The sequence below is a fragment of the Pezoporus occidentalis genome, unplaced genomic scaffold, assembly GCF_034315485.1.
Source record: "Pezoporus occidentalis ecotype Australia unplaced genomic scaffold, CSIRO_AGI_Poc_V1 ctg43, whole genome shotgun sequence".
NCBI lineage: Eukaryota > Metazoa > Chordata > Aves > Psittaciformes > Psittacidae > Pezoporus > Pezoporus occidentalis.
In genome coordinates this window covers 2,033,251-2,177,429 of record NW_026915758.1, presented here as the reverse complement: position 1 = coordinate 2,177,429, position 144,179 = coordinate 2,033,251, and the positions used below count along the sequence as shown (strand labels likewise).

General features: G+C 40.3%; 3 protein-coding genes across 4 annotated transcripts; 2 read left to right on the top strand and 1 right to left on the bottom strand.

Annotated features, from left to right (window-relative positions):
- Window positions 1-11,086: 11,086 nt before the first annotated feature.
- CMPK2 (cytidine/uridine monophosphate kinase 2) lies at window positions 11,087-17,230 on the bottom strand. The gene is made up of 5 exons (XM_062634564.1): window positions 16,994-17,230; window positions 16,786-16,900; window positions 15,753-15,954; window positions 14,310-14,543; window positions 11,087-12,439 (listed from the first exon to the last, which is right to left on the bottom strand). The coding sequence occupies exons 1-5, from the start codon at window positions 17,087-17,089 to the stop codon at window positions 12,319-12,321; spliced, it is 768 nt and encodes a 255-aa protein (XP_062490548.1). The 5' UTR covers window positions 17,090-17,230; the 3' UTR covers window positions 11,087-12,318.
- Window positions 17,231-23,017: 5,787 nt separating this feature from the next.
- On the top strand, window positions 23,018-28,649 carry RSAD2 (radical S-adenosyl methionine domain containing 2). Its single transcript, XM_062634561.1, has 6 exons — window positions 23,018-23,395; window positions 23,560-23,721; window positions 24,192-24,421; window positions 26,105-26,254; window positions 27,736-27,768; window positions 28,321-28,649. The coding sequence occupies exons 1-6, from the start codon at window positions 23,050-23,052 to the stop codon at window positions 28,483-28,485; spliced, it is 1,086 nt and encodes a 361-aa protein (XP_062490545.1). The 5' UTR covers window positions 23,018-23,049; the 3' UTR covers window positions 28,486-28,649.
- A 3,526-nt stretch (window positions 28,650-32,175) lies between these two features.
- On the top strand, window positions 32,176-100,106 carry RNF144A (ring finger protein 144A). 2 transcript variants are annotated; one of them, XM_062634562.1, is made up of 8 exons: window positions 32,176-32,320; window positions 71,254-71,399; window positions 90,012-90,116; window positions 90,272-90,332; window positions 91,402-91,609; window positions 93,930-94,077; window positions 95,413-95,502; window positions 98,553-100,106. In XM_062634562.1, the coding sequence occupies exons 2-8, from the start codon at window positions 71,265-71,267 to the stop codon at window positions 98,682-98,684; spliced, it is 879 nt and encodes a 292-aa protein (XP_062490546.1). In that variant the 5' UTR covers window positions 32,176-32,320; window positions 71,254-71,264; the 3' UTR covers window positions 98,685-100,106. The 2 variants fall into 2 exon arrangements, with proteins under 2 accessions (XP_062490546.1, XP_062490547.1); XM_062634563.1 differs by lacking the exon at window positions 32,176-32,320 and adding an exon at window positions 49,722-49,823.
- The last annotated feature ends 44,073 nt before the right edge of the window (window positions 100,107-144,179 follow it).

Genomic DNA, 144,179 nt, shown 5'->3' with positions numbered 1-144,179 from the left:
GGGCTTCACAGTCAGAGGGCAGGACTGGGTATCACATTCTGTTTTAACATTGCATCCAGAATTCCCATGGCTGCAAACTCTTCACTGCTTTCCATGTTTATAGTGAGGCAAAGGTCCTTTTTAACTAGCCTTTGTCCCATTTCTTGAATCCCATCTATCCCACATAACGTGTGAGGTGGGGATATAAAATAAAACATTTTGTCAGACTAAATCTGGTGAGTCCCATCTCATTCACCAGCAGTTTGAGCTTCAAATGGTGATGACCCCTACCCCTTAGCTCCATACGGAGAGTGGTCCGCTGTTCTGCACGTTTGAGTGTGTAGCTCCTTGCTTTTGGCTCATCCCAATTTTTTTTATCCCTTTTTTATCCTCTACTCCTAACTGCCCAGCAGCCCCAGAAGCAAGGTGGGAGAGCTGGCGGACGCAGCCCTGTGCCATTGTGCCCACTGCCCAGTGCTGGATGCAGGTGACGAGGCTGTGGGGAGAGCCCTGCTCAGCCCCATCAGACCATGTTCACCAATAAGAGCATCAGTTCTCCTTAACAAACCTCCTCTGAGCTGCAGTGAACTGAAAGGCTGCAGAGGCTTATGACCTGGTCAGATGTTGATAGCTTGCTTTCGGGTGAATGCTACATGTTCCTGTCACCTAGTCAGGAGTGGCCCCACAACTCAGGTTTCAAATGCAGTGCAAACCATGGAAATGCTGCAGTCTTTCATAAGATAGTGGCTGAAACTTTCTAAAATGGGTGAAGCAGCTTGTGTTTTCCTTCACGCCATGCTGGGGAATCAGTGCATCATTTTCACAATGGTTTTCCTGAATGTTTTGCTAGCACTTTTCCAAAAGCATTCACACCGGGGTAAGCATGATGCAGGGGTTATTTCAACTCCGAAAGTTATCAGAAACTAAAAACGGGGTCTTAAAAGGACATGTTTCAGGCAGCTTTCACCATAAATGCCACTACTTATACTGTTTAGAAGAGGCATGGACTTGCAGAGTACAAGGGATTTTTGAGGCACCACAATTAGTTTTTCAGCAATAAATATTCTCCTGCTTTAAAATCAAAACCCAATACAACCATAGCTGTGAAGCTAATGCTTTACCTCCACAATGATTTTTTGTAATATCTTTAACACCATGAATCCTGCCATTATTTGTGTCCTGAAAGATATCAGGAAGAGGAGGGGGAGGAATTCCTACTGACTTGAAAGAGGTTTTTAGAACCAGCATATTATGGAGTGCAGTCCCCTTTTTCTTAATGACCTAATTTGGTTCAAAGAATGCTTCAAGGCATTCAAAAATGCTTTAAAAGCAGCAGGTTCTCAACTACGTATGTCAAGTTGCAGCCAAGAGAGAAATTTTATAGCTCATTGAAAAATAAGATCATATGATTGAAAATCTGACACACCCTTAATTATTGCAGCCTGAACGAAGCCATTACAATAAAGCAAACTGATAAAACTCGGGAGACACAAAAGACACGTCTGTAATAGGAAGCCAGAGCAATGCTGTGTGTGCCTCGCTCTGGGGATCTTGGCTTTTTAATCAGAATACCTCACTTCTAGCCTCAGCAGCATGCCTTCTGCATAGCTGCATGGAAAACCAGCCCAGGATGCACTTGAACAAAACCCAACATCATTAAAAAAATAAAAGATGCAGTTATTTTATGCTTGCTAAGAATCAAAGCTGCTGAGCCCCATCTACCTGCAACATATGATCCTCTTACACTCTACCATATTGAGCATGTTCAGTTTCTCTGTGAGGGGAAGAAGTTACAATGCATTAATTTCAGACATAAAGAGCAAATGGGGCATAAGGGAAATAGGCTTACAGTATTATTAGGTACTTCAGTCCCTCAGTTTTTCTGAGTATTGGTTACCTAATTGTCCCTGAGTAGCTGGGTTTGGGTGATTTGCTCACAGCCACAAAAGAGAGCAGTGACAGAAAAGACAAACCTTGCTTTAGCAGTGCTGTTTTAAAGATAGAGCATTGTGTTTAAATTCTGTGCAATTGAAGGTCACATTAATCACCTTATTTAATATTCCCCTTTTCTCTTAGAAGGGCAGTACAAAGGTACATGTAAAAGCTGCATCTTTATGCCATTTGGCAGCTTAGCACCTTAGCCAGTGTTGTCTATAAAAAGGAGATAAAGAATTGAAAAAAAAACAAAACACCTAAAACGTCTCAAAATGGCTTTAAACTATCTTTTGGTTTTCCACCTTCTAATACAACCCCATACCTTCTGAGCCAACACCCCCACCCTCCACCCCATTCTTCTAGCTCTTCATGTTTTATGCGTTTCTATCACTCTAAAGCTGACTGTGCTTATCCAAAGGTATAACCCCCCTCTTAAACGCCAAACTGCCTTATTCAGTGCTCTCGCTCCCTCTCGTGGCTTTATTTTATCTATACAGCGACTCTAGAGGATGGCTTGCAGAACTGCAAACGAACAACTTCAGAAGAGACAACGTTAATCTAATGTGCTGCAGATTTCCCTTTATGTACGTGTGCTTGATACACTGGATTAATAGAAGGAGTAAAAGAAAATAAAAGAAAAGCAACTGGCATCCCAACAGATTCAGGCACACAAATGGAGCAAGGGAGGTGGGTCTGATCTGCGGTGCTTCCCCTTTTGATGGAATTTATGGCACGGTCCATTTTAAAGTCTAAATGCTCACACCAGCCGTGTCAGATCTAATCTTTGTGTGGGGAAATCTGGGCAAGCAGCAGGAAAGGCTGTGAGGCTTCCAGCAGACTGTTTTGTCAGATGTTGGCCACCCTGCTGATAAAGCCCCAAAATCTGTAGATCTCTGAGGGAACCTGCCAAAACCCAGAGTCACGTCCCCTGGGTTGCTAGGGCTCTGCCCTCCCTCCCCAGTCCTTTGTGAAAGGGAACCTGGCCTCCTTCATCTCCCTTCAGGCCCCCATGGTCTTGCAAGGGGAGGATTTCACAGTAGAGGAGCCTGCCTCAGGCAAAATTCACTCCCAAAATTCACACTAAAAATCCTTTTTCTGGAGGTCAAAAAAGAGGATCTTAGTGTCAAGAGGCAGTGCTCCTTTCTGCAGAGTCTCTGCACATATTCACCAGGGACAACAATAGGTCATGTGTGCAGACAGCTGGTGACAGAAAAAGCATGCAATCTGAGATACCTGCTTCTGTCTGGGCTGGGCAGACAACCCTTACAAAAGAAAATGTTTGACAAAAGAAATAAGAGATATTTGTCTAAAATAAATTATGTTCCTTCCATGCCCTTTCATGCTATAAAACATATTATGAGGACAGGGAGGCCTTTTGAAATCCTTTTAAATATTTCCCGTACATCTCTCTTGCTTCAAATATTTGATTCTTCTTATTGAAGCACTTGAAAATGAGTGTGCCTTGAGGATGTAACCCTTTTCCACTGTGTGAAACAGGGTGAGACACTTTCTCACCCCTGACCAACACACAGGACCCACCAGCCTGAGCATCAGAATGTACACAGCTCCTGTTAAAGACCAGGGGCTTAGTGCCCAGGGCTCTCCATATCTGAATGTTAGATTCCAAATCCACCGTGTGGATCCTGTGAATTCCACACTGAGAAAAAATATCAGAGCCCAGAGCAATAATCCATAATGGACCTAACCCAAAATCCCCAGCCAAAGCAGGCATGACCTCTGATGGAGCTCAGACCCAGATCCAGACTTCTGGGATTTACCCCAGGTCCAAAGGCTCTATGTGCAACATTAACACAACCCAAATCCCAGGAGACAAAAGCAAACCACAGACTTGTTGAGGCCCCAGATGTGCTTGATATATTGAAACTGGATTCAGGAGTTTCCCTATCAAAACTGGCAATACCACTGTCATGGCTGGAAAAAAGGGGCCTGATTTGCTTTTCTGCTTCAGTGTGCTAGTATGTTCCTGCCTGTTTTTTCACAGATACTGTAAATCAAGGTAAAGCAAGGTCTGATATTTACTAAAAAGGTATTTCTCTGTAGGGTGGGAACTAGAACAATAAGCTTGATTACAGAAATCTTTCAAGTCCTTCCCACTGGTCATCTTGTCTTATGTCAATACCTCCAGTTCTGTTTCTATTTTCTACTCTTTAACCTGGCAATGGGAAATGATAAAATCACTCACCTCTCTAATTTTTCCTGAGGGATATGAACCAACACCATCTACAATATATTCATTTGTCTCTCTGTGAGTACAGCTGCTGAGGAAGAGGAAGAAACAAAATCAAGCCCTCAAATAGAGAGGTGAAACAATGGTGAGAACTAGCTTCCCACAAAGCTTTCAAGCCTGCTGGGGGTTTATTGATTCAGACCCTTCTGAGAGCAGGATTTCTCACTGCTTCAGCATTTATAGCCCTGCATGAAGTGAGGGGGAGGTATGTGTCAGAGAATTTAAGCTTCAGAAGCTTCTTGAGCAGTTTCTTGGGCTGGTAGGTTTGATTTAAGAGTTATAATCATGATCAAAACACTCCTTCCACCCCTACTGCGGATGTTTTCTAAAAATTGATCAACATATTTTTTTGCTATCTGCCAAAGATGAAGTCAGAATCTGAATGAGGTACCTGCATTTTACATGCAGAGTGTAGACTTTGATCAAGGAACTCATTACAGCAATAACACATAGCTTAAAGGTCTCCAAAAGTACCAAAGAGGAAAGGCTGAGCAGAAAGTCCATATTGAATCCTCCTCCCTGTGAGATGCATTATTCATGCCTGCCCAGGACTTCAGCCTTACCAAGGTACCTTGATGGTACCTTTCCCATGAAAAGACTGGCCAGGGCTCACCACTGACTTTCTCAAAGGACAGAAATGCTCTTCCTTTATACAACAAAATATATTGCAGGAAAACATAACCATGGGTCAGATCCTTGCTCTGCCTTCAGAGTTTCAGTCCTTTGTCTCTTTACTCTGGTAAGAGTCATGCTAAAATACGTTTGGGAATAAGAGTGTTCTTGCTCCTGTAGCCCTGTGGGGAAAAGATTAGGAAATCACCACCCTTATCTTGCCTTTGTGAGAGAAGTTACTCTGCTAAGGAAGCACAGTGGAGACTGAATACTGTATGTAGTGCAGTTAGAACTGTGCTAAAAGGCATTCACATCTAGGGATGCAAAACAATCTATGTGGAGCATTGTTCCAGCCCCACTGAAGTGTCCCTTACATGTATCAGGTTATGCATGCATCATTTCTCCCCACTGCTGAGCCTGTAAAAACAGCCCGGATGAACTTCTGGGATCCACTGACCCACGGTTGCCATTCCTTAGGGATGCACATGAAACTTCCAGCATTTGAAAAAAAAAAATAAAATCTAATCCTGTCATATAACTAAGCCCTGTATTCAGAGACAGATTAAACTCCCTGTGCCTTCCTGCTGCAGGGGAATGCACCCATACACAGACATGCACACATACACATATGCATAGTTTAGGAGGGTATGCATTGAGTTCAGCATCCTTGCATCTTTGCAATCTTGACATCATGCATTAGTGTGATTCTATCATAGATGATGAATTTTCAAGCACAAACACCTCTACCTTTTGCATTTTTGCCATTTTTTTCTCATTGTTGATTTTGTATGGAATACTTGCTGTGCTTTTTGTGGCACGACCTTTCAGGAGGGAAATGCGTGTTCCTCTGAGCCTGCCTTTTATTTGAATATTCCCCATTTTTTCCTGTCTCATTCTTTATTACAGCGTGAGCTGAGCACAGCCCCACTGATTCCCCTGACTCAGATCTCCCCTCTGCCCAGTGGGCTGAAAACTTGGAGGAGCTCCCAGGTTGTTTTGTTTGCGTTGGAAGACTTTTCCTGTTTTCCTTTTGCCCTTTGAAGGGGCTTTCTTCAGCCTCCTGCAATTTTGTTTGATGAGGTTTCTGGGGCACAGGCAGTGTCTAAGGGCTCTGCGATCAAGGACTGTTCTGGCTAGTGAATTTGCACGTACAAGTAGCTGCAGACCGTTCTGTTCCCCTTCTTCAGGATAGTTCTACAGCTGCTCTTTTGTTTTGCCCTGAAAAGAACTGCCCAAAGAACTTCCTTGGAAAAGAACATGAGGGCAGAAACCCCTGTCCCTTCTGAATATTGTGAAATCATCCTGAAAAACCACCCTGTAGATCAAGCATCTCTGCAGGCTTAACACGAGCAACAGGTTTTGCCCCTACAGATTGAGGAAAACCACTGTAAAATGACAGCAATTTCTTCCTAAGATCAAACACTTTGAGAAAGTGCATCTATTTTTGGCGAATGCTGGCAATGTTAAATAAAGGTGCTTCCTTTGAATTGCAGTTGCAGATAAATATGTTTTAATTTCCTATGCAGAGCCCACATTCAGATGATTTCCTAGCTGTCTGCTCAGTGAAACTCCCACACAGAAAAAGGAGATGCTTTTTATGGTACCTTGAGAGCAATTTGTTGCACAGATGATGCATCTATCCTCCAAGGGAGGCAGCTGTAATTGTAAAGCAGATGAACTCTATTGATGAACCCTTTGCTGTGTTACGAGAGTCATATGGGAATGGTGCTGGTAGCTGAGGAGGTGTGCTGTTACAGGGAAGCAGAGTGAGACCCAGTTAAAGGCTTCTGATCCCAAATACCACAGCTAAACCCAAACACAGTTCAGAAGCTGGGAACTGCTAAATGAAAGTTAATTGTAAGTGTTTTCCCTTCTTTAAAATAGTCTATATTCCATTTGCCAAAACAATCTCTTTTGGAAAATGGAAAAGCAGAGCAAAAGCCATGTTGCTTGGGCAATACACATATATAGTACACAAAAATAATACACAAACTGTATTATTAAGGAATGTCATTTGAGAACAGGCACACTTAGGTAATCAGCTCCAATAAAATATTATTGTAGAGTGGGAAAGATCAAATGAAAATATTATCATAGAGACACTTTTGACAACCCAACAGAAATATTGCATCCTATTTTAGAGTGAAAACTAAAAAGTTTTAAGTTGTTTAGTGATTTATTTTCTTGGAGGGACGAAATGGGTATCAAGGTTGTCTGAAGACTGTGTTGCCAGCACTTTAGAATTCAGGAGGGAAAGGGAAGCTTCTGAGAGCTGCAGTCATGAACTGAAGCATTGACCCCAAAAGCTTACAGGCTGGGAACAAGGAGCACATGCAACTGGATACAGACCAAGCTTCAGAAACAGCAGCAGCACAGTATCTTCTATGTGTCGGTACACTGAAATCTGCTTGCATTGGCCTGTCTGATTCGTTAGCATGGTGCATTGTTACTTACTGCCCCAACCTCATGCAAGTCTGCCAGAGATCACTAAAATCAAGGAGGATCCTCTACAACAGTGCCCGTATCACCAACAAAAGCCTCAGAGGCACTGTCCCAAGAGACTTACAGCTGTGGGATGTGGTCTAGGTCCTCTACAGAAGCTGTGTCTTCCATCCGTTCAAGAAAAGATGTGCCTGGTGGATTATAGCATCTTTCGCAAAAGAAAACTGGAAGCCCAAGCAAGTACACAAACTGCACTAACCTTTCACCTGTACAGCTAGCCCCAGGGAGGGGGAGATCAGCAGAGACAGTAAATTAACCCACTGGACCTCATTCCGTACCTGCCACATGCCTAAAGAAGGGCTTTATCTGGCTGCCTTTTTGCATAAGTAATCAGTTTGCAGACATAGCATTTTTTGTCATATTTCTCTTGCGTTAGAACACATGATATGCGCATTCTCTACGGTTGAATAAAAGGTCATGACTGACCAGCTGGTAGCACAGAATGCATTTTTACACTAATGGCAGGGTATTCTAGCTTTTGTTTCATATTGCAATAACTGCATATTTACATAAACCCTACATCTGTTTAGTTAAATTAAGCCAGAGGCTGATGATTTTTGTCTTTACAAAAGAGCTGATTTAATTTTATTGAACTTAGCTTTCCATTTAAAAGATCAAAGTCAGTGCAGCCCCCTGCAGCAACAATTCAGTCTTATGTGTTTCTTCAAATGTTCACATGAAGAAAATAGGGGAACTGGGACTCAGAAAGCTAATGAATTTTAACAGACAAGTAGCAATTACTCATTCCTAAAAAAATAAATAAAAATGAAAATAAATAAAATAAAAATAAAACCTCTTTGGGGCCTTTGTTTATTCTGGTCTTCATGAAAGAGATATTTTTCCTTCCACCAAAGTGTCAAAGTCTCGTGGATTTTCCTGACTCCTGCCTCTGAAACTGTCAGGAATTGATAGTGGAGGCAGCATGCAGATTTTTTGGCAAATTTCTAGAAGCTGGTAAATACTATGGGGAAAAGACACTTAAGAAAACTGGTGAAGACCTGGCGTCTCTAGCTATAATGTGTTAGTTCCTGGCACTCTGGACAGTGAACACCAGTTTGCATATAAAGTTGCTTGTTATCTCTACTGAAAGTAAAGGTAAAAATCATGACTATGAAACTGTATCTGTAATGGAGATAAGACATTTCCTGTCTTCTGAAAGAGCCTGTATGTCACCTCTGAGCATCTGACTTAGGGGAATTAGTCTTTGTTTTGCAAACTTTTAATTCCAGGAGAGGAAAGGCTGAACACCAGCCTTATATTTCACTCATGAAGTTTGGTATTTGCTTACAAGTGGTTTCCTCGCCTCTCCAGCTGTCAGCAGCACTTACTACTCAAACGCTGGGTGAGCACCATGGCTACACCCCATGCTACAGCAGGATAAGGCCAAACACACACTAAAATCCACTCTTCCTGGCTCCCTTCCTGGGGTTAACCCCTGCAGGCAATGTGAGAATAGTGACCAAAAGGCGCTGTAGCACACTCCAGGTTAGCCCTCCATCAGGACACTGAGGGTACTGAGTCAAAAGTCTGTTTTGGCTCCAGGAAAACGTTTCCAAGAGGTACATATTGCTACTGCATTACACCTATGTAATACATCCTCATTAGCATTTCAACTTGGATTAGCAATGTACTTTTGGAGCATTCCCCCTGACCACCCTTCCTCACCACGCTTTGCTTCAAGTTATGAAACTGTCCTGACACCTGGGAACTGGACTCCATCCAGACAAAGCTAACCCAAATCTGGTGTATCATCGCACTTACTGAGCTACAGAAGCTAACATGAGACCAGTCAATGTGATCAGATTAGAGCTGGTCTGAAGTAAATCTCTGAAGTACACAGAGGGCACACTGGGTCCCCTGCGCCAGCTCCTCTGCGCAGCAAATTTGTCCTACTTGTTCCAGGCCACCTGCTAATGTATGCACAGCCCAAAGAGGCTGCACTGCTGCTTTCTAACCCTCTCACTGCTTAAATAGGTGAATAGTGCCATTTTAGGTACCATATGGTATCCCTGCAGGCCTCCAGCTGCCACTCTGCAGATCAACAGCTTAAGCAAATGTCTCGTGTCATATCTGGCAGCCCAGCGCAGGCATCTCAGATACCTTAGGGACACAAACTGGCTGTGGATGTCTATGTTTCAGCAACTGAATACCATTTTATTGAAGTATCTATTCCCCTCTAGACCAAAAACAATAGAAGCAAATGAGGTTAAAAATTATAAATAAGGTGCTTGAAATACAACGGTAAGTAAAATAAAATAAAATAAAATAAAATAAAAATAAAATAAAATAAAATAAAATAAAATAAAATAAAATAAAATAAAATAAAATAATTGTAGAAGTCTCTCTAAAATCCTTGGAGACTTTTTTTAATAACTAAAATGTACAAAAAGCCTAATTTGGGCCAATATGTATGTTATTTTGTTCTTCAAGAAACACCTGAACTTTACAAACACCATTTATTGTTCAGTGAGGGCTAGATTCACTGAATTCATCGATAAGAAGCTCAGAATTAAGTTTCTGTGTGTGTACTTTACTAGTCTAACACCCTAGATGCTCTGAGGACGATAGCATCAGGATCTTTACATGATCATACCCTAAAGCTAAGTTTGTACTCATAAATCAGTAAGTTATCAATTTACTAAATTTGCTGGGGTCATAATAAAAGAAATAGGCTTTGGCATGTCCTCTGCCCTGAGAATGACTGACAGAGAGCAGCCTTCATCTGTGCTAGCAAACACCTGGCCTTCAGAAGGGGCTGCCCGCAGGTGAGCAGGGATGGATGCTGTAGGGGCTGGCCACGCTCAGGATTCTGTGGCAGAGGCTGATGGCCACCAGCCGGCACTGTGTCATGGGCTAACCTCCTGGTCTTACACAACAGCCACTCTCCAAAGCCTCAGAAAAATCTACCTAGAAATAGCCTAAGTTTCTGAATCCACGTGGAAATATTTGGAGCTTCATGTCTTCTAAGTGCTGAAACCAAAATCATGCCCAGCAAAACAGTTTCTAACAAACACATGAAGCAGGCAATGCTCTTGCTGGGCGTGCAAAGGCCAGCATTCACGTATTCCTGCTGCTCCCTCCGCAGACCTGCCTGCATTTCAGCAGCCAGTGACAAACCTCACATTTGCTATAAATGTAAATTAAAGTAAGTGCAGTCTTTTTAGATGCTGTGGACAAAAATGGGGCAGAAATGCCACAGAAAAGGGAAGTAAGGGAGTGATTATGCACATTAACATCCCGCCTGTGATGCACAACCTATTGCAGACCTTTAATTCTTACAAAGACGTGAGAGGGAACGTTGTTTTGGTCTGCCTTGTTTTGCCATTCTGTTAGTCTGACTAAGTAGCTTGGGATTAAAGAAAAACAGGGACTGAACATATACTGCCTATTTAATAGTGATGCCACTTGCATATATATCATCAGCACTATTTTAAATGTAAAAGTAGACTTTTAAGAGCTCAGCATCAAAAACAAAACAAAACCAAAAAAACAAACAGGCAGTGTGGCTTCATGTGCAAGTTTGCATAAAGAAAAAAGACATTTAGTGGCATTTCTCAGGCCAAGTGATCTCTCATCTAGAAAAGCTAAGGCTACACAGCGTTTAGGTCAGGCACACTGTATCCTCATTGTCCATGTGCAGTGATGCCACCTACATGTGAATTTCCTATATCAAGGACTGAACACCTGAATGCTTCCTAATTTCTAAAATAAGTGGAGCACCTCCAACTATGTATTTTCAGTCTACATGTATGGTAAATCCCAAAGATAATATTATACAAATAAGACACAAAATACAACAGCATACATTACTAGTATGTATAAATGTATTCTATTAATAGCATATAATCATAAACATGAAACAGTGCATGAATAAAACATATTTTTAGAAGTTTTTCTTTCTGTCACCTTGGATCTACAGATTGGGTATAGGAACTGCAGTACTGACTTTTATTTACAGGACTGATTCACTGATAATTGCACTTGTTTAACCCAGGAAAGTAAGTAAAAATAATGTTTTTAATAAAATTTACATTTTAGTTATTTTCTTTCCAGATCTGCAGCTAACTTCTGACCCCAGAAAGGCTTATCCATATGTTTAATTTTACACTTAGGAGTAACAATAGTGAAAATAATGCACATAAAAATGAGCCTTTGCAGAGCTGAAGTCGTGACAGTAGCCTGCTTTCACATTCAGCATGCACAAAAACCCACCCAAGGAGGAAAAGGTGAAGTGAAAAGGTACAATCATTCCCACTCTCCCGCATTCTCTGCAGATTTTCATTTCACATTCTCTCAAAATAACACAAATTGACATTAACAAATATTAATAGGATAGATAAAATATTTCGTAGGAAAATAATTCAGCAACCATTTATAATCCTTTTTTTCTTTTTTTAATTTCAGGTTCTTTTCAGGCCTCTGTTTCTAATATGCCAGCATATGTTTCCCTCTGACATAAATCAATATTTCAGTTGCATGTGTTGACGGGCTTGGACTTTACCACTTAGAGGCCTAGATGCTTACTGGCCCTCACTTAAGGTACATTTTTTCCAGTATGCCCATCATAGCAACAGCTGCTCATCCTTTATTCCAGTAAGCAACACTGGGCCACTGGATTGTTTCATTTTATTGTTTATTGATGGATGACATTTCAGCTTCTCCCTGCTGCAGTCCAGTGAATCCTGGTACACGATGGATGCAGGAACAGGTTTTCCTGGTGATGAAGATGCAACATGATAGTATCTTGAAATGCCACAGTGTTAGAGAGCACTCTGAAGTACTTTGTACATAACCCTAGTATGTTTGTGGCTTTACTAAGAATGCTGAATAACATGTAATATTTTGCCTTTTACAGAAAAGTATAGTAGGCAATGGTGAAAAAGATAATCTGTACAGATTATTGCTGACAGAAGAAAGAGATTTTTCAGTGAGACAAAGCACATCACAGTGCATTTTCCGGTACTAAACACAGAGGAGTAATAAAAAGTATCTCTGAATTGCAATAGACAGTTGTTTTAAGTGGTATTATGCAGAACTTGCTTTCACAAAGAACAGTGTTTCTTAATTAGCTGTAGCACTGTGTTGAGAACCTCTTCCTTGGAAGGACTGGCATCTACCTCTTGGCATGAAGGATTCACCATCCTTCTGTATGACTCTTCAACTCTATTTAAAAACAAAACAGGAGAAACAAAACTTCAAACTGCAGGGATATGAAACGGCATTAGTCATCAGCCTTGGAAGAAAGTGTTTGCAATGCAGAGAAAAGGGGAACAAAATCTAACATGAAGCTAAGAATGAAATCTACTTCAAAGACCAATAAATCATTAGTAACCATTACAATGCAAACCTCAAAGCACATAGTTTCCTTGATGTTGGTTCCCAGAGCTCCATCCATATTCACATGGCATGGCACTGGAGAATTAGTTTCTTTGCAGCTTAACACTGCTGTATATATATATATATATATATATATATATATATATGTATGACTCTGGTCTAGCAGTACAGTGGATAGCCTGCTTCTAACACCTGCATCAATTTATCCAGTGCCCACTCAGGCTCCCCTCTCTTAACTATACGGCATGGCATTATGTGAGTGTGTTCACTGACTGATTTCAGCTTTACACTGCATTACAGAATCGACACAACATTCAACCCTTTTCTCTGATCAACTTTGCTAACTGAATGAATACCAGGATGAAATACAGGGTGAAAACCTCCTTATTTAGGCTATTCTCATAATGCAGAACTCTCCCACATTTAGCCTATGAGGATGTGAATGAGAATGTGAATATAATTTTCTGTGTTCACACAATTAATAATACCAAACATTCAGGCCACAAGTCATAAGATGAATCAAGCAAGATTCTGGATGTTCTTACCTCCAGACTGACATAATTAACTAATAGAAATAATCAAGGGCTTTCTGGTGGGAATAAGAAGTAACAGAATTAAAATATGAAATATTCTTAAATGGCAGCATGTTTCCTAGCTCACCTATCCCTCTGCAGATCCCATGATATAAACCATGTGTCCTCACAGAGATTCTGTCAGAATTAAGCAATGGTTATTTTTAAAGCATGTCATCACCTGAAATTTTAAAATCCTACAAGCAGACTTCAGCTTTGTTACTTGTAGATATGGACACTGACATTCAGGTGTCTATACTGAGCACTAGATATTTAAGTTTCCACTGCAAACAATGATGATCTAATTGATAAATTTGGCAGAGCCTAGACAGCAATTCAGCACACCCTGAAGTAGGAAATCTAGAGTGCAATTCAGTTGCTTATGAATGTGTCTAGTACTGCTTGAGATGCTCTGGACTATCTCATTCAGCTTGCAGTTGCTGGTCCAGAAACCGTTCACGGGTTCCGTATCACATCTGCTAGCCTCATGCAGGTGTCTCAGATCTTACAAAATGGCTCTAGATAGTTATGCTTAGATCACTGGGCTCCAAAACCACCTCAAGTCATATCAAATGGCTCTAGACACTTATGCTTAAACCTCTGAACTCCAAGTGGGTGGTAAGCTGAATCACTTTAAAGGCTCCATTGAATGTATTAACTATACTGGGACCTGGGACACTTAGCACAATTGAAGACATCTACAAGAGGAGATCTAAACTTTATTCTTTTAATCTGACGCTCAATTCCAGACTTTTCTGGGGAAGCTATATGTTTCAACTTCTTGCCCCACAGTTCTGGAAGTTTTAGGTCGCTCTCCATCGTGACCTCAGTACAAAAGGTGCTGCAATTAAAGCAGCAAGTAGCAAAATACAAGTATTTTTAACTCAAACCTCCTTTGCAGGAAAATGCAGTTCTTCACCTGCAGCTTTGAAATACTTCTAATCAGAAGTGACAGAATTTACCTTCTTGGCAGCCATGAATCCTTTCCAAAGAAAAAAACCCAACCCAATCCAAAAACTTAGACATTGGAAATCCTTGTCCCAGTAATGTGAGTGGGACATTTGATACTCATCCCACAGGAGTCAAGATTGCCTCCATTGCCTCTATTTCTCCTTAAAGTGTACCTTTGGCGAAACAAGGTGTTAACTTCCAGTTCAGCTTCCTCCTTTGTTTTCTCCAGGCCCCGACGCTGAAGTCTCCGGACTCGCTCCTCTGGGTCAACAGTCAGGAGAAGAACAAGATCAGGTTTAAGCAGATCGCCAGGCCACTGGTACACCTCATCATGAGCTGGTGGAAGATCCTGGACTTTCCCATTTATTTCAGTGGCAATTGTGTAGGCAGCTGTGCTGTGCCAGTACCTGTCAGGAAAATACAGAATGGAAGGAGAAACTTTAGACAGGACACTAATTCTTCAGCAATATATGAGACAGGTGTCACTATAAAGACAACTGCAATAATGATGACATAGGTGACACTGTGATTTTGAAGGGAAATGTTCTGTACTATCAATTATTTCTTAATTAATTAATGGATAATGAGTGATAATACTCAATGCAATTAATGTGAATTATTAAGTAAAACCTATGGCAGAAGCTACGTTTTTTGCAGAGTGTTCCAGATGCTCCTATCGAAAGAAGGTCTTCTCATACAATGAGAGGTCAAAAGAAGAGTTATATATCAAAACTCAATACCCTGAGCCCCCTTTTTGTGGTTTCCATCCTACTTCATGCAACAGATTTGGCAGAGAACATTCAGTCTTCAGCTCCACGTGAATGAAGACAGAATTTATTGATGGCTATGCATTTCACTTGCATTTAACATTCCCACCACTATGAGGCCCTGCATTTTATATATTTATTTATGTATTTATCTATTTATATATAAATATTTATATATTTTTGAATAAAACCCACTGAAATGTAACCAAAATTTTGGTTAAAAATAGCTCCCACACAGATGCAAATAACTTCTATGTACATGTGCTGTGGAGGGGCACTACAGTACATTTACTGAAACAAACCAGGAGTGCAAACTGTATGTGGACTTCATGTATTAAGAGCAACATCAGAGCTGCCTACACAGTTAGTGAAAACAAGAAATAACATAAACAAAACCAAAAAAGTAGGAAGCATATTTCTGGCTTTACATCCTCAAAGAGTAAGTCTACCTAAAACTCCATAATTCTATCCTACCTGTATCTCAGATGCATCTAAGAGTTAGCATTGATCAGGAGCCCTCATCCTTCTTGGGCTTGTCCCATGGCCCTGGTTTGGCTCAGGCTGCACATCCCATACCTCCACTATTCCTAACAGAGGATGCAACACTTTTCATTGTGTCCTAAAGCCAGTTATGAGTATTACACTGATGGAAGTCCCATTCTTACTGTTATCATAAGTATTAATCTTTAGAAGATTTAATATTTACCTATATGCAAAGTAGCATATCCCCCCCCCCAAAAAAAAAAAAAGAGGAAAAGAAAACCAAAGACTGCCATTAACAACTTCCACCTGTAGCACTGAACAACTGTATGATGCACTGCTATAAGAGGACTTCTTAAATATACAAACCTGTCTACGATCACAGGTGCCTGAGTGGACACTTTTGCTATTTCTGAAGCAAGAATGTAGTTGCCCGCAGCATAAAATGCCCTTTTAATGGGTGCTGGCTCATCATCAAATACTGCCCTCCACTGGCTGATGCAAGCTGGTGGGGACCTCAGCAGAAAGCCATTCAGGGTGTCCTTAACAGACTGGGTTACAGTGGTTTTGCCTGCATTTACAGAAGGGAACATTTGTTATGTTACACATCAGATACAACCGTATATGCTTTAAAAATTTAGAAATGCTCCTATCTGTTCACTTGAAACACATGTTCTGACACCCGACTATGTAATCTGAGTATCATGTGATGAGGTTTTCAGTGGGAAATGATCATAAGTCTGGTTGCAGGAACTATTATTCCACTTCCTCTTCCCAGGCCTTCCACCTCTCCATCTTATCACCTTTCGGTCTTCACACCCTTAAATGCACTAAATGCATGGGCAGTTCTCTATATATCCATCTATTTCTATAGATACCCATTTACAACATTTTTCTAGGTCACAGTTCATGTGGATGTTGCCACCCTGTCAGCCAATATTTTCTTCTTAGAGGGGATTTTCAGCTTTCTTTAACTGAAAAGTCAGAAAACAGTTATTCAAAGGCAACAAAAATCCCTGCCTGAGACAAACTGCTGCCAGCTTCCCAGACTACCAATATTTTACTTCGTTTATTTAAAAATCTCTCAGGTAAAAGTATGTTTCATCGTTTGCACAAGAAATTTGATTTCCTGTACTCCACTCTTTGTATTCTTTCATTTACATCGATAAGGAATTCATGCTCTGAATGGGAATTAGCATAGATTGATCTCTCACGACTAAAAGAAGACAGGCTGGTCTTTAGTAATTCTTTTAATTTAACTTTAATTAGTAATTCTCTCAGATCTGTCACAGGTTTCCAGGATTTTCTGAATTGCTAAACCCTATGCCTGGCTGAAAGCCACAGCGGTCTCTCTTTCCAACAATTTCCCACCTGCGGTATTTCAGCCACACGTTGCTCCTACCTGTGGCGTCCAGCCCCTCGAAAACCACGACGGGAAATCTTCCCTTCTGCTGATGCGCAGGGCATTTCTCCAGCAGGTCGAGTAGCGCTCCGGCCTCCGGGATCCGCTCCGCGCACTGCACGGAAAGAGACGCAACCCTTCGCACCCCTGCCGTGGCACCGCCCTAGGCAGCGGGCATCCCCGAGCCGCGGCACCGGCGGGGGCTCACCTCCTGCAGGCGGTCGCGGACGGCGGAGGCTGCGGGCGGCAGGGCGCGGCGGAGGGGGTGCGGGCCCGGCGAGCCCGGGGCGCAGAGCCGCAGCATCGCCGCCGAGAGCCGGACGGGAGGTGCAAGCGGCGGCCGCGCGGCCGGGAATCGAAACTGCCCCGGCTGACGGGGAAAGCGGCTGGAGAGGCCGGCAGGCAAGAGCCGGCCCTCGGAGGGGCGGGATTTTTGCGGCCCCCTCCCGCTTTACTGGAGTGAACGGGCTCGGTCTCCGTGAGAAACGGCTCTGTGCATGCATAACTGAAACTGAAAGTAGAAAGTGTAAGTCTTAGCCTCGGGATCTGACCCATTCCACCCCTCATTCCCCTCCCGAGCAAAAAAAAAGGTCACATTCCCATGGTCTGCAGTGGCTGAACCACGGGGTCTCCAAAATAAAACAAATAAACAGTAAAATGCATGAAAATAATAATTAAAAAATCACAAATACACTCTACTTCTTCAGTCTGGCCTGAAGAGACAAGCAAGTCATGAACCCAACGGAACTCTTTTGCTGTGTTGCAGTGCCCAAGTGACACTGAGCTGTGAGGACATTATTCCTAATTAAATCCCATTATCCTCTGTCAGCGCCTTAATAGTAAGACCAACAGGCTCAAACAATTTTGGAAGTAAAAGTACTTTTACAAGCCTGTGGTGTTTTCATAACTTGGTGATGGCCAGTTTCAGCTTCCATCTGCTCAGGGACAGGAGCTGGAAGGACTTGCCCATAGCCATAACACTTGCTTAGTTTCATGTCAACTGCTGTGAATAATGTTGCCCAAAATGTGGCTTTTGAGTTTCAAAAATATGTAACTTGAAATGCAGGAGAACCTGCACCTCTTGCAGAATCCTATTTCTGCATTTCGGCAGTTCGGAAACTGCCACTTAGAGATATCTAAAGTTAAAATTCTGATACAATTTCTGAAAGAATATACTCTACAAGCAAGTACAATCTGCAAGAAATTCCTCAGGAACTTGATGTCTTCCTCCGGCCAGCTCAAACAAATATCTTTTGCTTAGAGTTTCTGCAGGGAGAGGGGAGCAACTGGTAGGCAGTATTGGTGAGACAGAGATCAGCTACACTAGTCGGAAACTACCCGTGCTGAGGAAGATGGAGGAAGGCTGGGCCAGAGCAAGAACTTGAACACAGCCTTGAAGGCTCCTGAATACACTCTCAGAAGCAGGTACCAAAACTGGCACTTTTTTAAGGCAAAGTATGCCCTTTTTTATATCTGAGAACTCCTACGTCTTTCCACATCACTCCACTGGCTGTGGCAGCTGGGTATGGATGCCAGAAGACACAGTATAAAATATCATTCATTATACAAGATGCCAATTGATGGTAATATTAAGCACATATTAATATGCACTACTGAATCAGACTAGTGGCTCTACTCTCCCAATATTTTGTCTGGCAGAATGACATGCTGCTCAAAAGCCTGGCATATCCATGGTCTCTTCTAGTTCTTATGCTCCTATAGGATCCACAGTCAACAAATTAGGAATGTTCAACAGCACATCTTAATCTCTTCCTTTTAGCACCTATTTATGGACCCTTGCTCATCCATCTATTTAAATCCCTTTCTGACTCCACAATACAGTCTAACTCCACAAACCCCCATGGTCTCACATTCCAGCAATGCACCTCTTGCATAACACCAATTTTCTTTTATAAGCTTGAAACTCATATTCTACTTGCTTCAACAAGTGCCTCTTCTAGTAACATTACTGACTTTGGGGATTAACAGTTCAATACTTGGTCTATTTATCACCTTCATGATTTTGTAAAGCTCATTCAGATTTCCTCTTCAGCTTTTTCATGTCAGAAATGAGAGTGCCTATATCTTGAAGGCAGTTGATTCATCCGTTAAACATTTATATAGAAGAAAAACTTCCCTAACTCTGTGAGGTCCTTGATGAGATGTGGAGATCTGAACTGTACCACTAGTTAAGGTATGGCTACAAATACCGAAGTTTCACAGAGCAGCGAAACAATGCCACCTGCCTTGTTCTCATTACATTTTCTGGGTGATACTAAGCTTTTTGTTGACTTCTTTTTTTCTGCTGTCTCTCACAGAGCCATTGATTTCAGAGGGGTAGCAACAGTGACTCCAATATCTCTTTCCTGAGATCCTAGTGCCACTGCCAAGCTCAGCCCCTTGTATACTCAAGGTTTCGATTATTCTTTCCTATGTGCATCTCCTTATCTTTCTCTACACTGAAGCTTATCTGCAGCTTTTCTGTTTATTCCTTTTTTGAGGTCCAATTGACTTGCAGCCAAGTTTCTTTGCAAAATCATTTAAAAGCTGTCCGTGTTCCTCACTGACCTGTCTGGTCCCTTGCTCTTCATTTCAAATGTTTTCCTGATGCCACTCTCGCCTTTCCCCTCCCCGCTGTCTAAACGGAAAGAGCTGACTTTCATTTTCTATTTCCCCTCCCACTGCCTTGATACAATCTTGTTTACAAGCATTCATGAGACAAGTCAGTGGTGCTTCTTTACTTATTTATAATATGCTTATGAGATCATTTATAACAGACATGTGATGTCTGTCCTCCTGGCTAATTACTTAAAAGTATCTTCTTGCAAGATTTTAGGTCTTTCCTATCAGATTATACACAAACAGTTCAGGCAAAAATACAGGAGAAGAGAGCTGCTTTTTATGTCCAAGACAAGTCTTTGTATTTAAAATCAGTGTAGGGAGTATGAATGTCTTGAAATTAACTAATGGGAAGTATTTTTCAGTTTCTTCACAAGGGCTTTTATAATTTTATCTTCTCCATAGTATGAAATGATGCTGAAGAGCAAATGTGCAAATTATGTGAAAAACACTGTTCTGGAGCCTCTTGACATCTCTGAACGTTCACTGTGCTTGGACATAGTTACAGGGAAGAGCCATATGACCACTGAAAATCTTTTTGATCTACCCAAAGTGGAAAAAGAGAAAAAAAAGCCCCAAATTAATCAACCTGTCACTTTAAAAAATGTATCTAAGTGCATAGCCCTGTAATGTAGATAAATAGCTGAGACACAGGCAGGAATTACTTATGTTTGAAGGCCCATTAAATGCATAGGTACAAAAACCAGACACAAATAGAACATAGCTGTTTTCATGCACAACAAGCTTTCAAGAACACCAGTAAAGAGCCTTCCAGTAAGGAAAAAGGTCTGGGGGTAAAATTATAAGAACACAGAAGTTAGTATCATATTAGGCCAAGACACCCTCCTCTTCTGCCCACTGTTGGTGGCCAGTGCCAGATGTTTGGAGAAGAGTATGGAACAAACCCAGAAGGATCCTTCTCCCAACATCTTTTTTTGCCAAGAAAGGTCAGACCAGATGGTCCCTGAAGTCCCTTCCAACCTGGTATTCTATGAGTCTATGATTCTATGATCTTGGCCCAGATTCTAGGACTCATCTCTTTCTATGCTCCCTGAGCTGGAGATCACATATACACCACGAAGGCCCATGGTGGGCTTCTTTCAAATGTGCCTAATCTGTGTATTTATATTGTGTGTTTCAGAACATAATTTGCATGTGGGTTTTAACTTTGTCTTTGGTAATTTTCCCTGGATTGCATCCCAAGGAGGAGTGAGTCACTGCAAGTACAAGGTCCTTGACAGAATCCCATTTATGGTGCTAACGGGGAAGTCATCATTTCCAGATGGGAGTGGATCAAGAAATAACATATTAATCAAATGCTAAAAACTACGTCTGCCATTGCATGACTTCCCTGGTTGTTCTTGGACCATCTGTATTCGCCAAAGGTGATATGATAATGGCTCTCTGTTAACCTTATTTGTATTACTGGCTCATGTCAGGAATTTGCTTTCCCTAGGAGCTGAGGCACTGTGCAAGGAGATCAGGGCTGAGGCTGCATTAGGTCTAGGTCACTGGCAGCCTCAGTGTATCTTCTGCAATTCCCAGCCTTTCAGAATGTCAGGAAAGTTTCTGAGACAGGGTGAGCCAGAGGAAAATGTGTTACCTGCAGTAAGATCTCTACACAAAGCTATATGCAGTGCTCATGAACTTGGTGGCGTACATATATACACACATATATATACTCAGTCACAACACAGTATTTCTTGAGATCCAATATTTGCAGTGTTGAGATTGTCTTTTAAGTTCTTATGCTTATCAGAAGTATTCCTAGGAAAAGTTTTCCAGTTCATAGGATGGAGAAAGGCTGTAATCCCTACATCTGCGTTGGCTCAATTTTATATGAACAAAAGTTAGAAATGAGGTGAGAAAGGAATTTGAATTTGGGTCAAGAAGATACAAAATGGGATAGAGTTACTAACATACAGCAGAAGGGATGTATGGAGAGAGGAGGAAATGGAGCATAGCAGTCTTTGCCAAATTAATTGCAACACTGAAACAACCAAGAAGCAACTTCAAAGTCAGGTTTTAGTCTCAGCCTCAAGGAACTTGAAGGGCACATGGATAATTCCTCCCATGGTTACTCACTGCTGACAAGCTCTAAGACAATTCTGCAAAGCCTCAGGAACTGAGATGTTTCCCACCATGTTGCATCATTATACATTTGCAAGGTGGCATTACCGGGGTTAGACACAGCAAAAAGCCTCCCATCCCGCCCTACGGCATGAATGCATTCCAGTAAGAAACAGCTGGTAGAGATAACAGTATAAAATGGCTGAAGGGAAAAAAAAACAAATCCTCATTATTCACTGACCCAGGCATTATTAAGCCGTAGATCATCTCTAGGAAAGCGAAGAAAAGGTGATGGGCATTTAAGAATAGCAAATGACAGCAGTAATAAAAGAAACAGTCTTTATTCACAAGCAGATTTTGTTTCCCATTAAAGTTTGTGAACAGGATGAAGCCAGTTCTGATACCCCTTTTCCAAGGGGAAAAAAAGAAAGAAATCAACATGAGGACAAGACTCTCCTGCTACATTAGCAGTTCTGCAGGCCAATGGAAGTGAATGAAGCTCCTGTTTAAGCCTGCCACAGCCAACATGCAGTTGGTGTTGAGATTTGAGTACTGCAGCAATAGAAACACTAAACCGCCCATGCAAGAAAGAGGACAGAGTGGCTGAAGGCAGTGTGAGGCTGAAAAGCCGTGGAGGACTTCTGGGTGTCTAGACCCACTGGGAGTGCTGATAGCAACTGGTGCTATGATGGGCGTGCTCTTCCTCCAGCAATGGCTGCCCTGCCACTGAGGAATTGAGGAAGCTGGGAACTGGCAGCTTAGTCTCAGTCTCTCCTGGTGTTACCATGAGGGGCAGCCATCTGCCCCACCAACATGTCAGCTCACAGCGGTGCAAACTTTTCCTGCTTTTAAGGCTAAACCTATTTTCAGCTTGGTGCAAGTAGCTTTGCTTGAGGTGCTTTAGGCAGTATTGGAGACCAAGAATTAAAGAACCTTCATGTATTTTCTGTTCATGAATCTGAAGTCATCAGGCTCCCTAACCTGGAGTGCTCTGCAATGCAAACCTTCTTAAACTTAGGAGAGCTTCTGGCTATCTCTGAGAAAGATGAAGCACAGTTACACAAGCTCAGCGTTCCCCCTGCTTCACGAGTCACACCGGTTTTGACCCCAAGAACTGAAGCCACGCAGTCCACACACATTAAAGGGGGTACTTAGATGCTCGATGTGCTCAAACCATCCACCAGCTTGGACACCAGCCGGGTTTCGGGATGGCACTCAGTAGAAGAGATAAAGGGATGGGGCAGAAAAGGGAGGGGATAATGTGGGTGTAGCACAGCGAGAGAACGAAAACATCGATTCCTGGCCAAGTTTCCCTTCCCCGAGAAAGGAAAACGAAACCGGTTGTTTCCCCACGCCCCAGAACGGCGGGATGGGGCGGGAGGGGACGGGGCCACCGTTTTTAAAGCACTGAGCGACTGGCGCTTCGCTGCAGCTTGCGAGCCGATCCGGGTCGAGCCTAACAGAGCCGACCCAAGCCAAAGCGAGCCGAGCCGAGCCGAGTCGAGTCGAGCCAAGCCCAGGCGGGTCCAAGTAAAGCGCAGCGCGGAGAGGAGCGGAGTCAAGCCGAGCCGAGAGATGCAGCTGAGTGTGCTATACCGCCTGCCGCTGGCGGTAGCCCGGGCGGTGCTGGCGGCGCTGCGCGGGCGGCTGTGCGCGTTGTGCTGGAGCCTGGCTCCCCTATCTCGGCCCCTCCCCCTGCCCCTACCAGGCTGGCGGCTGGTCTCGGCCCTCAGCCCCGTGCCCCCGACGGGACCCCGACGGGAGCGGGACGACGACGCGTCCCTGATGCCCATCAGCGTCAATTACCACTTCACCCGGCAATGCAACTACAAGTGCGGCTTCTGCTTCCACACGGCCAAGACCTCCTTCGTGCTGCCCCTGGAGGAGGCCAAGAAGGGGCTGGCGATGCTCAAGGAAGCAGGTGAGTTCAGCGGGGTGATGAGCGGCAGGCCCAAATGGCGTGTAAAAAGTTATCCCTGGGTGTGCCCCTCTTCATACCGCTGCGGTTGCGTACAGACAGCGAGTGGAAGGAGCGAGCAACAGGTAGGCTGAGGTTCATAGCATCTTTCTTTGGTCCTTTTCTAGGAATGGAGAAAATAAACTTCTCGGGAGGAGAACCGTTTCTTCAGGACAGAGGGGAATTTGTAGGCAAACTGGTCCAGTTTTGCAAGCAGGACTTGAAGCTACCAAGCGTCAGCATTGTCAGCAACGGCAGTCTGATTAGAGAATGGTGGTTCAAGAAGTATGGTAAGGAAAAACTGCTGTGCAGAGAAGCACTGGTGGGGTTTGGGAGCTCCTCAGGGTTTGAGAGTTCCTTTGGGCAGCCTCAACAAAAGATGGGTTTTGATGCAAGTGGGCGATGGTTTAGTTCATTTATAGGTTAATTTATAGTAAATGCAAACCAAACTTAAATACTGGTGAAATATTGTTGAATGTACATTTTCAACACAGGGAGTTTGTACTATTGCCTCTTTGGTATAATACTATAATAAAGTAATAGCTCAGACTGTCTTCATAGCTGAGGACATGGACACATACACACGCAAAATGTCTGTTTTGGTGCTGCAGCTGTGGATTTTGTGGTTCATGTGGTGACTCCACAGAATTCTATTTTCAGGCACTTTGTGACACATTGCAAGGAAGTGAAAATGGGCAGAGTCCTGAGAGCTTCTAACTGAGGGACTGAATATTAATCAATTTTTAAAACTTATTTTCAGGTGAATATTTAGACATCCTGGCAATTTCATGTGATAGTTTTGATGAGAATGTCAACATTTTAATTGGCCGTGGGCAAGGAAGGAAGAACCATGTGGAAAATCTGCATAAGTTGAGACAATGGTGCCGAGAATATGCTGTTGCTTTCAAAATAAATTCCGTGATCAACAGATTTAATGTTGAGGAAGATATGAATGAGCAGATCAAGGCACTCAACCCCGTGCGCTGGAAGGTAAGAAAGTAGTGTATATCATAGGTTTCATGTTCAGAAAAAAAATAATTATGAAGTCTTGGAGTTGTCTGAACCTCAAATGACCTCAGGCAGATCTCCAGTTCCAGCTTGGGCTGCTGTTAGTGGACTTCTCTGTGTTATGTAGTGTTGAGACAAGTTCTGTTTCTTTCTGCAGTTAAATGGAGCCTGGTATGTCAATAATATTTTTTGTTGTACTGGAAATTACTATTTCAGTGTATGTAGATCTAGGGGGTTTTATGATACTAAAAATAAGATAGAAGGTATTTAACATTTGAAAATATGTCATGGTGCAGAGAAAATGAGGAAAAGTGTACAATGATACATTAGAGTTAAAACATCCTTAGCAATATATAAGTGTACATTAGACATTAATGTTCTGTATTAGTGTATTAGAGTATTAGTGGTTAGTGTGCATATATTACAACTCCTCCATAACTGGGATGAGTGGCTGATACCCCAGAGTGCTGTACACACTTCCATTCAGAAGGATCTAGACAGGCTGGAGAGATGGGCAAAAAAGAACTTTCTGAAGTTCAACAAAGGTAAGTGCACCTGGGAGCCAACAGGCATAAACTAAAACAAAGGAAGCTGCACCTGATCGAAGAACATATTTACTGTGAGGGTGACTGAGCAGTGGAATAAGTTGCCCAGAGATGTTGTGGAGTCTCCTTCCCTGGAGATCTTTAAGACCCATCTGGACACAATCCTGAGTAATGTGCTGTAGGTGACCCTTCTTGAGCAGGGAGGTTGGACTAGATGATCTCCAGTGGTCCCTTTCAGCCTCAACCATTCTGTGATTCTGAGATTATATTTCCTACTCGAAGTGTATGAAATACATTATCAGTTTGAAAATGGGTAGATATACTGTGACTTATAAATATGGGGGAACTTGTCAAGTAATATCATATTATTTGCTTCATGAAAATTGGTATACACACATGATTTCCCAGAAAAAAAATAAAAATCTGTAAGTGAAATATTGTTCCTACTAAAAGGGTGTAAGGAAAATATGACATGCATCATAATATTTTATCAAGCTTCCTGGACTACTTTCTTACTGGGGTTACAGGGCACGTTTATGGCAAAGGCACCTTCCCCCCCCCCAAGTCTATTCTGAATTCCTGTTTGAGGACTTGACTTTTAGAAGGAGGCTGTTAAGTAGACAAACTGTTACATTTTGTTTCTGGGGAGTCATCCCTATCTTTCCTATGACCATCTGAAGCTCATTAAACTTACAGTCACCAATCAGGTTAAAATCTTGAAGAATAAAGATTGAGCTGATAGTCTGCACTGTACATAGTACTTACTGACATTTATAATATAGCCATACTATTTGAGGTTCAATCAGAAGTTTATTTGAGCTTTGATTATCTGTGCCCTTATTAAGACCAGAGCAGTTAAGATTTCTGTGGAAACCTGATCAGGAACCATGACTGTGTAATTACATTTGGGACTATGTAATGTTAATTTGCTTACAAACAAATCTTCACTGTACCCTTCATGTAGTATTCACTTATCACAGTTTCTGAGAGTGTGGCTCCACTGACAGTAAAATTAAAGACATTGCTACTGAGACAACTGAAGGTTTTTTGCCAAGATGACAGTCTCTTATCCTCAAGGCAAGTGGAAATAAAATCTTAACCATGTGCCTTCTGTTTTCAGGTATTCCAGTGCCTGCTCATTGAAGGGGAGAACAGCGGTGAGGATGCCCTGAGAGAAGCAGAGAGATTTGTTATTAGTGATGAAGAATTTGAACAATTCCTGGATCGCCACAAAGATGTCTCCTGTTTGGTACCTGAATCTAATCAGAAGGTAAAATTGAAACTGTCCTTTTGTAACTTTATTTTCAAATAAAGTTGGAAAGATGGAAAGGAACGAGACACTTTCATGGCAGTTAACGCTTTCCCCATTAGCGTTGGCTTCAAAGAGACACGGTCCAACTTTGTCAGCAAGTGGATTTGTTACGGTGGAAGCTGAGTTTTTCAATTTTCTTTAAGGATTTTTAATGAGCACAAAGTTATTAATAGAGGAGTAAAACCTCGTTGATCTCAGTCCTGCAGAAACTACTGGGAGTCCTCTCACAGTGTTGTGTGGGCCTCTTCTCAGTGAGGTAGATGTACACCCTGAAACTGGAGAAACTGAGTTTTCCGCAGCTCAGAGATGAACTCTAAACAGTATTTAAGCCATTTGGAATTGAATAATTCTTCCACACCAGGGCACAAGGTCCTGAAAAAGTTGAATGTTAATGTTAATGCACTTTATATTCCAAGCATAGTTTCCTAATAGAGATTCACCATGATGTTATGCTATGAAAGTGTCTCTGACCTGCAGGAACTAAGATATCCCAGTCAGCATTATATTAGGTACTGAGGAACAAGAACTAGTATTTTTGCCTGATACATCTTACTGGTACTCCCTCCCACAATAAAATCACCTTTTAAAATTGTCTATCTGAACACCTTTGGACAACACTTTCAGGCTCTTTGTTCACAAGTAGATTTCTATTGCTATTACAGAGCCCAGCAGTTAATTTGATGAGCTGCCATCCAGCTTACATTAGCTGCAGTGAAGGACATCAATGCCTAAGGGTGGAACTCATGATATTTTGTAAGATGACCCTATACATGAGGAGAGCTAAAACTCACTGTTAAGAAAGTTTATGAACTGAGTGAGGAATTACTAAATTGACACAAGCGAAGGAATTCTTAAATCTCCCATTGAGATGGGAGAGATGTTCCTTTTCCTCCCCAAAGATTATGATTCTCCATTTACAGTTTACTTCTTAATGTATGGAGAGCTCAAGTGAGGAGGCTGAGTTGCCTCTACTATGTAAGACATACAAGTGGGACTGTACAATCTAGCATTTGAGGCATTTTGTGATCTGGGAGATTACCTTTGTCTGCTGTGTAATAATTAAACACCCCAGCTTAAATGGTCACTTTATTTGTTTGGAATATTATATAACCATTCCTGTATGCAAAACTGTGTAAATTCTGCTGGTATAAAAGTTAGTAGAAAAGTTGGGTATTATTTAAAACACTTTTATCCAGTTGTGCACCCACATTTCAGTTAGACACTTGAGAGGTAATATTCCAAGAGTTACTGGTTTATTCATGAATTAAATCATGCTAGCAATCCTGTAGTTTATTTCTATAAACTTGATCCAAGCTCACTTAAACAGTGGTAAGATATTACCTGTTTCAAATGATTAATTGTTTGTATTGTCCTTGATGTTTCACGAGAATCGAATTTTGGTTTGTACATTAATTTTTTTTTCTTTTGGTCTATTACAGATGAGGGATTCGTACCTCATTCTGGATGAATATGTAAGTTTTTGTTTGATACTTGGTATTTGTAAGCTAATATGTATGTCTATATAACAGTGATAACCAAATCAATTTACTGTGCATTCTATAAAATAACTTACCGTGTAGTACAAGGAACAGATGTAATATCTTCCCATCAAACATATTAAGAACTTAACAGAAGTATGACCTAAGGAGAAATTGCCATTGGGTTTATATGTAATCATTGCATCACAAACCTTAAAGTGTAGATATCTGTCTTTGTAGGATGTCTTCGCTGTTTAATTTAAAAATACAGAACTCATCCTGAAAGTTAAGTTTCAAGGAGCCTGCTTAGTTTACATATAACTGAAGAGGAAACTTTTAATCTTTAGGAATTATGCTAAGGCTTTATTCCTGCTGAGATGTGTTGATGTATCTGACTGCAAGCTGCTGAGCTTTCTAAGGACTAAGTGAAATTGTTCATGCACTGATGCAGGCTTTCCTGGCATTAAAGAGCAACTTGTTTAATTCTGTAGAAAAATTAAGCTTTTACAAACTGACTTTCTAACATCTTATCTATTGATGTTCCAGATGCGTTTTCTGAACTGCAGAAATGGACGGAAAGAGCCTTCCAAGTCTATCCTAGATGTTGGTGTAGAAGCAGCTATAAAATTCAGTGGATTTGATGAGAAGATGTTCCTTAAAAGAGGAGGAAAGTATGTGTGGAGTAAAGCAGACATGAAACTGGACTGGTAACTCAATATACTGAGTTAGGGCAGGTGCATTATGTAAAGAAAATGGGTGTATGTATATGTGCCTGTATATATATGTATCTAATGCTTTTAACTACACTACGTGTATTGCACATATTGCATACACAGTATAGTTCTGTATGTGAATATGCTAAATATTTTAGAATGCAGACTATGTTCTTATCCATTGTTTGGTTGAACATTACCAAGTAGCTTGAGAGCTTTCATATAAACAGATCTCTGAAATCAACTTTCTAGTCCATTGTATGAAGGACTTAAGGGCAAACCTTTAACATAATGTCACACAGGAAACAATTTTAAGATAATACGTAAGTGTGCATGCCATAAAACAAACCAAAACACACCCTAATGTCTAATTTATTACAAACAGCTTTAAGAATGGATAAGTGGAATTAACAGGGAACGTTAGTCTACTTCGTTCATATGTAACGGTGGATTGCAGTTCCTCGCTAGATCACAAGAGGGCCAGCTGGCAGTCCTAAGGAAACCGCCCTCGTTTTTGGTTTTCTGTCAATTAATTTTTGGTTTTCTGGCTTTATAGTTTTCCAAACTTAATTAGTTCCCCCCTCCTCATGCTCTGTATGAAGGGTATGGGGATAAGCACTGCACAAAGCAGAAGTGAGCTGGAACTACTCATTCGTCCTGTCCATTGCACTCAATGCATGGACCGTCTCATAAATTTAAATGTTTGCACCAGTTGGAAGCCAGCATGCATTAATATACCATGTAGAGAAAAAACATCTTCTTTCATTTTTCTGATAGTGGTAGTTAATTTTTTTCAGCTATTTTTGAGAGGAATGTTTTGCATTCACCTAAATATAGGGGAAGGTGCCTAAGTAGGAGCTGCTACTTCTGAGTAAAGGAAGGTGCATCTCTGAATACACTGTGAATTTTTTTCCATTTATAATTCCTTCAGTTTCTGTTTTTACTATCCTAACTAAATATACTTTCTCTGGTGCTCTTTTGTCTCCTTGTAATGCCTCCATTTTGCAATCACAACACTTCCTAAGCACTTACAGTTCAGTATTTTTTTCCTTGCATTAATACTAAGTGACATTTAAAATGTGGCCCACACACATTAACCCCACAGTCTTTTGGCAGCTCTTTCACTGACCTCAGTTGGAGGTCTGCCTGAGTAGCGAGTATGGGCAGCACAAATTTATGTAGCTGGGGTTTGATTTCCTCTGCATTCCCATTGCTCAAATGTTAAACCCAGCCTCTTTCTCAGCATCTACACTGCATTATAGAACAGAAGCATTTTCCTTTGCTACTGGCTCAGTCCCAGCATGGGGAAAGATTTAGTGCATCAATGTACCAGTAAATCTACCAGCTTGCTGCTTCTGCAGAAAATGCCAGCTGTATCCCAGCACACAGATGCGAGGCACACAAACTCCCATTCAGAACCAGAAATCCTGCCATTCTTTGCTTTGCATTTTACTCTGTAAAGGGCTATTCTTTTGGTGCAAGAGATCCTCTGTGCCTACGGAGGAAGCTGTAGAGTAAACAAACTGGAGCTGAAAATGTGATAATCCTGTAAATAATGTAAAGACATTGAAGATGGCTTTTATCAGAATGTTCTAAGTCCTTCTTTTCTTAAAATCTTAAGGATTTTACATTGCCTCTTGTTACCAAACAGAATTAAGATAAAGTTGCTGCTCTGTGTGATACTCTTTTCCAAACAAAATGGCAGTCTTGTACGTTGGAAATTAACTTGCATAACAAGTTTTGACAGACAATCACCATAGTTAATGAATAGCTATCAGTATTTTTTTTTTTTTTTAATATACAAAATTAATTTTTTTGTGTAAAATCTCAAAAAATGTTTTTGGCTACAGCTTGGTTAACCTAGTTTTTTTTTTTTTTTTCCTTTTTTTTTTTTTTTTAAATCTATAAACACAGTTCACATTGGACCAAAAATGGACTTTAGGCTTTCAGTCTGCAGTGAGGCCTAACTTTCAGCATAGGACTAGAAAATTAATACTGAATTTAGAACAACTACTCCCAGGCTTAGAGAGTACATGTACATTGTGACTCTTAAGGGTTATGATTTGAATTTAAGTCCTGTAAACACAGATATGCTTAATTGCATTTTCGTGTGTAATCTCCTGGTACTGCAGCCAAGTGCTTGCTAAAGATGCTGAAGTGCAAAGGAACTTTTACTGTATTTTGCTAATATTATACAGCTGTTCATTTGTAAAATTTGTTATGAATGACTGTTTGGGAGAATGACCTCAGTTGCAATTATGAATATATCTTGGGTAATGAGTAAAACTGTCATTTAAGATGCATTTTAAGATGCCCTCTTTTTCATCATGAAATATATTTCAATGTCACAAATGATGGAATTTTTAAATGCTGTCATATTTCACTTTGCACATTTCAATAAATATATTTTCTTAAGTTTGTCCATATTATTACTATAATTTTTTGATATAACCCAGAACCATACTAGCAAAACGTGTGACTGCATGTACAAGACAGCTGTAATTCTGGGTGCAATCTGTAGTTAGCATAAGGGGCTGCTTGCACGGTGCCAAGGGAATCTAGGCTGAAAGGGAGAACAATAGCTGTGATTCTCCTTGTGATGAGCAGCATTTGTTACAAGTTTCAGTGGACCGTGCTGTGCTGGGAGAAGATGGTTAAAACACCTTGTGCTGTTTGGATGACAGGTGTTACAAAAGCCACAGCTATCCATAAATATCTGAGGACAAAAATAGATGATCTGCTATGGTAAATAAGAGAGAAAGGGTAGTCAGTTTAGTGGCATAAAGACTTTAAAGCTCATCAGTCTCCAGGCTGCAGTATCAACTCTTGTACTAGGCAACCTGAAATTGAGCTTTTCACGGTAATCGGTTGTGTGTGATGGGAGGCTTAGCTTTTCATTCCCCCTTGCTTTTGACATCTTTATTCCTGGGTATTGTAGTGGAGCGAGGGTACGCAGGAGCAGAGCTGCAGCCAGATGCACAACGCCTTTTGCGATCCCCTGACCGTGGTGCTCCCCGGAGGCTGCTGTGTGCTGTCACCCCTGCGATGGGTCAGGCAAGGGCGTCAACCAACCAGACCGCTCCTTACTCATCTCCCCATCTCTGGGTTCTTCCTTTTTTGTTACCGCGTGTTACAGAAGAAAGCCCGTGGTTGCTCTATACATCAACCAGCAACGGGAAAGCAGCTGGTTTTGCTGAGCATTGCTTGCAAAACAGCCATGCCCATCACGGTTTTCTTACGTTTACCTCCTTCCTTTTCTTGACAGCGAGGCAAACCCTTCTGCCCTCCTTCGTAAAATCAATCTCCCATTGTTTCTCTCCTGCCGCTGAAAAATGTGCTGGGCCCGGGGGGGCGTCACACTAGGGCAACCGGAGACGCGAGTCCTTGGAATAAATCAAAGCAACATGGGAAAACCGGCGGCTCTGCACGGCCCACCCAGGGAGATGGCTGCTCGGAGCACACAGGGAACAAGCCCGGCGCTGCCAAGAGGGAAATCCCGGGATCCCCGCGCCCACCGGGCCGGGAGGCTCTCCCCCCCGCTGCCGCCAGGGGGCGCCGCAGTGCCCGACGCGCTGGAGCGGGGCGGCTGCTTCAAAGGGGGCGGCGGCGGCGCGACGGTTAATGGCGCCCGCCCAGCTGCGGGCGCGCCCGCCCCCGCCCGCCCTCACCACACCTCCTGCGCCCCCGCAGCAGAAAAGCCCGGGAGCGGCGCCCCTCGCGCGCACTCCGGCCCCGCGGCGGGGGGACGCCATGCGTGGGGCAGCGGGGTAGCGCGGGGTGTCGCGCGCACCTTCCGCGGGCCGCCTGGCCTCGGCTGGGGCTGCAGCCGCACGGTAAGGTGACCCGGGCAGCGAGCGGGCTGTGAGGGGTAGCCGAGCGCGGCGGGAGGGGTGCGGCCGGGAGGTGGGGGCGCCTCCGTCCGCCCCTCTGAGCACTGAGGGGTGGCGGTGTCTTTGCCGCGGCGGTGGGGCAGCCGCGTCCCCTTATGTAGAGGGCTCTGCCTGCCGCCTGCCGCACACATGCTATCTGCGGGCTGCGGGCCTCCCCCGAGGAGTGCTGTGAGCGCAGAAACAGCGCGGTTCCCGCTCCGCTGTGCCCCTTTGCCGGGGAGGTTGTACTTCATGCGGGGCGAGTGTGCCGGTGTTGGGAGCGGTACCTGGCCGGGAAGGGTGCTGGCGGAGATGCTTGCCTGCAGCGGGTGTTGCCGGACACGCAGTGAAAACGCTCCCTTGGGCTCGTGTGTTTTATGGGCTGTGTTTGCCATAAATGAGCTAAAGCCTCGTCAAATGGTCTAGTGCCTTGGGGTGCAATAGCCGCTCTTGGAGAGGGTGAAGGGAAAAGGGGGTGTGGATTGACATCTGCAGCCGCCGTGGTCAGATGCAAGTGAAGTGTGCAGTTTGAGGATAGACTGGTTTGCTTCGGTTGCACCGGTGGGAAAAGTAGCAGTAGGACTCGTTTAGGTTTGGGGTTTTTTGTTGGATTTATTTTTTTTTTGGTGGTTGTATTTTTCCTTCCTTCACTGTGCTGAAGGGATGCTACCGTTTACTTTTTTTATGTGTTGCAAAAAGGTATATGTAGGATAATAAGGTGGTTCCCCTACTCCCTGGATCTCCAGTGCCGTTTTAAACCAAGGGTATCTTGTGTCTGAAAAATCAGGCCCTAGGATCACCTTGTTTTAGTTGCTTCTATCGAGCTGGAATAGGGAGTGTCAGTGGGGCAGGCTGGTGGAATAAGATAGAAGCTGCTTGAGTTTCCACTGTGTTCTTGGAAATACTGTAATTTTTATCCTGGAACATATTATTCTGTGTTTTACAACAAGCATGAATGATGATTTATATATAGATCCATTTGTTTATATTGTTCCCTGTGTAGCCAAACAACTGTTCGCATTGTGAAATGGATTGCTTCATTTTACATCAGTTTATCAGTGCTGACCCAGGAGCGGCCACAGCTGAAGTCAGTGCTCTTGGGCAGACTACTACTGGAGAGATTACACTGGTACTGTAAACTCCCGGTTACTGGACTTTGCCTATGTGTGCTCCTCTTATAGGCCTGAGATGTACTGAAGGGGGGAGTGGGGGGCGTGAGAAGAGGCTGTGGATATGTTCTGTGCTGAGGGGCAGCTACTCAATGCTTACATTGGACCTTTCAGTGTGGGAGAATTTAAATTGCTGCATCCTGGTAATGCCAGGGCAAAGTGACCTGACTTGAAGTTTATTAAATACCTAACTGAAGCAAGATGAAGTGAGATAAGAGTGATGGTTGTGGTTAAACCTTTGCTTTTGCTTAGGAGCTTTTTGAAAAAGACAGGATTTCCCTTGGCCCCAATGAAGTTTCATTCCTCTATCACTCTTTTCCCTGGACATCGTGTTTCATTATACACTTGCGCAATCTATATGTTATGAGGGGGAGAAACCATCTGCGATTGAAATAGTAGCACAATGACGGATGTTTCAATCTAATAAAGCTACTCTGGATGAGACCTGCTTTAGATAAAACAAAGGGTTGATTTCCCCTCCTTTCTAAGTCACCCTTATTCCTATTCTGGGAACTGCTAGATCAAATCACATGCTTACCATCTGCAAACAGTTACTGTATTTTTTTTGCCCTTGAAGCACAGTAGTATGTTACCTTCACTTAAAACCTGGACTTTGCATATTCAGTATTTAAATACAATAATTTCTGTAATAATAAAAACCTAACCTATATATTTGCTTAACTGCTTTTGCTTGTAACTTTTTTTCAGTACTACATTCCAAGTCGTTGTCACATTTTCTGTGTGTTTTTTTTTTTAATAACTTTTTACAACTTTCCTTTCAGTTAAGCCAATGGACAAGGACAAGGCTTCTGTCTTAACCAGGAGTTTTGGCTGCAGTACCACACTGGGGGTATGAATGGCTGCAGTGTATCTGCTGTATTTACAAGAATGCTCTCATAGGCTGGCAGAAAACTGTTGTTTGCCTTCCCAGTGCTGATTCAGGGTAAAATAGCAACTCTGATCATCCCACAGCTTGATGCGTGCATATAGACCTTTTCCCTCCTAGGGGCCTGATGTAGCAGGGGAATTGGAACCTGTTACATTTACCACCATGTTTCCTGTGGAGTAGTGTTAATAGTTGGACAATTGAGTTAGTTTATGGTTTGATAAGGAGATTTGCTTTTAAATGTATTCCTATTTGTATCTTGAGTTACAAAAAGGAAATGGAAAACAATAAAAAAACAACCTACCACTCAGTTTGAATGGTTTAGCAGTTCTGCTGTGTCTAACTTAGATCAGCTGTTATTTTTATCAGACAGGATCCTTTTCTATTTTGCTTTGCAGAAATGAGCTCATAATATTAATCTTCCCGTGACCTTTTGAAGGAGATCAGACAAAAAGATCAGAATGATAATTTCTATTTTTCACTTCTGATAGCTGGGAGGAACTGTTGAAAATACACTTGTTCCTTTGGCTGTCTGCTGCAAAGTGATGGTAATGATTTTTCTATTTCATAATCAGATCAGAAGTGCTTACAGCTCTTCTGTGTATGCAGGCAGTGAATACTGGAGTTGGCAGTGCTAGTATGAAATGGGTTTTCAAAGAGCTTGATTGTTTGCTGATGGTGCCATTTACGGCGGGGCGACACCATCGATGTCCTTTCTTAGAGGCTGAAGGAAAATGATGAAAAGCGAAAGTGAACCAGTGTGTCTGGTAGTCTTATTTATTGTGAAGAAGAAATTCTCATCAGATGATTCCAGTCTTGGCAAGACAATGTTATTTCCCTCTTACAGCATCATTTTCATCTTTTCATTCGAAGAGTAGCAAGTGAGTGGTGGCTGTTGCATTACAGTACTTTGCTGTTATATTCCAGGTATCACTGTGGCAGTTTGCAACTACATCCTTTTCATTTAGTAGAAATGACTTACGATTGAATAAATGGATTAAAGTTTATTTAATATAAGCTTTTCTACTGTATGATAGCCAAAGGATCATCTGAAATACTTGTGAGTGAAGTGAGTCTTGCAGGTTGTCCTGAAAATGACTGATTCTAACTTATCAGTTTCTGGCATAACTTTTTTTACTACATACGAATGATCAACTTGGTTTGCACTGGTCACTGCTTTGCTTGTGAGCAGCAAGGCTCCAAAGCTTTGGAATCTTTATACTCTTCCAATTGGAAATTTTACTGTCTGTTTTGTTTCTGGAGTATTGGGGTTATTTCCTGTTATCGTAAAACTCCACACAGAACTGCAGTCTGTGAAAGCTATCAGTGGTTCTTGGAGAAAGTTCCAGCTGACCTGCCTTCATCCCAGCTCCAGCCTCTAGTAAATAGGTCATATGCAGCATAAGAATTGGATAATACCTGCAACTGTTGTACACATCCAGCCCTTGTGGAGGACTCTTACGTGAAGCTAGTGAGGAACATGAAGATGAACTTAAGAAAATATATTAAGGCAACAATCTATTATTGGCCCACCATAATCTGTTATGTGATCAGCTTATGCCTATGCTTATTATCTCTGCTATTGTTGTTTACCATGCCGTCTGCTTCATGTTTTATTGCCAGTGAGGATCCATACAGAGGAGACCATGTGTGGATTTCTTCATCTTGCAGATATTAATCTCCTTTATGTATAGTTATATATGTGTGTATATATGTATTAAACATATTTTATATATAATATATTCTAATTTATATTATATATTTCATATATATATAAAAAAAACCTTTCTACCCTTAAATTTCTCTGTAAGCAATGTCTGCTGGGGGCAGATGCAGCAGAATTGTCAAGAGTGATCACATGCTGTCCTACCCACACTGGCTTTCCTGAAGCAGTCGTTATGATTTCTGGTGTCTGTCTTTTCTGAGTACATTGCCCTTGAGCATCCTTTCCAGGTTCAGGTAGGCCGATAACAAAGCTTTAATTTTGTCAAGCAGTACAGACTCTGCAGCCTGCTGCTGTTGCAGGTAGTTTTTATTCCCAAGCTCTGTCAGACCTGTGCAGCCCGTTTGTGGTAGGGAAGCAGAAGTGGTGAGAAAGCGAGATTATCACTGATCATAGAGTCACAGAATGGTTTGGGTTGGAAGAGACCTTTAAAGATCATTTAGTCCAACCCCCATGCCATGGGCAAGGACATCTTTCAGATCAGGTTGCTCAAAGCCCCATATAGCCTGACCTTGAACACTTCCAATGGCACGGGGGTCAAAATAGATGATCTTTGAAGGTCCCCTTCCAAACCGTTCTGTTGAATGCCAGCAGTTTTCAGGCAGGGCTGCCTGCCCACAGTGACTTTGCACGGTGGTATGGGTGAGCAAAGCCCACTCCCTGCCCAAATACCTCCTCCCTGGGGCTTTAGACAATGCTAATATCTTCTTAGGAGGAAAATGCATGTTGTTTTACTCTATTTTTTTTTTAATGTTGCTACTTAAAGAAACAGTTTTCCCTTCATCACTATGCCCATATTAAGAAATACATCCATCCAGACGGAATGAGGGCAATGCTCTGTGATTTGTGTGGTCAGGCTTATGTCTCCAGTGCAGACTTGTAACAGTGCAAATTCAAGCTATCAGCAGTTTGTGTATATATATTTTTAGCTTGTTTTTCTGAGAAAATAGATTATGTGCAGTTTTCTCTGAATGTCTGCCTTTTGCTCTTGCTCTTAGGAACTTTTAAACCTCTTGACCAAGTTGCATTTGTGAGTGGGGTAGAAGCTTATTCCAGTAAACCTACAAGTTTTCTGGCATTAGGCAGCCTAGGCAGATGGAAAGGTGCCTGCTGAAGGAGAGGTTGCAGTCTGAACTTTTCCTACAACTTTGACACACATTGCTAGGAAACTGGATTTTACTGGCTCAGTTGCTTATGAATCAGCTTATATTGTGCTCTTATTTCTTGACAGTTTGAAATTAGACTGTTACTTCCTCTTTGGCTATTTTTGTAAAAAAAAAAAAAAATTGAATATGCAGGAAGAGCAAGTGTTTAGTCTTCAGCCTCAAATAGCTTTAATACTGCAGAAAGCGCATGATGAGAAAGGAAAGGCTCATTCGATTTTTAAATGTTATATTCTAATACAGTTCTTCATACAGGATTTAAATGTTCTGATTATGTGAATTTCCCTTTGTTAAAATAATTATTTAACTCTTTTATTATTTTTCTTTTTTTGTCTTCTAATAACAATTCTTTAGACTCCCAGAAACTTTTAGGGTTCTTGTAGTTGTCTTGTACAAAGGTTGTTCCCCACATAGATCATATGACTTCATAGGGCATAAACTGAAACAGTTCTGCCTTACTTTCATATTTCTACTCTGTATTTGCTTTACATAAACATATACTGTGTGACCCTTTCAGTTAGCTGATCAATTTTGGACACTGATATCTGTTGAATATGTCTTATGTTCTTCTGTTTGCTTCTGCATGCTGATTTGATTCATACTGTTCTATCGTCTTTCTTCATGCTTAATATATATGTTGTCGTGCATTTGGAGCCTAGAGGAAAAGTACCTACACCTACTTTAGATTAGTTTTGCATTAATTTCACCTTTGTGTACTGTCCGTTTTTACTTTTGTGGAAAAAGTGATGACTTTATGTACACATTGAAGATATGTGTAAGATGTGTTAAATATGTGCAGAGGTGATCCATATTTAAATAAAAAAGAGAAACCCAACCCCCCCATTTCAAAGCTTTCAGTTTTTTCCTGATTCTCTTTGTACTTTTGATACACGTTTACATCTTGGGCTTTTGGAAGGTTTGCAGTTGACATTTCTCTCTACTTTAAATTACTAGGTTATGCTTGTGTCAATTATTCTTTGCTAGTTGTGTGTGTAGCAAAGATGTAGTGACAGCATCCACTAGGTTTCACTAACTGTAGCTGTAAAACTGAAAGGGTAGGATAACCATAGTCATGGCTGTAGAAAGCATGTGCCAGCTCTGAGTAGGTATTGGTGTGTGTTACATCTTGAGGTTTAGTTTCAGCTGATCCTCAGGGCCAGCTGGGCTTTGGGCTTGCTCTTAAGACTGAGCTGGGGTCATAGCCTTTGTGCCTTGGGTAAGCTGCATTAAAGCAGTCCAGGCAACTCTTTCTGTTAATCACTGAGAGATGAAATCTGTAAAGGCTGTGAAGCACAACATGGTGGTGAACTTTGTAGTTGCCATGTGTTGATGCCAACCAGTTCCTAAGGGTGCAGTGTGTATTGTCTCATTTGCAGCTCTGAAGGCAATTAAAGCCTTAAGTTCATGGATTTTCATCCATTCATGCACACCTGCAGAGTATAAGCTTTTTCTCAAGGCTCAAAGCTAGTTTGTTTTTCTTTATCTTGTGATGTGACAGTCCCTAGCCCTGTACTGTGCATTTGTACTGTGCAAGGCTTGTGCTAACCTCTGTTGCAGACCCTGGCACCTGTCCATGCTGTTATTGGCTCAGTATGTTGGTTCGCTTGTGCCCTGTACTTTGCATTGCTGTGGCTCTGAGGGCACCAGTCTCCTCAGTGTGAGTTAATCCTCCTCTCCGCTGCAGTTTCTCACCTCTGCTTCCTTCCTGAGCAAATACCACTGGACCTTGACTTGCATCAAATTGCTGCCCTCATTGGGCATCAGCTGCAGGGGTGGTCAGAATATGTAACCTTTCATATTTGCCTCCTTTCTTCCATGATGTGATGTCCCACTGAAGCAGCAGCATCAGCCACGTGCTTTGTGTGGACTTACGTCTGAAAATTCTCAAGTCTTTTACCCGTGACTGCTACTGAAGGTGAAACTTAGTTCTTGCTTATTTTACTGTCCCCTTTGCATCAGCAAAGAGACATTACAAGGGTGATACACCACTTCTCTCATATTTTGTTCCAGGTTGACATTACCTTTGAAAAGAATCTCACTTCAGAGTGAGCAGCAGTATAGTTCTAACTTCAGTTCACTTTAGATATTGAGCTTAAAATCAAGTTATGCAAATCCTTAAACGACTCATAAATCCAAAGAGTGTGATAGTCTTTTTAGCAAACTGTCAGTTACAGCTAAATATTTTCACCAGTCACTTCACATTTCCATTAGCTCCTTAAACAGCTGAAGATCACAGATTTGAATGAAATATGTTTATGGCTGTGTTCCCCACCTTTCAAATTAGACTACTGCTATGAAACTTTATTATAGTGACAGTATAGTAAACGTGTGTTCAGGGGCTGCTCTTCCTTGGGAAAATCACCCTTTTTTTTTTCTTTTGCCTGAAAGGTCTGCATGGGGTTTGTTTTCCTTTCCTTCACAGTTCTACTGTACTGGTCTCCAGGCCTGTCCTTGTCACTTTCATTAGTGGGAATTGTTGCTTTTGAATGGAATGATACAACATGGCTGCCAGTATAAGGAAGAGTCAAACCATCATGTCCCCTCATTGTGCTAATAATAGCAATGTACCATTTTTCTGGCAGGCAACCCTGCTGTTAGTGGCAGCTTCAGGAGGGATCACCGGAAGGGCAGTAGGGTCATTCAGGATCTTGTTTTTTTTCCTCTCACCTTAGTATCTTTTCTCATACAGCCTAATGTCTCGCCCCTTGAGACTGAAACATTATTTTCATTGAAATAACTGTATTTCTCACCCTGATATCAACCAATTTGGATCTGGAACTGTGGAATAAGGATGAAGACGGTGCTATTTTTTGGAAGACAACAGAAACTCCTCACAATTCCCCCACTCCCCCCAAAAAACAACAAACAAACAAAAAAAAAACCCACAAAGCAACCAGTCTTTGTTCTACCTTGGACAGAGTGTTACTAAATTTACAACTTGGAGAGTGCCAGGGTAAAACAATCCATGGGAAGGCACATCAGCATGTCCTATCAAAGTCGCCTCAACTAACATGAAAATCCACTTTTCTTAATACCAAGGGGGCTTTCATATGGTTCCCTCAACATGGGTGACATGGGAATTAGCCAGCCCTGCTGGTTATTGAGATTTTGAAGAATTCATAGTATCTGCAGTTTGATATGAGAAGAAAAAAGAAAAAGGAAAATATCTTTATGATCAAAGAAATTTAAGGAGAGTAATCTTAAATGAAAGGCAGTAGAAATTTGTCAGGTTATGGTAAGGTCTAGATCTTTTCTAGTTTAGAGACTTCTGATAAATGCTTTATGGACTTTGGCTTTTGTTTCTTTAATGTTTCCTTAAGCTGAGAAGTTAATTGGTGGTGTGTGAGTCTAAAGCAAACAAAGAAAATGACCTGTAAGTAAAGTACAACTTTATCGCTTCAGAAACAGCAACAGCAGCTCTATTTTTGCCCTGTGCAGCTGCCTGCATTATGGCAAGGACTGTGTAAAACTGCTAGCAAGTCAGAATGGACCTTTTCTTCACATAGGCTGTCCCCCCCTTTGGGAGGGAAAGGGAAAAACCGGCACAGAGTAAGGTTGGAGGGAGGTCAGTGTTTGAGGGAACAAAGCAGTTTAAAGAACATACTGATAACTACATGAAGCTAAAAGTGAGCAGCCTGCTTCTAAACAGGTGTTCGGAGATGGTGATTTGGAAGACGGGAGTGGTCTGCTGTTGGAAGTTGCTGAAAGTCTGTAGGATGTTAGTATCTAAACATCAGCAAGTAAGTCTTTGAAGAAACGTGTGGGAAATGCACTTAATGGAAGCTGTAGACCTGAGCTTAGGTATTTTGTGTTAGGGAAAGTTTTTGTGCCTGCTGTCCAAATGTTCCAGTACTTGAGTGGGAGGAAATCAGAGGTTCCTCCCTGAGATCCCTCTCAGACATTCGTCAGAGCTTTGATTATTTTCATTCAGTGAAAATATGTATAACTCAGTACTTGAAAATGGTAAGTGCTGTAACATGACAATAAGAAATAATTTGAAAGACTTGTGTTTGTGTTTGGTATAGAAATCTTATTTTTGAATGCATCAGATATAAACACGTACTGCTTTGATGCATTTATAAAAGCTCAAGAGGTCTTCATGATAACAGTATCTGTGTTGCATCATTATATGGTTACAGAGTCTAAGTGCCAAATTGACTTTCTCTTTAATTGAGGGGGTTCCTGACATTTAAAACTAATATATGCCTGCAGTGATGGGAAATCTGCAGGGATCAGAAGAGATTTTCTGATTTGCCTGAGAACTTTTTTCTGAATATACAATTCTCATTTCTCTAAAACAACTATTATTTTTCATAATAATAGAAAAAACCCTCCTTTTTTTTTTTTTTTTTTTCATTCCTACTCAGCAGTGGCTCACTACACTGAAACAAGGGAATAGTGATACTTTTAAATGGGGATGCTTTGTATAAATTATTTCAAAAATTATGTGCTGCTTTTGAATATTGATATTTCCCATGATTTTCAAAGTTAAGTAATGTAATGGATCTGCAAAGAAAACAAGATTTGAGTTCCTCAGAAAGGGATACTGTAAATATAGTGGTTTTCCTGTAATGCAGTATGCTTTGGCAGATGTCACCTATTCTGGTGAAGTACCACATGAAAAAAAACATGGAAATGTAAAAAGTGACTTCAGGGTAATCTGTCCCAAAACGAACCAGAGCACTGGGCATCTGATGGTACGTCTTAAAAGTATATGAACTCTTAGAATGTAAAGACGTGGTGTGTCTGTAACTGAGTGAGCAGTACTGTATGGTGGGAAAGATGCGAGTTATTTCAGAACCTTCTTAGAGGGTTGCCTAGTGTTAGCCATGGAGGCAGCCATGCTAAATGGGGGCCTTTGACTACTGTGGTGCTATGGCATTGCATGCCATGATATAAATAAATACACAGAGAACGGGCTGTGTACCCTCCATACAGAGCTGTATTTTCCTTGTGGATAATTCTTGTTTGGATCATTCACTTCTTTTCCATGCTATCCCTCTTTTCTGTGTGTGTTGGGGAGCGTTGGCTGGCTGGCTTGGTTTTAAAGCTGCATTGGAAACTTGAGGCAGAAAACTGAGGATAGCTCACATATTTTAATTCCCTTTTCTATCAAAGGACTGTAGTCCTCTCTTAACACATACAATACCTTTGGTAAATGTGCTGATACAACACAAGACATGGGAAGTGCATTGACAGTCACTGTACAGCTCTAATCCAACAGGCATAGGGAGAGTACTCCCGTAAAGACTGGGAACTATAGGGAGTGTATGCTTTGGGATAATGGCATTATATCAGTTTCTTCTTGCCTCCTATTTGCCTTTGTTTTGGCTGTGTAGCTCACTGCCAGTCAGCAGTGATCAGACCATTGCCAAATCTGTCCATCTAGCTGTAGACTACACAAAATGCATTTGTAACTCTGCCATCATATGTACCTCTGTTGCATGTTGTGTGGACATTTTGTGGCCTGAAAGGAGTTGCTCTGTGTATTTCTCTTCACCTGGTGAGTCTCCTGTGTGCTCAAGTGTCAAGGGTGAATGTAGACCCTTTGGACTGCAGGAATGTAAACCTGGGACATTTAAAATTAAAATTTCCTTAATAAATATAAAATTTTAATAAACCAACAAAAAACCAAAACGACAAACCAACCAACAAATCAAAAACCAACAAACAAACCCAAACCCACACACTAAACCAAAATGGGGAAAAAAGCCCTCAAAAAAAACAGCAAAACCCAAGAAACACAAAAAAACCTACAACAAACTGAAATCTAGCGCCTTTTCTCCAGTGAAATACTTCGTGTGTTTCAAAGTATCTGAGATGAGCAGCAACTTCTCTGGACTTCTTGTGATTGACTTAAAATGAGGTCAGGTTAAATCTGTGTGGAATTCTAGGTCATGCTAAACCTGCCATTGGACTCTTGTTTAATTTCTGTAGTACCTCAAGTGAGCAATAGCTTAAAGTATTTGCAAATGGAGGAATGGATTTATGTTCTCATACATGTCTGAGGAATTGATAGAAATTTTCCAAAATTCAGACTTACATTGCTTGGCACTTCTATCCAAATCATAGTCAAATTATTTTGATATTTCTTCTTAAAAAAACTAGACTAGCAAGCCATATGGAAAAAGCATTTTTTCCCTATGTTGTATTAAGACCATTTAAAGTAGTGTGATATGCCTACATGTCCCTTTTTATAAGAATCATACAATATTTTGTCTACTGCATTTGAGGATCATCTGGAAGGATTACAAAACCTTCTTCAGTACAATAAATATGAAATGTCAATTTCATTATGCTAACAGTAGGTTTTAAATGTTTGTAATTCATTGGAAGGAAAAATAAATACAGGAAAGACATTTTCCATTCCAGCTTTTTAATGAGCAGTGTGTGTGTATGGGGAGCTTCCTTCTCACGAAAGCTTAATTGTGTGTGCTTTTTGATTGCATGCATTATCGTAAACCTGCTAGTTAAACCCCAGATAAGACCACCTCTTCTTACAAACCAGAATGACAAGGCTTCTTCTGAAAGTGCATCCATGAGTTAGTAGAGTAGTAATAGCTGTCAGGTTCAAAGGAAAGCTAATAATTCAATCTTCTGGCCTACCATATATTTTCCTGTTTTCAGCAAACAGTATTTCCTCTATTAGTATGAGTAGTTATATTAAAATACCTTTAATCACTATGCTTTGAGCCTGTTTTCATGAAATCATGTAGCTGCTTTCTGTAAAAAGCCTTTAAAGAGCTTCCCACATCTGATCCAGTATAAAACAACTTACTGTCATGAACCAGCCAGATAACCATTCAGCTGTGGTAGCCTAAGTAACGCTTACCAAGAGAAAATGGTGTGGGATATGTAAACCATAGGGAAGGACTGTGGCAGGTGGGTAGCTTCAGACTGCTCCAGGGAGTCCATTGGAATTCTACCTCCTGGCTTGAATGGCTGCAGAGTTAGGCTGGCAGCGAACAGCAAGGAGCTTTGCCCGAAGCTTGTATTGTGCCTCTCTTTTCACTAAATGGCACACTTGAGTTCTGCTTAAGTGTTTCAAGATGTAACCTCCCTGGCAGAGGGATCACACGACTTGTGGCATGTAAATACCTTGCACAGCAGAATTTTCCTTTGAGTGCATTCTGTCCTTGGCTTCTGAGAGAGCTGTCACTGCTGTAGGATTTCATCTTTCACCCTGCAGTTCCTCTTTCTGTAGCGGTGATGGTGTAGGACTGTATGAAGTGCAGCCTTCTGACATGGGTAAGGAGGCTGGTGAGGAGATGATGTTTTGCATAATCACATATTGTCACCACCATAAGTAAAGGTGAGAATCTAAAGGTGAAATGCCTTTTTAGGCATGCAACCTGTCAAACTTCATCCTTGTTCCTATGTGTCCCTTAGCTTTTGTCCTTGGACCCTGTGGCTCCCTGGCTGTGAGCTGAATCATCAGCTCGGACAGGATGAAGCAGATAGAGATGAGTTTCACAGCCATTCATGCCTCCTAGCTGCTCTTGGCTGACACAAAAAGCAGATGAACCATGGGCTGTCACACAAATATAGAGCAGATCCCGCAGCCTTTCCTTCAGCATCTGTCACTGGTGCTGTGCTAAGCCTGACACAGGTTTGCTAATTCTGCCTGTCAGCTTGTGGCTCTGTACAATAGAGCTTTATTGTTGGGAAAATGATTGCAGCACATCAGCAAAAGCATGCCAGGTGAATGGAGCAGCAGCTAACTGCGAAATATAAACAAGTAGATGCCTGTGGGAAATAAACTGGGAATCGAGATGCTCCAGGACTGGGCCTGGACAAGGCACCATGTACCAGGTTCATTTGTAAGACAGAAGCTTAAAAGAAAAAAAAAAAAGCTGATTATGCTGTTCACCAGTCTGTCGCTCCCAGATTTTGATAAGTAAGCAGTCACAGAAAATTTCTTTTGATGAGTAAAACCCAAGGTAGGCGTGCAGGGTGTGGCTGAATGCAGACAGATTTCTCAGTGACAAGTTTTCTAGACATCTCTAGGATGGGAGATTTTCCATTCTAGAAAGCAGCAATAATAAATCCCTGCATAAATACTAGGGATCAGGCTGAATACAGAACTTTAAGTGAAAAGTGCACTTTTGAAGGGAGAAGAGAGGGCTAATTTAATCCTTTTGCTGATGGGATTTATAAAAGAAACATTTTGCACAGCATTAAAGACAGTAATACCCAAATTCTAGCTTTCATGCCTTTAAAAGGCTTTTTGAAAACCTGCAGGAGGTATAAAAATAGAGCCACAAGAGTTATTAATGGTGAAAAATTCCTGGTAGTGATTTAATGTGGAAAGGGTGGGGTGTGAGCAGGTTTTTTTATCCCCCCCCCCCCCCATATGTTTTATTTGTTATTATTGGATCCTTGTCCAGATAATTTTAGGACAGACTCAATCTCATCCAAAGACACATGTTTAAAACAGGTCAGATGGATTGATCTGTCAGGTAAATCTCTGAGATTGTTCTGTTGGTGATGGAGGATAGTCTCAAGCTGATTTCAAGTAGGCAGCTGTCTCTTAAATGCTGGTAGAAAATATTCAAGAGAAAACAGGCTGAGAAGATTATTAAAATTATGGGGAAGGAATTTTTGTTTAGTTTTTTTTCTTGCAGTAAAAAAGGTCAAAATGGCAAGACAGCATGAGAGATGATCATTGCTTATGCCCCTTCAGAAATACTTGTCAGACTTTCTTGGTTGAAGCCCAAGGAAAGGAGGAAGATCTTGAGTGTCTGGATAAGCATTTTAGCTGTCTGACAGATCAGAAGGAAGACACTGCATTTTATGTAATTATGTGTTTGTTCTACAGAACTTCAATGTACAGGTTGTTGTTGAATATAATGGTCAGTCTGCAGGCAGGCAGGATGCTGGCTAATCAAGGAAGAGTCCCTTGGGAAGGCCTTGTGTGGGAGAAGAGATAAGAGGTTTGTCTGGCTCTGTGTATTGCTTAACCCAGTAGCTGGATATCTCCAAGGAAATGTCAAAGAGGATTGAAATTTTCAGTTTGGGTAGAGAGAGGCCTGGAATAGGTGATCAATCTGTGAGGTCCCTTTGTAGAGAGGATAACTGGATTTTTGTGGCTTGAAGAGATTGCCCAGGAGTAAACAGGAGAGACAAATGCTGCTGATAAAAAGGGCATTATTTCCGCAGGATTCCTCCTGCCTTGAAAGATAGAAGTGGGAGAGAGGGCCTCAGGAAGGCAGTACTGGTGGAGCAGTTAGTGAAGAGCTCAATGAAGTGCTGGCAAGGGCAAGATTTTAAGAGGAAGAAAGAGGTCAGGAGATGCTGGGGTCAGACAGAGCTGATGCAATAACCTGAAGCACTAGCCAGGACAAGTTTTATGCTAAGGAACAAGGCCTGGCAGAAGAGCTGGATAACATCTGTGGCAGAGCTGTAGGAAAGGACTTTGCAGGCAGCTTAAACACAAACCATACTCCAACAGTATGAGAAGGGACTCGGCATCTTAGCTGTCTTCACAAGATACTATCTATTACTAAACTCTCTTTTACTTTCCTTTTCATTTATTTTCTTCTTTCTCCCATTTAGAGAGGCATAACTGGAGCCACTGGCTGAATGGCTGCAGCTCTTCAAACCAGTGAGTTGCCCTTCTCACCATTAGAGAAAGCTGTGAATCTCTTGGTGTCCAGCCTAAGGCAGGCCACGTGCCCAGGCGCTATTTGTTAGCCATGTGCAAGTTACTTGTCTTGCTTTCAGGGTACTTGGGAGATGGGTAGTAATTTGTGGTGTTCAGGTTAACAACCTATTGCATCCAATGGCCCTTCTGATCCTAAGCAGCAGAAAGCTGTTTTCTTATTTTACAAGCAGATACACCATAATGAAAATAGATTTTGTTGGTTAGTTTTTTTTCCCTTGTAAAGTGTCAAGAGAGTGTGGGAAGCGGGCAGCAGCAACATTTTGTCAGATTTCCTGATTTTTCAAGCAGGATTTGTGGTAAAGAACCAAGTAGGAGGGTAAGACTAAAAGTGAGCAAGATGTGCAAGAGGAGGGAACCTCCTTCTGGTGACAGAAGGGTGGTTGATCTGTAGCTGAGAATGTTACATTGTATATATGTCTGAGCTTGTTCAAGGAAAGGTTGCCCGAGTAACTACTGTTTTCTGTTGGGGTTTTTTGTCTAGAAGTGTGGTAGGTATTTTTTCCTTATCACATCCATCTCTCAAATGGGTATCAGAGAGTGGAGGATGAGCACATTTCAGGAATTAAATGATAATTTTTAAGAATTCTAAAGGTTAAGGCATGCTTCAATTATTACAAGTCTTTTTAAGTAGCATGTTGTTGAAAACTTAGGGTGAATAAGGAAGACCAGAACCTTGTGTGTTTGGCTAGAAACTAATCTCAAGCTGCGTTTTTTAGATTTGGTAATGAAAGGCGGGTATTATGTTAAAAAATTGCATACTCGGTTTGAGGATACAGGTTTTCTGAGTACTCATTGGAAGGGAACTGAGCTGATGATTTTTCTCTCAGAAATAACACTGTTGGATTAATCTGAAAATGGAAAATAGCTTGAAGTCAAAGTAGGACTCTTGCCAATTGCTGTGTTCTGAATTCATAGAATCATGGAATTGCTTCAGTTGGAAAAGATCTTTAAGATCATAGAGTCCAATCATTAATACTGCCAAATACACTACTAAATCATATCCCCAAGTTCCATGTCTACATCACCTCCAGGGATGGTGGCTTAATCACTTCCCTGGGCAGCCTGTTCCAATGACAACCTTTTTGGTGAAGAATTTTTTCCCAATATCCAGTCTAAACCTCCCGTGGTGTCACTTGAGGTCACTTCATCTTGTCCTATCGCTTGTAATTTGGAAGAAGAGACTAACACTTCACTACAACCTCTGTTTAGGTAGATGTAGAGAACAGTAAGGTCCCCCCTGAGCTTCCTTTTCTCCAGACTAAACAGCCCCAGTTCCCTCAGACATGCCTCGTAAAACTTGTGCTCTAGACCCTTCACCAGCTTCGTTGCTTTTCTAGGGACCCATTTCAGCACCTCAATGTCTTTCTTGTAGCGGGGGGCCCAAAACTGAGCACAGGATTCAAGGTGGGACCTCACCAGTGCCGAGTACAGGGGGATGATCACTGCCCTGGCCCTGCTGGCTGTGCTATTTCTGATACAGGCCAGGATGCTGTTGGCCTTCTTGGCTGCCTGGCACAAGTTGGGTCATGTTCAGCTGCCATCAGTCAGCATCCCCAGGTCCTTTTTGCATTAGCAGTTTTTCAGTCAGTTTTTTACCCAATGAACAGTGCACCAGCCTAAGCCATGAGCAGCCAGTTTCTTCAGGAGAATGCTGTGGGAAATGGTGTCAGAGGCTTTACTGACATCTAGACAGGTAACATCTGCAGCCTTTCCCTCATCCACTAAGTGGGTCACTGTCATAGAAGGAGATCAGGTTAGTCAAGCAGGACCTGTCTTTCATAAACCTGTGCTGACTGGGCCTGATCACCTGGTTGTCCTGTACATGCTGCATTATGGCACTAAAAATAATCTGCTTCATAACCTTCCCTGGCACTGAGATCAGATTGATAGGTCTGTGCTTCCCCAGATCCTCCTATTGGCTCTTGCTAGCCTCCAGTCAGCTGGGACCTTCCCTGTTAGGCAGGACTGCTGATAAATGATGGAAAGTGGCTCAGTGAGCACTTCTGCCAGCTCCCTTAGTATCCTTGGGTGGATCCTATCTGGACCCATGAACTTGCATTTCTCTTAAGTGGTGTAGCAGGTTGGTAATCTCCTCCCCTTGGATTATGGTGGCTTCATTCTTTCCCCCATTGCTGTCTTCCAGCTCAGGGGCTAGCTACCCAGAGAACTACTGGTCTTAAGGCTGTGGTAAAGGTGGCATTGAACACCTCAGCCTTTTACTCATCCTTTGTCACTGTTTCGCCCCACATCCAGTAAGGGATAGAAGTTGTTCTTAGCCCTCTCTTTGTCGTTAATGTATTTATAGAAACACTTTTTTTTATTGTCTGCTATGGCAGTAGCCAGACAAATTTCTAGTTGGGCTTTGGCCCTTCTAATTTTATCTTTTTTTTCAGGCTTGGAAATCCATTGCATTAAAAGATGATAATTAAAAAACAAAGCAAAACAAAACAAAAACGCCAAAACCCACAAACCAACCAACCAAAAACAACCAAAAAACCCTCAAAACAAGCAAAAAACACCCCCCCCCCCAAAAAAAAAAAACAACACAACCCTCTTGTGTAATGGGATTAATTTTCCTAAGATGGTAAGTTCAAACTGAGCCAGTAAATGCAGAGAGTAGAAGGGGTTAAGAGACAAATTTTGCCTGTCTTCACTAAGACCAGTTGTCACATCATGTAACTTTAAAAGCTCGTTGGCAGAATGGAGTTGTTAGTTCCGGTTTTAAACAGTCAATCTAAATAAAGTCTGACCCTTATTTTTTTTGTCTTTCAGGCTTGTCTAACACTACCTTGAGCCAAATTCCTAGACTGGTTGGTGGTTTCTCATGGGATCCCTGTGACTGACAAAGGAGAGATTGTTGTGGTAGGAGTTTGCCTTGACTGTCTTAACAACACTTGGCCTGGGCACAAACAGATGTAGTTTCCAATGCAGCCACTTTTTTGTAGGGCTCTTATGCAAACAGGAGCTGTGGAGAAAAAAGAATGTGCCTGAGAGATGGCTTTTATAGTCTTTGGAATTGCTGTTGTGTTACCCCATAAAAATTTAAACCACATAGCCCAAGCTACTGCAGAGGAGGGAATTTGTCAGAGTTTGCTTTTAATTATGGAGCTCTAGAATGAAAAGGATTGGTTCATTTACCAATTAAATGCAGGAAGAAACCCAGAATGTGCATTCTAGTTAACTTTTTAGTGAAATTCACGGCACAGAGAGAAAGACTTGTTTGGTTTTGTGTAGTTTAGTTACTGTCTTCAAAGCACAGTTTTATAGTACTACCTAAAATGGGTTCACAAGGCTTTTATTTTTATATCTTTATATAAAATAAATACATAATATGTACCTTTATATCTTTATATAATATGTATCTCTATATCTCTATAACAGGGCCTGTTTTGCTTTCATATATGGTCCTTGATTTAATAGTATAATGTCCCACAATTTGCAATTTTAAACAGCAGTAAATTGATACTTCAGATAAGGGAGATAATAAAAAGGTGATTTCCTTTTTGAGATGGCTACATAGCTATATGTACTCTATAGGTAATTGTTGATAGTTGCATTTCTAGTCAATCAAAAACAATTAACATATATTTGTCTTGTTTTCTAGAAGGCAGTAAAATTTCTGCTTAAATAATTAAAGTCCTATCAGCTTTTCCATTTGTGGTTTGGTAAAGATCATCCTGTAGATAACACTAGAGCTGGAACTGCTGCATTATGCTTAAGCTAATACATAGCTATGTGCAGAAATAATGACATCTTTAGATTCTTCATTTGCTTCAGCTCATAGTTTCCTGTTGGTTGCTTTCCATTTTCCCAACCAGTGCCACTTTTGCATGCATGCTTCTTCTGGAAATAGTATTGGAAGCACAGACTGGCAGATTCTTGGTTTATTTTTTTTTTTTTCCATCTTTCCACTGAAACTCGTGTCCTTAGTTTAATTATCATAGTGTAATGATTTTGCTTGACTTTTTCTGATCAAAGGAAAAACCTCTTGTGAAGAAAATGTAATCATGCCCTCATTGGCTTGAATTTCGGCATTGAGATTTTAATGTAAGAAGCTGTATGCTTAGCTTCAGTAACATGCCTTACTGTAAAGAAGTACTGTTTAATTGTAAAACTTGTTGAAATATTTTTCGTTTTTTTTTCCTGCTCACTTTTTTAGCATTAAGTGAATTTTATTTTTTTTGTCACATATCTCTTTTTGCTAGGAGAAACACAAAATGGGGAGAAAAGGATGTGAGGAAATTTAGTACCAAAATATCCAACATTATTTTCCATATCTCTTGTTTAAAAAGCAAAGTTCAAAAAAATTTACAGTTTCATTGCTTTCTTTTAATTTTGACTAGTTGATTTAACATTTAGGGAATGGAAAGGATTTCTGGGGTCCCTCACACTTTGGACTGTAGCTAGTATAATTCCTTTAATAAATTTTCAGCTTGCAAATAATTGGTATTTCTTTTCTCCCTACTTTTAGAAAGCTGTAATAGAAACATATAATGCATCTCTGACTCTTAAGAACTTGAAGAAAGTTTCTATATAGTAAATGGACAATGGCAAATTTATATGTCTGTCATTGTGGTCAGTGATGTCTTTTTAGCTTAAAGAATTTCTCTCCCATTGTGTGATGTATAATACCCTGCATCTTGTGCTTTCAGGGAGTGACCATATCTTTTATTGATCTCCATGTCCCTTAGCCTCCTTTGCTAAGATTAGCTCTCCATCCCTCTCCCTGAGAGTCCCAAGGCCTTGAGGCATAGTGATCTACCTCTGTGCCCATTCCCCACCATCAGCAGTGCAGCTTGTTCTCCTCCCTGTTTAGTTTTCTCCTGAGGTGTTTTTGAAGATCCTGAAACCTCTGCAGAAAACATCTATTTTTCTAAGCACAAGGGGAAAAGTGTGCATAAGGTACTCTGAGGACCTATGTCCAGTCTCTTGGAAAAGTATGTGCAGCTGGTCATTCTTTTTTCCTTTTCTTGAAGTAGAAACCTCAGTTAGTGTATTTGCTTTGGCAAATGTGAAACAACTATGGACTTCTATGATCAGTGTGAGAGCAGTTCTGACATACTGTACATATAATTAGCTGAAACAGGACTTGTTTCCTTTGAATCTTTATGCTGCCCACCAACCTTATTTCACTGAAATGTCTCTAAAGGATTACTGAAATGGAGCATATCCTGGCAGAAGTCTGTACTGGAAAATATTTGTGGCATACGGATGATCATGAGGTATTTGTGTAACAAACAAGAACATACCATGCATAGTTCAGACTGTTAATACAAAGCAGAGGAGTTTCGCCCTCTGAATTTCCTCTTCTATGAGGCAAGAGCCTGCCACTTCTGTCAGTGTGATTGTGAACATAGTGGCAGAATTCATTGATCTTTTCTAAGAGTCTGGAGAAAAGCTTGTGTGTCTCATCATCTTTAGAGATGCTTTCATAGATGTAGCTTGCTCCTGCTCATTAGCAGGGAGAGAAGGGAGCAGATGGGCAAAATCAGAGTTTGCCAGTAAAAGGCAAAATTCTTCTCTAATGATCTAGTGTGGGCTTGAATTTGTGGAGCTTTCTGATGGAGCTGTTCATTTCTGTTTCATTGTTTATAACATTAAAATAGTTACAATGTTTCATTTCACTGTGAAGGGAAGCAATCAAAATATTTTGGCTTTGCTTCAGACAAAGGTAATGTTCTGTAAATAGCTGTCTGTAACCCTAATGACAGCTGAGACCTCTATAACTAAATCAGTGTAACGTAATTTGGTGACAAGTGTGGATGATCTGTGATGATGATGCATTCATAAGTTGCGTTATGATGATGATGTTATGCCTTGTAGCAGTAGCCAGAGGCACAGCTTGGCCCAGTCCAACAGAAAGACTTGGCTAGCTAAAATTAAATTTAATGAAGATGTAAATAAAAACTGCCTACATCAGTCAAGTAGTGGGTTTGTTTTTTTTTTTTCAGCCTGTGACAAGAACTGCACTGCAGAGGTGACAAACTCATTCTGTGGTGACAGCCACAAACAGAGTTTGTTTTTGATTATAGCTCATGAAACAGGATGTGAGATTAAACCTATTTGTTTGCTTTAGTCCAAAAAAAATTTCCCCCAATAGGAAAGAAAGGTTTGAAGGTAGGAAACGTTGTTTGGTTTGGTTTTGGTTTTTTTTTCTTTTTTTTTCTTTTTTTTTGTGTGTGTAAGCAAAAGTTTAAAAGGTAAACTAGGCCAGTTCATTCTAGAGCCTTCTGCATTCCTTTGTTTGCCTGGTGGTTAATATGTGTAGGGTTCGTGGTTTGATCAGAGCAACATGGAGTGGGTCTAACCAAGCAAAGGCTTTTCAGTCTTCAAGGTTTTAAATTTTGTTCTTAATATCTCTGTTATTACAGAGGGACTTGGCATCCTGTTGCAATAAATAACTGTGGGTTGCATTTCTGAGGCTTTATTTCAAATACTGGAGGGGGATTTATCTTTGTTTTGTTGTTGTGAGTTTGTTTTTCAAAACACCAAAACCTGAATGGGAGTTATTTCTCCCCTTCTTTTGCAGTCTGTACAACTAAAATCTGGCTGCAAATGGCTACTTTTTGAACAGACTCTATGTATATGTGATATTGATTTTTCTCAGTAGTTTGTTCCAGGTTCTGTAAGTTGCTTTCCTGTCAAAAGGGAATTGCAAGGGTCAGTAAAGTTAGTTTTATTTTTGGGGGGGGTTGTTTGTTTTAATGTTTTAGGAAAAGGTTTTTTTTGTGAGTTTTTGTTTGTTTTATTTTATTTTATTATTTTATTTTTCTTCCCCTTCTGTTCAGTGAGTTCTTACTAGAGGACACTGATGACTGCAGATGCACAAAGCAACAGGGAAAAGCAGTTGGATTCCAGTACTTAAATGTGCTGGAATGTCTTGGCAATGTCTGAAGTAGGGAAAGAGGCACAAGTCAAGACACTTGTCTGCTGTTGTGTATTTTGACCTTCATAGAGGAGTTAGGCAACGACGGCATACCAGTCCTTGTAGCAATCATCTATCTTGTGCAAAAACGTCTTGTTGCTGTTTAACAAAGGCAGTTCCTGAGCTTTCACAAGCAAAACTTCTACTTTTTCTATTTCTTTTGAATTCAGTTTACAGAAATTCATTACAGTGGTATTTGAGAAATTTTCTTGACCCTTTGTAGATTCAGACATTAGAGTGGGTCTTGAATTTTATTTCTGATCAGTTTTTCATTTTCCTGTTAGTACAGTGATTCCAAAAGGGATAAATAGCTCTTTCTGTGTTTGCTGTCACCTCAGTGTTACTAAGTCTTCCTCCCACCCCCAGTAGCTAGAAATTCAGCTCTTCCTTCTTTTTTCTTCAGTTCTGGCTTGCTTCTTATCTGAATCAAGTTTCATTTTCCTATAAAATTTGCAGGTTGGCTTGAAATCATGCTGCAGGGTAAGAACTGCCAGTGAGAATGAAGCTGCCAAAGAGCTCTGCATCTGTAAGAGGGAACTTGTCAGCTTCATCCTTTGCCACCACAGTGAAAGGCTTACTTATCAGTAGTTCTCTTAACATATCTGCCATAATTTTGAGGTGCTGTTTCCCATTTTTGTAAAGGCTAGAGCCCAGGGAGGAGGAGGAGGCAGGTTGGTGGCTGGTCTGTCACAGGCACAAGCTGAGCTGCACAAGCAAAGCAGTTTTCACAAGAGGATGTGTAGGGAACTTCTCCAGGAACTTGGAGCCCTCTGAAACCTCACTGCTTGCTGTTCCAAGCACAACACCCACTTTTCAACCACACTTTCTTTAACCAAAATGTAAAGCCAGTCTCCCCAGAAGAAAACATTTCATTTCATATATTAGTAGAGAAGGCAGGAGTGAGTCCAAACTGTCTGTGACACAGGATAATTATATTGCCTTATACACTACACACCACTTTTCTTTTTTCATCTTCTAAGTCTCTGACCACTGCAGGAACCCTGGTTATTTCAGGTCAGTGGGGAGGTATTGGTGCATCTTCCTCAACCAACTGGGGTGATTCAAAAATCCGGTTAGAAGTTAAGCCCGTTTGTCACTCAGTATGAAAGTGTTATGCCTGAGTGCAAGAGACTCTACTGCTGACCAGCTCCTGGTGAAAGAGGTCTGCTCAGCTGCCTGAATTATTGCTCTAGTGCCATTTTCCTGTAGCAGTAACAGGTTCCTTTCATATTACTTTGTGAATATTTTTTCCTACTGATTTTTTTTTTTTGTCATCTTTATCAGGCATTTTTACAAATGGTGAGTTACTTTTGTTCATTTGCTAACAACCACATAGAAACCCCATGTAGAGAGTTTATGCTTTATGTATTTTTAAACCTTGTATTTGGATATTTCCTGGTCTGCATGTCCTTCTCATTTTCACTGCTTTCTGTAGACCTTCATTAGTGGACTTTTGAGTTTTTGTGTTTTTGTAAAGTATGGATAGACTACAAATGTGTTGGTAGTTACTGACCTAATTGCTTTGTCAGTCGTATTCCCAAACTCCCCATTAACATAGCTGTGTGACTGCCACTATTAGACTTCAGAGGCTTAAAGCTTATGTAGTATTGCCTTAGCTTACAGTTAGTGCAGAAACCTCCCTAATCTCCATTTAGAACAAATATGGTATAGATGAAAAAATCTTACTTTCCCATCTTCTGTAGCATTGCGAGGTCTTCCTACACTGCTCAGCTCTGTCCTTTCACACCTAAATGAGTTCTGAAACACACCAAGCACTTTTGTTCCAGTTGCAATGCTCTTGCTCCCATTTGTGCTGACTGGTATAAAGGAGATTCACTGCCCTTGTGTCTCCAATTTTTAAACAAATGGATATTCTAACTGTCTTGGGGAAGAGCACAACAGTCAGCTACTGTGCTCCTCCTTCTTGTTTGTTTTTAAAATAGCTCTACTTTGCTGTTGAATCTATTTAATTGGTTTCCTGCTGGAAAGAAACTAAAGGGCTGCCTTTGCCAATTAACTAGGGCAAGATACTGCATTAATAAACAATGTAGGTTAACCAAGGATTTCAGAAAAGAAATGTGGGATACCTTTGATGGTTAAACACCTGTTCTGTGGTGGAGGGTTCTTTCCTTTAAATACGACATAGGAATTAAGAAACTGCTAGGGTTCAGTTCCTTCATTTGGAAGGTTTCTTCCTGTCTAATTTTAATAGTGACAAACTATTATCATCCTAAAAGCATGTAGAGGTCTTAATTCCTAGCCAAACACTTATTGTCCTATGGAAAAAATCTAGACAATGACTTAAGACCTGTGACACAGCTTACTCATGTAATAGACTATCTATAGGAGCATTAATAGCCGTATTATATGTGAGATTTCTATTACTGGCCTCCTAGATTGCTAGGTGCAATAAAGTCAACAAAGAGGGAGCAATCAGATTGAGTTTGTTACTAGGAATATCTAGAAACAAAACACAGAAGCTAATTTTAAGCAGTGGGTTACAATCCGTGTTGTTTAGTTTAGAGCCTTGGAACAATTCCTTTCCAAACATCTCTATTTTAAACTGGTATGTCAGACCACTGTGGCTGCTCTTTCACTGTGTCCTTAATATAAAACAGTATGGTGACCATTAAAGTAAATAGGAAAAACTAACATTTGCAGAACTTACCAAAAAAAGAGTTAATTTCTTAGTACAGTGGATTCCCTGTAAATAGGGGGTTATGTCTGAAGAGCGGGGTGGGTGGTGGGTGGTGTGTGTATGTGTGTGTACCATGTTACTTGACTGAGACCATAATGAACAACCACATCTGTGATCTTCCCAGAAGCTGAAAAGAGGGCAGGCTTCTGTGGTTTGTTTTGTTTGATCTGGGAAAGCACAAGTTGAAATTGGAAAGATTCCTACTATCTGAAATGTTCAGCCGTGGCATCTGGAAAGTGCAGAATATGTTTACCTACCATTTTTTAATTCATCCTTTTTAATAGCTGTTTTCAGTAAAATTTTGGTTTACTAAGGCTTTTTCACTTTCTTTTTTTAGCGCTAAAATAATGTTAAATAGTTGATGTGACTGCTTCTGCTTTCTCAGGATGCATACAAAAGGAGGGAGAAAGTGTTTGAGCATTTCCGACTCCTGGAGCTATTTCAGCATACTTTCTGGCACCCAAATGGGTCTAGGGAAAATGGTTGCCCACTAAATTCAGCTACTCAATCCATTTTCTGAGCAGAGAGTTTAGTACCAAAGCTATTAATATTAGTTGAATTATTTTATAACTTTGTATTGATATTAACTTCTGAAACCTGTGGTTCACTGCAGTGTGCACTGCACAAACATAAAAAAAGATGAAGGCTTTTCCTAATGAGGAGTTTGTAGTCTGAGGGTGATACTGACCCTGTTCTGAATATGTTACAGTACGGAGCGAGACCTGACCTAGTTTTTAAGGCAGTTTGATTCCTCTTGATAAACTGGCTATGATGGTGCAGAGCAACCATCTGAGTATCTGTCAAGCTCCTGAAAAGTTCAGAAATAACTGATCTCCAAGGAGAGAGGCTTGACACAGATGTTTTACACAGGGAGAAGCAGCATGTCTTCAGAGAGCTGTTAGTAGTTTCCTGGGTATTGTTTTTATGGGACAAACTTTAGTCACCTTTTAGGTAATGGGTTGATCACTTGGACTTGTGGAAGGAGCTCATTTTATGGAGTAGCTTAGGGAATATATCTGGTATATTAATGCTTTAAATGTAAGTGTTGCTGCTTTATTTTGTTTCTTTCTTTAGGAAGCAGAATGACTTAATTCTGGTAATGTGAACTTCCTTTAAAACCCATCAAGACTCAGTGAAAGAGGTTTTTCTTTTAACTGTTTTGGTTTTAAAATTCTTTATAAAATCCTAGAATGATGGCCACAGACTTAAGCTGGCCTAGAAATGTGTTCCTCCTCACCAATAAGTCTATGCAAATTTTCCTCACTTCATGCTGCATGCCAGATTTCTCTGCTAGGAAACTGTGAAGAATAGGTAAGTGTTTTCTACCCCAGCATGCTCTCTGGTAGTAAGCAGATTGGCACTGTGACCCACAAGAAGTGTGCCTCCAGGGCTGTGTTTCTGTGTCCTTCCTGCCCATGCTCAAGATCAGATAGGAGTTATACATTGAGCAGAGTGCAGGTGGCATGTACGGAGCCACAGACCAAAGCTGTCCCTGTCAATGTGGGATATACCCAACACGCCAGAACCGAGTACCTGTTGCAGTGTGTTGATTTGGGGAAGGGTTTAATACTGTCTAGGAGTGCTAAAAGGCAATGCAAAATGTTAGCAGGCTATTACTATCTTGTGAGTAGTTTTACTACATATGAAATCCATAGCAAAGTCAAGTACTGTGATAACACTGGGTGTTTTTTGCATTGTATCATTGTTACCTGAGGTGTTCTCTCTTTAGCAGAATGAATTATGTGGGTATGTATAAGGTATAAGGGACAGACCTAAGTACCTCCATTTGACTTTTTCTAACAATGCAGTGATATCTAAGGTAACAATCCTTTTTTTATTTTAATTTTATTTATATTTTTATTGCAATTGAAATAAATCATGCTGATACCATGTTAGAAAAGTTTTATTTAAATTATTATCACTTATTCTATATGAGTTTGTATTTTCCTTTCATAATTTTCAAAATATATTTTCTTTGGGTAGCTCAAAACCAAGTCTCTCCCATGAAAGTAAAAGTTAAAATCCCAAAATTTTTTATCATCTCCACACTGTAATTACTAAACGAGTTAATTGGCCATTTACAAATGTAGAACTGCCAGTAGCTTATTTTTAAGGCTTTGTTATAAATGAGGAAAGAAAAACTGTAGTTCAAGCTGCAAAAGCATCTTAATTTACTACAATTAATCAATGAATAAGAGGAGACATCTAAATGGAAACTAGAAGTAATAAACCAAGGCTCAGCATGTATTGATTTTTAAGAGCTGTGCTCAAGTGTACAAAGCAGTACAGAGAAAATCCCAATAGCATTCCTCTGCATGTGTTCCCAGAATCAAAGGTCTGTAACTTATCTGTACTTGTTATCTAAACAACTGTAGCATGGGGAGCCGTGAAGGGAGTGTTTCCCACTGCGGTCAACTGTGCTCTTTCCTTTCTTTGCTTTCTGCTGTCTCTACATGCCCTTAGCGCTTCAGCCTGCGGTTTTGATCTTTCTGACTGCTGTTGCAGAGGCGTTGTGCATGGTCTCTGCCACGTGCAGCTGGGATGCTACAGTGCTGCTGCTGCTGCTTTCTGCACTAAACAGGTATGTGTGTTATAGATGGGTGTTTATACTGCGAAGGTCAAATGTGGGAAGAGGGGATTACAAACAACAGCTCGGGAAACATTACTATGCAATAGTAATATTACTGTGAGGGATTGGTGTTGAGGCTAATACAGTATGCCTCTGAAAATACTGCAAATGCTGATCATCAGTCTGCAGAGAGAGAAGGAAAATGTGCCCTCAGGCTGCTAATTCACTGCTCATTCACCCACTAGCCTATGTGGTGTGGTAGGTACCAGCTGATGTGTCTAAGTCAGGACTAAGCTGTGTGACCTGCTCAGTTGTGCCCTCAGTTTGAAGCAGAAGAGGTTATCAGTTGTTTCTTATAACTGGGTGATGTTCTAATCACTAGATCACCTTTTTTTTTTTTGTGTGTGTGTGTGCGATCTTAGCAGTTCACGTAAGAGCTTTGTCTTAAATGTGTTTGTTGAAAGTCTCCCAAGGCCTTTGCTAAATGACTTGACTGGACCATGAATAAGAACGGAGGAAGAACCCAGACCAAATTAAATATCTGTCCCTCAGCAAAGTGTTACTGCATATTAGGAATCTGTAAGTTCCTTAGCCCATGGGAGTGTCAGGTCTGGGCCCAGGCATTGCTGGTTGAATATCATATCAAGACGTGAAGAAATGTGGTTGCAATCTGTAATTCGGTAAAGTGCAAAGGGAACTTGGAAACAAGCAAAGCTTCATTTACTGAGCTAGCTAGCATGACTGGGATATTAACTTAGAATATAATAAAATTAAACTTTGTAACCTTGTGCTTAAAATGTCAAACTGCTCCTCTCCCAGAGTGAAGAGGAAGATTTGTTCCAAGCTAGTTTCTTGGGAGGACACCCTGAGCTCTCCTGCTTGGCTGACCTGGGCTATCCTCACTTGGATACTGTGCAGTGGAAGTGAGACTGAAGTGCTCGATTGTGATGCAGAAGGTGTGATGGGAAGAGGGCAGGAGGAAAGCAGAGCAATAGTATTATATAGGGAAGGAGACAGAGATGAAGAAGTAAATATCTTAGGAGGATGCAGGGAAATAATGGTATTTCAACAGCCTGCATGGGGGGATTTGAATTCACAGTCATCAAGCTTGTCAAGCCAGAAGTTTGTTGTAAAATCTCCTAAATGAGAGGTGTATCTTTTATCATGTGAAGCATCAGGTGATATGAGGGGTTGACTGTTTTGTGTTAGATGCAGGTATTCTCAAATCTATTCTGTTACCCATTTTTAAATTCAGTGCTACTATTAAGAGAAACGGTGAGTAGCTAGTACTGTTGATGAGCCTGGATGCTGTTTGCGGGTTGTACAGAGCTGGCTGTATCAGAGTTCTCTCAATGTTTGAGGTGGGGAAAATCATTTTACTGATCTATAAGTCAGCCCATTGCACAGCTCAAGCCACTGGATTCATTGTCAGGAGATGGATATCTTCCAGAAAGATGTGGTGGGTTGTCTTGTGTTTTTTTTTTTTTTTTAATGTTGTTGGTTTTTGTTTGGGTGTTTGCTTTTTTGGCTGAGGTGCCTAGTATTAGACACAGCACCTCCCTCTGAAGGCCTTCAGAATCACTTTCCTTCCTCTCATTGAGTAGGTAGTGTAGGCAGTTATCTTAAAAAGATCTGCTTCTTTAGGTAGCAATAGGGTGACTAAGTACTCTAAATCCTGTCATAAGTTCTTTCTTATGCTTAGCCTGATGTGTCACACCAACATGGAGAATGAGTTTGTATACCGTGACATCTAATTTAAACCCGATATATCTTTCTATCCTTTGAAGTTTAGAAGGGTGATTCTGGGTCATAGCTGATGTACAGTGTGATACAGTATAATAGGAGCTGCTACTTCTTCAGAGAAGCTGTCCAGCTTCTAGCTAGAGTTGCTGGTTTTAAGCCTAGTTTTGGAAAAAGTAAAAGCAATTTTCCAGACGGCTGTAATTACTGTACAAAACACTTCTATGAAGTTTTACTCTTTCTACAAAGAGTCTTTCTCTTGTACTTCAGCAGTATTTTCTTGTCACTCCTATTGACTATATATGCTCTGTTGGTGGTTCTCCATCCTAAAATTGTTAGTGGAAGGTAATCCTTCAGAAAAAGGGAGAATTCTATGCTAATTTCTGAGGGGCAGATCCGGGATGTGAGACCAGGAACTCGCTGTTCACACTGAGAGTTGTGAAAAATGCTGTCTCTTACAAGTATTTGTCTGGAATTTGGTGGTGGTTACTGAGTTACAGGAACAAGGGGATCTGTGGATAAGTAAAGTTAACCAGACTTAACCCCATTCTGAATGTGTTTTTCAGCTACCAGCATACCCGATTTGCAGTTCAAGTGTAGCGCATGAAGGGATGGTACCTGCGTATGTGTTGCCTTATAACTAGGATGTGAGCTGTGGTTAAAACCTGAGCTGCATCATCAGCATACAGGTGACAGTAAGTGGGTTTGTGGTAGTTTTTTTTTCAATTCCATGTACTTTGTTCCTTCATCTGAGACTTGTAAGGATCAGTGGAAGTACAGCACTGGGCAGAGCATCAAGCATGCATTTTGCCATAGTTGCAAGGAAAAAGACAACTTTTATTTCCTTTTGAGTGATAAAAAAGAATTGCTCAGCTGGTCTCTCTAAGTGTCTTAGTCAGAACTAGGCCTCAACGCCACTTGCTTATATTCACACAATTTTGCATAGCATTAAATTTAATTTCTAGCTTTAAGCTTCTGAGGCTTTTCTCCCCAGCTCCCCTCCCCCCCCAGTTAGAAACCCACAGAGCTCTAACTTGGTGTTGTTTGGACTTTGTGTAAACACAGCTCTTACTTTTCTGAGACAGGAGAAGGAAGAACTTTGTGGTGTGTTGAAGTTTCAAACTTCTCCTTAGTGATTTATTGCTATTGTGGAAACAGTTCAGAGTGCACTAGTTCATCAGTTCTTTGTAAGCAGAGAGGAGGGAAAGAATAGGAGGAAGCAAGGAAAGGGGTGGAGGGAGAAAGAGTTGGGGAAAAGAAAATAAAACATAAGAAAATGTAGGGGGTGGGAGGAAAGGCATAGCAAAGCAGTTGGTTTTGAATAGGTGGCTTACAAGTTTCTGGAAAATAGTAAAATAAGACGTTACCCTAATCACTGGCGTCGTCTGTGCCCTTATTATTACTGTGGCCTTCTTAAGCTAGGACATAATTCCATCATGAGTGACTTCTCACTGCCAGATAGTCTTCCGAGGTTGTTGCAGCTGCAGGTTGTGTGGTCAGGTTACAACTGGCTTTGGTTAAAACCAGTCTCTTTTAGGTTGGCTTCATGTTACCTCACTTTAAGGGCTTTTACAAATGTTGAATGTGTCAGTTTTACCCTGGGCTACTTTCACTGTGGGAGAGTTGAGAACAGCAAAAGGACAAGACATATGGGTGGAAATCAGCCCAAAGTTTAAGGTAGTTTAAGTGCTGGTGGCTACTGGGTTACCTATAGCTACTAGGAGAACTGTGGTTAGTCTGGCCAGCAGAACTGCTGGAACAGTCAACACACCCTAAAGTAGGTACTTCCAGCCCACAAGTATAACGGGAGCTCGTAGATGGAAAACACAAAAGTATTTTCTTGGTGTCGTGGTTTAAAACCAGGCAGAGGCCTCGTTCACTCACTCCCCCCCTTCTTTCCCTCCCCCTACTCCCGGAGGGATGGAGAGGAGAATTGAAAAGAATGCAACTCCCACGGGTTGAGATAAGAACAGTTTAGTAACTAAGGTATAACACAAATCACTACTGCTACCACCAATAATAACAATGATAAAGGAAATAACAAGGGAAGAGAATACATTACCTCACCACCAGCCAACCGATAACTCGCCCCCCCCCCAGCCCAACCAAGCACTGACCGATACCTCCTCCAACCCTGCAGTGCACCAGCCCTTCCAGGTAACTCCCAGTTACCTCCCGGGCACGATGTGCTGTGGTATGGAATACCTCTTTGGTCAGTTTGGGTCAGGTGTCCTGTCTCTGCTTCCTCCCAGCTTCCCCTCCTCTTTGGCAGAGCATGAGGCTCACAAAGTCCTTGGCCAAACCAAAACATCATTGTTATCAGCTCTGTTCCCAAGCCGAAAGTCAAAACACTGCACTGCACCAGCTACCAAGGAGAAAAATGACTGCTACTGCTGAACCCAGGACACTTGGCCACATTAATTTGGAGTAGGACTTTCCTGTGTTCTGAGCTGCCTACTTTGGCCAATGAATGCTATCTGTGTAGCCTTTGGTGTACCTATGGTTTTGAGCATGAATTCTGTTAACAAAGGTGGTGACTACAAGGTTCAGAATGCTCAGTAAATTTGAAAACTTAGTAATCATCTTCTTTCCTGCAGTAGAAGCAAAATCTGAAAACATTCACCCAAGAAAATGACTTTGACCATTGCTGATTTTGTCTTTTCTTAATAGTCAACAGGATGTTGCTCTTTCACTCTGAAAGTCTCCTTGCTATTCAGCACATGCTGAAATGGTTATTCATATCTCCGCTCCTGTCCAGAAAGGTTACACTGCTTTTGGTGTATTCACCTGTCGGTGGAGAGGGAAGGCATGTGGTTTTTCTTTTTCCATGAACTCTTCTTCCTTTCGTCAGGATGCCAAGGGGTTGTTTTAATCTGCTTGATCTCAGTTTCACTGCTATTTCAATCATGTAGTCTTGGTTCTGGTTTGTTGAAACTTGGGGAGAAAAGGAACAATAGAGCGCAGAGCATTATTCTTAATATGGAGAAAATCTTTCTTATTTCCTAGATTCTGCAGCTGACTTTTCTGTCTCTCAAATACTTAGTTTAAACATTTCAGTTGTTAATGATGTAATCTGTGGTCTTCCACACTTTTTCACTGGCTTAGCAGTTGCCACAGTAATTCATAGATGGTATCTTGGTCTTGTCCCTAGTATTCAAAGGCAGTGGTTCATTGCATTAAACCTTATGAGAGGTTTTAGTGAGGTTCTAACAGGTTCATGCCTCTTAAAGCAAGTAAATTAGATGTGGGCAGTCATTCTCCCCATGCCAAAATGTGTTGCATTCATGCTGGTTTCAGATCCAGGTGATACAATGTCTAGGCTTTTCCCCAGTATAATGCGGATGGAATTTTCCCACTCAGCATGGAGGAGGATGCTTTTAAAATGCTTATCGTCTTGGTCTAGCTATTTCAGATTATCTTGAGGCCTTATCTCTGGCTGTTGAGTGTGCCCAGAGGTGTGCAGAGGATCTGGGACTGCAGTGCTGGATGGCGCAAGCACTTCCCAACTCTCTTGCCTGAGGTACGGTGCTGTTCCAGGACTCGTATAATCTTTTGGATAGCAATCATTTTTAGACATGTGAATTACAAGCAATGTTCATTAATATTACCACATCTCTGTCCTTTTGTTCATGTGATCTTTTGAGGATATTAAATGTTTGGGGCATAATGCATTGGAATTCCACTTGAGTTATTGTATTCTGCGCAAAAATATACTTCTGAGGAGGGCCATGAAGATATTTTCCCCTATTTTTTCCTCACTTCTCCCCTATCTTTCCTATGTTCTCTACTTTCTGTCTTCTGATCCCTTTTTTTTTTGTTAAATTACAGTGGTTTTGTGTTGTTTTTCTTTTTTTGTTTGTTTTTTTTCTTTTTCTATCTCCATACCTCTGAATCTTCCAGTTCTTTCACTTCTGCCTGACTGCAGTTTCTGTCATATGGAGTAAAGTAAGTGATTTTATTTTCCTTTGAAATGTTTTCACCCATGCCTGTGGGGTCTGAATAACAGTCACACCCAGTTTATTTCAGGTTGCTGCTGTTTGGCAGTGCTTCAGGAAGCCACAGTGGCACCAGAGCTGGTGACAAACCCAGGGAAGATGCAAGGTCAGAAAAGTCTTTGGCTCTCATTTTCTGGCCAGTATTTTTGGGAATACATGAAAGGATCTCGCCGTCTGAGGTACTGCTGCGTGGAAAGAAGATGAGCCTGTGGCATGTCTATTTTTAGTATTATTTGTTGGAGCTTTAAAAATTGTCTTCTTTGTCTCAGTAGTATCTATTCCTCCTGTGTATTGGATAAGCAGTATTGTCATATACATCTATAGATCTAGAAGCTGTCCATTACCTTTCTAATTAAAATCTTTTGTGGTCTGTCCTGTAATCAAACTAAGCTGTGTAAATTTTCAGGGTTTTTTTTTGGCCTTGGTATATTATACATACATGTGCATATATATATTAGATATGTATATTTTTAAAATACGGTGGCTTTTTATTAGTCAGGAAGATAAAGCAAAGAAACATAGTGGCTATTCATGGGGTGAACTGAAGTCCCTGGAATAACTGTTTCAACTCAAGAAAGAGCCTGTTTCCTTCATGCTGTATTGGCCAGGAGATGGAAGTTGCTGACAGTGCCCTACGCTTTTACACTGTCTTTTATCTCTTCTGGGCTTGGGCCCCAGAATAGTCTTAAAATAAGAACAGAGATAGTGAGTTTGGGGTTGATGGTTAGCCACTGTAAGGACTTAAAGGCCAGGTCCGAAGAGTTCATGACGGGCTGTGTGTTAACATGACTTTCTGCAGATTTGTGTGTAAGCTGAAGTTTCCTATGTGTTGAAAAGAGTTATGCTGAGAACAGCAGCCTATTATACTGCTGGAAGACAGAACATGGCTTTACTGGTTGGGGTTGTCTGGAATTTAAAGGATGACATCTGCTGGGCTCATGCAGTTGGTTATGCATCAGATTTACTGAATGATCCTTAAGAGTTGGTTAGGCATTTGGCAGGATTTGAGAGCCAAAGGCAGGCAGGCCTTTATCTGTAAGTTAGTCATCTCTAAACACCTAAATACCTAAACATTTATGCAAATCCAGTCTTATGTGTGTTAGTTTGCCTTATATCTAGCAGAGAGGGTTAGTCTGCTTAACCTCCCAAGCAGTTCTGTGAGGATGAAGACTTGGAAACACTTACTTCAGTGACAGATGCTAGTACTTAGCTGGGATTGATAAGTAAGAGATACTAAGCCTGCCAACTTCTTTAACTGTAAAATCTACCTAGTGGGTGAATTCATTCATTAATTTCTTTTGTAGAGGTACTTTAAATGACCTTATCAGTCTGTGGTACAGCTGTAATGCAGTGTAATAAAAACTGATAATAGCAACAAAATGTAGTTGCTGACTGGTCAATTATCTCATGCAGGCTTCTTTGATGTTTCCCTACCCATATAAACTTTCTAAGGATCCTTGGAAGAACACAGGAACAGAAAAATGGCATCCAGATTCAAACTCTGACAGAGGATTAGCAAATAATCCAAAACTGCAGGACTGTTGAACACCCTCAGCCATCAGCCCTGATCATGTAAACTAGTCCCTGCTGACTTGGGGGTCTTGGAGATAGCTGTTGAATAGCATGCAGTGAGCTACAGCTGTGGCTACGTAGCAAGGCTCATATTGTTGAGGCCAGAGTAAAAATATTCACTTAATATATGTGGCAGGCACTGCCAGTTCCAGCACGTAGTATAGTGGCCTTTCTGCAGGCGACTCCACCTCAGAAATGTGCATTTTTTTCTACATAAGTAAAAAATCTGGAAAAACTTTTACAGATTTACATTTTGATATATTTATAAAAATGTATAAATACAAACATACTTTATATGTTAAATACATAAAATTATATTGTGACAGATGTGTTTACCTTCATGTAGGGAGAAGTGTAGCCTGGATTACGTTATATACACACATGCACTTATTTATATGTATAAATATATTATACAAAACTAAAACTGTGGTATAGCAGATGTGTTTGATATCATCTAGTAGCCTGGATTGTTTTAACTGAAGGTATTTTGATGAAGAGGCACAACAGGGATGAGAATCAATTTTAAATCCTATTTAAATCTCTGACTTCTAAAAGATCTGTTTTCCATCATATAAGTAAATTCAGATTAAGATAACTCTGTAAGGCAGATGACTTAAGTGTACCTGATTCACTTGCTGTCTGCTGCGAGAGGGACTGAAGCCCTTAATTTAGAAATTAAACTCATCCCTGATCTAAAGGTGAAATTTAGATTCTGTTGAAAGCTCTATTTTAAGTCTTGCTGGATGAAAAAGAGCTAGCATGCTGTGTATGACTTTTATTCAACCATACTTTCTAGTCACTTTATTCTGACATAGCTCGTCATGTATCTGTGAAGTGCTGATAGTGTAACTGTAGCTTGACTGTGCAGTGCCATGAAATATTTGACTACAGTGCAATAAGAAAAATAGTGCTGTTCTATGATTTCTTAAATGACTCACATAGAAGAAAGTTGCATTATTTCCTGTTTTCAGAGTTTTTAGTTTCCCCAGTATTTGTTTCACTGTTTTCTGCAACTTCTTGAAGCCTGGAAAGCAAGAATTGTTCTATTTTTGACTTAGCAGAGATCAAGTCTGCCATTTGTTTTCACTTGAAAATGCAATCTGTGTAGGTGGACCAACTCGTAAGGGATTACTGTTCAGAAATCCAGTTTGTATTCACTTAATGAATTATTGTGCAGAAATAAAGGAAGTTCCCTTTCCTTTCCATACCCATCTTCCTGAACACACAACAGTAATGTTTAAAATATATTAAAGTGTTGGTACAGCAGCAAAACTTCAGTCACTTCTCTGTATTTATGCAGTGGTTCTTTTTTTGTGTGGACATGCACATGGTTGCAGAATTAAGTAGTCATTAGTCAGTTGTTGATAATTTATGAAAAGCCTGCTCTGAAAAAAAAACTATTACTAAAACAATTTTCTATGCTTCATACTCCCAGCTCATTTTGGGATGCTGCCCTAGAAAATAATGTGCTATATTTTTTACAAATTCAGTATTACCAGATATAAACCACAGTCTTAAAAAATATGTAATTGAGACTAACCTTGACTGCAGTAGAGTTTGGAGTCTGAACTGTCAACCAGCTTCTTTTCTGGTTTTCTGATTTGATGCATCTGTTATAAGGGCCTGTGAAGTATTGATGTTTGTCTTGAGTGTGGTAACATTAAATCTTTAATGAACTAAATATTTATTGGGTTAAGACCTGTTCAGTAGGTGGATTGGACTGTAGTTCTATGTCCTTACTAGCTGCATTTCTTGGGTCCTCCTGGCAGATAGCCAAACCACAAGGCAATATTTCCTACTGACTTGTGCAATAACTGGTGGTCTTCAGCACGAGGGCACACCAATACATATTTTTCAATACTTTGTTCTTCTAGAGCTCCTTTCAATTGCCTCTTCTTGCTGTTACTTTTCATTGTCACTAAATTATTGCACATATCTGGAAAGTGTGAGATTACAATCTGAAGCCGTAAGAGACCACAGCTATGGAACAGTAGGAGTCTTAATCTGGTTTTGACAGAGGTGGGTTTTTTCCCCTCTGCTCTTTTGTTTGTTGTTTAGTTTTGGTTTAGTTTTAAAAAAAAGCTTTCTTAAGCATCATGCTGTAAGCACAACAGCTTATATTTAGTTTCAGTAGTGTACCAGGTGGTCGTGAAGCAAGATCTAGTTTGTGCTTTGGAAAGCTTTATTCTCTGTTCCTTCATAGGGACATCCAGTAGAGATTCTTCACTGGGATGTGGTAACTTTATGTATTTTCCAAGTCTAGGTGGCAAATTTCTTGATCTTTGCTTTAATGCCTCTAGTTACAATAGATACTTCACACTCCTGCCCCATTGTGAATGTAAGATCTCTAAGGAGTTTGGTAGGGAGGGCTGAGCAGGCATGGCTCTGCTGCCATTTGAGGCTACATTTAGGTTTTACTTTGATAAAACCATGGCTGAGTTCCTCATGGATTACATGCCAACTGTATGGGGAAGCCAATTTCTGCCTGCCTACTGGATGCCATCTTGAAAGAAATTTCACTTTGATTCACTTTTGTTTTGCAGAAGAAAAAGAGGGGAAATATTTCTAAATGAGATGTTCTTGCGTTACAGTTGTACTGCAAAAGAGGAATTGCCATGTGGTACCAGTAAGCCTCTGTTGAAAGTCCTAGGGAACAAGTGTAAGCCTTGGATCATAGGGGTTATTTTTCCCTTTATTCACATCTTCACCATAAAACCCACTAGGATTTTGGTCTGCCTGATGTATGCTAGTGCATCCTTAAATTATCCCTCTTCATTGTTTATCTTCTAGTTTCATGTTTGCTGCCATAAGCAACAGATGTACAATAAACTGGGCAGAGCAAGCAAAGGACCCTCAAACTAAACAGTTCAGGTGTGTTTGCTGCTTCTTAAATACTTCATGAGTCTACCTCTAATTAGTCAGATAAACCTAGAAAACTGGTTTTGCTGATATTTTTGTTAAATGAAAAAATAGTGGCAATAGACAATAAAGCAGCAGTCTCATAGCCTTAAAAATCTTGGGGTTTCATTCATGTCAGACTCTCATGTCTCAGAAAAGACTGCCCAGCATATGTCCTGTTTTGTGATGTGAAGCCATTATTCGTGTACTGTTCTGCAGGGCGATTTGATGATTTCATCTTTCCCCTTTGAAACAGTTTGGAGTTTGTGGGTGGGCTTTCAGGGGAAGTGATCCAGTGCATCCCTGAAAATGGGATGTTTAATCTTTCTAACCTCCCCCTCTCCTCCCTGATGGCTGCACTAGAAATAAGTATGACTAGGCTCTGCTCTTTTGATGTCCTTTAGGTGTCTTATAAAGGGCATCTTCTGATGAATTAGACTGAACGGATGGTTAATGTAAAATCTTCACTTTGTTTTGGAAAATTTGGAGATGTTGCTGGAATCATGTCCATGATTAATAGATTATCAAAGTCTTAGACTTCACAAACATGCCTTGAACTGTGCATGTGATTTCTTGGGGGGGGGGGGGAGCACATTTTTCTTAAACGTATGCCTAGACGTAGTCTAATAAACGTCAATTCATTGGAGTTCTGGAGTTCATCTCATTACAAGGTGGGGTAATATGACTTAGATATAAGCAATTCCTGCAGGTGCTAATGAAAGGGGAAATAAAGAAAAAGAAGGAAAAAAAAAACCAACCTACTCACTGAAAAACCTGGGATCATGATGGCAGTGGTGGAACTGCTGGTGTGGGTAAGGTAAGGAGCCAGCTGATTTTGAGAATGAGGGAGGTGAGATTTTTGTGGACCACCCAGTAACCTCAGGATGCGAATTTTTCCACACTTGGAAAGTCAGTGTCACAATGACAAAACAATACTAGTAAATATGGTGTTAAGATAATATAAGCTACTTAAACTATTTGTGGAAGCATTTGGTTTCTTGTTTTGTTTACCTCCCTCCCCACCTCCCAGCCCTCCCCAGTGTGTAACTTGTAAATTAGCTTTCCTTTTTGTGGGAATACATTTGTTATGTGTGAGATTATTTTCTTTCTGGTTAGTCAGTTGACAACTCTCTATCTGGGCCCTAAAGCCTAGGATAAAGATGCTTTGCATAGTCCTATCCTGTTGCTGTCTTGAGGGTGATATATAGGCATTAAAGCTTCTTTTTTATAGCTCACTTTGTGTTCATATTTGCCCCAGTTGATTGTTACTACAACAAAGTTGTGCTTTTGGCATATTGCAAGGCTGGAGGAAAAATGCAGGGTAAGACTCTGAGTGTACTCAGAATGTTCATTGTTTCTAAAATTAACTTAGCAAACTGATCAATCTGTCATGCTGTTGGAAACAAAAATATCTGGCTCTGTGAGTTGCAATATCGTCAGGCTGGAAAAGGGGCATAATAGATGCTTGGTTTGTGAAACACCTTGTGAGTGTTGCCTGGGTTGTGAGAGTTGTGGGAGCTAAAGAATGCATTTTAAGTGATGGGTCATCAATGCTATTGGTTATAATGTAAGTACTAGTAAAAATGACAAATTGGGAATGAGTTTTTTGCATGTATTATCTCGGACAAAAGTCTGTGACCCGAGGTTATACCCTGCTTGCTATCATGTCTTGTCAGTGTATTATGTGGGCTTTTTTCCCATTTTTGCTTTCGATGTGCATGTTCTACCAGAGAGGGAATATATAGCCTACTGCAAGTGCTGACACTTGCCCGCTGCTGTTCATATTTTTTTTCCCCCAAAAGGCAGCAGCTGATAATGAGATTTCCAGTGGCAGAAATGGACTGTATCAATATAAGGAAATGATTGAGTATCTTTACTTCTGTGCTGCTTTTCAGACTCTTCTGCAATGACTGCAGCAAGATACAGGCCTACCTGGGACTTGGTACTTGACCCGTTAGTGTCCTGCAAACTCTGCCTTGGTGAATATCCTGTGGAGCAGATGACAACAATAGCACAGTGCCAATGCATCTTCTGTACCCTGGTGAGTTTGTTTGTTTGTTTGTTTGTTTCTTTATTTGGCATAAAAAAAATGCACGATTTTAACTGCAGAAATCATGTGCATTTCTGTCGAGTGGGTTTCACCCTGAAGTACTGATGCTGCAGTGGAAATAAATACTGTTGCTGCATACTTGGCACAAATGCTAGCAAGTAAACTTTTTCAGTTTTCCTGTTTAAAAAAGAAAAAATTGTTATTCAGTGCTTCAGTAAACTGCTGTCTACAGTTACCTCCTTAGCAAGGTTATTCACACTTTCTGTTTTTATTTATCAGTAGCTTGGATTTAGTTTGTTTTGGGGTTTTCTCCCTTTAAACTAGACTAGAATAGAATTCTTTCAGTGGGAGGGGACCCAAAACATTCATCTGGTCCAAATGCCTGGCCACCTCAGGGCTGACCAGAAGTTAAAGCATGTTGTTAAGGGCATTGTCCGAATGCCTCTAAAAGAGTGACAGGCGTGGGGCATAGACTTCCTCTCTAGGAAGCCTGTTCCAGTGCTTGACCACCCTGTCTGTAAAGAAAATGCTTCCTAATGTCCAGTGTAAACCTCCCTTGCAGCAGCTTTGAACCATTCCCATGTATTCTGTTTCTGAATACCAGGGAGACAGATCAGCATCTCCCTCTCCACATCCCCTCTTCAGGAAGCTGTGTAGACCAAAGGGGTCACCCCTCAGTCTGCTTTGCTCCAAACCTGACAAACCCAAGGTCTATAGCCACTCCTCACAGGGCATGACTTCCAGCCCTTTCACCAGCTTTGTGAAATGTTTTAAATAATAATAGATTATTTTTTTATGATTATTGAGAAGACATGGGGGGCGTTACAAAACAGCAAAAAAACAATGAAAACAGCTCAGTTTCTAATACATGTAATATTCTAAAAACTCCAAGTTGTCACAACCAACTTTAAAATTGATGTTCTTTGGGAAAAGAGAAAGTGAGCACGCAGGCAGGTAAACAGTCTGTTGCAAACACTGTGCCCATCCAATTAAAATATACATATCGCTTCACTATGCACTTTGAAAGGAGTGTTTGCTCAAGCATGCAAAAGCCTATAAAATAATAGGCTTCATGGAAAACAGAATAATAGGCTTCATGAAAACTGTTGTCTACTGTTTGATTATTTACAGCTGAGCTTTTCTTGTGTCTCTCCCTGTTGCCTGGATGCAGGGAAAATTTTAATTTCATTTTTCAGGAACATTTAAGTGGCAGCAGAAAAGCTGGGTTACCAGATACGTCTTCTCTATTTGTTCACCCTTATGTTTGCTGCTATCACTGATCTTCCATTTTTTTTTCTTCTTAGAATAGGGTTACTGACTCCTACCATTGTTTTGAAAGATATGGCCTGTTATAGATATTATTTGCCAATAACATGTTCTTCGGATGTGGCATAAGTAAATTTACTTTGATGATATTGTTTGTGTTGAATTCTATTCAGGTGGAATCATCAGTCCATTTTTACCACTTGTATTTAATTGTCATGAATGGTTCATTCAGCTTTGACCTGTTTAAGTAAATTGGCGTACCTTAGAATCATAGGATCATAGAATAGTTAGGGTTGGAAAGGACCTTAAGATCGTCAAGTTCCAGCCCCCCTTGCCATGGGCAGGGACACCTCACAATAAACCAGGTCACCCAAGGCTCTGTCCAACCTGGCCTTGAACACTGCCAGGGATGGAGCATTCACAGCTTCCCTGGGCAACCCATTCCAGTGCCTCACCAACCTCACAGTAGAGAGCTTCTTCCTTATATCCAGTCTAAACTTCAACTGTTTAAGTTTTAACCCGTTACCCCTTGTTCTGTCACTACAGTCCCTAATGAAAAGTCCCTCCCCAGCATCCTCATAGGCCCCCTTGTCTGACTCTTGTCTACCATTTGTATGAGCTTTTCACTACAGTGACATCTGAGTGTCCTGAAAAAATTATTTACCCTAAATTTTTCCTGTGAATGAAAAAGAAATAGTATTATTCTTGCTTTCATTGATGGTGGGGGAAAAAGAAATAAGAATCAGTCCCAATAACTGCAAGCGACAATAGCTATAAACCTTTTACAGCCCAGGAATTCAGTATGACTGAAACCCATGGCCTCCATTTCTACCTTGTGGACAGCCTTCTTGTTATTAAATTGTGTAAAGAAAATACTTCCGTAAAGAATCAGGCAGTGGTTGAGTGTGGCAACTATGCATTGATGTTCCTTCAGTAATGATTTTCAGAAACTTGCTGTTTCTGGGTATCACCATTGCAATCCTCAATATGAACTGTGTGTCCTGGGTTCAGCAGTAGCAGTCATTTTTCTCCTTCTTGGTAGCTGGTGCAGTACAGTGTTTTGACTTTTGGCCTGGGAACAGAGCTGATAACAATGATGTTTTGGTTTGGCCAAGGACTTTGTGAGCCTCATGCTCTGCCAGGGAGGAGGGGAAGCTGGGAGGAAGCGGAGACAGGACACCTGACCCGAGCTAGCCAAAGAGGTATTCCATACCACAGCACGTCATGCCCAGGAGGTAACTGGGAGTTACCCAGAAGGGCTGGGGGACTGCAGGGTTGGAGGAGGTATCGGTCGGTGCTTGGTTGGGCTGGGGGGGGCGAGTTATCAGTCTGCTGGTGGTGAGGTGTTGTATTCTCTTCCCTTGTTATTTCCTTTATCATTATTATTATTGGTGGTAGCAGTAGTGATCTGTGTTATACCTTAGTTACTAAAACTGTTCTTATCTCAACCCGTGGGAGTTGCATTCTTTTGATTCTCCTCTCCATCCCTCCGGGAGTAGGGGGAGGAAAAGAAGGGGGGGAGTGAGTGAACGAGCCCTCTGCCTGGTTTTAAACCACAACACTGTGTTTTGTAAACAGCCAAATGAAAAGTTACTAAAAAGTGACACGAAAAAAATCCATACTCTTCACTCAAGATTTGAATGGAGTCTGTGTACAGTAGGTCCAGTACCTTATACTAGGATAAGTGGAAATATAATTGGAGAAATATTTTATTCTTGATTGACCAATATACAATTTTGTCCCAGCTTCATGCTTTTATGTAAGTGATCTGAGGTAGCTAATGGCTTCTGCAGTGACATGAGCAAATAAGAAAAAGGGATACAGCCATTACAAGTGGATCCATTTTTGCTGCAGCTCTCGCTCCTAATTCTAGCCCTTCTGCCTAAATCACAGCAAACTGAGAAAGAATATGTATTACAGAGAGATGTTTCAAGTGCAGTGCTGTTGGTATGTAGGCAGAATTTAGATCAACGTGCAGCTTTCTCAATCCTACAATATTTTTGTCTGCAAGTCTTCACTGTTTATAACCATATTAGTGCTGTGGTAGAGATCTCGTGAAGGATTGTCTCTTCCTGACACTTATCCAGTAACACAACATTGCTATTCAGAAAGATAGAATGGGGACACAGTTTCCTCTTGCTCTCTGGCAGAGCTGCACATGGATTGAATAGAGCAGACCATCACTTCTCTGCTGATAAGGCATAGATGCTACAATTTCCCATCATATTACTTTGCCAGTTGTGGCTATTAGTACAATACTCCATTATGGTTTTTATCGTTATGATCGTTAATGTGTACACAATGCTGTGAGTTCTCAAGTTTTGTATATCTCATCCATTAGGAATGTATCCGTTGTTGGATTACTTGAGGTACCAGAAGAACAAAAGTCTAGGGAGTAGAAAAGGAAGCAAGCTATCTGCTGCTGGCTTTTTGTTTGTTTTTTCCATGTATTGTCAAGGGGCAAGCTAGTATCTCTTTTCTTCTGGAATCCTGTTAGCAATAGGATGAATCTTAACTATGCACTACAAGTTTTGGACCAAAATGCTTAAAGGTCTTGCTTTTATTAATTCACTTTTCCCTACTTAAATAGCATGCAGTACATAGCTAGTAACCCTACATTTCAAGATAATCACTTATCAGTTGCTTGCCTTACCAGAAGTAGTTGTGTGTTTTCTTCAGAAAGCTTTTGTTAAGAAACTTTTATCTCCTCCAGAAGAACAGGAGCGTGAAACAAACAGAGCATCACTTTTCCTTTTTGTTTAATCTGTTTTGCAGTAATTAAAGCACCAAAATTTTTCAGTTATTTCAGTCATTTTAATTTTCCAGTTATTATGTCTTTGCTTTTTTTTTGGGGGGGGCGGTGACGGGAGGAGATAGGGAGAGAGCAAAATCAATTTCTTCCTGAAATTCTGACCACTTTGCATTCTATAATGAAATGCTCATGTGTCTTAAAGGACAGGATGTTTTCTTGATGTGTTACCAGTTTTATATGTACTAAAGTTACAACAGGCTTTGTTCCAGTCCATGTTCTTGTATGGAAATCAACCAGATAGTTGCTTAAATCTGTTCTGGTTCAGGATTAGATGTACATGTACATCTCTATTACATAATTCATATATGTATAAATAGATGCATAGAAGTGTCAAATAATGTGTTGCAGGTACAGTGCTCCATCCCTGTCTGTGTTCAAGGCCAGGTTGGACAGAGCCTTGGGTGACCTGGTTTAGTGTAAGGTGTCCCTGCCCATAGCAGGGGGGTTGGAGCTAGATGATCTTAAGGTTCTTTCCAACCCTAACTATTCTATGATTCTAATGCCACATTTACTGAAGACAGGCTAAGCTCCTCTTCACATTAAGTTGCTCATTTCTTTTCAGGATGTTATGTGGTGCTGATCATTCTGGTACTGGATGCTTTTTTGCTTACCTTTCTCAAATTTAAAATCGGTCAAGTAGGGCAGTCCAGGCAAGCAAATATTTAGAAGAAGTATGAAGCCTGAGAAAGAACTTGTCTTTGATTGGAAAAAAAATATTTTGATTACTAATCTGCAACCCCCTTGTTACCATTGGAGAAAAGACTATTTAGAATTGAGTGAGAGAGAGGTTCTACAATCAGAAAAAGATAACCAAACTAACCTACCTTCTGCTGCTTGTTTGTGATTTCTTGTTGGCCAGCTGTGGACATGTAGATCAGCTTTGTGGTATTTGAAACTAACACTGCTATGCCAATTTTGTATTTGTTTAGTAGATAGTTATACTCTGATTCTTACCCCCAAGCTCTACATTAAGCCCTTGAGACAGCTGATTAATGTTCCCTGGACATCTGGGTGTCCCTCTGAGTTTGGTAGAACTGTGATTTAGTTCTCTAAGTGTATTCTCTCTCAAGTAGCATAACAGTAGGATGGTGATAGACTCTCCTGCTATCAGTAGCCCTCTTTAGGCAAATACAGGAATCCTGGTTAATCATGATTGTTCATATATGTCTATTTAATTCTAGTCATTCCTCTAATTGAGCTTCTTCCAAGGCTGGAGACCTGAAAGGAAGACCCTGTGATCAGCAAGGAAAATATCCTGCCTGCAGCAGGCATCTTTTTTTCATTTATTATTTTCTCTCCTCTGTTGTCATGCTTGACTGGAAGCACAGAGCTTTGTTGGCCTCTGAGCTGAATGACAAGAAAAAGTATGATTTACTTAATGTTATCCCTCACTCCAAATAAGGCAGAGACAGTGGCAGTTTCTCCTTGCCCTTGGGCAAAGCAGACACCAAAAGCAGCATGGATTGGAGCAGGTGGGCTTGGCTGCCTTCTCTATCCCACTTGGTTTGTCCCTGCTTACCAGGGGGAACCTGCCTCAGCAGGAGATCATCAGGCTTAGGTGAGGCTGTCCCCCATCTCTACTAAGAGGAGATGCTCTGCTTGCTTTGAAACAGCAGGGAGGGGGAAATCTAATGGTTTGTGGGATTTTGTAGAGCTCTAGGTACTTCTTAGTAGCTGTAGTGTTTTCCTGTTTCCCATCAGCTGCTGGCAAAGCCTACCACTTGCTGCTTAGAATCATAGAACAGTTAGGGTTGGAAAGGACCTTAAGATCATCTAGTTCCACCCCCCCCCGCCATGGGCAGGGACACCTCCCTAGTAAGTAAGCACAAGTAAGCTTGTGCTTACTTACCCCCAAACCTTAGCGGAGAACTGATGCTAATCTTGACGTGTGATGTGTCGTAGGGGCTTCATGGTTAGCGGGCACTATGTGTTATTATTGCACATCATAGGGCTATCTGGGCTCTGGCTTGTCTTGTGGGTGCTGGGATGACAAAAGTCCCTGCTTAAATCATAAGCTCACCTATTTACAGAGTAATTAATGTACAGTTGGGAACTGCAGAACCCTGAGTGAAATCTGAACTTGATCCATAGACTTCAGCTCTTCCCTATCCTGTGATGCTACTAAAAAAGATTAACGTTACCCATCTTCATTTGGGTGTTGGGAAAACTAGTTCATTTTTTGTTTGCATAATGTTTTGCATGTGAAAATGAAAGGTTCTTTGTGTGCAGGTGCATTGTCCTCCCACTCAAATATTAATTCTGTTCTGAAATAGCATGTTTTTCAAACAGCCATATAAGGGAAGACTGATTTTTGTTGTTGTTGTTTTTTTTTCCCTCCTGAATATTTGAGTTGCATCCTGCATATGTTGGCATTTGAAAACAAATTTCTTTTTCTAAAGTTTATTCTGTGTGTTTCTACCAATAGCAGCCCTGAATAAGTGAGAACGAGCAGTTTATGCAAGCTAATGGAGGGGTAAAAATCCAACATGAAAACATGTTTACGTGTACATCCACTTGAAAGATCTGTTCTAAGATGAAGGTATGCACAAACTGCAAGGTATTATCATTGTCTCATTTGGCCATTTCCTTCTAGCTACGGATGTGAAAGATTTCTCTAAAAAAAAATTTTTCATCTTCTATGTATTTTACAGTACACACTTATATAAATATGCCTATAAAGTCCCACAAAAAAAAACCAAAACAAACCCAACAACCCACCATTTTAAAGGATAGACATAAAGTCTTCATTGCTTTCCCCTTGTCTATTAAGACATTCAACTGGAAACACACTCATGTTTTTTTCAGTTTCATTTAGTTCCTTTTGCTTGGTCCTGCTTGAATTTCCACAGCCATTGATTGCTGTGTCTCAAAGGGTATTCACCATGTTCTAATATTTCTCAAACTGAAGAAGCCATCAGGGCTCCTCCTTCTGCATCCTTGCTTACACATACATTTTTTCTTGCCCTCACCTTCATCATTTGTTGACTGATGGCCTGATGCTGACACTTCCCTATACTCAAATTGGCATAATTATTTCAATGCAGAAGGCTTGGAGGCTGCACTCAGAAGTGGTGCGGCATCTCATCCCTAATGTGAATATCATGTCAGAGAATCATATCATAGAATGATTGAGTTGGAAAGGACCTTAAGGTCACCTGGTCTGTGAGTTGTTTGTATCAGTTGAGAAGTGTGTATCAGAGATTGCTGTGATATTTGTCAAAAGTATTTGGGTGAGGATTGAGCCAAAGCAGCAAAACCTGTATGGCTGTCCACAGGATAAATCAGCAGATGTCTCTGCACTAACCACAGTGCCATTTTGCAAAGAGTGAATCCCTGCTCCTGGCAGGCTGCTGGCCATTTCCCATCCTGAAATTCTACCAGCTGATGGGAGCACAAATGCTTCTGGACAAGACCAATACGTAGGACACTCAGATGGTTTATCCTGAGACATGGAAGCGTTTATTTTCCCCAGCCAAGACACTGTTTCATCATCATCTAAAGGCAAGATGATGTGACTTTATTTAGGCTGACAATAGAGGCTGTAGAAGGGCTATAGAACAGTTGGTTCAGTTTTTAAAAACTGACAGCATGGAGGGAGGAAAAGGCATTTACCCATGGTATTTTTGAACAAAAATGAATCTTTGAAAAGAGGCTGAGTGCTGGGCAGGTAGAGGCAGGAAGCCTGCCCAATAGAGCTTTTTTCAAATGACTTGCCACTTTGGGGAAAATGTTTATCACCTGCCGTGTTATCTATCTCTGATCCTGTCCCAGCTCCCTCTCTTGGTGTGTACCTTCTTCATAGCACACGATTCCAAATTTGACCACTAGATGAATACATCCCTATTGCAGAGCTCTGGAGTGCCTTGCAGGTGCTTGCCTTGGAGTCAAGGTTTTGTATGCTTGTGCAGTATAATTTTTGCCTCTGCAACAAAACAAAGGATACAAAGGGCAAATGTTCCTATTGTTGCTTTCACATTTGTAGATTTGAAGTATTGTATGTCAAGATAAGTGACATGTTCAGTGTTCTTCCTGTGATTTGTTCTTAAGAATGATGAATCAGCTGCAGGGTTAATAATAATTGGGATGTTGGTAATGAAGATTTCTTTAAAAGTAGATTAATGTGTCTGAGAAAATGTCTGTAAAGGTGGAAATGATCTGTTAAAGTTCAAAGTAGTATCACAAAACTTAAACATCTAATGTACATCTGTCTGAGCTCTGGGTGGTTTGTGAGGTTGAATATAGTTTGTGCTCTTGGATTTGATCAGTAGAGTTGACAGTATATGTAATAACAAAGAAAAAAGTAAAAATCATTCCCATGGTCACGTATATGCCTCAGACTGATCTCTGTGGCTAAGTGCATAGGTATTTTCCAGTAAATCACTTCTTAACCAAATTAAGATTAGGGTGATACTAAAAAGCCAGATTGTAGATCTGATGTGAAGAATTGTGCATGCTGTAGCAGCAGTGCAATAGTATTTCAAAGTTGAGCCTGTGATTAAATAATACATTTGAGGCAGGATTAAAACTACTACTTTACACAAAAAGGCCATGTAGTAAGTTTGAAAGAACCTTGGATGGTTGGATGAAAGTAGTTTTGGTTTTTCCTATGAAACACAGATTAAATGTGGGATGGCTCCTATGACTGGAGTGTTGGAGTGGAAAGAAGCAGACTACAGGAAGAGTAGGCAGAGAGAAGGGGCTGTCAGCCTCTATGTCAATACCCAACTCAATTGCATGGCGCTCTGCCTGGGGCTGGATGAGGAGCTGACTGTGAGAGATTACGGATTCAGGATTAAAGGAAGAGCAGAGACAGCTGACTTTATAGTGGGAGTCTGGTACAGGCCACCCAACTAGGAAGACTGAGTGGATGAGGCCCTCTATAGACAGAAGCCCAGATCTTCATGGGTGACTTTGACCACACTGATATTGTTGGAGTAGCAACACAGCAGGGCATCCCACCTTGGTTATTGTATTCAGCTCTGAGGCCTCCAGTGTAATAATGATGTGGACCTGTTGGAGCAAGTCCAGAGGAGGTCTGTAAAGATGATCAGAGGGCTGGATCACCTCTCCTGTGATGATAAGCTGAAAGAGCTGAGGTTGTTGAGCCCATCGAAGAGAAGGCTTTGGGGAAACCTTAGAACAGCCTTCCAGTGCCTAAATGGAACCTACAAGAAGGATGGAGGAGAGACTTTTTACAAGGGCATGTAAGGATGAGAGAGAAAGGCTCTAAACTGAAAGGGGGTAGATTTAGATTAGGTACCAGGAAGTTTTTTTTCTGTGAGGGTGGCGAGGCACTGGCACAGGTTGCCCAGAGAAGCTGCGGCTGCCTCATCCCTGTCAGTATTCAAGGCCAGGCTGGATGGGGCTTGGAGCAACCTGATCTAGTGGAAGGTATCCCTGCCCATGGCAGGGGGTGTTCAAACTGGGTCATCTTTAAAATCGCTTCCAATCCAAACCACTCTGTGATTGCTAGATGAGCATCCCTGTTGCTTTTATGAATATCCACAAAAATATTTAAAAAAAAAATCCAAAACACAAACAAAAAAAAAGCATACGATATGGAAGGAAGAGGGCCAGGAGACCTGCGTGGCTAAATAGGGAATTGCTGGGTATGCTCAAGTGGAAGAGGAGAGTTTACAGGTCATGGAAGGAGGGGCTGGCCACTTGGGAGGAATATAAGGCTGCTGCTAGAGGATGTAGGAAGGCAGCTAGGAGGACTAAGGCATCCTTAGAATTAAACCTGGCGAGAAGGGTCAAGGACAGCAAAAAGAGCTTTTTCAAATACATGGCAGATAAAACTAACACCAGAGGCAATGTAGGCCCACTGATGAACGGGATGGGTGCCCTGGTGACAGAAGATACAGAGATGGCAGAGTTACTGAATGCCTTCTTTGTCTCTGTCTACTCTGCTGCAGGCAGTCCTCAAGAGCCCTGTACCCCTGAGACCTTAGATGAAGTCAGGTCAAAAGAGCGGTTTGCCTTAGACGATGAGGAATGGGTTGGAGACCACTTGAGCAATCTGGACATCCATAAATCCATGGGTCCAGATGGGATGCGCCCGCGGGTGCTGAGGGAACTGGTAGAAGTCATTGCTAGACCTCTCTCCATCATCTTTACCAAGTCTTGGGAAACGGGAGAGGTGCGTGAGGACTGGAGGAAAGCAAATGTCACTCCGGTCTTCAAAAAGGGCAAGGAGGACCCGGGTAACTATAGACCGGTCAGCCTCACCTCCATCCCTGGGAAAGTGATGGAACACCTTATCCTTGGTGCCATCTTAAGGCATATCAAGGATAAGAGGGTTATGAGGGGCAGTCAACATGGCTTCACCAAGGGGAAATCATGTTTGACCAATCTCTTAGCCTTTTATGAGGAAATAACATGGTGGATGGATGATGGCAGAGCGGTGGATGTGGTCTACCTTGACTTCAGCAAAGCATTTGACACAGTCTCCCACAGCATCCTCACAGCTAAATTGAGGAAGTGTGGTCTGAATGATCAGGTAGTGAGGTGGACTGTGAACTGGCTGAAGGAGAGAAGACAGAGAGTTGTAGTCTATGGGGCGGAGTCTAGTTGGAGGCCTGTAACTAGTGGAGTGCCTCAAGGGTCAGTACTGGGACCGGTATTATTTAATATATTCATCAACGATTTAGATGAGGGAATTGAGTGTACTATCAGCAAGTTTGCTGATGACACTAAGCTGGGAGGAGTGGCTGACACACCAGAAGGCTGTGCTGCCATCCAGCGAGACCTGGACAGGCTGGAGAGTTGGGCAGGGAATAACTTGATGAAATCTAACAAGGAAAGTGTAGAGTCCTGCATCTGGGCAGGAACAACCCCAGGTTCCAGTATAGGTTGGGAAACGACCTGTTAGAGAGCAGTGTAGGGGAGAGGGACCTGGGGGTCCTAGTGGGCGACAGGATGACCATGAGCCAACACTGTGCCCTTGTGGCCAAGAAGGCCAATGGCATCCTGGGGTGTATTAGAAAGGGGGTGGTTAGTAGGTCGAGAGAGGTTTTCCTTCCCCTCTACTCTGCCCTGGTGAGACCGCATCTGGAATATTGTGTCCAGTTCTGGGCCCCTCAGTTCAAGAAGGACAGGGAGCTGCTGGAGAGAGTCCAGCGCAGGGCAACAAAGATGATTAAGGGAGTGGAGCATCTCCCTTATGAGGAAAGACTGAGGGAGCTGGGTCTCTATAGTCGGGAGAAGAGGAGACTGAGGGGTGACCTTATCAGTGTCTATAAATATATAAAGGGGGAGTGTCACGAGGATGGAGCCAGGCTCTACTCAGTGGCAAACAATGATAGGACAAGGGGTAATGGGTACAAACTGGAACACAAGAGGTTCCACTTAAACTTGAGAAGAAACTTCTTCTCAGTGAGGGTGACGGAACACTGGAACAGGCTGCCCAGGGAGGTTGTGGAGTCTCTTTCCTTGGAGACATTCAAAACCCGCCTGGACACATTCCTGTGTAACATTATCTAGGTGTTCCTGCTCCGGCAGGGGGATTGGACTAGATGATCTTTCGAGGTCCCTTCCAATCTCTAGCATACTGTGATACTGTGATATGTCTGCAGGAATCTGTACTTTTCAGGAATAGAGAAGACTCAGGCTCAAATTCTGCTGTCATTCTTCCCTCCTCTTCAAAGAAGACTCCAGCTGCAGGCTGCTTATATTAGGGTTTTTTTCTTTTGTTCAGCTTTGCCTAAACAGAAAGTCTTTCTACGAAGTTTTGTATTGCTTTTGTCAGGGAAAAGCTCTCTAATCCAGAGTGAATTTGCTGTTTTTACAAAAGGGAGGGGATCTATAAGTCCCAGAGTATTAACTTCCACCTGAGACATCAACACCCAAATTAATCTCTCCAGTTTTTTTGCAGTGGATGCATTCAATCTCACACACATACTCTCTTTCTGCCCTAGTGAGTATTGCACATTACATCACTATGTACTGTTCTAATCTGAAGCTAAAACTGGGTGTTACATCACATTACCTGAAAGAATACAGACAATGTCTCCATCAGTAGAATTACCTGTTCACCAGACTGCCTGCAGCATTAGCTTAGTGGATTTAGCACAGAGCAGTAGAATAACCTTGGTATTATGCTGTCTTAGGGCAAGAAAAGATACTACTTTCTCGATATTCATTTTTAAGTCCTGTAGTGAAAAATACCTGCAGAACATGAAAATACTACGAAATTCTATCAAAATTAATTGCAGTAGTTGTTCTCATCTAGGTAATGGATTAAAACTTAAACAGGGGAAGTTTAGATTGGCTATAAGGAGGAAATTCTTTCCTGTTAGGGTGGTGAGGCACTGGAATAGGTTGCCCAGGGAGGTTGTGAATGCTCCATCCCTGGCAGTGTTCAAGACCAGGTTGGACGAGGCCTTGGGTGATATGATTTAGTGTGAGGTGTCCCTGCCTATGGCAGGGGGTTTGGAACTAGATGATCTTAAGGTCCTTTCCAACCCTAACTATTCTATGATTCTATGATACGATTTTTGAGCTGTTATCCTTTTAGCACAAAACCTACAAACAGACCAAACTACCAATGCATAGCTACAAAGCACTGTTAAAGAAGTTCTCACTCAATAGCCTTTCATATTTTTCATATTATGTCCTAGAATATGAGGCCAAAAGAGATCTTTACATTCATCTACCCTTATGTCATTTGTAGTATGAATCATAAAATAACAACCAGCATTTCCTGACCCTTCATGTGATTGAATTAGAGTTTAAAAACAATACATGTGTGTGTATATGTATATATATATTTTTAGAAGTTTATCTAATCCTGGTTTGCCGATGATGCAGAATTTATAAGACCAGCAATTTAGTCTACATTAGATGTAATCATCATACTTGGAAACATCTTACTCAGTTTGAGCTTTCTTTCCAGTGTTGTTTTCCGTTTTCCCTCTATGCGTTGAGACTTAGGCTCATTAATTTTAGAATTGGATTTTGGAGTTCAAAAATATTAAGAAAAACAACCTCCCTTGTTGAAAAAGCATGTCAGCCTTTCCTTGTGTTCTTGAAGTGTGGTGCAAAGCTCTTAGTGATTGTCAGTCCAAGGTGAAGGGTTATTTATCTGGTCAATATTTGTCAATCTACATATAACATTCACCTTTACCAAATGCATTGTAAAAAAAATTCATTCCCTTTCTTTTTCCGACCTTGGTAAATGTCAGATTTCTTTCCTTTTATTTCTTTTTTTTCCTTTTCGATTTTATCAGTAGGTGTTTGGGTTTTTTTAAATGTTTCACCAATACCAGCATGTGATGATTTTGTTTGTAGTGCACACTCTGTTTTGGAATGGCTGTGGCCTAGTGCCAGCACTAAAATACACCTAAAGTTTTAAGAAATAAATCAAATGATACGGTGATGATATTCTTGGCTCTGCAGTCCCGTCATGCTTTCTTGGCCTTTCCAAACCAATTGGCTTACTTATAAAATTTCCTATATGACTTTGCACTAGCATCTGCAGTACTAGTGCAGTCAGAAATCTGCATTTTGACAAAATCCACCTAGAAGCAGTTAAATAATACAGGACTATTTTTTGCCTTCCTGACTCTCAAATAAAAGGTGATATCTTGAAACACCATTCCTTGTCTCCTGCAATAATAGCAATAACATGGTCTTAAAGTAAATTTGTTGCAACTTTTCAAAAAGTTATGCTCTTCTAGTTAAAAAAGGGAGATGTTGATTAAAAATATCTTCAAGTGTTTTTAATTATGTGCATTCTGTATTGTAAAATTACCTTAGGCACCAAGTGAGCGCGTTTTTCTTTCAAAGTAGATGGTAGATAAATATTGCTTCATGTGGAAACAATAAATTCCTTTGTATGAATTATGATGGTTTTTATTTGGTTTTGGGTGTCAGGAGGAATAAGTCAAAGCACTATCATCAGAAATAGGCATAATTGTTGGTCAAATTCTCCAAACAGAAAATTAAAAGCCAGCCATTTTAATTGTTTATATTGAGATTTTGCTGTGGCCTATGCAGATTTGTTAGAGTTGAATGCAGCAGAGTAACATTACGAGTTATAGTTTGGAAATTATGAAAAAAATAATTATTTTGATTTTCACAAGGTATTTTGACCTTTATAGCGATAGGCAAAATGATGTGCAGCTCTAAAGCAACAGACCATCATCAGTGGTCATTGAATATACCTTTCTGCGTGGCACAATCCTTGATGTACCGGGGTTTGAAGTACAACACATCTTGCAAAGCTTTAAGTATTAGGCTATGGTTGGCAGCTTCAGAAAGGAAGTCATTCCTTTATTAGCCATCTGTCTCTGAGGCCATAGCAAAAAAACTTGGATGTTCCTAATGTATATAGGTAGCTGATAGTAAAACTGCCGCTGAGTTGGGATCTCAGTTGATCTGGGCCAAAACTTCTCAAAGTGGATGTACTCCTGCGCTTTGTCACGGGGATAGCAAAGGACAGCAGGATTCTTGGAGTACAAGGTGAAAGAAAAAGTTATCCAGACACCAGAAAAGACAATAGTGATGTGCCAGAGGAGAACAGGGCAGGCATGCAGAGAGTGTGCACATGCAGGGAAAAATACAGGTGTAATGCTCAGGGGGGCTAACCAGTCTCTGCAGACTGATCTTGGCAGTAGTTGGAGCTTGTGATACATTTTGACCTGCAGTTTATATAATCTTATATTAAGTTTGAAATATAGTTTATATAGTCTTCATATAGTTTATATGTAACATATATTGTGTAGTGCTTTGCTTTCCTTTGTCTACAGAAAATTATAAGCTATATGGAAGTTTTTATGGGATTCCCAGTATAACCTTCATATACGGTGGTATGTTGACATATCCTTTTAATTTAAAAATATATGAAGTTGTAAAATGGATGTTGGTGTATAGATCTGTATAGTTAAGGAACCAAACAATCTTGGTAGTCCTAGGGTTCCATCATATGATAATTGTTCTTCCGCTACCCTGAGTCATTTGGTATGCTGAAACTACTGCCATTACCTGTTCACTTATTGCAGCTGCAGCATAAACCAGAGTAATTGCCTAACAGTTGTCATAAAATGACATCTTTCTTATAAACCTCTTTTAGAACTGAAAGGCCACAATAAGGTCTTCCTGGAGTGTTCTCTTCTCCAGGCTGAACAGTCCGAACTCTCTTAGCCTTTCCCCATAGGAGAGGTGCTCCATCCCTTTAGACAGGTCTTCGCTGTTCCAAGTGAAGATTGTTAGAGTACAGAAATGAAGTATAAAACTAAGTGCAAAGGAAATGCTTCTTCCTCTTATGAACTACTTAATTCAGCACAGAGTTATTTTTTTTTTTTTTGTGCAATGCTAAAGTCTTACCCTGGTTTCATCATGTCAGATTAAGCACAGAAGTGGAAATGTACAGAATAACCACCATTAGTTTTTGACAGGTTTAGAGTATATCCAGGTGTGACTTACTTTAAATATTATTTACTTATTTAATTACTGAAATACAATGAGGTTATGGAGTTTTTTTAAGAAAGGAAGAAGTGGAATTTAGCAGAAGTATTGCTTCAAATAAAAGCAACTTTCCATTGGCACAGGTCCTTTAAAGGAAGTCTAAAGATGCTCCCCAGCATAATGGTTTTATAAAGGGTCAATGTGCAACAAGAAAGGTATCTTGTGACCTTATTCCTACTTCAGACCTTAGGTACCTAATTTCAGCTCCTGTTTTCTCTGAAAAAAAAAAAAACATGTCACACGGTTCATTTTGAAAGTTGTTTGGAGTGACTTACAGTCTCACATTTTTTGTTCATCCTGTGTACTGCTTTATTGCCTTAATGGAAGGGTATAAAGATATTTTCTTCCAGGATGGGATCAACTATAAGCTGCATAGAAAATAAGCAACAATTTATTTGTCATGTTTTTGTAGCTCTTTTGAAATGAATTTTTCACAGTGTATACCTGAGTAACTGATCCTACTATATTTTTGCTTGCATGCTGGTGCCAGTTTAAAATTTACTGGCACAAGTGGTACATCTTGTGTCTGCTCCCAAGAGAAGCCACAGGTACCCTGTGCTTCAGATTCTCCTGCAACCACTTTGGGTTGCTCCTTCTTCACCCAAGAATTCTCTGGAGTGAGAGTCTTAAGTGGACAGGGTGTTTTTTTTTTTCCTCTGCCTAATTTAGAGAGATAATTCCTGCCCTTGAGATAGCATCTGCGTTCCCAGAAGGTGTAGCATAAGAAGTGCATTTGGCCGTGCTGGTTTTGAGGAAGTAGGGGCCAGTGCCACATATGGGGAAGGGGAAGGCCTTAGACAGTGCTTATAGCAGGGATGAACTGTGTCATTCCTTGGAAGATGTGGGGAAAGGGAAACAAATCAAATAGGTTCTGGAAGTGGTCCCAAACAGGTTGAAAAGGAGAATAAACCACGTTAATGATTAATGATGACAAAGCTCATTCAGCTTGAAAAGTACTTTCTGTAAGTGCTAAGTGCTGGCATTAAAAATGTATGCATTTTCCTTTTAATCCATGCTTGGTGTCTGCAAATGGAGGGGAAAAGGGAAAGCCAATACTGTCATTATAGCAACACTAATACCTCTCTACAGCTGAAATCAGTTTGCCAATGCATGTGACCTAGGCTCTGGTTCTTGCAGAGCTTAGCCTGCTGTGGTTGCTGCTGCTAGTGGTTCTCTTAACTTGCTCTACTACCTGCCCTGTAGAGCTATAAATGAGCCTTGGAAACCTTCTGCAAGTCAAACCTCTAAGTGAATAATTCTCTTCATTAAATCCCTACTGATAAAAAGGAAGACTGTTATCTGGCACGTGGATTTTTTTACACACATAATGCTTTTTAAGATACCTATTATCAGGTATCTGCTTTTCTAAAAAAAAAATAAATTAAGAAATAGACCTGCTGTCTCAGTTGAGTAGGAGACACAGGGAAGGGGACTCTGACAGACGTGATTTAGTGTGCTGTTAAGGTGGTAGCATGTTGCCACCAGAAAAGCTGTATACTAGAGCACCAGAAAACGTGTGGGTAGGAAGCGAAGTTTTTGCTGCAGTCAAGCTGCAAAAGGTAAAATCTAGAATAAAGCATTAATACAGGTAATAGGGGCTCTGAAAGGAGATGAATAGACATCCAACAGGCAGAACAGAAAGAGAAGAGGCTGAATGAGCAGACTGAAAGTCTGGACCTTACAGCCACAAGCCACATGCAAAGGGTTAGGCTGGGGATGTGCTCATTGATGGGCCTGTTCGATGGTGTGGCTGGAAGGAAGAAGTGGCTTTGTGCTCTGACCTTCAGTGAGGCACGCTGCACTCGGCAAGGTGGATGTAGCTCTTTGCCTACTCAGGCTGATGATCTTAAGCTCCTTTCCAACCCTAACTATTCTATGATTCTATGATGGTGAGTCAGCAGCTGCATACCTTTTGCAAGTTCTGTCTGAAAAGGGTAATTGAAGTCCCTGGTTTGCCAGCTTGCTGCAGTGTGTAATCCTTCTCACCTCCCACCCAGCTGTATCCTGAGCTTGTTTTGTATCTTCAAATCACTCTGCTGTTGGTCTAGCCTCACTTTTTATTCACATATCTGGTAACAGAGAGTTAGGGGCTTACTTTCTGTAGTTGTCTCTAGTTTGCCACAGCTAGCTGAACTGACAGGCAGGGTGACAGCACTACAGGGTGACCCATCTGCTGGAAAGCAGGCGCTCAGTTGCTCTCTCTGTGTAGCGTCAGGCTAGTCTCCTCATCACTCTCTTTGCCTCCCCAACAGACACTTATGCAGCAGCTCCCACCATGATGTGGGAAATGTGGAGGTGGAAGGGGATGGTTGCTCTATAAGAATAATGAGGTTTGGTATTAATTTGCACTTAGTCTAAAATTTCTACCTTTATTCTCCATTTTGTTGATGGTCCTGCAGTGCACTACTGTTAGATGCTACATTTTCAGTTATGACTTGGGTAAATTGCTATGGTTGCTAGGGGAGAAAAGTATTAGTATTACCAATATTTATTATTCGGTCCCCATGGAAACTGTAGCTCTCTGGAAGTCCTAATTCTCACATTTTTCTTTCCTGTTGAAAAGATATGTCTTTAACCATGAGGTTCAGATAGTTATTTTCTAGAAATAGAAGGGAAGATGCACTACTCCTTTTTGCTCCCTGGTATGCTTGACAGATGTCTGTCTATGGATAATTACTGCTTACTAAGCTGTGTTGTGGTTTCCAGTCACATAAAGATTTTTGGAGTGTGGTTAATCTAATTTTATCGTGGTGGTGTTTTATTATTTTTTTTTTCCCCTCCTAGCTCCCTGTTTGATTTATCCTTTTCCCCATTACTGTTATTTTTTAGTTTGCTGCATATTTTAAATTGAGGAAGAGTTATTTGATGTGGAAATGAACTTGCTGTTTGCCATTTAAAGGCATAACTGTGGCAAAAGCTGTGAGCATGGCCCATGGCTGTGAAAGGGGGACAGTAGTAGTTGTATTTTCAAAGAATTCCCATTTCAAATGAAAGTGGTTAAAATAGTCACTGGTTTATTCTTGGTAGGACTGTTAACTCAGTCTTTGACTTTCTTACAGTGCCTAAAACAGTATGTGGAGCTTTTGATCAAAGAAGGTCTAGAAACAGCAATCAGTTGCCCTGATGCTGCCTGCCCAAAGCGAGGACATCTGCAAGAAAATGAGGTATGCTTTTACTGCAAGTGTTACAGCTGCCATTGTTGCCAACATACATTTTTAATACCCTCGAAATGTCACATATTTTGTCTCTGTTTGTTGAAAATGCCTTAGATTATTACTGTTCCGAATTGGAAATTTGTCTTTTCCTTTTCCCTCAACAGATTGAGTGCATGGTTGCGTCAGAAATCATGCAAAGGTACAAGAAGCTGCAGTTTGAAAGAGGTAACGCATGTAACACTACCCACTGCAAGGCTGTGGGAGTTGTATCACTCCAGAACGATCCCATAAATCAGAATCTAGCTCTGCTCATGCGCATTAAGTAGCATTATGCATTAATCATTTGGTCATCACAAAACAAACCACCAACAACAAAACAGTGGCAAAAACCACAACCAACCACAACAAAAAAAAACCTACAATTGATTCTGTTCTTGACTGGATGATTCCCAGAACTGCAGCATTCTGGGAATGAACTAAGGAAAGAAAATTATTATATTGCTCTATAGGGGGAGGAGTGACTTCTTTTTCTAGTTTTGCTGTTTAAGTTGCCTACCAGCACTCCAGGGGCTGGGGAAGTAGACTGACCCCTTTTATGGAACCACCGTTATATCCTGTTATGCCATCTGGTGCAGAATTGCGAAGCACTTCTGTGTGTATAAAATGAACCTTGTTAATTTGTATGAGGATATAAGATGACTGTGTGCCTATGGAGATGTGGAACTGTGTGGCTATTGAGAACTTACAGTAAGGTTTGCTGAGGGCAACACCCAGCCTAGAAACCACTGAAGTCATCGGTAAGTTTTTATTGACATCAGCGGGCTTTGAAACATGCAATGACTTGCCAGAAAGTAGCCTCCAAGAAAGGGCTGAAATTGTAACAGTCTTATGCTATTGTTAATCATATGGTTACATTAGGGCAGAGGCCAACTTGAAATAGAGTCCTCATAGGGAAGGCACTGTAAAAACACTTTCTGATGGGTTATACCTGCATAGTATATGCTCTATTTAACTTGAGATTCAACTGAAGAAAAATGCAACATCTCATTCTCAGAGCAAGTTCAGTTCAGTTAATGAAAGGGGGCAATTCAAACTTGGGAAACCCACTTCAGTTTGGTGCCTGTTTGCAGAGTAGGCCAGATTTATGTCTTCAATGGGTAGCATAAATTAAAGGGCTTCTTTTGAAAATGCGTGTCTTCAAATGCCCTGCCAGTCAACCTCAGCTGGAATATATTGTTACAGAAGGCCGGTCTTGTAACCACCATTGAATTTGGTCATTTATGTCCCTTTGCAGAAGTGCTTTTGGATCCATGTCGGACTTGGTGTCCATCCTCTACTTGCCAGGCAGTTTGCCATCTTCAGGAATCAAGCCCACAGGATCCCCAGCTGGTCCAGTGCAAAGCTTGCGACATTGAGTTCTGCTCTGCTTGCAGATCTAATTGGCATCCAGGTCAAGGCTGTCAAGAGAACATGCCAATCTCTTTTCTTCCAGGAGAAACAAGGTGAAGTATTGAAAAAGATGAATTATTTAGAAATTAAACACTCCATCTTTGAACAAACCAGAATGTGAATAGCAAAGAGGCATTTCCCTGATACTTGTGTTAAAGCAGCTTTCCTTCACTTAGTCATTCCTGTTCTTCTAATGCTGTATTCCAAAACTGGGTAGCTCTTGGCAGCCTCACTCCTTGCCACGAATCCCAGCAAAGCACTAAGTAGTTACTTTAGCCTTTGCCCTTTTGCCCCAGTGGAAAAAATACAACATCCAGGCAGCTCATGAGCTTCCCTTCAGAGAAAATCTTGCTGCTGCTATTCTGGACAGCATGAAGGTTGGTAAAATCATGCCAGACAGTGATTTTTTTTATTTTTTTTTTTTAATACCTTGTCAGTCATCCTAACTGCTGCATATTTGGCTAACAATTTTAAGATCCGTTTCAAGTCATTTCCAGTGGCATACCGAAGCCAGAAAGGTCATTGTGCATGTGGACCATGTAATGTCTGGGCTTGGCCAGCCTTGGAGCTGGCTATTCATAACTTGCCTTCTTCTTTCACGCTTTGCTGTAACAGATGACTAACTATGATGATGTCATGATGTGTTCCTGGTCAAATGTAGTAACTTTTGCACATGCTTTGTGTGTGCTTGACCAGAACTGCAGCTTACTAAACTTCATGGCAAGATAAAAAACTTTGTTTTCCTTAGTGTTTTGGTTGCTTTTAGGTTTTATTTCATTCTTCATTTTTTACTCCATTGAAGTTTATTTTACCATTATTTTAGAGCATAATGTGCCATTAGCTACTGTGTGTTTGGAGTTTCATATACAGTTTATGGTTTCAGAGCATTTTTCTGTAATACCATTGCTTGTAGCATGACCAACAAGTGTGTGTCCTTTTATCCTGCCACTGGGCAAAGCAATCGATCAAGGGTCAGTCCTGTTTTCAGCAAATTTTTGCTTCCCTCAGTTGTTCTTGTATCTCCCACTGGCAGTAGCTGCTGGAAGTGTCATTTGTTAAGGTATAACTTGGTTGTTAGTGTGCAAAAATCTGCATATGGTAGAAAGATACTCAAGGGAAATAAATGTTCTTCCAGTGTTTCCACATTGCTCTGTGTTGTGCCCACTGTATAAAAGAACACCGTGTGGTTTTGCACAGTGTTGTGGTTTAAACCCTAGCCAGACAGCTTGTTCACTCACTCCCAGTGAGTGGTGCCGGGCTGACAGCAATCGAGGCCCCCCCCGGGGCTCTCCCCTTCCCCACTCCCAGAGGATTGGGGAGGATGATTGAAAGAGTGCAACTCCCACGGGTTGAGACAAGAACAGTCCAGCAACCAATGTACAACACAAATCACCACCGCTACCACCAATGACAACAATGATAAGAGAAAATAACAAGGGAAGAGAATACGATACCACTGGCCAAGAAACGAGTCCCACCCAGAAGCCCGTGTCCTTCCGGGTAACTCCCAGTTACCGCCCACCCCGGGCATGACGTGCAGTGGTATGGAATACCTCTTTGGCTAGTCTGGGTCAGGCGCCCCGTCTCTGCTTCCTCACAGCTTCCCCTCCTCCCTGGCAGAGCATGAGCCTCACAAAGTCCTTGGTCAGGGTAAACATCACTTAGCAACAACCAAAAACATCGGTATCACCAGCACTGTTCTCAGGCTGGAAATAAAAACACAGCACTGCACCAGCTACCACGAAGGAGAAACATGACTGCTACTGCTGAACCCAGGACACACAGCCATGCAAGATGAGGAGAAGTGGTGCTTACCATAACTTATGACCAGTGACTGGTTAGGATAGTGCTAGAGATGAAGAGATCAACTCTGAAAGAACAGCATGCTCTCCAAACCTCATGGTTCCCCACATGGTGGAAAATTCCTAGGGAGGATCCTTAAGGAGACAAACAATCTATCCCTCATGCCCCAGTCTGAAGGAATGTGGTCTGGGCTTCTTGTGTCATTCAGGGATTGCTTCCTCTTCTGAGGAAGAAGGGAGGAAAATGATCTAGACATACAAAGCATTTAGGTGTGAACAGGAGAAAACTATCTAATATCTATTAATAGATAACAAAACCAGTTGGCAAATTATGTGGTAAAGAAAATGTCCTGAATCTTACATAGGCACTGTAGTCATTAAACATTTTTTTTTCTTGAGGTATGTTTGAAAAATGGAGTATAGCTAAAATATCTGATTAGTGAAAGTGAATTCAATACCTGGATCTGTAGTAAATTTTTTTTAAGTGAAAAAGTAGGCTTACCTTCTTAGTACAGTTCTTACTAAACTGACACAGCCACATGTCTTACTAATTCCTCATTCTGTCCCACAGTTCAGTTTTTAAAATGGAAGAAGATGATGCCCCAATCAAGCGCTGTCCAAAGTGTAAAGTTTACATTGAACGAGATGAAGGCTGTGCCCAAATGATGTGTAAGAACTGCAAACATGCTTTTTGCTGGTACTGCCTGGAATCTCTTGATGTGAGTACATGCCGTGCACTCTGGTTCTCAGAAGCTTAGAAGTTCATTGCTTTGCCATCTAGCTATCTTGTTAATGAATTAAATAGTAGTTCAGTAGCTTCTGCCCAACTTGGTGGACTGCAACCTACCAGAGCTAATTCTGGTAATTTGATAGGATTTCTATGCTCTGTTTTACTTGTCTGACCTGTGTGATTTCAGCATTTTGCCTATGTGAGTCAGTAAACAATTATGAAGAAGTAAAATTTTATGAAAATATTCTGTTTGCAATCTTTACATGGAAACTAACATGTGGGAGAGGTTTTGTTTGTTTGGTTTTTTGTTTGTTTTTTTGTTTGTTTGTTTTTTGTTGTTTTTTTTTGGTTTATAATACTTCACTTAATACTGACTTTCCAGTGTTCCCCTCCTTGAAGGAGTTACCGGATGATTATAACAATGTTCTTAGCCTGTGGAAGTTTAACAGACAAACTCTAGATTCGGTGCATCACCATGCAGGGGACTAGCAGTCAGATTTGTTTACTGTTCATTGTATTCTGTGGGACAAGAAATAGATCTGAGATATGAAAAAGAATACAGTGTTCTCCTAGCATTAGGAATTTCTCAGTCTATAACCTGCTGCTGTCATATGTTTATGTTATTTTAAAAATCAGCCTGTTATCATGCCCAAGGATCAGAGTATATATAATATACAACATCTGTTTCCATGCCATCTGTTTTATTTTATAACATTGTTAACAATAGCAAAGGAAATGTTTTAGGCTCCCGAAAGCTATTCAGATCCAGTGCTTGTCCCATTTGAATGCTTTACGGTCCTTAAGTCTCGGGCTTCTTACGTGCTCAGTTAAAAAACGGTGTTCTGTTGGTATTTCGCCTTCTGTCTTGGCTGGTCTGTAAAAGGTCAGATAGGGACATCATTTATCAAAATTCTATATTACCAATTTCTTCTTCAGCTAGTAAAAGGAACCAACTTTGGGAAGTCTGCGATACAAGTATTTTTCCTTTGCTCTTTCTGTGTGTGTGCAAGATATATGCAGTGGTCAGCTTATCTTCTTGGATCCTCTTGCTAAACTCCATGCTAGCATTTAAATATGCAGCTTGAGAGCCTTTGGGAGAAGAATTCATTATAGATATATAACATTCTCTAAAGACACCTTTTTGTGAAGACACTTTAGCTGTAAACAAAGCCCTTTGGAAAGGTTGGACTTGACCATATCCACTTGACTAAGCTTTTATCTTCCTGTGCAATTCCTGGTTATAAGTTTTCAGGAAATAGTACTTTATAACTTGAAGAGTTTGTACTTCTGTTTATTGCCTACTTTTTCATTTAATATTTTGTAGGATGATTTTCTCCTTATACATTATGACAAAGGACCTTGTCGAAACAAGCTGGGCCACTCCAGGGCATCAGTTATTTGGCACAGAACGCAGGTAAACCTCAGATCTTTAAAAGCTCTTTACAGGTCTATTACTGTCATAGTGCCTTCCCTTGCCATACTCATTTTAATACCTTAGGATAAATTTCTTGTGCCAAATGGTAACTGATTTTCATAGCAGCTCTAAGGAGGGCAGTAGCTTAGAGAGGTTAGCTATCCCAGAGAGGACAGTCCTTGACAGAAAGCCACTGAGAACTAGAAAGGGTATGTTTGCAGAGCCAGTTAAGTGCCAATCCAGATACGTTCTCAGTAAACATGGAGGATGAACTAGGTTGACACCATCCATATTATTAACAGGAAGCTCATCATGGAAGGGATCTTTAGCTTCAGATTCAGAACTGGAAATGAATTAGCCCAAGTATGCTAGGTATCTTGTTATTGACTCCAGTTGTCTCATTCATGTAAGTTGGATAGAAGGTAACCCTCTGAGTTTATCAGTAGTTGCAAACACAGATTCAAGCTGACAAAGAGTGTGGGGATACCTCTTGTCTGGGTCCGGTTTTGCTGGACCCAGCATGAATGCTAGTAATGAAAAAGCTCTCTGCATTACTTTCTATGCATACAATGTAAATGCTAGTGTGTGACTTGGTCCAATCTAGTGCCTTCATAGTCATTTCAGAGATACAGGGACATCTGGGTATCCAAGTGACCTCTTCCTAAATTAACTGTATGCTAGTAAAAAGCTACCTTAGCTTGAGATGAAGTGCTTTGCTTGAAATACAGATTTCTTTCCATTTGGCTATACACACCAAGTCTAGAGAACAAACTCCAAGCCTGGACAGGCAGCTAAACTGAAATAAAAGGTGAAGGATTGCATTCCTCTCCCTCTGCATATGCCCCTTGGTGCTGAACAATGGACTGGGTTTTGCTTGGCTTACTCAATGGTATCTTAGGAAGTGTGTGGCTACATAAGCTTCCTTGATATATCTATAATATGAGGTGATTAATCTGAGACTTGGAATCTGTTCTTAGCCACAGCATTTGGTGCAGATATGTTTGATGAACAGTATGCTTGATGTTTTGGTCATTTTTAAGAAAGAAAGTGATAATTCTTTACCAATCAGGATATAATTCTGCTAAACCCACTAAAGCTAAATCAACTTTGCAATTGTTTCCTTATGTTAAGTCTCTTTTGAGTATTTATCCAAGGTAAACTGAAGTGAGCATTTGGTTTGTTGTTTGTGGATTTAAAAAAAAATACTTGTTTTGGCCAAAGGGAATGGCTTGACGCTGAGAGTAGGGCAGCAACTTCTTCAGAAGCAACAAAACCGAGTAGAACATGAGTCGTACTCAGCAAGCAGTTTTGTTTAAAAAAGAAATAAAAAATGCACCAAACCCCTCTCCCCATAAATAAATAAACCCAAATAAAATGACAATTAATGAATTTTTTGATGATGCATTGAGGCTGGAAGGAAGGTGTAAATAGGTATCTCATAAAAATTACCAGTAGTCAGTCTGGTCCACTTGATTGCTAACTTCCAGCTTGGCTCTGTCTGACCAATGCACTCTTAGCCCAGCCTGCAAAGAGTTAGGCAAGAGCATACTGTCGCCAAAAAGCAGTATGGCAGTAGTTGCAGCTCACAGCTTGCAAAGGAGATGAGAATTTAGGTCTGATTTATGTCTGCAGTAAATAAAAGCAGAGATTAGTAAATGGACGTTGCATCAGATTGTCAGCACCTCCAGTAAAAAGAATGAACAGTGAAACGTGCACACCTCTGAAGCTGAAAAAGAAATTGCTCTTGGCAAGAAAAAACACTTCTAGGGCAAGGAAGTTTGATCTCCTTATCCCTGGACAGCAAAAAGCGAAGATTGAAAGAATTTGGCTCGTAGGAGGCAGCAGTGACTGCTGTCCCACAGCGCCATCTCCCGCAACCGGCCTTTCCTTTCAGCCCCTGTCCAAAAATCCCTGGATAGTGGAATTGAAAAAAGAAATACATAGTAATCAGAACGAGAAATTGTCCGTGGCTGACAAAAATACTAGTAAATAATTCCATCTATACCATGGCTAATTAAATATTTGCCAGTTAATTGAAGCGGCATATCTAGCCCTGGCTAGAAGAATTCTTAATGAGTACTGCACTCTAACATTTTGCCTTCTCTTGTGAGGTTTTGCTGGCAGATTAGCATTCCACTCCTGCCTTCTTTATTCAGAATTATTCACAGACACTCTCATGTGAATAAATCTAAATTATTTTCTCAATCAATTTGTGGGCATATTGTTGCAGCATTACTGTTACAATTGCCTGTGACATATGGGAAACTTCCTCAGGCAATGAACCTCAACTTTAATTTTTTTAAATAATTTTCCAAATTTAAACACTGTGGAAACTAACAGAGCTTGGCACTGACAGGATGGTGGGTCTGTGGTCCTATGCCTATGCTGGGAAAAGGGTGATTATTGAATGTCAGTGAAAAAAGATGCTTTTAGATAGAGTTAGGTCATATCCTCTGAAGCAGCTGGATGAGCTCAGATGTGACCGCAAAAAGCCATTGCGTATGCAGAGTCCTCCTATAGAGTTTGTAACTGGTGGCTGAGATTCCCAAGCTGGTTTTCCTGCTGGTGGGAAACTTGTGAGAGTATTCACGGATCATTGTGAACAACACGAAAACCGTTGGAGTTTTCACCAGTAAAAAAAAGGAACACCTTGAAATGAGAGTCTCTAATTCGCTTGTAGTCTTGATCCTGATATTTAATATTTAGGTTTGATCAAGAAGAAAGTACCTTGTTGGTTGCTTCATTAGTTGTTTAAGATATAGCAAAACTCAAAAAGGCAAATAACTATCTGCATTACTTTGTGTGATGTGACTGAGTTGTGCAGCATGGTTCTGACTGAAGCAAAGAAACATGAGCATTCACTCTCTGATATCACTCATGGTTACTAATCGCAGGAGGTGACCGTAGCGTACAACTGGGGGGAAGTCCTGGCTCTGGTAAGATCAATGGCATTTGCTGAGATCTTTTTGAAGGGCACTAATGCTGACGTGATGTCAGCAGAATTTAGACAACTGCTATCCCTAACACAGTGCTATTCCTTTCTCTTGCAGGTGGTAGGAATTTTTGCAGGATTTGGTCTTCTGCTTTTGGTGGCCTCCCCTTTCCTTCTCCTTGCTACGCCATTTGTTCTGTGCTGCAAGTGCAAATGTAATAAAGGAGATGATGACCCTCTACCTACCTAGACTGAGAAGATTGGACTCATCACAACATGTGTTTTGATCTTATTGTTGCTGTTGATGTTTCCCTCTTGCACTTACATTGCTGTAGCCTTACTTGCCCCATTCTGCTTTTCATTGACACACAGTCTTAGTTCCAGGAACTGTTGTTACTGCTGTTGCATAGATCAATCAATAATAGACAAGGAGGATAATGGAAGGCAAAATTGGTGCTAAAGGGAGACCGTGGACCTGGGTAGCTATCTGAAATTAAGAGGTAATAATGCTAAAAATAATGCAAAAAGTTTCTGCTGCCCTGTGGTGGACTGGGAAGTGTACTGAATGGTATCAGCAAAACAAGCTGAAAATGCATACAAACCTAACCTTCTGCATATCTGTTCACTTCCAAATTTGATGTCTTCTTCCTATATATATTTAAGTTGCCGATCATTTAAATCAGTCAACTTATTGTGACTTTTACTATGTTTACTACGCATCTGTTTTTGTTAAAGCCATGACAATATCCTTTTTAGTACCTATTTTTTCAAGTATAACAAAATCGGTAAGGTGCATATAGGCCATCCTATGCCTTTCTTCAAATTTGGGGAGGGTTAGAGGGACAAGGTAGGTCCTGTTGCCTTCCAGAAATTTTATGAAGTCTTATAAGAAATTTGTTAGATTGACAGCTACATTTTAAAAATGAGTTGATGAAGCGGTAAGGTTGAGTGGTGACACAAACCTACTGTCTAATCACAGTTCTTTTAAAAATGCATTGATGGTATTGATTACCGCTGGACCACTAGTGTTTTTCTGAACTGTTATTTTTTGCTGTTGTTTAGGGTTCTGCTACACTTATAGGGCTACATAACTTCTAATCCAGGTATCTTAATCTTTTTATATAGAGAGAGATATATATAATCCTATTTAAACCAAATGTGTAAATAGCTGTGCTATTGAAATATTTTGGAAGCTCAAGATAGCTTGCTTCTGTCTTTAGGGTAATTATTAAAAAAAATACAGGACTAACTTTGCTATTTAGACTCTTGGGTTATCAATGAACCTTTCCTTTTAGGTATAAAAATGTAGCAGGGTTATCCCTGTAGTTAATAATAAAAATGCCTGGGATGTTTGTGGAAGTTGTACTTTTCCTTTTAAACTATTTAGCCCGTTTTCAGAGTTAACATTGTATGATGTATGGTGTGTGCCGTTAATAACAATACTGTGATGAAACAGTTTTTATTTGAAAAGTAATCACTTGATTTGATAGTTTTGCAGCATTCTCAGTGCTGTGCTTCCAGGGTGGTAAAGTGTGCTAGTCAGCATTGTATTAATCATCGTTGTTTCTCTTTAGAAATATTTTGTTGAAAGCCATTTTTCTGTGATTTCAAAAGCCTACAAGGATTTGACTAATAACTTCTTGCCATGAAATATGAAGCACCTGAATATGTATGTCTGTCTGTATGTCATGTGTATTTTTCATCATTATTTGTTTCTGTGCATTATTTATTTCTGTGCATTATTGATGTACTGAGATGGATAAATAGCCAGGATAAATTTGCACTGAAAATACATTAAGACCCTTAGATGCAATTGCTTCTGGCTGCTGCCACAGGCTGGGAATGTTTTTACAGCGTAAGCATAAGGAAATGACTCCTTTCATTATTATCTTTTGTTTTGTACTGTCTGTCTGTTAAATAAAAAGACTGCAGGTTACAGTTTTGGAAAGGGCCACTATCTTTTTATAAAGCTACTCTAGAATTTCTTCTCTACCCCCCCTCCCCCCCTTCTGCCACGTTTAATAGTATCCAAACTCAAACTGTATCTAACCACAGATTTTAGCTCCAGGAGCTGAAGGATATCTGCAGTTTACTTCTTTGGCTTGATTTTAATGACTGAAGAAAAAGGATAGCTGGTTTCCAGCAAGTCTGAACTCCTTGTGATATCTTCAGATTGTTCATGGCAATGCACAGTTCAGGCCTTTTGTTATCAGGGTGGTTTTAGTATTTTAGCTATCTTTGCTATTAAGAATTGCTCAGTTGCTCAAAATGTCTGTAGGAAGTCTGGGTAGTGCATTCTATCACTGTTTGTCAGCCCCAGAGGAGTGTGTGAAGCACTGCTGAGGTCAGTGGGCAGTGAAGTGGTTATCTGACTCTGGCAGCACCTCAGTCCATGCTGAGCACCTGGGTTGTCCTGAGTCATAGCTTCAATGTGCAGAAATAATGGAAACCCTTCTGCAAAGGACAGCTTCCTGCAGGTCAGCTTCAACTATGGCCTTTCAGCCTTGGCCCTGTAATTCTGTTTAACTGGAGAAAAACAAAATGGGCAACAGGACATAAAAATTTCATGGGTTGTTGGTTTTCTAATTGGGAGCACCAAGGGATTTGCCTGTATGTGGTGGTGGTTCTAATGACTGCTTCTACTACTGGGATGATAGTAAACCTCAGAGGCACAGTGGCTGTACTGGAGTGTCCTGGTATGAGGTTTATTTTCTCTGTGCCTTTCTTAGAGACAGCCTTTACATGGCAATACAGCAAAACTTGAGTTTTCCATGGTACTCTGTGGCCAGTTAATAATCAATGTCAAAATTAATGCATTTCTAGATTTAAAAAAGAAAAAAAAAGTCCTTTACAAATACAGATGTTTTTAAATAACAGTTTATAATCAGTGCTCACAAGTAACATATATAATCAGAAAACTATGTAATTCTGTCAGTATATCTCTGTCTCTGAGCTCAATATACTTGAATTGCTACTGGAGATTTTTATGACATATCACTTGTTTCACACCCTGGCTGTTGGGATAGACTATATGCCTATATATATTTACCAAATACCTAATAATTTCAGGTTTCCTAAATGTCATTCCATCTGTATTCTTCTCGGGGATTTTGTTTTATTATGTTACTTTTGTAATGCTGATTTGTTTCTGAAGTAGCAACTTCTGGTGGTGATAAGTATTGAGTTCAGGCTGGTTTTATGTTGCAGCTTATGTTGATAGTGTGACATTTAATACCCTGAAACTGAACTGTAAATACTTAAACTCTGACATTTAAACCCCTGCCATGGAAAAGCGAATGTATGTCTCTGCTTCTTTTCACATGAAATCCTGTTACATCAGCTTTGGCTTTTTAGATTTTCACTGGAAAAATAAGATTCACTGCATGATTCTGTTGCGGTTTTATGGTTAAACTGTTATTTAGATTTTTTGCATTTCTTAAATGTTGTTTTTAATGGAGTTCGTAATAGTACATAGTTTGCATGTTCTGTTGGGGTGAAGCAGTGTCATATCTAGTGCCCAAGTGTAGAGTCCAGGCTCCAGAGTTGCCTTTCATTAGCTGGGCTGAAGTCAGACCTGAGAGAGATCAGTGGCACAGCCTGCACAAACTTCAGTGGCCGTAGCATTGAGTTTTCCCCATGCGACATTGGACAAGTCACTTACCTCCTTTTATCTCAGTTTAACTGTCTTTTAAATGGATGGGTCAGTGTTTGCCTACCTCACAGGAAGGCTGTGAGGGCAAATTCATTGGTTTTGAGTGTCTTCAAGATTCTGTGATGAAAGATTATATATAAATTCTTACTGCAGTTTTATGTTAATATTTCAATTTTATTCATGTTGGCATTCATCCTGAAACCTCCTACTACTGACTTCAGCATGCCAAGAGTTTAGGATGCTTTCCCCCACATACCAAGCAGCATGATCTTTCCTCAAATACTCTGGCTTGTGAATTAGGCAAAATCCCAAATGGGATTTTGCTGACTGGATCAACTTCCAGCATACTGTTGATCTTCTGACATGCAGGAAACACAATCAGAAGTAGTGAAAAGCTCTCGTTTATGGAGCTGACATGATAAAATATTCATAGATAGAAAAAGATGAAGTGCTTTTGATTTAAAGTTGTTATGGGCAGGAAAATAAAAATGAAGTTTTGTGCATTTCATCTGTAGGCCTTTTACTGTGTAGGAATTAATATATCTAATACAGGCTGTTTTCATCCCAGTGAGGTACAGCATGCATAAAGCTTTGTGCAGGGTTGGTTGTTTTTTTTTTTTTAAACCAAAGTTTGTACATTTCACATAATCTAAAATCCTGAGGAGAACAGCTAGAATACAGTTGTTGATGACAGTGATATTAAAGACATCAAAAAAGCCTGCATCAGCGCTTAATTGCTAATGCACTTATACTGAGTAAGGCATGCTGTTTGTTTATAGCCCTGTGGTCTCCATTATTGCTTTGATTTGTGTATCTCTTATAAGGATTCCAGGAACATTAGGTACAGGTGTGTGGTACATAACTGAACCTTTCTTGATCATTTTGTCATGGATGTATTTTAAACTTGTATAGGTATAAGCATGAAGGAGTCATGCATATGTATAGATAATGTATCTGACCAGTGTAAAACTAGTTCTGTTGATGTATTTGAAATGTAAGTACATTTTGTGCCACTAACACTGTGATGTATAAAAGAGCTGTTGAATGCCTTTTAATGTTGTGTTTTGTACTTTGAATCATATTGAAGAGTTTAATTTGTAATTTCAATAGATATTTTAAATGAATGTGTCTCCTGTGATTCTTCATAGTGATATTTCAGTGCTTTACGTTCACTAAAGAAAAGTGCTTTTGTTATGATAGGACTCCTGTGCTTGTCTGCCTCTCAGTCCTTCAGAGCAAGCACAGCCTGTTGACTGGAGACCTCCTGCCCCCTTCTAGCATCACTGTGGTTTCCAATTCATCATCTCCCAGCTTAGCCAAAACAGTGAATCTGAGTATCTTCAGAGCTAATTTGAGCCACAGCTGGGTCTTTAGTCCAACTCCTTTTACAGTTCATTGATACACACTCCAGCTGAGTGGATGTGCTGCTCCGGGGATCACTCTGAGATGGGTGTATATTCTTGCATCACAGGTTTAAGTCTGGTGGAAGTGGCTGTGAGCAGCTTGTATTCCCTTTTGTTTGGTCTTGTGGAAGCACAGCTTTTAAAAACAAAGCCCAGTCTCCTGACCAAGAGAGCATACATAACTCTTTGACATTGGGAACTGGCTCTCATGTTCTTGACTCCATCAATTCGTTCTTTGCGTTTTGCCTGAACTGCATCTGAGGATGCAGTCTTTCCTTCAGTCCCCAGATTTTCTCACTTGTTAGGATAATTGTCTGTACCTGTAAAAAAAAGCACAGGCACAACTTCTTCAAAAATGGTATTATGCCTCTATGTGCTTTGTACTTGGCAATTTAAGAAAAATCAAGGCCATATAATAGCTGCTGCTCAGTCATTCCTTCTTTCATTTATATGGAGCATAATGATTTTTTCTCCATAAGGGAAAGATCAGCTTAGACATTTTGTTCAATTAACTGTGCAGAAAATAGTCTATAAATGCCACAAGGGGTTTGACCTATTCTAGGACAAGATATTAACAAAGCAATCTTTCTGCTTTCTTCCTCTGCTCCCATAGTCTGTCGCTTCCAATTAGGTATGTTTTGCTTTGCAGTTTTCTGTTAGAGAAAAGGATCATTTCTCAGTCAATTGCAATTATTAGTTTAGTAATGTTTAGCTCCTGGATATTTTGGCTAGGTTCAGAGTACCTTGCCATAGAAGGATTTTCTTACCAGTGCCTTCAGCTGCGTGAGTGTGTTTCTGCAGCACCAGTCTGTAATCAGAGAATCAAGCACTGCAGAAACTCTTGAGTAACAAACTTCAGGGCCTCAACTGTCTAAAATTAAAGCATTGAAGTTGAATTTTTAAATGGCAAACTTTAAACTTAAATGGCAAATGTTCTGGTAAATAGTGTCCAGGATCATCTAGTCATCAGAGGTGACCCACATCCATAATAATAAGTTCTGCTAGGAGGAACCCCAGCCCCAGAATAACTCCTGAAATGTACATGGGCTCTGGATGGGAGAGTTCAGGTCAAAATCATGCCAGTTAACTGTCCTGTAAGAACAGATCCATTGAGACAATTGAATCCCACAGCACAAAAAACACTGTGCTAGTTCAAACGTTCTGCTAGTTAAAATGGTACTAATAGAGATGTGGCTGTAGAAATCGAATCATGTACACACACAGGTATGGGCGTAGTGCTAAAGATTGCCACTGCCGACCTGCAAGCACAATGCATCCACTGCTTTTTTGGTGTCTGTTGGAGATCATCTAGGATGTTTCTCATAAGAGATTTTGTGCTGCGGCTACTTGCCCGTTAAGCAGTGCATCTCTAACAAGTGTCTTTATTTATGCAGGATATAAAGACACAGATGGAACTTTCATTGATTTCGAAAATGAAAAGGCTGTTTTGTACAAGGAAGCATTTGCAACCCAGACTCTGCACTCTGGGAACCCAGATTTAGCCTTGAATCCGACCCCATGTCATTATGAGGTTTGTCGTAACATTCAGGTGTCTGGCTGACTGGTAGTCAGTGCAAAGACACATGTCCTGGGTCTTTGGGACATTCTGTTTACCATACTATGATGCTTACTGAGGTAGCTGTTTAGACAACTTAGCTTTCTTTGTGTCTCAAGATGCTTCTCTGGTGTGTTTATTTTCCCCACCCACTTTGGTGACAGAAGTCTATGCAGCTGTCTTTGTCCAGGCATAAAACTTTTACATGACAAAAACCGAATGGAACAGTCATAGAGTGCCTACCATAAATACTACTTTCAGATACCAGGGCAGAACTTGTTGGTACAAATTAGAACCACGTTACTTTGCTCCCATACAGTGTTTCCAGATGAATGCGTGTAATGTATATATGATGACTATAACTGAATGCATATGTGGCACATACACAAAATGTTTAGATGCTGTAAATTATACAAACCAACTCATGCAAGCAATGGAAATGCACTTCAGAGACTGTATAGTCCAGTTCTTTTGTGGTGTGTGTGCACAGGAGAGAACATCAAGCTATATGTGATAACTGGTAATTTATTCCTGGTGTTCCTTGGTCATTTAAAAAAAAACACAATCAAAAAACCACCCCAAAATAAAATGAATACCACAATCAGTGCATAAACTCTAAATTTAAACATAGCTCTCAAAGGAGAGAGCCTGGGGAGTGAATTCTGATGTCCACAATGCCATTTTCTAAAATCTGAATATAAATATGTGTGTCTTGCTGATATGTAGTACTTCAGTTTTATGCACAGCATGTCCTTAAAGGTCAAATGTGGCTTCTAGTCAGTGTAGGTTATATATGGCTACAGGAAGAAGAAATTCTACTATGCAATTTTGTAGCGCAGGAAATCTGATCCTGGAGCAATGCTGATTGTCTGTATTAAATAGATGGATGAAGGTTCTGGGATATTTTTTGTAGCTTTATGTGGAAGAAAGTGTATTAGGAAAAGAGCTAAATCACTTTTCCTCTTCCAAAACACTGCCTTTTTTTCTCCAGGTAGCTAGAGCTGGAAAAGTAAAACCAAATGTCTATAAATTGAGTAAAGCGGGACTCCATGTATGCTATTAATTGGATGCTCAGGGCCCATTAAAATCGATTAGTCTTTCCATTACTTTCTAGTGAGTTTGGATTTGCATTTTAGGTGAGCAATGAGCTCATCTTGCTGTGCAAGAGCTCACTGTGACAGAGAACTGTGATTTTCTGACAGGGTTTTCGCTGCCAGTGATTCACTTCAATTGACATGATCTGTTTTGTGTGACAGTACATAGAGACTGATTTCAGTGTGGACCTGTAAGAGTAGAAAGTTCTATAAGATAAAAAAGAGAGGGAATATAATGTACTAACATAGCAGGTTCTGTAGGCCTGAGCTGCTCATACCAATCTAAATTAAAGTCTGCAGTCTCAGCCGCTCTTGACATCTACACTGCTGTGTTTTATTCTTGAGAATGATTACAAACAAGCAGGTTTTTTTCTCTTTACTCCCTTGAGATGATGTTTTGGGTTTTGGTGGGTGGGAGAAATGCTTGAGCTGCCTCAAAATCCTGAGGTTTCATTATATTTTGAGAATGGCACTGTCATTTTGTGGGATTAACCACAGGAGAAATGTGTGGGATTGTGCAAGATTTCATTTTAAAACTACCTTGGCAGATGAGCAGAATGCAGTGTTTCTTTATTTATTTTCATGCCTCAGTAATTAATAATGTACTCTTTGAAGCTGCATGTAAGTTCTATGATGGGTATAGGGCAAGTGAGGGATGCCAGAGATGTAATATGGATAAACCTTTCTTGGTGTATTAGAAAACAACATGGAGAGTGTATTTTAAGCCCTCGCAGGGAGCGGTGGTGCTGTGAGCCAGCAGGGTGCAGCCTCGGAACGCCATCGCAGGCAGCAGGCGCTGGCTTGCTTGGAGAAATCCCTTTTAACAAGGTTTCAGTCTCAAGCTTTTAAAGTCTGTGCTTCCAAACCTCCACAGAGTTAATTATAATGATATCATGGCTAAAAATAATGATGTTATGATGGGCCTGCACACTCTGCTGGGGCTGTTCTAGTCTCTGAAAATTAACGTATTATTGCTTCTGTTCTCTGAGAGTATATAAATCTTTTCTGAAAGTGAAAACGCCAAAGTATTTGAACCTCCAGAAAACTGATATACGCATAGAGATGCCTCAGTCTGCAAATGTAAAATGAGAGGTGCAAATCAGAAGTCTCTTTCAAAATGCCATGTTCAGAGAGCACTGACTAACCACGCTGAGAGAAGGGGAACACTACAAATCAGTTGGCTCAAAACAGTTTAAGTATTGGCTAATAACATTGCATCTTCTCTATATTTTAGAATTGACGGATGTTGTAACTGAGCCAAATTATTCTCTTCTCCCTTCCTACCCACGCCTGCTGTCGTATCTATGTTCCTCAATACAGATGTTCAGCAGGAACAATGCAACTGTCCAAACAATAACTCTAACCACAGTCAAGATGTTTGGCAGGGGAGGCAAGCTGATGGGGGGTTGCTGTGAGTCCCTCTGTCTTTACCTCACTCTATTTATATATGTTCCAATGTTCATGTGTCTTCCTTTCCCTCCTCCAAGTGTGTCTGACTAAAGCTAAGTGAAAAGTTAGTTTCTTGTGTTTTTTGTGGCCTAGAGTTATGTTTCAGGATCTTGCCAACACTAACATAAACTAACTTTTAAAGAAAATATAATGTGCCATTCTGGCTGCCACCATCTCCTGGCCAAACTTCCAGGGACTCCTGGGAAACTTCTGGTTCATGCCAGTTACAGCCTGTTAGGGATGTGTTTGGAGCATGTATTTCAGCTGGATCCATTTTTCCTTTCCAGGGCTTTGCAATTATCTTATGCAAAATGGTGCACAGGGTATCTTACCAGACTGCTAATACTTCGCTCCCACCATACACACTGCATTGCGTTCAGCATATTGCCCCAGCCTCCAGCACTGGTCAGGCGGCTACAGACTGAGGAACTTCTCAGTGTAGGATGCCTCCAGCCTTTCAGTGCTGCTTGCAACTCTTCTGTCTTCCTAGGATCAGGGTATGGTTCTGGATGCAGAGCAGCATTGTGTGTTGAAGAATGGCCCTTGGAAGTTGCAAGCCTGCAGGGGCTGTCTCCCTGCTTCCCACAGTATGAAACTCAGAGCAGAGAAATCCAGAGCAGCAGAAGGGAGGGGCACTAAAAAAGAGAAGCTCTACCTATGCAGTGAGACAGGAATGTAAATCTGGTGCTTAGTGCCATCACCTTTACCAGCAATTTTTATCTTTTCACTTATGATCTTAGAAAGTGCAGCATTGCAGGTTCTGCAGCCAAATACTGGCGTCTCCTTACAACTGAGACTTGGTAACAGAGGCAGAAGGGGTATTGTAACTGGGTTAAAATGTGAAAGCCTTGTGTGAAAGCTGAGTCAGCTTTTCCTTTGCACTAAAACTGAGGCAACTAACCCAGGCATTTTCTATGCCATTTGTATGTGGAAGCAAACTGAACACGAAAAGCTACAGTACCTGCAAGCAGGGTCCTTGGCCCTTTTAGAGACATCCCAGTGGTCCTTTGAAACTCCAAGTTCTGTAGGGTTCAGTCATTTCCTTTTGATGGCTTTTACCATTGTGCCTGAGAAAACCCCTTCTGAGCCACAGGGTCTGGCCAGAGGCTGTGGCTGCGAGGAAAAGGGAGCTGAGAAATGTCTGAGGTTCCAGCAACATCTGCTTTAAATCACAGGATATCTTAATGACCCTTCAGGACAGTCAGTACTTATGGTCTTTAAACTTCTTGATTGCAACCTCAAATGTATAGCCTGTCAGCACAGCTGTAAAAGGTTATAACACTTCTTTTGGCTGGGTGAACTGTGACTTTTCTTATTCCAACTTGAATATAAAGTTTGCAGAGAAGCTCTAGTTGGCTATCCAATGCCAGCAAAGCAGCTGGGAGCTGCCTGCCTGCCTGCCCGCCTGTCCCTTTGTTGCAGCTCTCAGCACCATGAAGCACTCAGTAGAAATGTTCGTGATTGCCTCTGCTCATAGATAATCATCTTCAAATATCAGTCATATCTCCAGCAGCCCTACAGAGAGGACTGTGGTGTTTCTGGTGTCTTGCTTCAAACAACAGCCTCAGTTGGGAGGCTGAATTGAGTGGGATTTGCCAATAAAACAACTAATGATGGCAAAAGTGGCACTTTATTTTTCTGAGTATTCAACAACCACATGCGAAACACTGCTAACCGTAGAAGCTCCTGGTTACAGGAAGCACTCCACATATTGGTAGGGGAAGGAAAAGCTTTTCTGTTTACAGGAAAATATCACAATCTCTTTAAAAACATAAAAGCAGTCAGAACCAGAGGTCTAAGAAGATTTCCATTACTCTCTAGAGTATCTTGTAAGTCCTTAGTGTAAAATAGGTATTTCCACCCTGAAGAACTCACCTGCTCCTAGCATCTCTGAAGAGCTACTGAAGACTCAACATAAGGTTTGTGTGATGGATGTGTGGGTTGCGTGCTGTGCTGTGGCTAATTGCTGCCCCTGAAGCAGCTGGGAGGGGGCGGCCATAGAGGAATATTAAATGAGGGTAGTCCACAAAGATTAGGAAATGTGATAATCACTTGATTTGCCAGGAGTAGAAGCATCTCTGATTCATTGTTATTTCCATCAAGCAACATTCCAGAAGACACCTGGCATCCATCTCTCTCCCACTCTACAGAAGGAAAGGCCTCTCTGTCAGTTACTACTGACTTTTGTTTCACTAAAATGGAATTTTCTTGTTATTTTGAACATAAGAAACAAAACTCAAAATTCCAACAAGCTCTTGAATGCTGCACAATGCCTGGCTTATTTCTTTTCATGTGTGGTGTCATGGCAACAGGAGTAATTCAAAATTAATTATAATTCAGGCAAGATGGCCTCTACTTTTTATGTTAGGTTTAGCCTGGCCTTGTGACTTGCTTTTTGCCATAACATCCAGAGTGCTCTTTGCTGCTAAGGGTTTTTCTTTCTTTGGTAAATAAATCTTGTGGTGACTAATTTGAATGTGTGGCAAGCTATCACTGAACATTATGACTTGGGATTAACATGAGATATGAGACAAACAAGATTCAAAAGGAAAAGCAGAAAAAAGGTAGTAAGAGATTGAAGGAAACAGATCTTGCTAAACTTTAGTAAACCCTATGAGTGAAACAAAGAATGTTCTTCTTAATAGGAACAGTTCGATGAACATTGCTGCTAACAATTTCTCTAAATGACTTGATTTATGTGCTTAGTAATCAGGTATGAGAATGTGTTTCGTCTGAAAAGTGTTCAGTACCTGCCTTGATATGATGAGCCTTTAAGGTTAAAGACAATTTGATGGTACACAAAAATAACTCAGTGAGAATTCAATTAGGCTTTCCAGCCTAATTTCATTCGCTCATTCAAATACAAAATCCCAAATTCTTCATTTTTCTCTCTGCTCTGCGTTGCTAAAGAGTGATGAATTTATGCATTTTCCAATAGAAAGAAATAAATTCAAGTTTTTAACCATTAAGTAGCTTCTTACACCCAGAAAACTATCTCTGCAAATCTGTACCATCAAGGTTATTTTGCAGTTCAATCTACACATGAACTGTGCATCCTGTGAAGGAACCACAGCTGGCAGGAGGACTTGCAAAGGCTATTTCCCTGCAGTAGATTTCTGCAGCCTCTATTCTGTGCAACAAAGAAAAAACACCCTATATGATGAACAAGCATCCCATTTATGAGTCAGCTTCCCAGAAATCATGAGAGGTGTAAAGGCCTAAATCATGAAGAGAAAGGAAGTTCTGCAGTCTTTATGTCCATCTGTTGGCTTTTGAACTGTAAGCATCCATATCTGCAAGTTTTCATTTATTCATTTTTAAAAAAAAGCAAGCCAAACCAAAACCAAACCCGAGATTCAGCACAAGCTCCAAAAGTAGAGTTTCTAAATAAATAATAAATCCAACAAGGTGTTTCTTTTTTGTTCTTTTGTTTGTATGATGTTTTACATGTAGCTTTTTTCCTTTGAGCCAAGTCAGTCCTGAAATGCACATTCCAGATACCAGGTAGCCACAAAGAACCTACCATTGGCTAAACAGGATAGTCTGTTTCTTCTTAAACAGAAGGAGAAATGCTAATTTTTATCAGAATGGAAAGCTATATCCATCTGGGAAAAAAAAAAAAAGAAAAAAAAAAGGCTATGTGTCAGGTGTTACTGTGCTTTAGTTCTTGACTAAGTGAAGAATGAAAGGGAAGACCTTGAGCTAAACTGATAATCTTTCAGGATTGAAACACTAGACAGTCCTGGAGGCTTGTGAACATCACTGTCGTTCAGGACTTTGCAAGCGGTCAAAGCTACTCGGAGGGCACTTTGACTGTAAATGTCTCCACCCTTATTTGCCTCTGGTCTCAACAAAATTTTTAGGAGTTTTTGTGCAAGATGTACTGATGACAGTGGAAGTTCACCAGAAGAGTCCACACCAGAGGGGACTGGTGGTATTGCATAACTGATCTTTCAATATTGTGACTAATTTCTATGTCAGAACAACAGCTACTCATTGCAACAACTGAGGAAGAACATGTGGGAAAAGTAGCAACAAGCACTGAACTGCACATGTCCTGCAGGCAGAGTGTTGGAGAATTGATCCACCTACCAAATGTATGAGAGAAGCCCAGGCACCTTTCCCGATTCTTCTTGTCTCCACGTATGGAGCATCAAAAAGATGAACGAAGACTCTTAACCACATTTTTTGAGGAAAAAATGTTACTGAGTTCAACAGAAATATCTTCTCCAAGATGCAGGATGGAGATGTTCTGGAGTGTGATAACACTTTAGGATCAACTTTCTGAAGAAACCTAAGAGGCTGAGGGAGAGTAAGAGACAAGGAAGCAATCAGATTTACTAGTCTGCAATTACTCTGAGCAGTATTGCTTTAGCTGTGGCTCTCTTTCCATGTTTTGTATCTGTACTGCCTGTGACCAGCACTGTTTATAGCCACAGATGATACAAGAGGATTTATAGCATCTGAATTGTGTGTTTTCAGGTAGATCAGCAATGACTATTGCCATTTACTTTGGATATGATTTTAAGTGACTTTGTTTCTTTTATGCGCAGAGATAATGAGACCCAGGCTTTTTCCATATGGACTGTCAAGCAAGCAGTGATCAAGAGCACTGACGTTTACCAGTAACCCCTCTCTCCCAGAAGCATGCTCCTATATTGTCACTTTTGAAAAATGTGGTCCCAGTTAGAAAAACAGCGAGACCTCGGAAGCAGCTGAAGAGAGGCTGTGTGTTTAATCCATAGTTAACCAGGAGCAGGAAAGCAGTAGGAGCCCGGTAACTTCCTGGATACAAGCAATGTTATGTCAGCTGAAAACTTGGCAGAGCTTGGCAAATTCATAGTGGGGGCAAGGAGAAAAGCTCAAAGAGTTAGGAAAGAGGCATCCAGTAGAGTACAAGAGGACGCTGTATTTAATAAAAGAGGGAAACACAGAGCAGTGCAATTAAAAAAGGCACAACCATGCAAATACAAATGAAATGAGAAAAAAAACCACCAAATGCAAATTAAGCAAGTGTAACATGGTTCTGTGAAAAACTATACATACTTTATTTCATAGAATATCTGTGTAAAAGACTTCTCTTACTGTGTTTGATAAACTGTGTAGAAAAGTTCATATTAGGGTTACTTTGCACTGCACCCTCTTTACAAATCTACTCAAGCTAGAACTGCTGGCAGAGCATTTCCCCTCATTGGCAGCAGCTTTCCTACCTGGCTGAGCACAAATGGGGTTGCCTTCATTCAGCACTCCAGCCAGGGTCAGGGAAGAGGGAGCACTTCATACAGCGCAAGTTCAGGAACGAAACCTGCGACACTGTAATTTTATCATCTCAGAGCTTAACATTTATTAAAAGTTGAAGAATGATGAAGCAGTTCCAGAGGTGTCCATGGGAAACGCATATCAACCACAGGCGATAAAACTGAATGAAATGAGTCTGGAAACTGAGAAGAATTTGGCCTTGGCAAAAGGTGGACTAAAATCCTGGGGACTGGCACCCTGTCAAGGGTGTTGTGCCAGTCAGTATTTTTCCTGCCTAAATTAGAGGTTAAGCATGCTGTTAGGAAGCTGACAGGAGCCAGACACACTGCTTCTCAGCCAAACATGCCATTGATGAGGGGTTCAAACCCCTTAGGAGACAGGGTTGGGAACTGCTGCATCTCGTAAGAAACTGGACTTACAGATCTCAGACTGTGTTGGCCCTGCTGACAGAGCCTGATGTCTTTCCAATTAAAGTATGTCTGTGTACCACCTTTGCCACTTCAGTGTGTGGGGACTGGGATAGAGGTAACAACAGTGAAGATGTGTCTAAAAGAAATGGAGATTTACAAGGCAGCCCTATTTCTTCAAAATATTTCTCCCTCTCTTCCTTTTACATACATATATACAAATTCGCATATGTACACTTAGTGTGCTTCATTTCTATTGCGCTGCAAAGTTATTCTTCATTCCTTTCACAAAGCTGTAGTTAGGAGCCCAAAGCTGAGTTTCTCACTCTGATTTCTTGCAGATTTTTATTTCACACAAACTGGATGTCTGCAAATTAGATAGCTAAACAGCAAAGTCTCACACGTAATGGAAAGGAACAGTTACCTCCAGAGGGGGCTTATCTCACAAGTTATGTGAGATTTAGACCTGTCTCTAGGTTTGGTGTTTAAGAGGATTGAGATGAACTGCTTGCTGTTTCAGTCCATTGGTGTTGAAGAAGCATGGGATTGGTTTCATATAACGCTAAGCCAGACTGTCTGAAGGCTGATACAGGCCTCACCTCTAAAAGTCATTTGATTCTTTCCTTCTCAAGAACCAACACTGGAGCTTGTGGGATACTTTTCCACCTGGTCAATCAGCAGGCTATCAGGTGAATCACTGAAGTCACTGTAAAGTTGCAGTCTGAGAGTAGTAACTTTTACTTCCTTAAAGTTCTTGCCTAATTTTATTTCTGTTTTCTTTTGTGTGTTTGCTTTTCTGGGAATGGTTTGAGGGTTATAAGGGTTATGTTCCTGACTGTTTACTACAGAAGTTGGTTCCCATTCTGGTTTCTGAGCTGACAGGATACACTCATTGTTTTCAGGTGTTATTTCTGTGGAGAAAGACAGACAGAAAGAAAGAGAGAGAAAGAGAGAGGGAAAGAGAGAAAGAGAGAAAGAGAGAGGGAAAGAGAGAAAGAAAGGAAGAAAGCAAGGGAAAAAGAAAAGGAAGGAAGGAAGGAGGGAAGGAGGGAAGGAGGGAAGGAAAATAAAGAAAAGAAAGAATAATAACAATGTCTAGAAACCTTTTTAGGAAATAAAAAGAGAGTGTTGCACACTGTGTTTTAGCAGTTGAATTCCTGAGGGAAGCACCTGATGCTGAAAAAAGTGGAAACAATGATGCAGCCATACATAGAAATGCAACGTGAATTTGACTAAGAGTAAAAATGGCAAATAGTTGAACTTTTGTGTCTTCTGTTCTGAACTCTGATTAGAAACAGTCAGCTGAGCTCTCTGTGCAGCAGACTTGCCTAAGCTTTCCTAAAACACATGGGGCCAGCTTTGCCACTCTTCTGTTTATTGTTGTTTATACCCATCAGGTACGCAGGTGTGTTTTTCACAGCTAACAGTAAACAATTTCATATATCCAGTTGTAGACCATATATAAAGAGATCCATATCAGGACATTCTCAGTTTAAATCAGTATCATTTTAGATAATTTTTTGGATAATTTTTTCTTTCCATTCTCTTCTAGTTCCTGCATCTCTCTTCCAGGATAACCACAGAATGCTGATGCCAGAAGCCATATGTCTTCACTTTGAATATTTATAAGTAGTCTGCAGTCCCCTTTGGTTTATTGCTTCTGACTGATCTTTGTTTTTGGAGCTATTCATCAGTTTAAAAATAGATGGGTGTGTTACATTCAAAAATCCCAATGAAGGATGAGTGCTTTGATCTTTTCTTATTCAAAAATGTGCTAAATAATAATTTTTCATATGGTGCAACTTTCTAAGACTTGCTTAACGTATTTATCTATTTCTGAGCAGTTTGATATTCCTGTATGTCATTTTGTTAATGAAAATGAAGTTCAAAAAATACAGGTCAAACTAAAATCTCTTGCTGTTGCCATTAACATATTTTTGGCAAGTTTTATCTTTGCTAATGTAGTTTGGCTAAATTCAAGGCTCACACATTTTAGATTCACTTTTTGTTTTGTTTTGTTTTTTTTTTTTTTAAAGAGAATTTCCTGAATCTGAAGGCCATCACCAATAATATTATTTCTGGATTGGCTAGACCTGAGATGCAATATCTATTTTTTTTTTATTTTATACTCTAAGTCCCTTTCAACTCCAAGCAAAACTGTACTGGGGAAGAGAATGAAAATACAGGTAGTTTGTTTTTCAGTCACTTGAATGTTTTGGGGGTTCTGCAATTAGTAGTCCACAAGGCTGTAGAAGTATATATGGCATTTAGGAAGGTTATTGCAACTGTCCGTCCGTCCCCCCCCAGGAGCTGAGTTAAGCAAATGAGATGTCTCAAGAGGATGTCTCAGCTCACAGGTGTTGGGTGGGCTGTAGCCTCTAATCCCAGTTGCACAGGAGGGGGAACTATGTTGTCTGTATGACAAAAGCAAGGGATTTCTTCAGCTCTCTTCAGTTTGAGCAGTCCTTCTAACAGCCTGATAGGTGTTGAGTTTCCACCTGAAAACTGGTCACCCCACCAGCCAATTGCTTGCATCTACAGGTATTCAGCCCTTGGAAACCTAAATTGTAATCTACTGAGTAATGAACCAGGAGTTATGGAATCATTTGAAAATAGATACTTTCTATGCCTAAATCAAAGATTATCCTAAATTTCTCCTGACAGGGTTTTGTGGTTTTTTACTATCGCCTTTTCCCACTGTAGCATGGTGTCCTGCAATGCTTGAGCTGCTTTGTTTTCCTTGAAGCAAGATGTTGGATGGTTGAGGCATGTTCTGTCTGTAGTGGATGGGTAAACAGTGGCCTGAAAAACAGGAAAATGAAGCTAGAAACAAAGATTTACTAATGGCTAAGTTAGTGAAGCCCCAGAACAAGGTAAGGATTTTGGGGTTTCCCAGTATTAGAGGTTTTAATAATAGATTGAACAAATATTTCATAGGAAGTGTGTTCTGGTGATGGATTGGGACCTCCTGAAACACCTCCGAGCTCTGCTTTCAAAGAACTCTAAACTATGCTGAGACCTCGTGTTATCAATAACCATTCAAGTAACACCTGTGCCAAGCCTTCAGAAAAGTTCAGATGTGTTTGGACACTTGGGCAAGTCATTATGGCCCCTAGGGCATTTATAATATAGGAAGGTTCCCCAAACCTCACTCCCTGGTGGCAAATACTTAATATAGTATATGCAGGAAACAGTCTGAGTCTGTCCCAGCAGCTACTTCACATGATTACAGGGTTGTAGATATTTGTATCATTATTAAGTGGCTGTTTGTGAACAAAAGAGGTAAAGTCTTGCTTAATAAATGGAAGAAGCCTTTCCTTGCCCTTATAACAGCCCACAATAAAAACACCAAAAATGAAAAGACAGACACCTTGTGCAATGGGTTCAGTTTTACAGTGGCTTTGAGAAAAGACTGTAAGGGGGAAAAATATCTGGCTTTGATATAGTTACAATGAAAGCTTGGGAGTGAAGAGAGCTCAAGAGACAAAGCAAGGGAAATCCTTATTTCAAAGACTTATGCCAAATCTGCAAGAGAAGCCAAGTTTATTCGTCCAGAAAGTAAGTTTTGGTGTAGACACACTCAATAACCTTGTTCTCTTTTTGATAACTGAACAGTGGGATGGTTTGGTGCACCAGCTGTGCCACTTTGTCTAGATTTAAAACCGAACAGAATACTTCTCTGGTTGGAGGCAAGACTTGCTGTCTTTGCAGATATCAGCTGCAGTGCTTAAGAAAAGCTTTTTACGAAGGTAAAGAAATAGCAGTTAGTGCTGTTTGCCAAGCTAGACTTACTTGGGAAGTCAACAGACTAAATCTCTACTCTGCTTGTCTTACTGATTCAGCCTATTGAAATCACCTCTCAAAAGTGTACCATACCATGGTGTTTCCGGAATCTAGAAACCCTTTCTAAATCTACACATCCACACTGCAAAAAACCCAAATTGTTCCTGCTCTCCCATTGTGTAGATTAAAGTGAGGATAATGTTCCAGGGACATGTTGGCAGCTTACTGTTTTCCAGGTGTGTACTACATTCTTCCTTAGTCCCTTTGGGCTAGCTATGAGCTGGACAATTATACTTTAGAACAATACATGCACTGAGGACCAGTAGTCAGGCTCGATAGTACTCATTCAAGCTTTACGCAGATTGATTTTGCACAATATTGCACGTGTTTGGTAGGCTTCATCTGGACCTAAACTCTCCCTTGCTCCCAAAGCAATGGAACAAAATCCTATCAAAGTGTTTTCCTATGGGGTGAAAAGCAAGGAAGCAACTGCACTTTCATTTTCCCTGCATATTTCTAATGTAAGATAGCTGCAGAATTTACATATGGAGGAGTGGCAGGAAAAGATGTGACTCATAATTTAACCTCATGGGAAAGGAGGGAGGGTGTTATTCTTCAAGTTGTCACAAATGCAATACTGTATTTCATTTCCATCTTTCTTACCTGTATTGTACTGTACAGAATGAAAAAGGCAATACCAATAGTTGCAAAGAAACAAAACACTACAAAGTATAGCAGTATAAAGTCTGACTGATCATATTTCAAATAATGTTTTACACCTGATTCTATATGTTATTACTTTCTCCTGTGGAAAAAAAAAAAGGAAAAAAAAGGAAACAGAAATAAATCAAAGTAGGAAACAGAAAAGAGCCATGGGAAACAGATGAATGATGACATTCAAAGAATGGCATGAAAAGCTGAAGAAATGCTACACAAAGCCAGGAAATTGTCATTTTGAAGCAATGGCATTTATCTGTGATCGTCTCCAGTGCTGTTTCACTGCATCCATCAATGAAGGACACACAGATGTCACCATGAGAAATTCACAATTTGAATCAAGTTCCACAGCAAGCAACGGAAAGACTTTGATTGACTCCAGAGTGCTTTGGATCAGGCTCTTTCCATATCCTGGCTCATTTTGGTTCAGAACCTGAAATCACTGTTTTTCTTTTTAATAGCACTTTCCACTTCTGTAGTGAATTACATCCACAGAGCTCAGTGAAAGTTCAGAATATTTCCTCTTATGAGTTCTATTAATACCAAGCAAGATAACAACCTTTCAGCTTGAAATACAGGCCTTCAAACACAGGTTTTGTCCTGAAACACAGGTCTTGAAATATAAGTCTACAGAGGGTGGAACCAAGGATGTATAGCTGGGGAGGAATACAGAAAAATTATCCCATCATTCAGGGATCAAGTTAGGAAACCTAAAGTCTGATAGAATTAAATATGGTCAAGGACATCAAGGGCAAAAAAAAAAAGACCTACAAGAAAAATAGAGGGACTTATTACCATGTAGGGATAAGACAAGGGGTAATGGCTCTAAATTAAGACTGGGTAGATTAAGATTAGATATTAGGAAAATGTTCTTTCCTGTGAGAGTGATGAGACATTGGCACCGTTTGTCCAGAGAAGCTGTGGCTGCCTCATCCCTGGAAGTGTTCAAGGCCAGGTTGGATGGGACTTGGAGTAACCTGGTCTAGTAGGAGGTGTCCCTGCCCATGGTGGGAGGTTGGAACTGTATGAGCTTTAAGATCCCTTCCAGCCCAAACCATTCTATGATTCTATGATTCCATGATTCCGTGATGCTAGATTCTTACCTCTACTAATCTCGCCATTCAGAGTCAGCTGAAAATTGTAATTAGTTTTGAATAAAAAATTGTAACATGCTGAAATGTTCTCTCATTCTGACTTAGAACAGTGCATTTCTTATGAAACAAATATTCTAAACCACAATAACCTAAGAGGTTATTCAGATTTTGAAATTCGAAGTCAGAGATTATTCTTCAATTTCATATTTTACTTACGAAATGGGATTTTCTTCTTTTATACATGACAGTCAACATCTATGCCTAATTGCCACCTGAAATACAGACAGTCATTGCCTGTAACACATCATAACATGACAGAAATATGACTGAAAAATTCACTTAGTGTGTTGGTTGTTTTTTTTTTTTTTTTTTTTTTTTTTCAGGATGCAGGGGAGCTGTTCTGTGGTCACATAGTAACAAATAAAATACTTTTCTTTTTTCCCTTTTTTTTTTTTTTTTTAGATCAATATCTCTGTTAATGTTAAAATGAAATTTTTTGATCCTTTAAGACAGGAGAGCACACTATGAAGACTAAAGGCTATCAAGTAAAAAATCCTCCTTGAGCCCCAAAACTAGTATGAAAGTTGTTCTGCTATATGTTTAAGCAATGGAAAAATTCTTGTGTAGAGCAATATGATAGTGGATTCTTCTGGGAAATATGTCCTGGATTATAAATAAGTAAAAAAAATATTTTGAATAGAGAAGCAGTGACTTATAGACCATGAAGATAAAATATGTCTGCAGAAATATAGACAGCATTGAGCATGCAAGACATGTGTCTGTACATGTGTGGGTCGCCCTTCGCTCCCTGAGAAGGGACATCCAAACCCCCAAAGGTGAGACCAGTGAAAGAAAACAATAGTACTGCTATTTTAGCAACAAGAAACAAAAAAAATGCAACTCCAGCTTGATGCATGAAAAGTTTTTATCTCTCCTTCCATCCTTCCATCCTGATACAGCTGCGCATCATGATGAGACTTTCAGTTTCAGTGCAACAGTACACTCCATTTTTTAAGCCCAAAACAGATTCCTATGAGGTTGTCTTGATTCATTAAAAATAGCCATGTGCTGAAGTGGGAGAGGGCTTGTTCTAAAGCCTTCTGAAGTCAACAGGAGCTGACTTCAATTGCCTTTGGATCTAGGCCACGGTTATGACAGAGGCACCATGAGGTCACAGTTTAACAACTTTGCTCTAAAGGATAAAACCCAAAATGTTCCAACCCTCATGAGTTCCTTACTTAGCTGCACAGTTTGCATCATGAATTGAATTCACTATCTTTTTAGTTGAGAGGATGTTACTCAGACCTCAAGTGAGAAAACGTTGTGGTTGCAATGGTTAGGGCTGCCTCTAGAACTGTGAGGACTCTTGGGGAGCTCTGAAGCTTTCTCCATAAATTACGAAAGTGCATCTCAACTCCCTTCTTCAGCTGCCACTCCAGATGGTCTGGACAGGTTCAGTAACTGCATGTCACCTTAGCTGTGATTGCAGAGACCATCTTAAGGGCTTACATCAGTAGTTCAGCATTCAGACCTTCATAGCAGCTTCTTTGTAAAAGATTTTTTTCTTTTTTAGATTTGAAATAAAAAAGTAAACATCATAGATCACATATTGCTGGTGTCCTGCCTTTGCACATTGGGCATGCAAGGGGGGCTCATACTAGTCTGCTGGATAGTTCCAGGCACGTAAGATGTTACTTTTGCTTCTGTCCCACAGCCATGTTGTAAATTATGTGTACTTCAAGGTTTCCCACAAGGGAATGTTTTTCTGAGCCCAAGGATGGGGTTTGTCATTATATTGTGCAGTAATGCCACTGAATACGGGGCAGTGCAAGGTGCAAGTTGCTCTCTAGTGATTCTCCCAGAAGGGCAACTCAGATGTGTGGCAGATTGGTGACAGGTTCAGGATGAAGCAGATGAAATATGTTAGCGGGGCCTTGCTTGAACTTAAGTCTGATTTTGACCCAGTCTGGACCAACATACAGCCTCACATACAAACCATGTAAAACCTGTATCTTTTCCCTGAGCTTCCGCATGAAGGTTTGGTTAGTTTAAGTTAAGAGCCTCAAAATGTTCAAAATATTAACATGGTTAAATGTTCAAAATGTCAAATGGTTAATTTAAGAGCCTCAAAATACTCAGACATTAGAAAAACCTATGGAGAACCATTACAAATGAAGCCATGACCAGAAAATGGGTCCCTGTTGCCCCTCTAAAAAAAAAAAAACTATGGTGAGTTTCTTTTTATTCTGCAACAGTTGCAAAATCTAAAAAAATAAAATAGAAACAAAGAAAAGGTTGTGGGCTAGATTTGCCTGTACAGAAGTCCAATATAATTAATGATCTAGTCGTGTGGGACTGTGTCTTAGATGGTTTGGCTGAAATAGCATCATCATAATCAGAAATATCTTAAAAAAGTGTTTCTAACAGCATCAGGTTTTGAGAAATATTTATCACCTTATAAAAAGAGATGTAAAATCAAGACAGGTTTATTCCTGGGAAAAGGTAACATGAAACTTTGGTATGATCAGAAATTTATGAATTCGATCAATATCTCTGCAACATACCCCTCTGTTTATCTTAGGCTTATACATTTCCCAGCAGAATTATTTTCTCTCTGTTAGACTTCATAGATACAGTCCTCTCTCTGGTTGCAGTAGTCTGAGCTCTGGCATTTCTGATGAGTTCTGCTGCTAAGGATGCTTGTCAGTTCTTATCCTGGGTCGAAGCTTATGTCAGGAAGTATTTTACACCAGTAATATTAAAAAGGTAGCCTGAATTAACTAATATTAGCTAAATAAGTAACACAATTTTTGTTTTCTGTACATGAAGTGAATCTTTCACGGACAGTAAAGTTTTTGTCCATTCTCACTGAATAAACAGTATTTTTAGTCTATTATCTCCCATCATTATTGTAATCTTACTCAATAAAACTAAATGCTTTATTTGTTCAGCAGGGTGACAGTGTATTTCCTTAACAACACAACATCATTGTGTGCTTTAGGAAACAGCTGCACAAGCCAGTAAAGTGATGACACATACTTGGAATTTTCTCCATCTCTCAACCACATTTTGATGAAAATCCCATGAAATGAATAAAAGCTATCTGCTGTAAATGTCAGGCAGGTGCTATGCAGCTGCACACCAAACACGGAAAGACTATTTCATGAGAATCTATCTGCTGTATCTATCTCTTCATGTCTCCATCTTTGCACTGTGTCTACCCATCTACATCTTTTCTGTCCACTCTGCATAAATCTCATCTCTAAATCTATTTAGATTTTATCATCCACTCGCTTCTATATAAGCCCAGGTTTTGCTTCCTTCTGTGGCTATGTTATTCCACCCCTTTTACTAAGGACATTAAATACAGCTATTTTTTTTTTTAATTTTGGTGTTGGTTGGAATGTCCTATTAAGGGATATTTAAGAATGTCAGCTCACCAGTAGGTACCATTCAATTAAAATAGTCATCAAAGTAGGACTGACTTCTGAATTTTGAATATCTGACCATAATAGATTATACAGTTCTTGCAGCACAGAGAATTTTTTAAGGAAGTTTTGCCTTCACATTGCACTGGGTAAAGGCAAAGAGGCATTTTAATACCATCTTCTCAAAGGTTTTCTGTCAAGGTATGTATATTTGGTTCAGCTGGCTGACAGCATGTGTTTGCTTCAGTGAACTTTGATGCTATGTACAGCCATCTCCAGACTTTCAAAACAACAGAGAGGCCTAGGAGAGTGTTGGGGTGTGCTGTCCCTGTGGCTCTGCTTGGCACATGCTGGTGATCAGATGGGGGGCGGGGGCCTCACTGTCCACAAACTTACTTTTCTCTCCATTATATCTGGAATATGGATGGGGCTAACGCTTTCTATAATGTGCTTAAAATGAGATTCATCTACTCAAAATCTATTCACGTGCCATGAACTTGTCTATTGCACCTAATATATCTATGTGGATATTTGTGTATTATACTATAATATAGTATAATTAATATAATATAATAGAACATTATATCATATCATACAATATCATATCATATAGAATCAAATAGTGTAGTAGAATAGGATAGAATATAGTGTAGTGTTGTAGAATATAATATAGTAGAATAGGATATAATATAACAGGACGGGACATGAACAGAATAGAATACAGCATGAACATGAGTATGAATATAATATTTTAGTTGGCAGGGACCTACTATGTTCATTTTTCCAACTGCCTATACACCTGTTCTGTATATTCTAGTGCGTAATATGTATGTTCATGTGTATGTATGTCTGTGCATAAAGCAGAGCCACCGATATTGCATGTAGATCCATAGTGTCAGCTTGTATCCGTGTGATTGCAAAATTGGGAAGAGTGGCTAATACACCACCTTGTGCAGCAGTTCAGAAGGTTCTTGACTGGCTGGAGAAATGGACCAAAAAGAATTTATGAAGTTCAACAAAGTGAAATTCCAAGGTCTGCAGCTGAGAAAGAATGACCTCGTGCCAGTACACACTGGGTGCCAGTACACACTGGGTTCCAGCCAACTGGAAAACATCTTTGCCAAGAAAGCCCTGGATGTTAGTTGACCATAAGCCAGCAATGTGCACTCATGGCAAAGGTCAACAACATTCTGGCCTGCATTAGGGCTACATTACCAGTAGGTCAAGGGAAGTGATTCTTCCTCTCTATTCAGCCCCTAATGTCACATCTGGAGTGCTTAGTTAAGTTCTGAGCTCTCTAGGACAAGAGACACATGTACGTGCTGGAACAGACCCACTGAAGTACCAAAAAGATGATGAAGTGGAGCATCAAATATCTGAGGAAAGGTTGATTCAGCCTGGAGAAGAGAAGGCTTAGGGGAAATATTGTCAATTTGTATAAATACCTATTCAGAAGATATAGCCAGACTCTTCTCATTGGTACCTAGTGAGAGGAAAGAGGAAATGGTCACAAATACAAATACTGAAAATTCTGTTTAAACACCAGAAAAATCCTTTTTTAATATGACTCTGAACACCAGAACAGGATGCTCAGAGAGGTTGTGGTGTCCCTATTCTTGGTGATATTTAAAACCTGACAGACACAGCCCTGGGAAACCTGCTCTAGCTGAACTTGCTTTGAGCAGGGGGTAGGACTAGACAATCTCTAGAGTGTCTTACATCTTCAAGAGTTCTGTGATTATGTGAACGTGTGATTCTGTGGATGGGGGTGTCCAGAATGTCTTATTTGCCCAGCATTTTGCCTTTACTCTCTGTCAGTCACATTAGAAGCCTGGAAGAAGAAATCTACCTCAAATGCACTCAGCAGGCTTCTAGAACCGCTGACATTGTCAATTCAGTGCCCAAGAGATGCAGGCACAGGGACTGTCTTCCCTGCTGCTCCACACTGTCTCCAAAGTGCCCCACTAGTGCTTATCTTTCTTATCTTTTTTTGCACAAAGGATTTTATCCAACAGTTATATTATGGAGGTTGTATTATCCTCATGCTCTCCTTTCAATGTTACTGAGCTAATGCAAAAATAATGCAAAATAATTGGTCTCCAATCCAGACTTCAAAGTGCACAAGTTTATTCAGCAGACTAATTCATGATCTTTACTATTATGATGATCTTATGAGTAAGAAAAACGTAAAGTCATTTTTAAGCTCTCTTTATTTGGTTTTACTGGCATTGACGATTTGCACTGAAAAACCTTGCCACAGAGAATAATAGCTGAGGTCTGTTTTTCTGTCTTTCCAAAGGAAGAAACAGCATTTAGGCAAACCAATGTTCAGCTCTAGTACATACCACTCAAAAAGCAGGCTATTCTTATGTGAAACAAACAGTAAAGGTATGGGCCATTTTATCTCTGATGGGGTAAAAGCTGAATGAATATAATCATTGCCTGACTTAACCTAGGCTAAGCCTCATGTATGTTCATATTACAGACGTATGAGAATTTTTGCCTCCTGGATAGATTTCTAAAATCAATTTCTTCAAACTTCCAGTGCACATAAAGAAATACGTACATTTTTTTGTTATTAGCTCCTGAGTGTTAGGTTTGCATTAGATAGAATTGATGATAAGGATAGGATTAAGATATGTTTTAAAAAAGTAGAGAACTAAGACAGTTCTATAGTAATTAGAGCTGAAATACTTAATTTCTATTTATTTTTATCATAAAGGATACTACCTGTGTTTATTTGCTTTTCACATAAAACAAGAAATCAGCCTCATTAAATCAAGGAAACAGCATGATTTCTTTTAGTCTGTATCACACAATTTGTAGGTAAATATTATGTTGTTCATTAGAGTTTATACGACAAAATTCACCAAATTAAGAGCTGAAATTAAATATTTTCCTGTTATGTCTGGTTTTCCTTTTCAACTTTGTTTATTTTGTATATATTGAAAACTGAGTGTAGCCATCTACTTTTATGCTCCCAATGAAAAGGGGTTTGATTTACTTGCAAAGATTTCAAGCGGAAGTGCTTGGTAAAACTTTCAGTCATATTCTGCTAACAAAAGGGTATTCTACCTGACAAATAGAGAAGAGGAGCAGTTATTTATGCCTTTTTCACTCCCCAAATGGACTAATTTCATACCATACTCCAGAATATGAGTCTGTCAACAACACAACTTGCCTTCCAAGCTCTATGCTGGTTTCAAAGGCTTCAAGATGCAGAATCACAGAATAATATGCTACAGTCTAAACCAAGCATGTAAAATAATAACTCTGCAAATCTAGGCTTATGGATAGCTCTTTTTCTTTGGAATAACTGCATGCTTTACAGTGAGTCTCATCTGCATGTGATATGAAAGTTTCTCAAAGGAGTAGTAGTTATGTCCATCACAGATTTTGCACCCTTTCAGAGCAGATTGTAATCCCAATGTCATGACTATTCTATTCTTCACATTTATCTTTCTCAAAATGGATACCATTTCCAGTAACTGACAACAGCATTGAAGCAACTAAAAGAAATTAAAGTTGCTCTGAATCATTCAAAGAAAGAATAGTATCCAGTAAAGAGTATGGAATCAAAGAGAGTATGTAGGAAACAGCTTAAAAGAGGTAATACAAACTACCCAAATTTAAGGCAAAATTCTACCTACCTACTCATTGTGTATAATAACTGTTTGCTCCACCTGTCTACAGACCTTTAGGATTCTATATCAAAATTGGCAAACTAATCTGGTATTTCCCTCTCATCACAGTCAGAAAACTCCATGCTGTTTTTCAGTGCTGCAATTTAAACCCACGGTACTGGTTCTATCCTTGGCATGAATGAAAAAGAAAATCAAAAACAACTAGCACCACACATTTCTTTCCCTTTTTCAGCGAGCTGCTGATTGTTGATATAGTTTAAAACTACTTTTAAGTCTTCCCCTCACTTTTTTATTTGCACTCATAAAAAAAAAAAAAAAAGACCTTACTAGGTCTTTATCTTCAAATTCCTGGTCAGAGTTGTCAGTGACTTCTGGACCTTTCCAGAAGCGCCCTGTTTCTCAGGAATACATGTACAACTAAGCTCTAGCTAAAGTCACATTTTATTTGAAGTAGAAGGGATTCCATCACATCTTCCATACAGTACACCTGCTTATTATTACCAGTGTGATGTTATCCCTTTTGTAATGTATGCCACTGTCACCTTAAGTTTAGTGTGTGATCCACTGTAGTTTCAAGAGCTTCTTCTGTAACCAGTTTATTTACTGATGTATTTGTACTTCACCTTTGTTTATTTCTTACAGTGCCATGTTTTTCACACAACCTTGCTGAATTGTATCCCATTTATTGAATGCCATTATTCAGTTTCTTAATGTCATTCTTGACATCAAGAATATGTTTAATTTATCAAAGTAATTATGAGTTCCAATCCTGCTGTATACTGTATTTGCAATTCCAGATTGTATTTTACATTCATTTCTTAAGAGCGAAGTACTGAAGAGGTAACCAAAATTTAGCCTCTTGCTGTTAAGTTCATATATTTGTTATTAAGATGAATTTGAGGTAGAACTTGTAACTAAGATTATTCTTCACTATAAGTAAAGAGACATTAAGAGGCAAGGGAGAAAGAAACTTGTGAGAGAATGGAAGGAGTCTCTTCTGTTCTGGTTTGCAAGGCTACTGAATACATTATTGGATCCTTAAATTAGAAGGTTAAATCAGTCCCCAGGGTGGACACTCTTCTTTATACTGCCTTTGCTGTTCATCTTTCTTGTGCCTGAAGGCTAAAATTAAATTAAATGTACCCAGCTTTGCATTCTCTGTGTCCCACTGTATTTCTTTCCTGAAGATGCCCTTTCCTCCTTCTTTTATTACCCTGGAGACTTCCAACAGGTCTGTCTCCCACCGGATTCCACATCTCAGTGAACATGTGCATCCTGCATCATATAAGGCAAAATGCTTTACACACATCTACAACTGATTCAGTCATTTCCTTCTTGTCCCTCTTATGACCCTATTATGAATACCTCCTACCCCCTACAGGAAACCCAAGTTCTCTAAGCTGCACCATCTGTATAGCCATATATTTATCTTCAGGATGTGTCTGTCCTTGCTCAGGCTTTTACCCTCTCTGATAGGATTGATAAGAACACCAGCTGAGGTGCCGATTCTCTCATTATCACTTCAGGAGCCTTGCTGTTTCTTAAGGCTTTCTCTAGTTTGTTCCTAGAGTGGTAGCATTAGCTCCCAAGTGAATGAGCCACATGGAGGAGGTGTCAGATGGCTGAATGAGCCTTGGCAAACTTGTTCAACAGCTCTGGTTTGGGCAGAATCTCTCCATAAGCATTAGATCATGAGCACAAATGGATGTTTCTGTTACTGAGAGAAGTGAGTCACCAACCACTACCACCTTTCATTTTCTTTTGTGAGCAGGGGTCATGAACCACTTAGCTGTCAGAGTATGTGGTTTTTCTTCCTTCAGCACTGCAGTTGGTTTCCCAATCATCGCCAAGACAGTTTACTACTTTTTTTAAAGCTTGATAGATCGCCAGCTGAGGCTGAAGCTCCATCTGCCAGCAATAGTAGATCACAGCCAGCTTTCTCCCTGTGGAGAAATGTGTTCATTTTTCTTCACTGGGGCTTCTGCAGACCTCAGCTTCTTTATTCTTGGAGTCTCCACATCTAGTATGTCTATGAAGTCTTTGTGTTCCCTCATGCTTCTCAGCTCACCCTCCCTTCCTGTAATTCTACTGTTTGATTTCTAGAAGATTATAATTTCTGGCTCTCTGGATTCTGCTATAAACGACATTGACTGAAAATCCAGACTGTGACCCATATCTACGGATGGGATCCTAGTCTGGGCGTAAATCCTGCGAGGGCAGGTAGAGGAAGAGCTGGCTGCTGAGTCAGCTCTAGCAAGGAGAAGTTACTCAGCCTCATTATCCTATTTTCCATAGCCCTGTAAACTCCCTGAATCCAGGCTTATTTCAATTTCCCCATGAAGTATTCTCTCGTTGACATCTGTTGCTGGTTAAGTGATCCCAACCTTTCTATGGGAAAGGGGGTTTCAAAGTAAGTTCTTGATTTAATACTTCAAAGCTGAAACTGAGTTTTAAATCAAAATGTGATGCCCTGTCAGCTGATGATCTGAAGAGGATTTTAGTCACATTTTACTAATCAGCATGTCTCAAGCAGTAGCTAACCCTCATGAAGGATGCCTTTGAGCCACCACAGTTAAAATCAGATTAACAGTGTGGACTAAACCTCTGTGCTTAAGCACAATGGGCTGTCCAGGTCTCCACTCACTTCTGGGATGGACTTCTCCATTGAGCTCAACAGCAGCCCCTCTGCGTATCTCCAGGGCTGCACCTAAACTCCCTGTCTGCTCCTCTGCAGCTCCTATGTTGGCATCTTTTATGAGGCAAATAAAGAAAACCAAGGTGAGGGAGGAGTAGAAACTGTGTGTCTGACTGGGTTTAAACCACAACACAAGGTTAATAGTATTTGTCAGGGGACATGAAGAGGAATATAAAGGAAAGAGGCAGTTGATTCTGACCTAGGCTATTGGGTTCGTGGTACTGGGATTTTTTATACCGATTCTGGTAGTCTTTAGAGGAGGCTGATTGTTACTCAACTACTATTGCAGTCATCTTCAAAATTAAAAGTCCTTTCAAAGAGACACCTGTGAGCCAGGTGTTACTTATTTCTTGATAGAAAAAAAAATTAAATTAAACAGGCATTCTAGAAAATCTTCTGAGAGTTATTGCTGAAGAGCTCAGCATAAGGTTATGGCTACTATTATTTCAGTTGGAAACCTCAGCCAAGTACTTTGGCAGGTTCTTAAAATCTCAAAAATCCACCCAGGTCTTTCATTCATCATCTGAGTACTGGAGATGTGATGACAGAGGAAGGTGTGGAGAGACCACAAGAAAAAGTATGAAAACGGCAAAGCTTATTTTTTCCAGCTTGTTGTATGGCTATTTCTCTACGTGAAAGTAGAGTTATGTCTATGGTATGATAGATTTTCCAGAGCAAGATGCAGTACACAGTATCCTGTTTTTTCCTGCTCTCATATTTTAATTCAAGATAAGCATTACTATATTTTCACCTGCTTAAGTCTGACAGAGGTTTTTAAGTTCTCTGGTTACCACAAAGCTATTGGTGGTCTCAGTATACATTTAGGCAAAGGACCAGAATAACTGTTGCTAAACGTTATTCATCAGAGGCAGCAGGCAGAAAAAAACCACAATATTCTATTTTAATTCCATTTTAAAAATTACCATTTTGTTGTATTTTTAACTTTAAAGTATTGCTGCATCCTCAAGCTAATTCTTCTCATTCCTCCTTTTATATTTGTATTTTAAATGCAATTTCTGATACAATTTCACTTTTATTGCACCTGTCCTACCAGATTCCTGATTTTCAAATCAGGAGAAGAAAGGGAACAGGAGTTTTCCTGGATTTCCCCAAAACTGGTAAAACAGCAGCATTATTTCAGCTTTTAAAAGAAACTACTGTATCTACTTGTCTTGGTTCAGCAACTATTATTTTTTTTCTCTTAAACTTATTCTAAAAATTTAATATGTTTTTAATTTAATATAATCTGTCCTTTTTGTGTTAATGACACTCTTCAGGTTCTCTGAAACTCTCCACAGTCTTAACAAAATGCTGGTTTTAGTACAGATGCACTGTCCTTTTTTGGAATTTTTCTATTTTGTCGTCTCCTGGTTCACTTCGGTCACTTTGACCCTTAATTCATAATTTTCTTTAGCGAGTCCTTCCCACCCCTCCTTACTTTTCTTGTCATCTGGTTACACACAGTTTTCACCTCCACCTTTCCTTGTTTTACTTTCTGTTCCTAAGTGATCAGGTCTGTTCCCCCACATTTCCAGGTCCAGTGAATCAAAACTGCTCATTCAGCCTGGATTGAGTCTTATATAAATGGAATCTCCTCCTCCTTATCATTACCTTCACACAATGGGACTAAAGGGCTTTGTCCTCCTCCTCAATCAAACTCCGCTGCTTCATTTTTCTAAAGACAGATCTAATACACTTCCTACTCACACAGAATTGTGGTGGTTGTTTAATTGGCCAGGAGGGGATCGAGAAGGGAAGAGCCAGTATGAGGCATCTGCTCCAGGAGGGTGTGTTTTATAAGGTTTGTCAGCATCTCTGCTCTCTTTGGGACTTGATGGAGGATTAGATACTTAGACTTTTTCCAAACTCCAGTACTTCATCCTGTATAACATTTCATTTCTCTCACCAATGATTTTCATAACCTTTCCTTTCATTAACTGCAGTGTCCTTTTTTTAGCATCCTTTTTCCTTTCCTTCCATCTCCTGATCCCTTAGCTCCATAAGGCAGACTACCCTCTTGGGGAACAATGCCTGCCATTGCTATGTACAGCGGTGATCTGTACCATCACCTCTGTACACAGAAGTAAACCAAGGACAGCATCTCGCCAGGACACTCAGATGATGTACAGGTGCTCTGCATGTGGCAGCTGTGGTTTTAGACCTGTTAGTCCACTATATAGCTATATTTATTAATGACAGTTTATTGAAGATGCTGTAGCTAAGTGCCATACATCCCTAAATTTGAAGGAGCAATACTACTTTCACTTTCTTACACTTTAGTCTCCTGCACACTTAAAATTGATTGATGACCTTCATGAAGGTTATTAGACAGGTTTATGCAATGCTGTTTCAGTTGTCATGAGGTAATGTCAATAGCTGAAGCTGAAGCATCTTTCCAGATGCTTTTGATATGTAAAATGTGCAGTGTTTCAACATTCTTTCTCCTGGAATTTCACAAAAATCATAAAAATATGTAATCTACAGCCTATGCCGGCATAACTCTAGTTTAGAAATCATTTGAACCACGTATGAGGGATACAAATACAGGCCAGCTGCATTTTGCCATTGTTCTAAATGGAACCAAATTCTCAGCCCATTTGGCTTTTAACTTTTTGTTAGACTATAACATTCATCACAAAGTCAATCTTTAATATATTTAACATGCACTGAGTTTCTGTTTCAAGGACAAGAGTGATTCAACTTCGAAGAGCACACATGTAAAACTGAAGACTGGATTTCCATCTGGTGGGTATGCTTTTATCCATTTTGGAATTTTGAATAATTGCAATAAAATACATTGTACGTTTGATGACAGAATAACAGAAAAATGTATAAGGAAGCAGACATCTATTTATCTGAAAAAAAAATAAAAAAAAAAAAAGGCAAGACAGAATTGTTAACAAATGTCTTTTTTCTTTGCCCGTAAGGCCAACAGCATCCTGGCCTGTATCAGCAATAGTGTGGCCAGCAGGGCCAGGGCAGTGATCATCCCCCTGTATTGGGCACTGGGGAGGCTGCACCTTGAATCCTGTGTTCAGTTCTGGGCCCTCAGTACAAGAGTAATACTGAGGTGCTAGAGAGGGTCCAGAAAGGGGCAACAAATCTGGTGAAGGTCCTGGATCACAGGTCTTATGAGGAATGGCTGAGGGAACTGGATTTGTTTAGTCTGGAGAAGAGAAAGCCCAGGGGGGACCTTATCGTTCTCTACAACTACCTGAGAAGAGGTTGTGGTAAGGTGAGAGGTCATTCTCTTCTGCCAAGTAACAAGTGACAGGACAAGAGGCAATGGCCTCAACTGGTGCTGGGGAGGTTTAGACTGGATATTTCATATCTAAATGATTTTACGGTTCTATTCTATGATTCTATCAAATACTGACATAAATAGTGAAAAGGGAGGGGAGTGAAATCTGAAGAAGAGAAACCTGAAGAAAGGCAAAATAAGAGGCTTCAAATATGCAGAGAGCTGATGCAGAGAGGAAAAGGAAGATCTGTTTTCGCATCCAGTAAAGATGTATTGAAAAAAAGGGAATTGAAGAAAAAAAGGAGATGTTCATGTGAGACATGGGGAAAACTTACTAAAATAAAGTTAGTGAACCAGTAGAAGAGGTTACTTGGAGGTTAGGAGGTATACATATTGTATATAGCTGTAATTCAAAGGTATAGTTCCGGTATAATTAGGACTGCTGTGTGATCTCATCATACAGCAGTAGGTTTTTGAGGTCCTTTCTCATCCTATTTTTCTATGGTTCTATTTTTTTTAAAGGAAACAGGACTTTGGTGTTGGCCATGATTCACTCAATATTGGAAAAATTTTGGAAAAGCCCTGTGCTAAATTCTATCTTTAAATGTGATTTTTTTCATGATTTGTCTACATAGAAATGCACTATTATATTAACCATCTGTGTGCTCAGTTTGAGTTCCTCTCTTTGTGGAGCTAGCTGGGCTCAAAAACACTCAGAGGAGTAAAATTTGAAGCCCCTGCCTCCTCCGAGGTGTCTATCTCATGTCATTCGCAGGACTGTTCGCTGGCCATAAGGGGATGCACCCAGATGATATTCCAAGTTGGCACATTAAAGTGAGCCTTATCAGCAAGGCATGTGCTACAAGAGACACGCTGCAGAGGGAACGTGCAACATGTACAGACAGGGTGCCAATGGCATTAAAGAACATGCGGCTTTGTTCGCAGATTTTGCAGGCAGTGTGGATTTTTGCAGCAGTGTGCTGCCACGCATTATGCCCGGGTGCTGGGGTCTGGCTTGCTGGAGCCCACCGGGTGGGGAGCCTGGAAGTGCTGCTGCAAGTAGCAGTGCAGCCACAGGATGGAGCGATCTGCCCGAAGCTGCGAAACTTGGCTGATACATTTCACACTGTAAATTTAAAACAGAAATCTGAATAAGGCAAAAACATAAGCTGTTTCTGGATGTGTCTCAACAAGACATGGCTTCTTGCAGAGAGCAGGTGGGAAAGAGGGAAGAATTCAGCATAAAAAAACCAAAATATGCTGCAGCAGTGGTACATGAGGGCAAGTTGTTGTAAAGCCTATTGAGCTGCTGAGTGCCTGTTATGCTCATCAATATTGCTGAACTGAGGTGTAGCAAAAGGAAACCCTTTCCAAGGCTCTCTAGATTATTATATTATGCAGAGCAGCACCCAAATTCTACTTCTTAAACTCAGTATTTTCCACTCTATTTTCAAAGTGGTGTCCACCCATTTGCAAATAAAATGATCTAGAACAAAACAATAGTAAGAAAAGGTCTTGTCCCAGCACAAAATATTTGAAGTGGAAAATACCTGAACTGCTAAATCCTGTTTGTGAATTGCCTCACTCAGGTGTCCTTAGACTGTAGCTTGTGCTCTGCACCATCCTATATGCTATGAGAGTCAACATTATTTCAGATAGGTATTCCAACAGTTGCTGAGAGAAGCTATGGGGAATTCACACTGGGGACAGGGTACAACCCAGAATGAGAGATAAACAGTACATGTTTAGTCGTCATGTCCTCAGGAGGAGTGGGAAACTGCTCTTGACATGGAGGAAAGCCTTTGATTTCAGGAAAAACCTTGCCGAGACTGATAGTATGATCAGGTAAAAAGTTTTTGTAGGTATTTGGGAGAAAATCATCAAGAACCCTAGTGGGAGAAAAATGTAATTTTGTTTTTAAGAATTTTAAAAATTTTAAAAAACATATTTAGATGTCAACTGACACATTTTTTTTAAAAAGGCTAATTTGTATTTTCAGATTGTAAAGATGGTTTCTATGATAACAGAACTTGATAATTTTAATTTTCTGAAAACCTGAAAGACTAATTTTAATGTTTTTTTTTTTCAGAATTAACTAGTTATTGTTATTTATCTCACCACTGATAATGATAACCTAACCAAATTATTTTATTGAAAAACACTTTCTAATCAACTTTACAGTTGACTTCCCATTTTCTCATGATTTAGCATCAAATGCTTGAATCACAGAAATAGCTAGGTTGGAAAACACCTTTAAGATCAACAAGTCCAACCATTACTCCAGGACTGCGAATTCAACCACTAAACTATGTCACTAAGGGCCTCATCTACACAGTTTTTGAACACTTCCAGAGACCGTGATTCCACCACTTCCCTGGGCAGCCTGTTCCAATGCCTGATCACCCTCTCTGTGAAGAAATTTTTCCTAATATCCAATCTAAACCTGTCCTGGTGCAGCTTGAGGCCATTACCCCTTGTCCTATAGCTTGTTACTTGGGAGAAGAGATCAACCCTCATCTCAGTACAACCTTGTTTCAGGGAGTTGTAGTGAGCAATAAGGTCCCCTGTGAGCCTTCTCTTCTCTAGACTAAACAGCCCCAGTGAAGTCAGCTCTTCCTCACAACACTTATTCTCCAGACCCTTCACCAGCTTTGCTGCCCTTTTCTGGACCTGATCCAGCACCTCAATGTCTTTCTTGCAGTGAGGGGACCAAAACTGAACACAGGATTCAAGTTGCAGCCTCCCCAGTGCCAAGTCCAGGGGGACCATCACTGCTCTGGCCCTGCTGGCCACACTATTTCTCAGTAAAAGAGTAAGTACCATCCAATGACAATAATCTTCTATATGGAAAACAATATTTGCAAAGATTGTAAGTAATGGGAATCCTTTTCTTTAGGATTTTAGCTTCATAATTTTAGCTTCATGCTTTGTCAAAGCATTTTTGTAAAGAGAAATGTATGAAATTCACCCCAAATTTTTACCATTAAATATTACCTGTCTGTGTGGCTGTGTATTAAATTGGTTTTAGAAATTCAGAAATGTCCGACTTCCAGGAGATGGTGCTATAGCACTTCAGCTGCCTGCTGCCTTCCTACTGGAATGTATGTTCAGGTTTCTGACTCTGGTACAGATTTTCTTTTTCAATGTAATACCTCAGAAATGCAGGAGCTTCCTATGAAACCCTTGATCTTTTCTGAAGCCAGAAAAAATTAAAATCAAAAGGGAGCACAAAAACTGCCTTTCCATTAATGTGAGAGTCAACAACGATGAGTATCAAGTAATGAGATGTGAGATCAAGTGCTTATTTTGGAGCTTTCTCAAACCAGGTTTGAATTCCATTCTGCTGTTTTGGTTGAGCTGCTTCTGAAGGTTCAGGTCTGTATTTGAAGTTTTTGCCTGAGCTGGTCACAGATCAACAATATTTAAATCCAGATTTTCATTCTTGTCTGTCTTTGCTATTTGAGTATCGTCAGTTGTTAATTAAAAGAGTCAGCTCTGAAGGCATGCTAGTCTTCTCCCATCAGTGCCTGCTCCAGCAGCTCCCTTGGAGTGGAGCTACTGTTTACTTCACAAAAACAGAGGGGAGAAAAGCCCCAACAAACCAACCAAAACATCAGAAAGATTAAAAAGTTGATTGGAATAACACTCTTTAAAGCTGTAGCCTTGGTCTTTCTCCCTTCAGATCTGCCAATGACTTGAACAGGCTGATGTTTATTGAATGGGGTGCAGAGGCCTTCAAGTGAGCTGGTAGGGAGGAAACGAGTTGAGGTGGGAGATTCATGTGGAGCTGAGGCTGGGAATGCCCAGCTTTTGCCTCCCCATCTCCAGGGGATAGCCTTGATTTATGGCCTTGCAAATCCAGGCATTACAGTCTGTGGCAGAGATAGTTTGGGTCTGACAGCTAATTCTATAACTGTGGCACTGCAGGTGTGGAAAGTCTCTCTGTATTGGAAAGGCTCCGTATCTTTTCGTAGCATGCTGCCCTAACTTTTGTCTTGTAAGTGCTGGGAATTCTGGACACAATCCAGTATCTACATTTCTGTTTGCTTTATGTAGATAATTTGGAGCTGTGTTTTGGGAGTTTTATTTTCTCTTTTCTTTTCCTTTTTTTTTTTTTTTCTTTTTTAAACATAATGTGTCTGAAATATTCTAGCATAAATGAAATACTTACGTGCACAGGTCTGGAAATCAGTACCTCCAGATTCCACTACTGGCACTGACTACAGCTAAAAAGGAAGCAGTATTGTCCACACAAAACACTGGAAAGACATGAAAAATGAAAGGCCTTAAAAAATCACAGTTAAAAATCAAACATTTATTCACACTTTTTATGGAAAAAATGGGCAAAAAAGGAAACCATTCTCTGATAAATTTGCATTTTGAAAAGAAAAGAAGAAACTCTCTTGTTTTTTTGTAGGAGGCTTTCAGTGTAATTTTTTTTTTCACCGAGTTTAGCAGTAACTTTGACAGACTCTGCTTGACCTTGAGCAAACCCTTCATCTGCTAGTTACCTAAGTGACTCCCACCTGTGTTAGAAAAGTGCCTATACAAGATAATGAAGCTTATCTCAAGTGTTTTTCTGCAGACATGTTTAGTAGAAAGAGGATAGTTTTATCCCCTACAGCTACATTTGCAATGTTTATCCTGCTTCCTTTCGTGTCTCTTCTAATGCAGAAGTGCCTTGAATTTCATGTTTTTCCTCCTTTTGCAAAGGCAATATTTGGTAGAATGTGCAATCAGGAGGCATCAGAATGTTTTTCTGCAGTATAGCAATGAATATTTTGCAAGTCATGTTTCTTTTCCTACAGACCATCCAGAACATTTATCAGAGGCTGGCTGGTAACTGATTAAATGTCTATCAACCTCATGAATACTCACAGAAAGACATGTTCCCTGAGAAGAAATACCACCTAGTATTCTCATGCTCTCTAGAGTGTTTGTAAAAGCTGTGAAATGTCAATGAAAAAGCTGGGTGTGTGCATGTCAATGCCTGTAGACAGCTATTTATGTAAGTATTTTATAGGGTGCAGCTATCACTACTGTAAATCTCTTCCTTGTTGAAAGGAAGGGCAGTTCCATTTCAGAGATAACCACTGAACTCACAAATAAAATAATACAAGATATCTGCAAAAGTCTGGGGCAGAGAAAGGGCTTGGGCCAGGACTTCCCTCCATTTTGCTGTTGCTGACACTTGTGTGGTCTCATCTTAAAAGCAGGCAAAACCATAGAACAGACTGTAAAAGAATGAGTTAGGCATAGAAAGGTCAACTGGAAAAGGAACAAAAAGCGACTTTAAGGTAGATCATATGTACTTGCTTGTTCACTTCTTTTGAGAAGATATCTGATTTTTGAGACAAAGAAAGTGCACATCTAATCTTCCTGGCCTTCTGTAAATTCTCTGTTTCAATGGAAGTATGAGATACCAGAATACAGATATGAAATTTTTCATTAGACTGAGAAAATTGAGTGAAGACAGTAATTATAAGTGACTTATGTATGTGATAGTGAAAATCAGTTGTACTATCTGCCTGGAAATATATTAAATCTATTGTTCTTGAAGAACTGGGGCTTTTTAACAGGTTAAAAAGATACTTTCAGTGATACAAAAACATCTTACAAAGTTCCTTTTAAACCTTTTTTCTTTTTTTTTTTCCTATGCATCATTTCTTCTTTATCTTTGATAATACTTCAGGGTATATTTGTGACTGAAAGTCACATCATTCTGGGGTTTTCCTCACCTGACCTTGCATTTTTGTAAACTCATTGCAACATGGAGAACTATGGACACTGACATAATGGTACAAACTGTATTCTTCGCTTTAGCCAGTGCCATGGGTACAGGAGACATTTTGCTGTAATCACCATTAAGAAATTAATATTTTTGTCTCTGGGTGTACGGAATCCAGGTTTAGTCAAGACTTATATAAATGCTTCCTTTTCATGAAGAAAAACTTGTTCCTATCCACATCCTGTCAAAAATTTGGCCTGGGTGGCTACATTTTGGCTTGGGTTTTGATGTGCTAGATAATGCAGAAACAATAAAACTGTATGTGCTGTTAAGTGGTTTAACCAGGAGAGTAATCTTGTGGATTACAAAAATTGAAGAACAAAGGAGAAACTGTCATTGAATATGAGTTTGTGAAATTTGTCATTTTTAGTTCAGCAGAGACAACGTGTTTTAGCAGAGCTACTACCCATATTGAAATGCACAGGAGAGTAATTGTCGTGGCCATAATAAACTCTCTTCCCAGCACAGATACTGAATGGTAGAGAAAAGTGACAATTTAGCTTCTTTCTCATATAGCTATATGAACACAAGTAAGTCTATCTCTTCCACCTGTCAGCAGAGGTAAATTTATTCCAAGCTATATTCATACATGGTGCTTAAGTAGTAAAGAACACTGATTCTTCACTGATTTTTCCGCTTCAGTTCAGCTTCACTGAAAACTCACTTGCCTCACCAGCAATAGGATGGAGAGAGAAGACTATTCCAATCTCCATTACATGGAGAAAAAAACAAGTAGCTTTTTCAAAGTATACTTCTTTTTAATTATCCCTTTGTATTGGTGGTTTAAAGGAATTACCTACTATTCTGTGAAGTTACCCACTTAATTTCCAGGGCTGAAAGTGATGTAGCAGTCTGCCTTGCTGCTAGGAATTGTGGTGCTGCTAGTATCTGCTAGGAACTGTTGTACAACTCTATGTAGTATCTTTGTACTGCTCTGATATGCACCATATACACACACTAGCTATTCAGAGCTGCTTTCAGTGTGGAGCTTTCAGCTGAAGCTGAGGAAATGGAACCCTTGGAAGGCTTGGCCTTGGTTGCTTCTTTTGAAATAATATCAGTATTAAACTTAGCAAACCAAGATAATGTTGAAACTTTTTAAATTTAAGTTAAACATCTACTCAGGACTGAATTTATGTACAAGTACTTCATTCCCCATTTTTCACAGTCAGCAGCATCTTCTCTGAAATGTTTAACTGAGCCAAGAAATGAAATGTTGAATATGACATCCTTGATGCTAGCTAACACCATAGTTGACTTTATACAAAATAAGCAGCAACGTGCTCAGAATCTGAGAACTGTGGCATACAATCCAAAAAATGTCTTTCTCCAGTAATGACCCTTAGATGCCTCAATCTTTAGCTTATTGAATGATAAATGATGATTTATTCTTTTTTCTCACCCTCCTCTCTTCCAAAGGAAATGTTGAAGCCAAATTCACAAAAGTCAGAGCCTGGTGTCCTGATGCAGCTAAAGACACTCTTCAGTTTCAAAGGCAGATTTCAGAGTTCTAGGGAATGATTTTCCTTTCCTTTCAGAGCATTTTGTTTGATTCTCAAGCAGTAGCATACAGATAGTGTAATAGGACATGAAAATGGATAACAATTTATTCTTATGTTGCAGTCTGAAGTCTCTTTATATTGCTAGTCTTGGTAAACGAGCTCTAGGGTGAAGGAGAATGTAGCGCATTATGGCAGGGAGATTACAGCAATGCCACAAGCATGAAAATACATGGGTTCCATATACCACTCTACTGGTTCATTCTTCAACCTGGGGAAAATACAAACTACTTATCCAGTGACCACTTCTTTAACTTTACATAAACACTCCAGTACTGAAGACAGATTGTTCATAATGTTCACATTTTTGTGTTCACTCATCCCAGCAGCTAAAGAATGTGCAGTTATTCTTTTATTTCTCCTTTTTATTTTGGCCAGAAAAGCTACCCTGACTTGAGAAACATCTTGCTAAAGATTTGTCAAGACTGGAATGTTCTTGGAAAAATACTGATTTTCTACAAACAGACATTTCCAAGAATAAATACTTTGGTGAAATATTCTTGACTAGCTTGACTAAGAAACTGAGATGCTATATTGGTAACTCCTTTTCATCTTTATTAAAAGTGAAGCTAGACCTGGACTCTTCATCTAGAAAAAGGAAACTGGAAGGGAACATAACAAGATGTATAAAACCATGGATCATTTGATTGAACCATATAAGGTAGATTAATTATTATCTCAGAATGGAAGAACTAGAAAGCAGCCAACAGTAGGAAGAGAGACTGTATATTCCAACTAAATCAACTGATACAGTTGGAAAATTGTCATGGTTGTATCTGTGGACCATGGTAAGACAAAGTACAATGAGGGGAAATAGTGAAATTAGCTGGCAACAGATTAAAAACAAGTAAGCAAACAAAAAGATGAAAATAAAGCTTTGAATCAAAACAAAATAAAGTTGTATATTTGATTCAAAAAGATGCAGTACCTCTAGAACTAGAAGTGCATAACAGGGAAGAGAGCACTTTACATGTGACCCCCTCTTATTTTTTCTTAAGTATCCATTGCTGCTCACTGTAAGAGTCAAGTTACTGAACTGGATGAACCTTTGATCTGACTCAATAAAAGAAGGGCCAAGATCATGTAGATAGACTTCCCTTGAGAGGAAAGGTGTTGATTTCCTATAGGACAATAACGGATAGGGTGGAGGTGTGTTTTTTCAATATAATTTTTATAGCAATGTCACTAATTTTAGCATATCAATATGACTTTGCTATTAGAAATGATAGCAGCAGATTCAGTATCTCACGAAATCCTGCACTTCTGCAGTAGTGGAACTTACCATCTTCAGTACTGAAGCAAGGTTATGGAAGCTGCTATTCTTACTGCTGTTCTTGCTGTTTGATATGGTACCCTTCCTCCCCACTGGTGACTAGGTTACAGACAGAGAATAATAACACTGCTGAAGCCTTGATTGCCATATGATAATCAGTTCATTCAGGCTGTGAAATCTCTTTTCTTATGAGGAAAATCTCCTCGGTTAATCACCTGAGTTATATCAGTAAATAGGCCTCCTTCTAGGAGTAAATAGGATATCCACTAAATAGGATATCCTTCTAGGATATCCTAGCAGCTTGTTTTAGTACCATGGCAATGCTATCTCTATGGTGACTTGCTCCCTCTGAAAACAGAAGTTTTAGCTTATGCTCCCCATTTATGCAGTAATCATCCCACAATTTTGCATTTACTGTTAGTGCTATGGGTTAAGTACTTGTTCCATTCAGCCATGAAGGGCTGCCATTCACTCTGGATGTGTCAAAAACTGTTTCTATCTGGACAATTGTTTTCATGGTGGCTTTTTTGTTTCTACACAGAATGAAATAATTGAAGTGCATCAGTGATGGAGTTATATTTATTCTTTTTCACCTTGCTGTGAAATTTTGAAGCAAGTGCAATGTTCTGCCTTCTTGTTAAGTGTAAAACTTTTCATATGCCTTCAGGGGATGTCTGAGCATGTGAGCAATTGCATTCTGAGATCTGCAGCACTCAGGTGTCCTGCTTTCATTTGCACAGAGGTTATGCTAACTGGCACTTTTGCCAAGGTCTATTGTTTTGCTTTTCCAAATGTACTCTGGGTAATTCTATAAACTGCATTCAAATACATGGATTGTGTGGTAAATAACTCTGGTACATAAGGTCTAAACCCAAGAAAGGCCAGACAATAGGATATGAGGATGCATAAGCCTTTTTCATTACACAGAGAAAACAACATCTGTTTTTCCTTATTTCAGTTTTACTTTAACAGATACTGGTCGGTTAATGGTTAGACAGTAATTTACTATTATTAAACAGGTGGGCCACTACAGCACAGAAAGGATTTTTTTTGAGCCAGTGGAAAATGATGCTGTGCTATAAAAATCGCAGTGCGCACACTGTTCGAGAGCTGTGGAAAGACAGGTTCAGAAATGCTGCAGGTTCAGTAATAAGCTACTCTAGAGGCATTTGCCATTCAAATGCCTCTAAAATAGACTCAAGTCCAAAAGTGCTTCACAGAAAGTGATGCTGAGGAGCTAATAGACCACATTTTGGACCTTAGAGCATCCCATCTGGCAGCACATGAAAGTCCAGAGAAAAAGTCACAGCGTTTGAGCTAATACTTCAAAAAACAAACAAATGGAAGTATGTTGTGTTTGTGGACAGATGTATGTTGCTCTGGTTGAGAAGAGAGAGACCCCGGAGCAGCAAACTCTGAATTTTTGATTGTATTTCAGATTTCATTGATATCTTGAGATTAGAAGTGGATGTTAGAAATGTATTTTTTGCCCAGCAATTGTTCATGTTGAAAACAAGATTGAATTTCCCAGCTAGTAAGGAAAGTCTTTCTGTATCTATGTAGTTTACAAACCTACACAACTACACTGAGTTGCCAGTGGTACTTCAGTGATATCAAAGAACATGAGTGCTTAAAAAACCAGACTCTTCCAGCTGTAACTTCCTCTAAAACAAACTTGTTTTTTCTTTGACATGTTGTGAGGAGGACAGGTTGGAGAATGTAATCACCTTATGAATTAGCTGTCTTCTGTCTAGATATGGGTAGCCCAGGCTGGGACAGTTTTAAATCCCTTATGTTTTGCATGTTACTGCACTGGATAGACCTCACTGTGATAAAGTGTTAATGGAACAAGCAAGGTCAATGAATTCTGTGGGAGTAGGCAAAGATCAAGGAATGACTTCACTCCAGGCTCCTTTAGGGAAGTGCATACTCTCACTTCCTGAATGATGACATGTTGGTACCTGTGAAGGTCACAGTTTGGACTTTTGTCCCAGATTCCCTTCAGTCTCTATGTATACAACCCTGTGATGTCAAGCATTGCTTAACTAATCAGTTTATATATGGCCATGATTAATTTCTTGTGGGATTACATTCATATAAGAGCTCTCCAAAAAAAGGGATAAAGTCAATGAGGAGAATTGCTGAGTATGGAAGAGAAAATGTTTGCCCAGGAAAAAGAAAAAGAAAACCAACCAACCAATCAGATTATCTTATTAAACTCTGAGAGTTCCTCAGTCTAGATTGCATTATTTCCATTATCTTGGCTTTCTCTAAATACATTAGCCTTGTTACATAATTCAAACTCCTGTTGGCATTGATATGATCTTACAAGTTAGAGATGGAAGAAGCCTATCAGATAACGCAGCTATCTCCCTGCTGATGCAAGACAAGTCATTGAATTATTTATACTTATTGAAGAAGAGAGACCTAAAGGGTTGAACCTGACCTTTCAGGGGTAATTCATATCAAATAAAATCAGCAACTGTTAGTGTAATATTTTAAAGGTATGAGATTAGTGACTGATTTTCCAAGAGAAATTCATAGTAAAACCATAAGTAATACAGGTCGATGTTGCATCTGCAGTAACAAACAAATAGTATACAGCTGTAATTATAATTCTTATCAGCACTGAAGAGTACTAAGCACAGTCAAATAATATTAAGTTTCTGAAAGGCACAGCAGGACAGCTAAATGTTATATCAATATTTATTCAAGATATGTTTTAGAACTTTAACTCTTGGGCTCCTTTTTCTAGTCTTTGTCCAATGTGTGACGTGCTGTTACTTTCCTACAGATTCACTCTAATTAGGCAGCAGATCAAACTAGATAGACAACTGTAGGTCTTGCCTTTTGGAGACTATGTTCACTGATAAAAGCAAGCTACATCTTTCCGGTTGCTGGAGTGCACCAAAGTGCACCTCTGAGAACTGAAATGAAATGTCCAGATCAAGCTGCTGCTTGAATTATGCACTGGGATTTTTCTGTCTTGTTCTTTGTTTTAACATGGAAACTTTAACACAGCATTTTACAGCACGATGCCTTAATGCAGTAGGATACAGCTGGGAGATACATTACTCAGGAACTTGAAAACACACTAGTTTGTCTATCTGCAGTAACCAGTTCCCTTAAATGAACAGTTTAAAACTGGAAGGAGAACACCAAAAGGAAAATAATTTTAAAACAATAAGTCCTCTCCATGCCCTCCTTACCAAAAATCCCATCATCTTAAACTGTGGATTGGACAGGCCTATTTTGTGCACATACCATGAAAAGGGTCTATTTCCAAACACCCTGCAAGAAATTACTACCTCCCCTCTGGAGAGAGTATTTCTATTTCACCATTGATCCTCAGTGGTCTTGGCCTTGGAGTCAGGATCTTGCATCCTCACGGGTTAAAGGATGTCTGTTGTTCCTTCACAGTGTCTTGACATTTACTACAGACTCCATCTCTTATCTCACACCATTCTTTATTCTTATTTGTTTCTCTTATAGCTGCAGTCAGGATAAACTGGCGTGTTTACCCAATAATTACTGTATAGCCAGGTCACATGAAATATTCATAAATCATTGCAAAACCCATAAACCATCACACTGATGTTAAAAATGTATCCTGAAAAATAATTGCCAATTTTTATATTGCTGTCTCCCTACATAGGCATTATTTTCTTCTTTCCTTCCTTTACTGTATATGCTTCCCATTTAAC

What these genes read in the sequence shown, in the direction of transcription:
- RNF144A (XM_062634562.1), top strand. Translation starts at nt 71,265, where the DNA reads ATGACTGCAGCAAGATACAGGCCTACCTGGGACTTGGTACTTGACCCG. An exon ending in ACTGCCTGGAATCTCTTGAT is followed by an intron (nt 94,078 to 95,412) that starts GTGAGTACATGC and finishes AATATTTTGTAG; the next exon opens with GATGATTTTCTCCTTATACA. An exon ending in TTATTTGGCACAGAACGCAG is followed by an intron (nt 95,503 to 98,552) that starts GTAAACCTCAGA and finishes TTTCTCTTGCAG; the next exon opens with GTGGTAGGAATTTTTGCAGG.
- RSAD2 (XM_062634561.1), top strand. Translation starts at nt 23,050, where the DNA reads ATGCAGCTGAGTGTGCTATACCGCCTGCCGCTGGCGGTAGCCCGGGCG. An exon ending in GGCGATGCTCAAGGAAGCAG is followed by an intron (nt 23,396 to 23,559) that starts GTGAGTTCAGCG and finishes GTCCTTTTCTAG; the next exon opens with GAATGGAGAAAATAAACTTC. An exon ending in TACCTGAATCTAATCAGAAG is followed by an intron (nt 26,255 to 27,735) that starts GTAAAATTGAAA and finishes GGTCTATTACAG; the next exon opens with ATGAGGGATTCGTACCTCAT.
- CMPK2 (XM_062634564.1), bottom strand. Translation starts at nt 17,089, where the DNA reads ATGCTGCGGCTCTGCGCCCCGGGCTCGCCGGGCCCGCACCCCCTCCGC. An exon ending in CGAGGGGCTGGACGCCACAG is followed by an intron (nt 15,955 to 16,785) that starts GTAGGAGCAACG and finishes CTGTAAATGCAG; the next exon opens with GCAAAACCACTGTAACCCAG. An exon ending in AACACCTTGTTTCGCCAAAG is followed by an intron (nt 12,440 to 14,309) that starts GTACACTTTAAG and finishes GTTTTTAAATAG; the next exon opens with AGTTGAAGAGTCATACAGAA.